Source organism: Chelonia mydas, chromosome 4 (assembly GCF_015237465.2).
Source record: "Chelonia mydas isolate rCheMyd1 chromosome 4, rCheMyd1.pri.v2, whole genome shotgun sequence".
In the NCBI taxonomy this organism is placed as follows: domain Eukaryota; kingdom Metazoa; phylum Chordata; order Testudines; family Cheloniidae; genus Chelonia; species Chelonia mydas.
In genome coordinates, this window is record NC_057852.1 from 89,226,395 (window position 1) to 89,335,398 (window position 109,004).

Below are 109,004 nucleotides of genomic sequence, written 5' to 3' on the forward strand. Positions count from 1 at the left end.
CCACACCCCAACCCTCTGCCCTAGTCCTGAGCCCCTCCCACACCCCAAACCGCTCATCCCCAGCTCCGTTGGGTCATGGACATCAACAATTTTCTTCAGCTGGGTCCCCAGAAAAAAAGTTTGAAAACCACTGATCTAGATGATGACTGACTGAGCTGAACTGCCTTTCATCAACTCTACCTTCAGTTCTTTCCAGAAAAGTGTTTTTCAATTTCTTTGGAATTGGTCTTCAAGATGACTACTGTATTCCTCCTGAACTAACCCATTTTTCTTCCTTTCTGGCCAAAGCAGGTGCCTCGTACCCCATGGCAAGAAACTGTTTTTATTAGATGTTAGTTATATTGTCAAATTTAATTCCTCTCATTCTCAAGCATTTAGAAAGTCAGAGATGTCTGTTTTGAGGACTGCAACAAGAGTAATGGCTTGGTTTAAGACACTGTTACTAGATGGGCCTGACACTGCATTCTCACAGGCTAATGTGTATCATACTGAGCTTGTCAAATGCTATTTGACTACAGATGCCTCCACTTCATTGGTAATGAGGATCAAAGTGTTCCAAGATATGTAAGTTAGTGATTTAGTTGTCTCCTCCCACTTATACATCATCATCCATTTGACTTCTTCATTCTCATGATGCCTCCTGCTAGCAAACTTTTTTTTAGGGTGTGTCTACACTTGCGACTGTACAAGATTACATGTGTGTTGTGGTACCATAGCCTCCCTGTTGTCAATATCTGAAGCTCTGAAGCATATTTCTGAAGGACAGTCTAATGAGTGAAAGCTAGCACTCATGACGGGGGTGGGTATGTACATGTATCCACTGTGGCATTGCCCTGTACCCATTCTACAGTGCAGTATGGATGGGGATAATGGGCAGGTACCAGCTTACGGGTATCAATAGTCCTCTAGGGCCATTCCCATAATGCATTGATCCCTTTGCTGTCTGAACCTTACCCAAGAGTACAAAGCTCCCTGACCTCCCCACCTCTTTGCCAATGGTAGTAGCAACCTGCACTGAGCACTTCAGGGGGGTTTCTGCTGAAATCTATTGATCAATACAGGTGATCATGGTCTGAGGGTAGCCTCCTGGTCTCTGGAGAACACACAGGTGCTGGTCATTGTTTGGTCAGACTACACCATCCTCCATGACTTTGCCTGACTTGGCAAGAATATTCACCTGTCCCAGGGGCTATTCCCAGAGGTGGGCATTCCCTGATTCCATTCCAGTGCTGGGAGTGCATGAAGCACCTCCCACTCTTGTACTGGAGGGCAAAGGACTCTAACAATTGCTCTGGGGAGGGACCTAGCACATGCCCATGCTTCAGTGAATGGACTGGGAGCTCTTCCAGGGCTGCAAGTTAGGAGCCTGAAGTCACTAACTACCTCCTCCTCAATACCGCTGGCCTCATCATATGATGGCAGGCTGGTGAGGGGCAGGACAAAGAGGTAGCAGGGACCTTGGAAAAAGTCCTGGAGAAAGCCTAGGAGAGACGGAGAATAAGCATGTGTTTCTGCACCTCTACCCAGATGACAAATCCCCACCCCCAAGCCACTACAGGAAAGACAATCCAATGCTGGTAAGTGCTTTTTTTTATACAATGGACCTCCACATTCCCTGAGAATATCCCTGTTCCTCTGCTGCTATGTACCTCATCCCCCACAGCACACCTTACTGCTGCTCCACCCCAATGTTGTCCCAGAGCAACACAGCTATAAATCAATGATTTTATTAAAATCCCATGAACCAATGTATATACAAGGCCTGAAAATGTTTTTTTTAAATCATTTACAAAAATCAGTTAGTCTTCTTTCTCTTTTAGTACTGTATTTTGTTTTACCAGTTAACATAAACATTTAGCAAATGAATAAGTTTTTTAAAAAACTATCAGAACATTTCCCACTAATAAATACTTAATAAGCTCTTACTGCTTTACAGTGCACATTCAAGGCACAGTAGAAAACACTAGACAAGAGCCATTGGAGGAAATGCAATAGCACATTTGAGCAGCCATATTATCCTGTATTTTGATCTTGTCAGATATCAAAACCCAAGTTGGATCAAGATGTGAAGACCTTCAAAAATAGCAGGTACTGCAAGAAACATTGGTGGTTCAGTAGGTGTTGCTGTTCCCTTCGTGTCAGAACTACAATAATACATTTGCATCGTGTGAAGGGGCACTTTGCTACTTGGGGTGCCATCTTTTCAGAACATTCTTGATTATTAGAGATCTTATGGCAAATTTCATGAGTCTGGGCTGGTGTCAACCTTTGTTTCCTGAACACATTCCCATTTAGATAATACATATTTATGTCTAAGTTGCTCCACCAGTTTCTCCTGGATGTTTTTCACCTCCTGCTGTGTAGTATTTGCTCTGCTGTTTAACCACCAAGATTCAGTGATCTCTATTTACAGTATCTTCTATCTACTTCATAGGGGGAGGAGATGTTTAATTAATGTTTGTAAAGCACTTTCCTTAGCTGGAAGCCAGAAGTGCAAAATATTGTAGTTAGTAAAATCAAGCTTCTGGTGTTGTAGCAGAATGCAGGATTCCTAATGCTACTTTAGATTCTTCCACTTCTGTCCCCCGATACTAAACCGTAGATGTACTGCAGCCAAAAGGACGAAATGAGAGAGAGATCCCTGTGGAGAAGGGACTATCTTAACCTAAAATTATTTGATATGAGGAGATGTTGTTCCAGGATAAGCGTTAAAAAAAAATTGTATGATGGGGTGTGTTGTGGGATGAAGACCAAAAAGAACATGCTGCTGGGTGCACAGAGACACAGAGGCTTAGACTCCAGGACAGAAGCTCCACCCAGTCTACCCATTTTGAACTTTGGAGGTCTTCGATTTGAAGGACTCCTGATGTGAGAGAGAGTAGAAGGTGGACAGCTAGACTGTGATTAGGAAGGGAAGCATTTACAAGATTAGTGTTTCCCTAGCAGAGTAAAAAGTAGAAGGGTTAGTGGATGCTATTGTTATCTTTATTTAATTTCATTAAATAAGAGTTTAGTGGTTTTTTCAAACCCACAGGTCAGAGACCCCTCCCACTCAGTGAGGTTTTGAAGAGATCTGCAGGGTCCTTGGGAAAAAAGTTAGGAAAAGCAGCCAGGATTGCCTGATATTTAAAGGCAAGTGTCCTAGAAAGAAGCTTAGAGGGATAAAGGGCTTTATTAGTGACCCAGAGACACCAGTGTTGAACAAGGTGTGTGCTCAGGAAAGGGCAGGTTCTGACAAACCTTATAACCAGAAAAAGAGTACTTAAATATATGTATAAACCAACATACTCTAAAAATTAATGTTTTTTCTAAAGAACAAATGGCTGTTCTACATAGATTCTTATGCTATGCTTATAACCATAGTATCGGAGTACTTTAAGTGCAATAAGCAACGTGACTAACATCTGTCATGTTTATATTTTAAAGCTGTTGGATATTTCTTTTAATCAACAAATACTTTAGTCCTGATATTCAACTCTGCTATTTGTGAAACAAAAACAACCAGCAGCTAAACTCAACAGGAAGCTGCTCAACAACTTCAGATACAAATGTAGCCTATATGAATAAGAGAAAAAGGCATATCTTGGACCTTTAACTTTCAAAATTATTCCAATACTCCGCAAAATAAAGGGCACCATCTTTCAACTTTAGCCACAAAATGAGTCCTTTATTTACTGTGATCCTATCTTTAAAGTGTTATCCTTCTGCACTGGAACAATAGATTTTTTGCAAAGTACCTGTTCTCTATCCCAAAGTATAACCAAAATATCAAACAAAAGCACTTCAGACTAGCACACCTTTAGCAAAGAACACATCAGTCTGTCAGGCTGACGAAGTTCCTTTTTGCATTTTTTCTACATTTGTTATTGTACACAGGAAGCTGTAAGACTTAGCTGATGGGAATTAAGGATGTAGCTCTTTGAGTGTCCTTGGCCTATTCAAATTCATGGGGTGTGCCGGCTGGGCAGCTCAGATGGTGGAACCATCTGGGAATGCTCATGCACCCCTCCTACCCTGTCCCTCAGCATTCCCAAATGTTCTGAGGGTGAGGCTATAAAAGGGTCTGTGGCGCACTCAGCTGCCTCAGTTCCTTCCAACCGCAGCAGCAGATGCATGTAAATTTCTCTGGATCCTTGAGATCCAGAACCTTCTCAAGAATTTTAGTGGCTTAGATAGTATTTTACTATTAGTTTAATTTGGATAGATATAATTAAGTCAGTTCTTGTTATTATTTAGTTATAGTTTAGATTTGGTTCTGTTGATCAGCTTAATGGCAGATCTGAAGACCAAAAGACCCAGTTTTCAGAGGTGTACATTGTGTCAGGCAGTGTTCTCGACCTTGGATGCTCATGTCCGATGTTTGGCACGTCTCAATGAGGGCCACAGTACTTCAAGGTATTCTATCTGCAGCATCTGCACTCCAAGACCATGTACAAAGCATCTGAACAGACTATAACAGACTGCAAGTTCTCTTGCTCCAAGAAGCTTTGACAGGGATGTTGCTCATATTAGCAGCTTATAAAGGATCAGCATCATGGGGTCTCTGGATGGTTCACTGAAGTAGGGGTGGAGTAGACCATGGAAGTACAGGTGGATAGCAGCATTGGGCCAACTGGTGATAGCAGGCTGGAAGCCTGTGGAGTAACAGAAGCAGGTTGGGTACTTGAGGCAGGAGCAGGCTGGAAACACCACGAGGTGGAGGGAGAGTTCCCAGCCCAAGTAGTGAGGTTGGATAGACTGGATTGCTGCTCTTCCTGTGGGATTAAATTGCTGTCTCTGGGAGTCAGCAGACCTGGTCCTCACTTATGGATTGGCTGCTGCAGCATGCCTGAAGGATGAATTATTGCAGGCTCTGACTGAAGGTTTATCTCACAATCAGACCATAAGATAAAAAGACCACTGTTAGCTCAGAGTACAGCTAGCTCCAAAAAGAAGAAGAATATCTTGACGACACCTCCGTTTTCTGTTCTGAGGTTGAGTTCTATGACTGCTGCACAGTTGATTTGGAAACCATCATGTCTGACCATGAAAATTCCAAAGGCTTCCTTGGCAATGGCCTCTGAACGAAGATCCAAACTGTAAGAAAAGCCATCGGATCCGTCCACTTCGGTTTTGAAAAGCACAGCAGAAGACAAAAAGGCTCCTCTTAGCAGGACCAAGTCAGTCTCAAAAAATTAATCAGATTTGGATACATCAACTTCACATCCTAAACTAAAAATAAGAAGGCAAATCCCTGTGTAAATCTCATCTAATTGATCCAAAGACTGCATCGGAACTGAAGATAATTCTGGAACACACAGCAGTTTCTTTAAAAAAAAAGGAGTACTAGTGGCACCTTAGAGACTAACCAATTTATTTGAGCTTAAGCTTTCGTGAGCTACAGCTCACTTCATCGGATGCATTCAGTGGAAAATACAGTGAGGAGATTTATATACACACAGAACATGAAAAAATGGGTGTTATCATACACACTGTAAGGAGAGTGATCACTTAAGATGAGCTATTAACAACAGTTACTGTAGCAGCTAAACTACACCATATAGCTCTGCAATTGGATTACATACTGGATCCACAGGAGTTGTTATCTAAAAGGGGAAGGAGAAAACTCCCTCAAATTATGCTTCTTGGATCTCCACTTTTGAAATACGAAAGATATCAGATTAACTTTCTTGCTTTTCTCCAGAGAATTCTACATTTTCTGGGTCCTATAGTTTCTCTATTCGTATAATTCCATTTGAAACCCTATTTCCACCCAACCCCCATCCCTTCCCTATTTAGGGAATCCCTCTTAAAAGAGCATGTTAAAATCATATTCCATCCCAGTAAAAGGTGGGAGCAATAGAGGAGGTTTCAAAACAGTCCAGAATTCAGGCCTTCTATTCCAGATATTTCCTCGTTCCAAAGAAACGTGGAGGATTTCATCTGATACTGGATCTAAGGAAGCTCACCACCATCAGGAAATTCTGTTTCCATATGCTGATGCCAGCATCCATTGGATCTTTCTTTTTCATCCATGATTGGTTTGCAGCTCTCTATCTAAAGGATGTTTATTTTCATATTTCTAACAGACCAAGTCACAAGTATTTTATGGTGGGACAACAGCACTTCCAGCACCCATGGTTTTTTTTTTTTTTTTTTTTTTTTACACAAAGTATTCTCACTTATCTGAGGGTATTTTCACTGAACCATAATGAGATTATTGGTTTCTCAGTGCAACATCACAGAATGCTCTTCTTGAAGACATTAGTTACACCTGTTCCCTCTTTGAGAGGTTAGGCCTCTTGATATATATGAAAGAGTTCTTGCTTCGTCCTACTCAAATAATTCACTTCATAGGAACAGTTCCAGATGCTCAGGCAGGCAGGGTTTTCTCTCTCACCAACAGAAGTTGGTCCAATAAAAGATATTACCTCACCAACCTTGTCTCACAAAAGAGACTTCTCAAGCTTCAACTTGCTATAAGCAAATGTTAACGTTTTCTCTAGTGCTGATGGGCATAATGGCTTCAGCCGCTTATGTCATACAATATGCTTGACTCAGGAAGAGAACTCTACAACACTGGCTGGCAGGAAATTTACAGACCAAGTATGGACAGTATGCTAAGAAAGAAATTCTGGAGGGGATTGTGTTATCCTTCACATGGTGGACTCAGAGCACAAATGGTCTAAAAGGAATGTTTTTTGATCCTCGGTCTCCAGCCATAACAATCACATCAGATGCTTCCAACAAGGGGTAGGGAGCACATTTTGACAGTCTAACAGTTTGAACACACTGGAGCTTTGAAGAAAAGAAACTGAATATGAAAATTCTAGAGTTTAGAATCATCCATTTAGCTCTCAAGTCTTTTCTACCTCACATCTTGGGAAGAGTAGAACAGATTGCCACAGGTAACATGATTGCAATATATTATCTTAAACAAGGGGGAGCACACTTTCCAACTGTGTAAAGTAGTAGTTGAGTTATGGAACTGATGTGTCCAGCGCAGAGCTTATCCCATGGCCCTTCATTGTGCTGAAAAGGACAACTTGACAGATCAACTAAGTGGAGATATGACACTTCTGCATGAATGGTCAATAAAGAAACTGATGACATCTTCAAACCAAAGGATTTCTGGACATAGATCTATTTACCACCAGATACAATACCTTTTCCGTTTCTGCTCATGAGAAAGTATGGGCAGTCTCTTGATATCAGACCCTTTAAAAAAGGGAAGAAGGAGGATCCTGGGAACTACAGGCCAGTCAGCCTCACCTCAGTCCCTGGAAAAATCATGGAGCAGGTCCTCAAAGAATCAATCCTGAAGCACTTACATGAGAGGAAAGTGATCAGGAACAGTCAGCATGGATTCACCAAGGGAAGGTCATGCCTGACTAATCTAATCGCCTTTTATGATGAGATTACGGGTTCTGTGGATGAAGGGAAAGCAGTGGATGTATTGTTTCTTGACTTTAGCAAAGCTTTTGACACGGTCTCCCACAGTATTCTTGTCAGCAAGTTAAGGAAGTATGGGATGGATGAATGCACTATAAGGTGGGTAGAAAGCTGGCTAGATTGTCGGGCTCAACAGGTAGTGATCAATGGCTCCATGTCTAGTTGGCAGCCGGTGTCAAGTGGAGTGCCCCAGGGGTCGGTCCTGGGGCCGGTTTTGTTCAATATCTTCATAAATGATCTGGAGGATGGTGTGGATTGCACTCTCAGCAAATTTGCGGATGATACTAAACTGGGAGGAGTGGTAGATACACTGGAGGGCAGGGATAGGATACAGAGGGACCTAGACAAATTGGAGGATTGGGCCAAAAGAAACCTGATGAGGTTCAATAAGGATAAGTGCAGGGTCCTGCACTTAGGACGGAAGAACCCAATGCACAGCTACAGACTAGGGACCGAATGGCTAGGCAGCAGTTCTGCGGAAAAGGACCTAGGGGTGACAGTGGACGAGAAGCTGGATATGAGTCAGCAGTGTGCCCTTGTTGCCAAGAAGGCCAATGGCATTTTGGGATGTATAAGTAGGGGCATAGCGAGCAGATCGAGGGACGTGATCGTTCCCCTCTATTCGACATTGGTGAGGCCTCATCTGGAGTACTGTGTCCAGTTTTGGGCCCCACACTACAAGAAGGATGTGGAAAAATTGGAGAGAGTCCAGCGAAGGGCAACAAAAATGATTAGGGGTCTGGAACACATGACTTATGAGGAGAGGCTGAGGGAACTGGGGTTGTTTAGTCTGCAGAAGAGAAGAATGAGGGGGGATTTGATAGCTGCTTTCAACTACCTGAGAGGTGGTTCCAGAGAGGATGGTTCTAGACTATTCTCAGTGGTAGAAGAGGACAGGACAAGGAGTAATGGTCTCAAGTTGCAGTGGGGGAGGTTTAGGTTGGATATTAGGAAAAACTTTTTCACTAGGAGGGTGGTGAAACACTGGAATGCGTTACCTAGGGAGGTGGTAGAATCTCCTTCCTTGGAAGTTTTTAAGGTCAGGCTTGACAAAGCCCTGGCTGGGATGATTTGATTGGGGATTGGTCCTGCTTTGAGCAGGGGGTTGGACTAGATGACCTCCTGAGGTCCCTTCCAACCCTGATATTCTATGATTCTATGACACTTTTCTCCAGAATTGGGAGAATGAACTACTATAAGCTTCCCATTACATTCAGAAGGTAGTAAGGAAGATAAAGCCAGATGGGTATCTTTGCTGACTTGGCCATGCTGGATCAGTAATGGTACACAAACCTCCTGCAACTTTCAAAGGGAGTTTACAGACTTCTTCTAGTGTTACCAGATATGTTGCCTAAACAAAAGGTTTACCACCCAGACCTCTATCACTGCAACTGATTGCATGGGCGATATGACTGTAATGGAAAAATCTTTCCCATCGGAAGTGCAGCAAATTATACTTAACTTAAACAAACAACCCTGCCCCACCCCTCACCCCCCGAAAAAACAGTTGACTAAAAAGTGCTATAATTTCAAATGGACTAGATTTGTGAAGTGGATACATGAAAAACCTGGATCAACACTGTTACCACCAATTGAATATATTCTGGAATATTTGCTCTAATTAAAAGTTTTGGGTCTTTCTTTATCCTCTTAGATTCACCCTTGATATTTTCTTAGATATTAAATCTCCCATTGCACATAAGATGGGTAAGAAATTTATAAAGGGGCTTGCTGACATGTAACCACAGGTACAATAATTAGTCCCATCAAGGGATCTCAGTTTAGTTCTAACACAGCTCTCTGTTCTAGTTGTCCATTAAAACTTTTTATAATAGCCATAGCACATACTAGGCTAGTCAGTGAACTACATGCCCTCACTGCTGATCCATCTTTTACTATATTTCAGAAAAGATAAGCTGCTGCTTTGTCCTTACCCCAAAGTAGAGTCTGAATTCTGCATTAATCAAACTCTAATTTTCTAATTTTCAAACCAGTTTTCTTCCCCAGACCTCAGTCACAAGGGTGAATCAAGGTTGCTTACTTTAGATGCTAAGAGGATCCTCACCTACGATCTGAGTAGGACTAAGGAATTTTGCATGTCCTCAAAAATCTCTGTATATCTTGTGCAGGCCATCTAAGGTCAAGCAGTCTCTTCACAAACTATATCAATTTGGGTAGACGTTTTACAGAGGAAAGCTATACATTGGCATCTGTTTCTCCTCTTGTTAGCGCTGCATGAGCCCATTCAATAGCCCGTTCTAAAGGCTATTTCCATAACATCCATTACACATGTCCCAATCACTGAGAGCTGCTACTTGAAGCTCAGTAAATACATTTATTAAACATTACTCTTTAGTCAGAGCATCTAAGGCAGACACTCAGTTTGATAGGACAGTACTTCCATCCCTGTTTAATTAGGATCCTGAGTCCCACCTTCCATTGATGGGATACTGTTTGCCAGATTATTCCATGAGTGGGAATATGCAGAGGATATTCAAAGAACTGAAGGTTACTTACCTTCAACTGAACTTCTTTTAGATGGATTCTGCATATTCATACTCCAGTGGTGCAAGTAGAAATCATTTCTTGCAGGTACTGCACTCATATGAGGGACACGAGGTGGGGGGCACGTGACCTCCCCATGTGACCGTCCATGTGACTTGTCTGCACCCTGCCCCCATCCCGGGTCCCCCACGCTCTCCCTGTCTCCTTTGACACCCCCCTTTGTATATACAAACATCAACATGCTTAACTACTCACTTTCCCCGCAAACATGTAGTATTCAATCTGTTTATGGGGAATATGGGAGTTGGGTGAAGAGCCATTTCAGCATATGTATGACTTACTAAAAGACAAATTTTAAGTAGAACTGTATCCTAAACTGCTTTATGGTGTGATACCCAAACATTGCATTTCAATGGGGGATTCAAGTTCCTGTATAGGAACAGACTCCTGAAACTCCTACCAGTCTACAAAAGTGGTCCATAGTCATGCAAATAATCCCATTGTCTTCAATGGGATTGATCAAATGATTAAGGGTTTACAGTATTAGGTTCCAAGTTTGTAAATTGTTCTGGATGAAACTGACAATGCCTGAGTTGTCAGATAAGAAGGAGCTTCATTCGAATAAAGGTGGGCAGATGTGTGATGTCTTACCTCCATTACTAAAATGACGAACATTTTATATATATTTACATATAATATTTTCCGCAAAGTTCTTGGCAGATTCCTGTGGCAGCTGGCTGGTTTAAGGCTGTCAGTGTCCAGCATTATAATCTTCACTTATAGTTCTCTCACCCACAAAGCTGGAAAATGAGGCATTTGTTTTCTTTGTTTTGCTGCTCCAGTTCAAGTTAACAAAATGCATGTTAGACTAGTTTGTCTGTAAAGAAGAATTCTAGGTACACTGGGGACCATACCAGATTCCATTCAGGCTGCAGAATTGGGCGGCCATCAAAATCCAAACATCCTCTGGCAAGCAGAGGTATTTCTCTAGTGATTTGGACTTGATGTGATGCAGTATGGATGTCATGGATAATTCAGACCAATGGGGCGAAACAGAATAAAAAACACTGTTTAAACACCTTCCGTCCAGCCCCCACCCCCCGAGGACTCCTGACCAATGTAACAGCACAATGCATATGCTAACAATCTTAAACAAAGCCTTTGTTTAAGTTTGTTAGCATATATATTGTGCTGTTAAAGCCATATAAAGAATGAATGTCCTCCCTATCAGAGAACATAGGTATCCAGTTACAGCACAGCCTATATATATATTTTTTTTGACAACCCAAGTTTTTTGTTTGTTTGTTTTATTTCTAACTCTCGGGTGTAAAGTTAGTTAAAAACAGAGAGGCAAACATGACAGAGCAGGAGTGGCCAGGAGTTTAATAGTCAGAGTCTATCTCGAAGAACTCCAGTTCCAGGTGAGTAGCCTTCATTTGGGTGGTGAAGATACCAGGAGCCGGGTGCTTGGAGTTCAATTCCCTACTCTTCCATAGACTTCCTGATTGTGGCTGAGCAAGTCGCTTAGGCCTCAGTCTAGACGCATAAATTGTATTCCCCAAAACAAGGTGGCACCTTAAAGACTAGCAGATTTATTTGGACATAAGCTTTCGTGGGTAAAAAAACCACTTCTTCAGCTGCAACAGGGCTACCCCCTGATAAATTGTTTTGGTACACTGAAAGCAGTACAACTCCCTGCTGCTTCCCACTGTGTACTTGGTTATATCTGTGTAAAGGTACTTTATATTGATGTAGCTATTGGGGGGGGGGGGCCGGGAATCATCACCTGCCGTATAAAGAGCCTTTATATGAGTTATAAGTCTGCGATCAACTCAATAAAAGCGCCTCTCCTTTCTGAGCATGCGCAGCCTCCTACCCGGCGCAGATTGTGATTTTTTTTTCTCTTCAACTACTGCTCCCTGCAGTGACGCTGCGCGCTCTGGGCGTGCGCAGCGGGACTCCGGCTTTCGTCTGTACTTCTGTATAACCTGAGGCGCGTTTCCCAGGGGTGACGTGAGGGGAGGTTCATTAAAGGGAGCGAAGCGCCCAGCTACCACGGGGAGGGCGGCGGGTGAGACAGGGCTGCAGTGACTGGCTAAGAGCTTTCAAGCGGCTCTACGCCGGCCCCAGGCAGCACGCGCCGTGCCTTTCCTCCTCCCACGGGCGCAGCTACTGAGGCGCTTGGAGGCGGCAAGGGCAGCGAGGATTTTGCCAGCCCTCCTGGGGTGCAGAGCGGGGCAGTGCCTGAGGCAGGGTTAACAATAAGGCCATGGCTCACCGGGACTCTGCTGTCAGACCCCCCCAGCCCCAGGGTCTCCCGCAGTCGCTGCCTCACGAGCCGTAGGTGTGGGGCGGCTGGGGGGCCCGCCCTGAAAGGCGCTAATAGTGCTGGGCAGGGTGATGTAACCGCCTTGGGACCCGCTCGGGCGGTCCCCACTCGCCAAGGCACAAGGGAGCGCCCTCCGCCCCGCAGCCCCTGCCTCTGTAGCCGCGCCGGCCCGCTCAGCCCAGCGAAAAGGCGCCATTTTCTCCTCACAGAGCCACCCGCGTCTCTACCGGGGTGATCTGAGGTCAGGGAGCCGGGTCCCGCTACACAGGCTGCGAGCGCGTACAGAGCTGCTCTCCGCGCCGCAGCTGGGCGGCACTACTGGAGAGGAGTCGCAAGCCGCGGTGGGAGGCTGCGCATGCCCCTTAGCGGCGAAGGTAAATCACAGGCCCAGCCGCAGCAGCCTGGCGCACGCGCACTGGCGCGGGGCTTAGTCAGTCTGCTGGCTGCTGTTGCCGGTAGGCTCTGGCGGCGCATGCGCAGTGGTGGCGGTGAGGGAATCACAGGCCTGGCTGCTGCTGGAGGAGGATCTGTCGGTGGGTTTGGGACTAAGCGCAGGAAGCGGCTTCGCACACTGCACGGAGCCCAGAGTGGTCAGGCGGCGTGGGGAGCCGGGTAAGGTGCGCGCTGCAAGGGCAGGCGGGGCGGCTGTGGCCGGGCGGGGTCCCCCAGATCCCGGCCGGGGAGCCATTAAAGTTTGACAGTCCTGGCGGGGCTCCCGTCTCCAGGGCAGCGGCGGGGGGTGGGCACGGCAGGGGCTGCCCGTCGGGCCGGGCGCGGGCTGGGGCTGGGGCTCCCCGGCGGGGCAGGGCAGGGGCTGTTTCATAAGGGACCCGCTAGGCCTTGTGACCCACTTTACTCCTGTCACAACTCCCAGCACGTTTGGAGCCCTGCCCGGCTGGCCCGGCGCCCGGCCGGGCTCCGCCTGCTCTCGCCGCCCCGAGGGCGGGGGCGGGACGCTCCGAGCCGCCAGCTCCCCACCTGCCCGGGGCGCGGGTAGGAGCTGGCGCTGGAGCCGGGACCCTGTTTGTTTTCTTTCTCGCGCCTGGAGCCGTGGGCGGTGTCTCGTCCGGTCTGTGCAGCCGGGAGCGGCGCTCCCCGCCCGCAGTGCCCCCGCTGTCAGAGGGGCTCTCCCGGCTGCCGGAGCTGGTCGGGGACAGCCTGGTCTGCGCCGCTCAGCGCGGTTATCCTCGCAGCACCCTGCCGGCCGGGAGCCGAGCCTGTCCGCCGCAGCCGTAGGGCCAGGAGCAGTCTTGTCTGCGGCACAGGATGGACAATAAAACCGGGCGGCGGGCTGCTGGTGGAGTGATCGCCCATGGCCTGTCGTTGGCAGGGCGGAGTGTTCTTAGTGTCACTGTTAAATTGGAATGAAATTCAGTGGCGTGCGAAGTTACAGGACAACTGACGTTTGCAACTCGTGAATCCAGTCCTGGAAACCAAGGGTCCCATAGAATGAAGAGCTGCTGGCCCGAGAGAAGGTTTATAAACGTAAACACGTCCCTTTCATGGGGCCCCAAGGCGTCCACTTGCCTGGATCAGCTTGCAGGATCTGTCTCTAAATCCCAAAATGATTCACATCATTAGTCATTATAATACTTAATGCTTGTACAGCGATTTCAGTCTAGAAATAGTTGCTTAAATCCTGTTATAGCAGAGAGACTGAAGTTAAGGGTACAGTGAAAAATTAAATTTTGTTGAATGAATAAATTTTACTTTGTTTCAGCATGGTGTCTAAGCAGTATTTATTAATAACACCTTTAAATGATTAAAAGTCAAGATTTTACAAATATATCCCCCAGTCCTGCCAGCACTTTTGTACATGCTTAACTTCAAGCATGTAAGTAGCCTCTCTGATTTTAGTAAATGGCACACATACAATTAAGCATGTGCATTGTAGGATTGGGATCCTAATTTACTTGGCATTCTTTTTGTATTTCTCTCAACTTGGAAATTGAAACTCAGTGAAGTTTATAGTCAGTTTAATTTTCAGGTTCTCATTATTCCCTTATTGGAGTTTTAAATACAGCAAGGAGAATGTTTGTTTAAAAGCTGTTTTGATTGGAGGTTTTTGTTTAACAGTTGAAACATTTTGTTTTTCTGAGGTCTCTTAGCATTATGGAGATTCCAAGAAAAATAACATATATGTCTCAAATATATTTATTTTTATGATATCAGGTGTTATTGTTAAAGTGTGATAATTGCGCATCTTGGAGTTGGTCTTAAACTGTTGAGAAACTTGTTAAAAGAAAAGGAGTACTTGTGGCACCTTAGAGACTAACCAATTTATTTGAGCATAAGCTTTCGTGAGCTACAACGAAAGCTTATGCTCAAATAAAATGGTTAGTCTCTAAGGTGCTACAAGTACTCCTTTTCTTTTTGCAGATACAGACTAACATGGCTGTTACTCTGAAACTTGTTAAAAGAAAAACAATCATGCAGCCTAGTAGTACAATATTTTCCTGAAAAAATTGCTTTGCACTATTACAGAATAGCATGAACAAAAAATTTAATTTTCAGGCCCATGTTTAACAGCCAGGCTCAAACATTATACAGCTGATTCTCACTTATTGCTTGTTTCAATTTCTTTACACGTTCACGTAAAGAAGGATGAATATTTTCTTGGAGCTCTGTCATTTTATGTATATTTGTGTTTTACTTTTTGTAAATTTTGTTTACATTTTTAGGACTACTTAAACTCTCTCTGGTGGCTAATTTAACATATAGTCAAATAATTTAAGACTGTCAAAGAGTGGTTATTTGCTCATGTAGTTGTAGGCTGATCTCCCTGTGAAGCATCTCACTGAGGTTAGTGGGGCTCCATACCAGGGTCCACCTGTGAATGACCAGTTACAGGTAGAACTCAATGGGAAGGTTCTATTGGTAATAGGTGATTACTGTAGCTGTAATGATTTGAGGCCCCAGGGGCTGTGAGGATCTTCAAGTTTCACCTGATCTGGCTGCCTTCTCTGGATGTCAAGTGTTTGGTTTTGGATTGTTTAAACAGATTCTTCTTGATTGTATGGCACTCATGTATATTTTTCTCTCCACAATCTTTTCCATTTTGTTTTTTCCACATATTTAAGTCCCCTTTTGCCCCCTCCTGTTATCTCCCTTGCTGGAAATTTTCTTCCCACTCCTTTAGAATATGTACTGGGAAGCAACACTCTGCCCCTGGTTTATATAACTTTTGCTACTTCAATATTCTAGAACTGTATGCTGCTCAGGAAAATTCGCAATTTCTCATTTATTCATAAAGTGACTTTATATTTTATCTGGTATATTTTAACAAGGATGGTTCTGATAATTAAATATGTCTCCTGCAATATAAAAGGTTTTAATAACACAAAGAAAAAAGTATACTCAGTGCTTTTATAAAATAAAATAAAAAAAAAAAAAGAAGAATGTTGATATTGCCATGCTCCAGGAAACACCTTTGCCAGAATTTGAGGCTTGTAAACTGAATAAAGGTTGCATATGCCTCTCAATTTCCAGTTGCTTTAATTCTTAAGCGAGGGGCATTGGTATACTAATACATAAAAAGTTGAATTTTAATATTCTGAGCACAACATCTGACAGTGAGGGCAGATTTACTATCCTCAAGGCTGAAATTGACAATTCTAAAATGAATTTTAGATGACCCAATTTTGTCGTAACTTTTTTATGAGTATAAGTGACATGGGACACCATCCTGTTATCATAGCTGGAGACTTTAACATAACTCTAGACCAAGCCCTTGATAAATCTTCTCCTTCTCCATATAAAAACTGAAATACATGAGTATACATTACATACATAGCAGATTTAGGCTTAAAAAATGTGTGGAGATAGGGTAATCTTATGACCAGAGACTATATCTTTTTTTTTTTTTCCCTGCAGCTCATTCAACATATTCAAAATTGGACTGTTTCTTAGTGTCACAAGCCTTGATCAATTCTGTCACTCATTATGTCATTGGTACTATTATTATATCTGACCATGCTCCTATACATATGTCTTTTAGGTCCCCAGAGTATGCACCCTCAACTAAAATGTGAAGATTAAAATACCTCTCTGCTGTTTGATACATCATTTATTAACTCTGTCCAGCAAGAGTTGGAACTTTTTCTTTAAAACAAATACCTCCAGATTTTCATCAGTTGTCACACTTAAAGGAAGCCTTTAAAACCTTCATCAAAGGCCATATCATCTTTTATGCCACATTTAAAAAGAAATGGAGAGAACATAGAATTGATAACCTTGTGAAGGAAATTAAGGCCTTGGATGTAGACTGTGCTTCCAATTCCTCCCCAGAGAAACTCTGAATTCTCATCAATCTAAACTATGAAATCAATAAACTTCTGTCCCAAAAGGCAGTTTGCTTTATTCTTTTTGAAGCAAAACTACGGGGAATCTGGCGAGAGAGAGAGCTGTTATTCGCGATAGTAGCAATAAATTATATACAACAGTCAAATATTAATAAAGAGTTTCAACAATTTTATTCAAAACTATATTTAGCGGAAGAGGGAATCACTAAAGATGCCCTAGATAACTTTTGTAGTGGATTGTCTCTGCCACAAATCTCTGACTCTGATGGAACTTTTAGATGCCCGTTTAGAAATTACACAACTGACTCAGGCTATAAAAATATGATGGTCAGAAAGACTCCTTGTGCAGACGGGTTCCCAGCTGAATTTTACAAAAAGTTCTCTGAAACTTTAATACCTAGGTTATTGAATATGTTCAATGAGACCAAGAATGAGCAAACTCTTCTCCTACTCTGTGATTTCAGTTATTCCTAAACCTGGGAAAGACCTTGAACTAGGTAGTAATTACAAGACAATTTTTTAAAGCAATTGTGTTGCTAAGATTTTAACTAAAGCTCTTGCTGTGTGATTGGACAAAGTTCTGTCTCACATTCGACACACAAATCCGGTAGACTTCCTTCCTAATAGACGTGGCTCAGATAACTTGTGTCAAATGATATTATTGCCACTTCAAAAAATTCTAAAGAACTCTTAGCTGTCATTTCTTTAGATGCTGTAAAGGTCTTAGTTCCAGGCTATGTGGGCAATCTGTTGTGTGTGCACAAAATTTGGATTTGGTAAACAATATATTGCTTGGTTTAAGCTTTTATACTTTAACCTGACTTCCAGGGTAGTTATCAATGGTATTATTTACACCCCATTTCCATTACAGAGATATGAGACAGGGCTGCCCACTTTCTCCTCATCTGTTTGATTTAGCCCTAGAACCTTTAGCCTTTGCCATCTGAGCAAATAAACATATTCATGGTATCAGGGTGGCCCAAACAGAGAACAAAATTGTGTTTTATGCAGATGAACCTGTATGTGTGTTCCAGGTTACCATTCCTAACCTTCTAACTACTGGTAATAAGTTTGGACACCTCTCAGGATATAAAATTAATTGGGGTAAATCAGAAATCTTAGACACTAACAGTATACCCACAAAGTACTGTTCTCAAATTGGGACTTTCAGTGGCAATCCTCTTATCTGAAATATTTAGGAATACTGCTTTCCAAAAATATTCAGGGCATCCCGAAGATAAATATAGAACTAGTTATTGCCCAAGTGTCTAATGATTTGGGGAGATGGAGTTTAATGCTCAGTTTGTCAAGTAAAATTAGTATACTGAAAATGTATGTTCCCAGAATTTTCTATGTCCTGAGCAGTCTATTTCTATTCCTCAAATTCATTTTAAGAAATTCAATAATATTTTCTCAGTATTCCTTTGGGTACAGGTAAGAAATCTAGACCAGCTCTTAACAAATTACAGCTCCCCCAATATTCCCAATTTGGAAAATGATCATATCTCCTTTTTGTTAAGCCAGGCATCTTTGTGGATGTTACATATGACCACACAGACTCCACCCTGGATTCAGATTGAATGAGAATTGGTATATCCTCTACCCCTTTCAGACATTGTCAGATTATTATAGATTTGATGGCTCCAGAGCTCTCCCAGTGATGGCTGTCATATAAGCTTGGTCAAACTTGGCTAAAAAGTTCTGTTTCCCTCCATTCTTCCTTGTAGAAGTCATATGGAACAATCCTGTTCTTAAAATCAGTAGCAAAACCTGGATCTGGAGGGATTGGATGGACAGAGGAATTATGACTGTGTAACAGATAATTGACAACGATAAATTTAAACCATTTGTGTAGATCTTCGGTAACAGTTTGGTTTACTCTGCTCTGGAGCATGGAAGTATCTCCAGTTAAAGCGTTTACTTACTAGTGTATTTAGACCAGATGCATTGGGAACTCCAGATCATATATTATTTTGGAGGAAACTTCCTGGATTTACTCAGCCAGTGGTATCCTCTTACGGTACACATTTGGATACATATCTATCTCCGAACCAATGGAATACAATTCTGTCTCTTGTTAAAAAACGAAACTATAGAGCTGACACTGTGGCCTATTTGCCAAAAGACACTTTCTCAAATATACTGGTCCCTGCATAAGCTAATGGTAATGGGCCTCACAAATGCTATTGGAAATGTAACTCGGTTGGTGCTACATTAAGTGCCCCTGTGTCAAGAATTTCTGGTATGAGGTCAGTCAAAGGTCCAATTTGATACTGGATGCTAAGTTGGAGGCCCAGTTTCATTCTTGGATATATTCCTGATATTTAGAGATTACCTTGTAACAAGGCAGTGCGGTTCCAACCTGCAGCTTTGGTTGCTAAAAACTTAATCCTGCAAAAATGAAAAAATTGATCCCTACCAAATATTGATGCCCAGCTCAGTGGTATGGCTGACCTTACATGTAGTGAAAGGGAATGCCCAAACAATTCAAAGCAATTTGGGCTGACTTTCTAGAGGCCTATGATTAACATAGGCCTTGAAGATAGCTGTGTCACTTCCCCTCCCCTGCCTTTATCATAACCCTCTCTATTTACTTTATGTATTGTGATGAATCTGGTATTTTGGTATATTTATTGTATTTGGAAAAATTTAGAAATGTCTTGCTTTCCTAATCAAAAAGTGACACATTTTTGACTCATGAGTCCATATCCTGCATCTGAATATTCACAAAATACACTTTTTAAAAAAAGCCTTTGTACAGTAAAATAAATAATGAGCACTGAACGCTTTAGATTTCTAAAATAAACTTTTTAGATTGAAATGTAGCTGTCACACAATCTGGAGTGGCCCGTGACACTGAGTGCCTACTTCAGGGCAGAATTTCAAAAACAGGGCAGATACCCCAAACTGGTGGTATGTTCTATACTTAGATTTTACCAAGGTAGTAACAAGTGTGAACTCCTGCATCACTACCATGGAGTCACAGACAATCCCCTTAAGCTCCCAAGTCTCTCTTGCCATCATACAAACTGGGCTTAATGATAAATGGTCACTTACACCAAAAATCACACAATATTCAGGTTGCTTCGAGTCACTTACACCAGATCGGGTACCCTAGATCTTAGACCAAAAACAATGCCTGTAGCCAATCCTGTAATGAACTATCTAAAGGTTTATTAACTAGGAAAAAGAAATTAATTATTTACAGGCTGAAGCATGCAACCATATGCACAAATGAGTTGCAATCTAAATCCTAAGAGTGACGAGTTATAGTGATCTGTCAATTCAAAGCCTCTTTTAGGCAGAGGTGGATGACTTTTTTGGGGGGCCCTGGGCAAGAGCAAGTGGGGGGCCCCTTCCCACCCCTTCCATCTGCAGTCCCCGCACTCTTCTCTGCTGCTCCTGCCAGGGAGCAGGGTTGGGGTGTGGGGCTTGTGTCGCTTTGCTCACCCGGCACTCCTGCTGAAAGTGGGTTTGGAGTGTGGGGGCTTCCCCCGCTCCCGGCAGGAGCACCTGATGGGTGGAGCACGGCAAGCCCCTATGCCCCAACCCTGCTCCCCAGCAGGAGTGCTGGGCGGGCGGAGTGGGCCAGCGTGCAGGGGTGCCCATTTTCCTGGGGCCCCTGGGCATGGGCCCTGTTGGCCCAATGGCTAATCCGCCACTGCTTTCAGGGTGGAACTGTGAGGTAGATCCTAAGAATCTCTGGCTTCAGTTTGGTGTCTCTGACCCTGTGAGAGTTCAAACAGCAAAAAAAAAAAAAAAAAGGAAAAGTTTCCTGTGTCTGTTTTATTTTCTTTATGCAGACTTCCAGTCCATAGGCCGAGCTTCCTTTCACATAACATTTCCAAAGTGTGATAGGGCAATTACCCAATCCTTTGTACCGCAATGTTCCTTGAAGACCCATCTCATTTTGATAGTTCTTCTGACAACACTCTTCCTACCTGGGTTTACAAGTTTAGAGCAAACATTTTCAAAATTATTTCCATAGCATGGACTAAAGATATTACAAATAGGATTAATGCATACAGCAACTTATAAACATTTGATAGAGTCTAAACACTAAGTACATTCTTATAAGGTTAATGTATATTTTGAGCAACACTAAGGCCATGTCTACACTAGTTACCGTACAGCAGCACAGCTGTACCGATGGAGCTGCACTGCTGTAAGATCACTTGTGTAGCCACTGTATGTTGACGGGAGAGAGCTCTTCCGTTGACATAATAAAACCACCTCAATGAGCAGCGGTAGCTATGTCTGCGGGAGAAGCTCTCCTGCCAACATAGCACTGTGCACACTACCACTTATGCTGGCGAAACTTATGTCACTCAGCGAGTATGGTTTTTCACACCCCTGAGCGACGTAAGTTTTGCTGACATAAGTGGTAGTGTAGACATGGCCTAACTAACGCATAAGTGAACTGGTATTGGCTCCAGTTATGAGTTTGTCAGTTCTTAGCTAATGCCTGCAGCCTTGGCAAGAGCTGGCATCTGGTCTGCCAGTGTCACAGTAGCTACATGCTGCCAATGAGCTTTTCACCACTGTGGCACTGAAAGCCCTCGTACTTTGGGAGAGCTATGCCCATGTTATACCATTAGTCATCTTGTGTCAAGGGTGAATCCGTCTTGCTTCGAGGGTCATGGTGGTGGTCTGCCTTGAATTGAAAACTTGTGTATTAATAGGACATTTAAGATAAAACCATACTATGATATTTCTGGGCAGAAGCAGAATTGCATAATTGTTTCATTTACATCAAATAGTGTCTGTCATGACTTTTCCATGATAAAAATACCTGGAAGATCTTAGGAGATGGATTAAAAAAATAAATCAGGCTATTGCTTCAACATCTTCAAAATGTAAAGTTTAATACCCAAATGGACATTTAGACAGCTTGGAGACAGTAAAAGTTAGTACCCAAGCCATTCAACTGTCCCTAACCTTGTGGTGATACAGTACCATATTTCAGAGTAATATAGCACTCTTATCTTTTGCTTTGTGTTCAAAAATCTTTTGCAGCAGAAAAGTATAAAAGGTGTCTTTCACTGATGTCAGTTCAATAGTTATGATTTCTAGGTTTTACTGAATGGTTTATAGTTTCATGGTTGGTTGGTGATTCATATTTCCTTTGGCGAAGCAAAGTTTATTTGCTTTCTATTATTTTATTTCCATAGTAAGTCAGATTGGTTGGGTAATAAAAATTATGCTCCTTAATTTTCAGTGTGAAGATCTGTAGTGTTTCAGTCTGTGTGGTATTTTTTTAACTAGATATGAAAAATTAATGTTATTGATTCATTTTTCGTATTCAAGTTTTGCAGCTGCAAAAAGACAAATTCATCTTACTAGTATGTAATCCACATGACCATTAAATTGTTCAGCAAGTATGCGTTAAAGATTTTAAACACTAATTTGGCGTAATTGCAGTTGCTTGGGGTTGTACAGTATAATTTAAACAAAAGTAAGTAATCTAATCTTAGATCAGATTCACATTGTGAACATAATTTTTTTTAATCTGCTCAGTGTTCTCCAGAAGTTTAAAAATAGTCTGTATGGAGTAAAACTATGTTTTCTGAACGTGTGAAACAGATGTACTGAGTTTTATATTCTACAAGTGGACTTACATCAAGTATCTGGATTACATTTGTAATATTAAGGTCTGAATTTTCAAAGAGTCCTCTGTTCAGCTTTTAAATTTGCACCTGAAATCTTGTGCCCACAGTTAGTCGTAGGAACAAATGTTTAAATTTTAAAATTCCCAACTACTTTAGTTCATTGGCAGATGCAAGTGTTTTTTGTGCCAGCAAAACTACTTCTAAATTCTAATGCTTGTCTTCACAATTTATGTGCCTATAATATTATACCATCATTTGACTGTAGATAATAACTGGAAGACTTTGGGGGGGGTAAAACCTCTAATCTTGCATTTGAATTAATTTGTTTTTCTTCTTCGGGGTATTGGTTTCCTTGGAGTTTGAAACACACTTTTGTTTTCAGGTAACTGTTGCCCCTCTCTCATAACTTCACCATCTTTTAATAGGGATCAGGTTTATATATCTGTATGTCTCGCTATATAAAAATTTTGGAAAGGTAACTATTTGTTCCTTATTTTTGTGAACTCTCCCTTTTTTCCTGCACCAGAGCCATATAATCTACTTGATGTTTGAGGCAGATAACAGATTTTACAAAACTATAGTATAATTATGTAAACTGTTGATAATAGTAGTATTGAAAAGAGCTGCTTCCATAAATATGAAGTCCTGAGTATTGTATAGTTCCTATGTATTTAGTATTATGTAGCAGCAACAAAATTATTTTGGCTCTCTGAGGCCTTCAACAACTTCAGCATTACATGTTTTGTACTCTTTCCATTCCCACCCACATATTTAGAATTCAGATCTTTTGTGTTAGGTTTCCTATCCAGTGTCAATATTCTGATGAACAAAATTGAAATCAGAAAATCAATTTCATTATTATTTCTTACAATATGAGATTCTATTAATAAGAGGTTTTTGTTTGAAAGGAAAGGAAAGATCAAGCTTGTGGGTTTGTATATACAGTGAGCACACTCTACATGTCTGAAAAAAGGTAGCCATGTTTATGTAATTGTTCTAAATATCATTTTTAGAACCTGTAAGTGATTTCATGGGCTACATATGTCATGATTTAATAAACAATTTATTTTTGGAGTAGACTAAGATCACTTTAGCTTTTAAGAGAGCCTATTGCGAGAGAGGACAAAATCAATATAATGAACGGTTGGTACAGCCCAATAAAGCCAATACTGGAGTAAGATTTATTCACAAATAGATCCATGTGGGTGTATGTTCTCTGACATACATCCCTTTGTAGAACTAGGCCGTTGAAAAGACAATTTGGGGTAAACTATGTGAGAAGTCTTTTAATATGCACTGTTTTATCGTATGATACTTTTCAGACCGAAAACACGTGATTGCTATTCCCTGCCAAAAGAAGCTTATGGTCTAAAACTCCTACAAGCATTCATTCTGGTAGTTTTGTTACAGAAGGAATCCCATTGACTTCAGTGGGATTATTTGCTTGAATAAAATTACTTGTGTGTGTTTGCAGGATTGGACATAAATTTGGCTTTACGCAAAGGTGACAGGTTACTGGTAGAGTTGGGATGAGGACAGGACAAAGGCTATAACAATTTGATTGGGGTTGCTTTTACCATGAACATCATCTTGGTTCTTAATATATTTCAATTAAACTTATTGAAATATTTAATTGTACCTATTTGTTATTACAAACAAGGGAAAGAGGAAGAATGAGACAGGAGTGAAGAGGTAAGAAGAAAGGAATAGTGAGGAGGGGTGGGAAGAAAAGTGGTGAGGAACAGTGCATAGGTCAACAGTGCATAGAAGAGCAGTGTGCATAGTGATAGTGGATTTGTAGCTCACAGAAAATGAAAGTGAGGAAGTATTGTGATATAAAGAAAAAGTAAATTTAAAGTTGGCAGAGTTAGTAAAAATGGCAACAGTAAGCTGATTTTGGCAGAATAAGACAAAATGCAGTAAATAGTGGCACTAATATATTAGATTGGCTGAGTGTATTGGAATGGAAGCAATGGATCAAATAAAGACTAGTAAACCGAAGGTTAAAATCAGTAGAATGTGTAACTTAAATCACATGGCAAAAGTCAGTCTTCAATTAAATGGAAAATCACATCTCCAATAAAAAACAAAAATGCAAGAAATTAACTTTTAATAGGTGATTAACGTTAGATCATCATGATGCAGTCCACAACGTATGAAAATGATACAAGTGATACCTTTGATCCAGTATTGCATTTATAATAGTAGCAATCCAAAAATAAAATTGGGAATAGGAAGCTTGAGGTTAGTTACATTCATATAGGAAGTTCCTCTCAATTTATACTTTCTCCATTACTGACATTATTTTGTTTTAAAAAAAAACAAAACGAGGAGTACTTGTGGCACCTTACAGACTAACAAATTTATTTGGACATAAGCTTTTGTGGGCTAAAACCCACTTCATCAGATGCATGCAGTGGAAAATACAGTAGGAAGATATATAGATATATATACACACACACAGAGAACATGAAAAAATGGATGTTGCCATACCAACTGTAACGAGACCAATCAATTAAGGTGGGCTGTTATCAGCAGGAGGAAAAAATAAAACAAACCTTTTGTAGTGATAAACAGGATGGCCCATTTCAAATAGCTGACGAGAAGGTTTGAGTAACAGTGGGGGGGGGGATAGCATGGGGAAATAGTTTTTACTTTGTGTAATGACCCATCCACTCCCAGTCTTTATTAAAGCCCAATTTAATTGTCCAGTTTGCAAATTAATTCCAATTCTGCAGTTTCTCGTTGGAGTCTGTTTTTGAAGTTTTTTTGTTGGAGAATTGTAACTTTTAGGTCTGAAACTGAGTGACCAGGGAGGTTGAAATCTGAAAGAATGCGTGCACATATTTAAGATCTCTATATAATGTGTGTGTATACATTCAAAAAAAAAATTCAGGGAATTCTCATAACCTTTTTCTTTCTGTAGTCAGATGTGACAGACACAGGTCACATGTTGCAGGTCATTCTCTAATACGTATTCACGACTCTTGTGTATCTTATTCTTAATGTTTCAAAGGAAGTGCTGGGTCTCTGAGAATGTGAATCAACTCAGCAGTTCATGGGATGCTTCTGGGATCTGAGTGGGACTGGTTGCAATCAGCATGAGCTACTTTGTGATATTTTTGGCAGTTGTGATTTGCAGCTTGAGAACTGCTGTTGATTTACGTAGGATGTCAAAAGTGTTACTGTTGCTAATACTCTCTAGGCTACTGTGAGAAAGATTTGAGTTTCAGGTAGACTAAAATGGTTGATTGGAATGTTGTAAAAATAAGGGTTTTATTTCTATTTGGAGGAGAAATGGTGGGAAATTTTTAGTGGGGAAATTTAATTTTTTTTGGTTACCAATCCAATTTGCCTAAAAACTTGAACATTTTTGTCCTCGTGCTGAGCTATTCATTCCTCTTTTTTTCCCTCCCTTGGTTCTCATGCATTTGTCTGAGCGCATCTTACCCCCTGCCCATGCATATTCCCAATCTCACTTACATGTACAAGTGTCATGTTGTTCTATACTTGTTTCTTTTTTCTTCTTTTTTCTTTGTCGTCTTTTCTCCTCCTTCTAAGTTCCTTGTGCATATTTCCCTCCTCCCTTCCCACTTCAGAATACTGTAGCTCAAAACACTTCTTTTAAACAGACTATTTTCTACTCTTGTTGCTTGAGATGCCAGAAAAGGCAAAATGATCAGTGACAGGAAGAGGGATGTCATTTCCGATGTAGGAAACATCACTGAAAAATTTGATGAAGGGAAGAAGCTACAAGGTGAAAAATGGAGAAATGGTGGAAGATATAGGCAGAAAAAGACCTATGCAGAGACTTAGGGCTTGTCTACGTTGTGCTAGTGCAAACCAGCTGAGATGTAAATTCGAGTGTGCATCAGCATGCTGCACACTAATTGGCCTGTTGGATCCTGCTGGCATGCACTAAAAGTGTCCTTATGCATGTTAATGTAGTACTGTTTGAAACAGGACTACATTAACATACATTAGGGAACTTTTTGTGCATGCCAGCAGGGTCCACATGGACCAGATAGTGTGTGACACGTTGGTGCACACTAGAACTTACACTCCCGCTGCGGTGTATTAATGCACCATGTAGACAAGCCCTTGGAAATGGGTTGAAGAGTTTGGCCTTCATTCAGGAAGACAGTAAAGCAGTGGTCACCAACTGGTCGATCGCGATCAACCGGTTGATCCTAGAGGATCTCCCAGTCGATCGCGATCTCCGGCAGCACAGCAGGGCTGCCGCTAAGACAGGCTCCCTGCCTGCCCCGGCCCCACGCCACTCCTGGAAGTGGCCAGCGGAGCGCTGGGGGTGGGAGGGTAGGGGTCTCCCTCTGGACACTGCTCATGCCTGCAAGCACTGCCCCTGCAGCTCCCATTGGCCAGGAACAGGGAGCTGTGGCCAATGGGAGCTGCGGTGGTGGTGCTTGCAAAGAGGGGCAGCGTGCGGAGCCACATGCTGCCCACCTCCCCTCCCCAGGGGCCACAGGGGTGCGTTGGCCCCTTCCGGGACAGGCATGAGGCCAGGTTAGGCAGGTTACCTTAACAGCAGCCATGCTGCAGTGCCGGAGGTAAGTGCTGCCCAGCGGGAGGCCCCACCCCAGTCCTGAGCCCCCCCTGCACCCCAGTCCCCTACCCCAGGCTCAGCCCAGAGCCCCCTCCCACACTTGAGAACCCCTCGGCTCCAGCCCAGAGCCCTCCCCCCCCAAACTCCTACCCCAGCCCGGTGAAAGTGAGTGAGGGTGGGGGAGAGTGAGTGACGGAGATATGGGGGGATGGAGTGAGTGAGGCGGGGCTTTGGGGAAGTGGCGGGGCCTTGGTGTAGGGGCAGGGTAGATCCTGGGTTGTCCTTACATTCAAAAAGTGATCTTGGTCGTAAAAAGGCTGGAGACCACTGCAGTAAAGGGATCTGAGGACATGTTGATATGGTCATTGTGGTAGGAGAGAGAGGATACAAGTTATAAAGCATTAGTATTGTTTCAATACCGTTTCTTTTTTAAAAAATACTAGGAAATTCATATGTTAAGGCAGTCATAAAATGAACTCAAGAACAATGACTCCTATAACAGAAAATTCATTTGAGCTTCAAATGCCAACATTAACTCTGTCTTCATATCCAGCTAATCACCTCCATAAGCCTGAGACCTTTTTACCAATTTGTCCTGCCTCATCTATATTTTAATATTGTTAAGTAATAATCCACATTTACTCACTTAAACATCAAAGTGATTCATATTTTATGTAAAATAATGATTGAATCACTGCCAACTCATCTCATGTCATAGGCTTAAGAGCTGGTCTTGTACGGGTTTAACTAAAATTGGATTTTCAGTTGATTTCAACTGATACATGCCCTTGTATGTCACTTTCAATTGCTTTCATTTGAGAAGCAAATTTCTACTCATTTGTCAAGGACCTCGGTCCTGATTCTTTACTGGGGCGTCTCTCAACTGCAAAGGTTTGCCTGCATAGTTCTTATTGCAAGATTGGTGTTATAGTCCTCAGTAAATTCTGAGGACCTGCCATTTGCCCCAGAAACCATTGTCTTAGACCCAGGAAATACTTTTTAAAAACACATGAGCATACCAGTGATACTGTTAATGGACTTTAAAAAAAAAGTTTACACTGTCCCTTTACTGTAAATAGGAGTAGTTGAAGCAGGAATCGCTTTTGATTTGTATGTTTTCCAGACTGCTGTCAATGCTAGGGGCTTGATTTCAGAAGTGTTGGGCACCTATACTTCCCTTTGGCTTCTGTTGGAGTTTTGGGTGCAGAGTATAAGGCCCACAAGCAGTATGGGTATAGGCCCATAAGCAGCGTATAAGACTTAAAGAAGAGATAGACAACTTGGTGATTTGGTGACAGAAAGAAGCTGCTACATGAGATACACTAGCTCAAGAACAGTCTTAAGATTTGTGTTTCCTGGATCAGTTTTACTCAAGCATGTAAGTGAGGTGATCAAACTCTCAAAGGACAGTAATTGCTGTGTGTATTGTCCCTATTTGCTAGCTCAGTTTTGGAGTGCCATTAGGAGCCTTTTTGAGTCAGAGAATTGATGCTCTTGGAGCAGCTGTGTAATGGAAGGTAGAAAGGGTTAGGAGATATATCATAGAATAGCTCCAGAATGGAGACTTGTGGAATATGTGAAAAACTCTTCTGGGTCACTGCTAAGAGAGGCTAAGCATCTGTGTTTGAATAGTTATGATGGGGCAGGAGGAGAAGAGGTTTCACTTATTGGGTTGTTCATTTTAAAAATAAAGTGTATGCTAGGCAAACTCAAAGGACTTCAGTAGTGATCTGTAGAGATTAGCATTTTTAAAGCAATGAATAAATTGCCGTAGGTTTATATAAGACCTTTTTAAAGGTCTGAGTTGTGTAGGTATAAATACAATTAATAAACTTGAGCTACAGTATTACCAATAATAAACAGTAAGAAATAAGCAAGTAACCAGAAGGTGGTAATAATTAAATATTCACTAAGCTTTTGAGGCTTTGGGTGCTCAGAACCAGCAACATAACTTGATTAATTGCATTCTTCAATAAGATTCTCATTAAATGAAGTGGATTAATTTAAAAAAAATGCTTCACTGGTCTTTCTGCTGCTCTTTGTTAAGCACTTGCAACAAACCAGAGGAGCTTATGACTTCCAGTAGGGGTTTCAGAAAATCTTGTTGGCCTCACTACATCACTTGTACTAGCTTCAGTTTTAAAGATTGCTTCTGTTTTAGAGTTTGTTTCAGGTATTTTTTTGCCACAGGTTGAATAGTGTAGAATAACAAGGTAAGATTGTAAAAAGAAAAGGAGTACTTGTGGCACCTTAGAGACTAACCAGTTTATTTGAGCATGAGCTTTCGTGAGCTACAGCTCACTTCATCGGATGCATAGCATATCGTGGAAACTGCCCAGTTTCCTGTGCAGTTTCCACGATATGCTATGCATCCGATGAAGTGAGCTGTAGCTCACGAAAGCTCATGCTCAAATAAACTGGTTAGTCTCTAAGGTGCCACAAGTACTCCTTTTCTTTTTACGAATACAGACTAACACGGCTGTTACTCTGAAAGGTAAGATTGAAATGTCGACTAAACTAATTTGCTAAATCAAATTATATTAGAGCTAAAATATGTGTAAGTATAACAAAATGTTCCTAATAAAGTAGATAAAAGCAAGTCAGGGTTATCAGACTTCTCTAGTTGATAATTCTGGTAGAAGTAGAGTGCTAATTTACTACTGCCCAGGCTACACTACAAACTTAGATTAATTTAAGTTACCTTGCATCAATTTACTTATGCATGTGTCTGCACTCAGATTTTTCTCCGGATGACATAAGCATCCCATTACTGAGGTGCAGTAAAACCACCTCCCCCAACAGTGTAGAACCATGGTCAACCTGCTTTGGTAGATGCAACCCTGCCCAGTCAAGCTGTGCTTACTGTGATTGGAGCTGGAGAATGGTGTTATGCCAGTGCCCTCCAAAGCTGAAGTATCAATAAGCATTTCTCATTTAAAGTTCCTTGAAAATAAGGGAAGGTGTCTTGTCAACCCTGACAGTCCTCCAGCTGCTGTCTCACAATGTCCCAGTCCCTCTGACAGTGACCATTCTGCTCACAACTTTAAACTCCACTGCCCAGGGTTCACAAAGACCAGAAGCCCACCTTCCCCCCTTTTAAAAACCGCTGTGTGTTTTTTGAAATGCTGTTCCCTGGTTGCCCTCTGTGGTGAGCACACCTAGCAGCTGACTTTTGTTTGCATCCAACCAACCATGGGTCCATGCACGCAGAGAGGTACTAGATGCACTTCTGCCGGGAGCAGCCAAGAAGGATTAGATCCCCTGGACCTGTGAAAATAGGCTGTGCAAGGACAACTATGGAACAGCTGTAGAAATGTGGACATCTACGAGCAAATTGCATGGAGGGCACAGGCATACGTGTACAACCGGGATCAGCAGCAGTGCTGCATGAAAGTGAAGATACTTTGCTAGGGACACCACATGCAAGGAAGGGCAACTAGAAATCTAGTGCTGAACCACAGACCTGCTGCTTTTACAATGAACTGCATGCCATACTTGATGAAGACCTGTCAAGGTTCCTTCCCCACTCTGAACTCTAGGATACAGATGTGGGGACCTGCATGAAAACCTCCTAAGCTTACTTTTACCAGCTTAGGTTAAACTTCCCCAAGGTACAAACTATTTTACCTTTTGCTCTTGGACTTTCGCTGCCACCACCAAACGTCTAACCGGGTTTATTATTGGGAAAGAGCCGTTTGGAAACTTCTTTCCCCCCCAAATTCTCCCAACCCTTGCACCCCACTTCCTGGGGAAGGTTTGGTAAAAATCCTCACCAATTTTCATAGGTGACCACAGACCCAATCCCTTGGGTCTTAAGAACAATGAAAAAGCATTCAGTTTCTGAAAAGAAGAACTTTAATAGAAGTAAAAAGAATCACCTCTGTAAAATCAGGATGGTAAATACCTTACAGGGTAATTAGATTCAAAACATAGAGAATCCCTCTAGGCAAAACCTTAAGTTACAAAAGGACACAAAGACAGGAATATCCATTCCTTTCAGCACAGCTTATTTCCTCAGCCATTTAAAGAAATCATAATCTAACGCATATCTAGTTAGATTACTTACTAAATTCTAAGACTCCATTCCTGTTCTGCCCCCGGCAAAAGCATCACCCAGACAGACACAGACCCTTTGTTTCCCCCCCCCCCTCCAGCTTTGAAAGTATCTTGTCTCCTCATTGGTCATTGTGGTGAGGTGCCAGCGAGGTTATCCTAGCTTCTTAACCCTTTACAGGTGAAAGGGTTTTTCTTCTGGCCAGGAGGGATTTTAAAGGTGTTTACCCCTCCCTTTATATGAATGACAAGACCCCTGCTCTGAACAGCAAGAAGGGGGAGAGGAGATGAGGTGGGGGACTCTAACCATACTGTGAGCCAGCGCCTCCACAGGAGTCTAGCCAGTCCTGCCAGGCAAGTGTGGATCAGCCCACTGATGAAGGGGAAGGGAGATCGGGTAAGTGAGTGCTGCATTTTTCCTTACAATGTTTTTTTTTGCTTTTCCTTCCTCTCCCACTCCCCCTCTGTCATTTACAGATGGCCCCTGTCCCATCTGAAAGTGTATGAGATAAAAGTATTGACTTTTTTCATTGTTTTACTGGTATACTGTGAGAAATTAAAAAGTTAGGAAGTAAATTTGAAACAAATTTTTGAACAGTACTATGGCAGGCCAATTTCACGATCCACATCAGTTCAGTGTCCTGTGCTCGGGTAGAGGTAGAGTCGGCATTTGGTTCTGTTGGGCTAGGTGAGGGGCCATGTGGTGCACATTGTTTATGTGAATAGGGATGTACATTTTTATCTTCCTGAGAGTTCTCGATGGCACTTTCATGGAGATACTCAAAAACCTTTGGGAGAGGATTGAAAAGGATGGCAGTCTTATTTCTTCCTCCTTAGGAGGACACTTTCCCATGCCACTCTGCAATGTATTTGGCTGGCACCATCGCAGGAAACAGGCTAGCAGCATAACGTGGCTTCAGGATGCCAGTAGCAGCTGAGTTCTCTGTGCTTTTGTGACCCTCAGGAGTGAGAGAGACAACATTCATTGTCTGGGGGGTGGCGGGGAGTGCCAGTAATTACAATAAAAAGAACGAGGAGTACTTGTGACACTTTAGAGACTAACACATTTATTTGGGCAGAAGCTTTCGTGGGCTAAAACCCACTTCATCAGATGCATGGAGAGGAAAATACAGTAGGAAGATATATATACAGAAAACATGAAAAGGTGGGTGTTGCCATACCAACTCTAACAAGACAATTACAGTGAACTATTATCAGCAGGAGAAAAAAAACTTTGTAGTGATAATCAGGATGGCCCATTTCAAACAGTTGACAAGAAGGTGTCAGTAACAGTAAGGGGAGAAATTAGCATGGGGAAATAGTTTTTAGTTTGTGTAATGACCCATCCACTCCCAGTCTTTATTCAAGCCTAATTTGATGGTGTCCAGTTTGCAAATTAATTCCAGTTCTGCAGTTTCTCGTTGGAGTCTGTTTTTGAAGTTTTTTTTTGTTGAAGAATTGCCACTTTTAGGTCTGTAATTGAGTGTCCAAGGAGGTTGAAGTGTTCTCCAACTGGTTTTTGAATGTTATAATTCTTGACGTCTGACCTGTGTCCATTTATTCTTTTGCGTAGAGACTGCCCGATTTGGCCAGTGTACATGGCAGAGGGGCATTGCTAGATGCCGTCATGTGCCAGAAAACAAAATATTGAATAGTTGCTTGTTGTGCACCATCCCTCCTATGCACTGAATGAGGCAAAGGTCCCGGGAAAGAAAATGTGGTCGTGTAATTAAAGATTATTACAAAGCATCTGTGCAAGGGGACTGAATTAAGGTTGCACAGTGCATGACTTCGCAACCTTAACAATGTTCATTTAATGTAGCTTTTGGTGTATAATACTTCATATATACTCCATATTTAATGTATGTATAGGAATGCCATTTCCTATTTTTTTTAAAGAGTTATTATTTGGAATCACTGTTTCAAAAGCTAACTTCTGTAACTGCTACTTGTTTATTTGTATAGTGGTCGCCTCATTGTGCTAGGCACTCTACACATGTACCTATGTGATCTTACTATAGTTACTTCTGTTTTCCCTCTTCCTTTGCTTCTGTGTGTTTTAAATTAGATTGTAACCAGGGGCATGCTTTTCTTTTTTTCCTGTTGTTCATATTACAGTAGTGCCTAGAAGCTCCAGTCAGGATCAGAGCCCCACTGTGCCAGACACTGTACACACATACATAACAAGAGACCGTTCCTCCCCTGAAGAGTTTATATCCTAAGTAGACAAGACAAATGGTAGGAGGGGAAATGGGCACTTTTAGTGAAGTGACTTGTCCAGGGCATTAGGTCAGTGGCAGAACTGGGAATAGAACCTATGTGTTGTCTTACGTACACATAGGTTATCTAGGACAATAAGACCTTATAAGATCCCAAATGGGTCTTCTGCGTGCTACTCTAATAAAAATAATACCTCTAGGTGCTACCATTGTACAAATCATTAATAATAAAACTGTGAGCCAGGGTTGCAGGGTTCTATGCTTGTCTGCTCAGCTTTTTTCCTCCGTGATTCTAGACAGGTCAGTTAACTCTTATATCAGCTTCTCTGTGAACTGCCTATAATAACTTACATACGATAATGTTGAGGCTTGTTTGTAAAGCATTTAGAGATTCTTGGACAAAGGTCACCTATAAATATTATGCATTTTCCTTCATGATAATCAATGAATCATAGGAACTGGGATGAAAAAATTACTTACTTAGCAAGATAAACTAAATGTCCAATGCCCTTCACTATCTTGGACTGAGTTGTGTAGACTTAAAATGATGTGTATGCATCCGCTTTCACAAACACATTCCCAGTTGCGTTACACATAGCAGCAACATTAAACACATACCTTTTCAATGTCTGTTTAAAGGCTAAAACAGTTTTTGCTGTCTGAATATTAAGAGCGTTCTACAACTCTGATCAAAATCCCTGTTCCAGAATATTTAAAGACCAACTCTTCCAAAATTACTAAGATTATAAAAGAAAAAGCAGTTTACAAAGCTCACTTTCTGTAGGTGAACAAAGTATTTCAGTACCAATGAAATAGGATTTTGGAGGATCTGAGCGTAAGATAAATAAACTTAAACCAATAACTGTTAAAAATTGCAGCAATTGGACTTCCATCACTTTCTTCAGATGCTTATTAAGAGTTAGTGAAAAAAGAGTTTAAAAAATGTTGAAGGATGATCGGTTTAAATGTTCATTTGCTCATTAGTTGTCCAGTTAGTTCTAGGTATACACCTTTTAACCTCTTCCTAATCCAGTCCTCTCAATTTTTTCTTGTTCCGTTCTTTACACACTTTAAAGCAATGTGTTCCCTAGTGTGGTGGAGGTTTTGGGTCAAACTATACTAAGTTTTTTCTAAGCTTTCCTCCTAAGTCAACCCTCTTGTCTGTTCAGCATTTGTTGCAAGTCTCTGAAATATTTACAATGTGTTGATTTATGCTGTAGTGTTCAGACCAGATCATTGTAAAGTAGGTATGTTTTCACCATTGCCATATGCATACTGTGTGCAGTCCAAAATTACAAATGCTTTTTGTGTTATGATACTGTGAGCTTATACGTAGAGTAAATCTCTTTTTGGCATTATTTTCTTCCAAAGCCACATTGCCTTTCTTATACTGAATACGAGTTTGGATTATTAACTTGCAATATCCAGGTTGCATCTCACTTTATTCCCTGCCCACATTCCTAACCTCTCTAGGTCTCTCTGTATTATTTCTTTGTACCCTTGATTAATTCCTTTATTCTCTCTCCTTCCCAAGAAAAATTGTTTTACTTGGGCTGTAAATCCTGAATCTGAAGCTGTTCTTGATCATATAAACCAGAGGTGGGCAAACTACGGCCCGCAGGCCACATTCGGCCTACGGGAACCTCTTGCCCGGCCCCTGAGCTCCTGGGCCAGTAGGCTAGCCCCCAGCACCTCTCCTGCTGTTCCCCCTACCCCGCAGCCTCAACTCACTGTGCTGCTGGCGCAACGCTCTGGGCAGCAGGGCTGCGAGCTCTTGCCGGACAGCACAGCTGCAGAGCCACGGCCTGACCCGGTGTTCTGTGCAGCGCCGGGGTGTGGCTGGCTCTAGCCGGGCAGCATAGCTGCCCATCCTGGTGCTCTGGGCGGGGCACAGCCTCCCCTAACCGGCCCTCTGTACAATTTCGGAAACCAGATGTAGCCCTCCAGCCAAAAAGTTTGCCTGCCCCCGATATAAACTAATAATATACTTGTGACAGGATACACCTCTGTATTCACATCCTCCACACTATTGTAATAATCTTGGTACAAAGTATGCCTTGTAAGGTATCAGTTGAAAATTTATAATTTGCTACTCAGGATTGTCCTGGTAAAATATGTCTGGCAATATTTTATGTGAAGCTGTAAGATGCTCCTGTATGATGAGGATAACACGTTCCAAACCTCACAGGTGTGCCCAGGCAGAAATTAGGTCTGTCCTAAACAAAGGAAGGTTCTTGCCTTAATTTGCATTTAAGCAGTAAACCGAGTCATCAGGCAGGGAGGGAAAACAAAGGAAATTCAAACAGGTGGGGGAAAAACCCAGCAGGGACTATCCTTTTATGTAGACTCTCCGTCTCCTGGGTTTCAGCTAGAAATTTCACAAGGGAGACTGGGACTATAAAAAGAAGGAACAAACACCCCTTTCCTTCTCTCCTTGCCCATCACATTCTCTGCACCTGAGAAGGCAAAGGAAACTGCTGTTGGACTTTGGGGGAGGGGTCCTGACCTGAAAAGTTTAGTCAGTAATCTGGCTGCCCAGAGATGAGAGGTTTTTTTTTTTAAGTAGATATTAGTAAGCATTTTATCTTTATTTTTCTTGTAACCATTTCTGGGTTTTATGCTTCATTACTTATACTCACTTAAAATCTCTTTCTTAAGCTTGTGTTACTGTCTTTTATCTAATCCAGCATGTTTAAATTGAAGTGTCTGGGCAACTATTTAAGTTAATAAACTAGCATATGATTCCTTTAATGTCTGGCTTGTCCCTCCAGGATTCGCCACTTGATGTGTAGATGGTGCAGCCAGTGACGCAATGGCAAGTGACTGGTGCTGGTCAATAAACCTGACTCCCCTTGGGAATTCCTAATGGCGCCCAAGTGTGGGGTAATGGAACACCCTGGGTGAAAGAAATGTCCCCAGAAAAGTGGATGAGCCAGAATCCTGTTGGTCAATGGTACCAACACTACTGGGACCAGATCCATTTAGAAAAGGTGCGGTTGCGGATGCGATAATACGGGTGCTTAATTCAACTTGGAGCTTTCAAATTGTCTTGACCTTTGTCTTGCCATTTAAGTTCTGCCAACAGAGAAGATAGAGGGCCTATGGCAATCCCTTCCTTCTTTGTTTTGCTTAGGCTTACTCACTGAGGGTCTGTGCTCACTCCTCGTGGTGGGGAAGGACCCAGACGTTTGACAGAAGCTCAGATGTTCAAGTAGGGGAAGATCTGCTGCTCGTACTTTGGGCTCTTCTCCCACACTATTGTCAAGCACTGGCTGTTTTCATCGTGTTTTCTTTCATCTGTCAAGACGTTGGATGTCCATGTAGATTCCCTTAAAGGAATAATGGACTTAATAGACTGGTACTGTCCAGGGGAGGGCTGGGCAGTACAGGACATACATTTCTGGGGGAAGATCCGGGACCAGGCATGTGTTGGGAGCACTCTGCAGTATAACCATGGCTAGTGAGATCCAGTGTGTAGCTGGCAGATTGCAGTTACACACAGACACTCAGAGTGTGGCCTGCATGCTGCAAGGCTGTTTGTAAGCGATCCAGGTTAGAGCTGCTAAAGCAAAGCATTGCAAGGCACCCAAGGTTGCAGGGCAGTGATGACACAGCTCCCCACTAGTCTGAATTGTGCCCTGGTATGTCACAATAGCTTGATTTTATAATAGATTTTATGAAAGATGCTATCTTATTGTTTTATAAGGTAAGTAACTACAAAAGCTAAAAGTTTAAAAGACAGCAGGCAAATTAATTAAGCTGCATAGACAAGGGATGATTTCAGAAGAGATTTGGAGAGGTAAAAGCGAAGGAAAGCTGTTTCAGATGTTCTTGCCTCTTCCTCATCGCTTTGTATACATGTTTGTTTGTGTCATGCTACTCTAGGAGTGCACCTGTGCTGCTGCTCGTGCACAAAACCATTTTCCCAGTAGGAGCAGCAAAGTGAAACAGATCTTTTTTAGATACATTTTGATGTTTCTGTTGTGGAAGCACAATGAACAGGATATACAGCAGTACAATCACTGTCTTCCCACAGGCACGGGGAAATGTTGTATTTCCCTGCAGTTAAATGCCTTGGTCATAATTACTGGGGCTGCTGTGCCTATCACAGTGAGGAGGAAATACAGTTAGTTCAAAATTTGTGTACTAGGGTGTAGAGAACTAATGACCTGAGAAAATAGTCTCCTAATTCCTAATCAGGATTTAAGGAACAAGAGAAGAAACTGGTTCCAAATAATCCATTCCAGGGTTAATACTTGCCCTAATGGATTATTAAAGGAGGTGAGAGAAACACAGATGAGCTACTCTCATGAGAGGGAGAAACAGAGGGCTTATCTACATACACAAAGACTTAATGCACAGCAAGCTGGGTTTTGAATGTACAATATACTAGCTTGCTGTGTGCTGTCTGTGTGGACCCTGCAGTAAAAGGACCATAGTGCTCTTTGACATGCTGCTGTTAGAGATTTGTTGACTGGAAACCAAGGTAGGAAGTACTGGAGGCAAAGGTTTGCCCTGTCTCTGGTTGTCTACGCTTAAAAATTTTAATGGCCGTATCTGTGCCAACCTAAGCCCTGGTGTAGACCTAGCTAGATTGACAGAAGAATTCTTCTGTTGGCCTACAAATCTCCACTTGGGGAGCGGATTACTTACAGTGATGGAAGAACTTCTTCCATAACTGTAGGAAGCATCTACAATATAGTGCTGCAGCACCGTAGTGTGGACATGGCCTAAAATATGTGAAAAGAATGTGGCCAGAGATTTGTGTTCTTCTTGTTGAACAAGATCCCTGTATGTGGTGGGGTTTGTTCTTGGTTATTTGCTTAACCAAGGGCTCCTGTGCACTTTCCCAGTCCTCAGATTCTGGCTGTGTCAGTTACCCCAGTAGTGTGTGTTGTGCAGAAGTTAAAGGGCAGAAAGAAGTGTTTGAAATTGTAAAATTGGATAGTTTTATTGATAACTTATCACTTCTCCTTAACAAATGTAGAGATGAAAAATGAATAAAGAAGTCATGCTAAAACTTTGTGGCTAGTTATTTCACAGTGGCATAAAATTTAAAGGCAACATATATAATGCAGATAAAAACTTCAGATATATCTGAATTTCTTTCCAGCATTAAGACAGAATTGCCGCCAAGTTGTGTGGCTGATTTTTGCATTTAAATCCATCAAGTACAGAAATAAAGTTCTGAAAGAATAAGAATTTATTATATTTGTCTTTCATGTTAACTGTATGTCTAGTCTTTGTTTTGAGAACTGCTTCATGAAATGCTCGGTTTCTTTTTTGCAGTTGCTGAAACTGAAAGGAGTAGTGGAGCCAGTACTTTAATTTTGCGTGGAGCTTTTGGAAAATTATTATAATGCTGTAAATCAGAATCTCAGTTAAGTTTGGTGAGTGTCTATGGATATTTTCATTATCCTGACCGTATAAGGAGTACAAAGAGTTACTCATGCATTGGGATTTAGTCTTGTAGTTTACAACATTGAGACAAGACTCTTATCGTTTAGCCCAAAAATCTTGTGATCTAATTGATTGGTTTTTATATAAACATTATTTTATCCCATAGATGTTGGTTTATTTTAAGCAATTTTGTAAATGTATTCCTGCCATTACTCTTGGGTTAAATAGTTTTGTATGCCCTATAGGGATTTAATTCAATACCTTCTGTACTAGGTTTGAATAGAGTACTTCCTCCATAGCTTAGCAGGAGCATAGAATAAAATTTCCATATGGGTTTCACTCTAGTTCTGCTGCTCATGGTAGTACCACTGGGGAAGTTCTCCAGGAGCCTCATAAAATATGGGGTACCCTCAGTCCTATGCTAAACTGAAACCCCTGCATCCTTGATCTCATTTTTTTTATTTACTTTGAATAGGGTTAGCACTGGATTTTGAGACCAATTTAAGGGACTGAATTTACCAGGACTAAAGATTTGACTCAGTGTGCACTGGTATGGACTAATAAGAATACCAGTCATTTTTTTCATTCTTTGTTGCTCCTGTCTATGAATTACAAAGTAAAATTGCCAAGATCTCTGATGCCTTAGCTGAAGCGATTTGAAATCTTGACAGTTTCACTTTACTGCTGGCATGTGTAGCAGAGCTGTAAGAAGGGGAAAGAAATTGTGGGAGGGGGAACAAGAAGTAAGGAAAATGGGCTGCAGGTAGGACGAGCAAATCGCAAGAGTGAAATATCAGGACACATTGGGCTAGCTGGGGGCGGGGAGAAAGAGATCCATAGGTGCACAACCCTGACCGGAGCCATGAGAGGGGGTGCACAGCCCTAGGAAGCTGCAAGAGGGGTGTACGGCCCCTGCTGCAGCCCTCACCACAAGCCATGGGGCAAGGACTCAAGGACTCATGGCCCCAGCTCCAGCCCCCAGCAGAAGCCACTGGGCCAGGGGCACAGGTTTCTCCACCCTCCCAGTGCCCTTCCCCATAGCCCCACCACCACAACTCAACAATGCCCCACACAGACCCCCAGTGCCCTGACACACACAGATCTCCCCCACTGCCCAGCACCCCAAAACACACAAGCCTCCCCCACTGCCCAGCGCCCTCCATACCCTCACAGCCCAGCACCCCACACACACCTCCCAGACACTCACTCCATCACAACCTGCCCCCTTCCCTGGCCGCATTCACCAGCCCTGCTGGGAGGTCTCTGGCTCCTAAGGTCAGAGCGGCGAGGGCGGTCTCCAGACTGTCCACATGCTGCGCCCGCCACAAGCGCGAGCTCCGTGGCTCCCATTGGCTGGGAAAAGCACCAATGGGAGCTGCTGGAGCTGTGGAGCGGGGCTTGCAGGTGCCAGCAGCGTGCAGAGAGCCCCCCGCCACGACCCTAAGAGCCAGAGGGAGGTGGGGAGTCCCAGCAGTGCTTACCTGGGGTGGCTCCCAGGAAGCATCCGGCAGGTTCCTCTGGCTCCTAGGGTCAGGTGGGTGGGGTGAGGGGGAGGGCTCTCTGCCCGCTGGCAGCACCTGCAAGCCCTGCCCCCGCAGTTCTGATTGGTCAGGAGGGAGCCGGTACAGGACGCGGAGACCCCCTCTGCCTCTGTGCCCACGGGCCACCCGCACAGCAGGCTCCTGCCGGTGGGCGGGCACGCTCACCGCCGGGAGCTGCCCCAGGAAGCACCACCACGCCAGCCCCAGGACTTTGGCGGTGATGGTGAGTGGTCCGTCCCCAATAGCGGAACAGAGGGCGTCCCGACCGATGTGCGGTCGGGATATGGGATAAATGGGTTAAAATCGGGACTGTCCCAATAATATTGAGACGTCTGGTCACCTTTGCTGCAGGGGAAGTAAGAAGGGTCATAATATTAGTGAAGAAACAAGGGTAGAAAAATGTGAAAAGACATGGGAGGGGAGACATGGGAGGGGGTGAGGGTAAAGATAAAGAAACAGCTGTAGTAGTAGTGGTGGGTATCCTAATGTTCTTGCCTCGTGATTTTTTTCCTGCCACTGGGTTCTGAAAGAAGCCTAGCTCAAAGGGGGAGGTATATCTATTTTGTGATAGCCACTAGAGTACAATATACTAAAGAAATGTTACCTCTGCCATCTATAACACCTAATTTTCTTTGAAATACATGTTTAAAAAAGCCACATTGAATCCTTTATGCTCTCATAGTATTTCCAATGTATCGGGCACCTGTTTTAATTAATCTCCTTTGCAAAGACATACTGTAAGGTTGTTTACTTTTCAAAGTCATGAATGAAGGTACTGAGGTGAAAATTCAGAATCTATTTGCGTATTTCCCCATTGCTAGGTTCATCATTGGTGCTATGAAGTCTTTGTTTGCTTTTTAGAAATCTTTTCTTATTTGAATACTTTTGACCTACTTTAAATCTCATCATTAACATGCTTCACTCAAAATATGCATGTTCCCTACAATCCTCTCCTGTTGCCATCCTCAAGGAGGTGGAACAATATTGTAAGGCATAAATTAACAGTGAGAGTAGCTAACCATTGGAACAACTTTCCAGTGGTTGTGGAGGATTCTCCATCACTGGCAATAATTATTTCTGGGAAGTTCTTTGACCCTTTGTTATGCAGGAAGTAAAACAAGATGATCATGTTCCCTTCTGTCCTTTGAATGTATGAATGTATGAAGTAGGGTGAATAAAAATGATTTAAAAATTAAAACAGTTTTTAAATGTACATAATGGATTTTAATTTAAATTATAAAAATTGAAGTAATTGTAATTTACATAGTATTGGTTTGCTTCTTTCCATTTTATAGTCTTAAGTTGCTAAAGTAGATATTTTACACTTGTTTCTTTAGTTTCCTAATTTTTAGTCAGATTTTAGATTTTATTTTTTTTTTCTTAATTTCACATCTAAAATGCTCATCTGTGCTAAAAAAGACAAGTCTAGGGCCTCACTGCCATCTTTACTATGAGAACAATACAAACAGCCCCTGCTGTATTTGAGCCAACACATTAAACTTTCATGTGTCAATAAAGTTGAAATTCTTCAACTGGGCTTTAGTCCTCCTCCAGGTTGAAGTCAGTGGGACTTGTACTCTGAAGGTCAGTTAGGTGCTTTTGTAACTCTCAGTCTCAAATGCCTAAATATGAGCATCATGTTAAGCTCCTTGTTTTTAAACTCTGGCCTGTGTGTGTGTGTGTGTATGTATGTATGTATGTATGTATATAAGTTCATAGTGACTTTGTTAGTATTCTGAAAGTCCAAGCTTTTCATTGTTTGCACTGAAGTAATTTTATTTTGAAGTGGTAAAATGTTATGCCACAAAGTAGTTTTTAATAAACCTTTAGCCTGTGCTGCTGGAAATGCTTGTGCTTAAATAAGACTACTCATGCACACGTTTACACTGACGCTTTGTCGATATAACTTTGCTGCAGAAAGCTCAACACTTCTCGTCGAGGTGATTTTATTTTGTCAGCAAAGCAAAAGAGTTTTGTTGGCAGAAGGAGCATTGCAGTGTATACACCTCCACATTTTTGTCGATGAAACTTGATATTTGTTGACAAAATTGTGTAGTGTAGACAAGGTCTAAGTAAGCTATTCGTCAATTAGCACATAGACTCAACGACTAATTTACACAATTTTTTCATGGTTTTCTGATAAATCCTCTAGTGGTTGGAGTCCCGTTTTTTTTTATTTTGTTGCCAGTGTTAAGTAGAGTAACAGCAGGCTCTGCACTTTATTGGTGGCATCACTGAAACCTCATTCACAGTGTTTTAAGATAAGGTATATTCTACTGAGCCGAAATACATACTTTTTCAAAAAGAAAACTTCTTTCTACTTTTCCTTCTATACAGCTGACCCTTGTTAGAGAGTTGAACTCCAAATATTGTCTGTATGGATGCCTGTTTGTGGGATGCTTATGTCCTCTAATTTTATAAATAGCAATGACCACTGACACAGCATGTGAGATCCAGGCATTTTCAGGACCTTCCATAATGCTGGATTATTTGATTCAATTGGCAAACTGGGAAGCAGAATAGGGAATGGATTCAAACCTATTATTTACCAAAATAAAAAGTATGAACTGTAAAATAGTCTAATACAACTTTGTTTTGAATCCAAACATGTTAGAGTTGGTAGTTATCTTAGTGTTTGGCTTCGCTAATTTTAATATCTTCAATAGCGATCTGGAAAGAGAGGATAGCAGCATGCTACTGAAAGTTGCTGGTGCTAAATTGGGAGACGTTGAGAACTTGAGAGGATAGAGGTAACACAGAGCAGTCTAAGGAAGTTAGAAATATGGAGAAGAAGGTTTAAACTGGATATTTAGACTAGAAATATGCGAGCAGTATGTGAGTTTTGGGGTGATGGTGGTAGAAATAAGTCATTCTATGAGAAACCTGGAAAGTGGTACTGCTGAAAGACTTAAGAGGGACTGAACAGCAAACTAAATATAGACATTGCAGCCCCTCAACTGGTCAACATGATTAGGCATTACATGCTTGAGGCTTCAGCTTGAAGGAATAAGGGGGTGATAGTCCCTATGTGACTAACTATGAGAGCTCATTAGTAATTTTACTTTTAATTTTGTTATATTGTCTTCTGGTCTAAAATCAAGAAACGTTTTCTTCTGGTTTAAAATCAAGACTAAAACTTTCCATGCTTGAATTAAAATTTGAGAAATTGCTACTTTATTGATTACATGCATTTTAAAGGCACCCATTACTGTGGTATCGGGGCACACGATGCATGGCTTCAAGTCAAGTTAAGATTTCCCAATAAAAAGTACCGGCATAATACACCCAATCTTCCTCAGTTTAACTTAAAACCAGAAAACGTAAAGAACTGATCAGTCAGCTAAGGGCCCTGGGTTTCATAGCTTGCCATCTGTGTAATGCCTGGTGAAAGAGACTGGCCAAGGTTTTGCTTTAAATACAATTCACAAGGGAGCAAATTCCTGACATGGAAACCTGCATCAGAGCAAGTTATGGCGGGCTTATGATGGAATACAGAATATAACCTTAAGCTTTGCTATCCTGAATGCAACAATTTTCATTTTTGTTTTGTGAAGGCAAGAAGGGGAGTTCTCCCTTGCTCTATCCAGTTGCAGGTGCTAGGGAGTCAAATGTTCAGCTATTGAAGTTTTTGTTTAATTATGACTTCCTGTTCTTATAACAGGTAGCTGTAGTGGGAGGGAAGTGGAAAAATCCTGTGACAGCCACAAGAGTTTTAGAAAAGTAAGTTTTTCATTTTGTCATATTTTGTTAGTTTTATAAGAAATAATAGTAAGTTATAACTGGTCAAATACAGAAGTGTATAATAGAGCTACATTGTTTTCCCTTCCTCGAGTATATTTTAAATGTAGGTTTTCCAGAGTTTATTCACTGGGTTTTTTCCACCCCTCCTGTCCTTCCACTGTCTTGGATAGTGTGAGGCTTCTAATTCTTCGACACTGCCACAATGCAGCCCCAATTCAGGCCAGGCCAAATGCATTGCCTCTGGCTCAGCAGTAAGAAAAAATGTTTGCAACACAGAATTACACAGCGTAGCCGCTGCTCGAGAAAGGCACAGAGTTAAGTTATCCCTTGCAGGGAAAGGGCTGAATTGCTGAAAGACACCCTTTCTTCCCCAACCCTTCTAGCCTCGTAATTAGAGGACTGCTGATTCTAAAAAGCTGAGATTCCACAGTGATGATTTGGATGGGCAGGTTGTCATAAAAGTGGAGTCTCAATTCAATTCCCTGCCCAGACTCTTTCAGGCTCTCACTGACGGAAGAGCTGAGGAGGCAGTGCAAACTGTCCACTCTCCACAAGCACTTAGGTAGCCATTCAGTTGTGTGTGATTCACCTGCATGCAAAGAGTTAAGCATCAGAAGCAGTTATAACAATGTACAATCCTAGAGATTTAAAAACCTCAGCCACTGTAAAAGAATCCCATTAACAGGCCCTTATTTACATGTGTTTGCATTTCTACAAATGGAATAATCAAGTTTCAGATTAAGTCTTGAGTTCCTTCAATAGCACAGTTTAATACTGTACTTGAGTGATGCAGGATGCATCTACTATTCTGTTCTTGTAGAATCTGTTAGCTACATTTCAGGAACCTTACAAATTACATTGCCAGAGTCCTCCACTAGCCTTAGGATTAATGCATCCTTTCACTGCAGGTACATAGCTCCATAGTGGTGTCCTTTATGTAGATGAATACCATATAAAAATATATACTGACCATATTAAAATATGCAAAACTCAGGCTGACCTGTTACTAAGTAGAGATAGCAGCTCATGTCAGCGTGTACCCATTGCATTAATGCTCTGCTTTCTGCATAGGTTCCCCATTAAATATAGAGTTCAGTTCCAGGTTTGTGTCCTGATATTCAAAGCCTTCTGAGACTGGCCCTAGCTATCTGAGAGAGGATCTCTCCCTCCACAAATATGAGTTCCCTGATTGATGTGTTCCACTGAAATGATGAAATTATTAAACAGGGAAGAATAAATGTGAAACTGATTACTTTCAGAACTAAATACAGAATTCATTTAAATCTATTTAGCTTTCCCTCAGTAAGTTCTTCTCACTCTCACTCACCCACCCACTCACAAACAAAAATCCCTAAAAACAAACCAAGCTAATTCTCTACATGCGGGAAGGAAGAAAGTGGGAGATACAGATCTCTAATTTAGAATAATTGGAAGGCTCTCTTATAGTGTGCTTCTAGTAAACAAAGATGGTTATATGTGGCTACTAGCACTATATGAGTTAATGTGTTTATAAAAAAAATGCGTGCTCAGCATCACATAGGAACTCTTGAGTGGCAGAGCAGGGATAGAGGGTTAAGAAAATTGTGTGCTTGACTTTGCAATCTTTACATTCTTTTAACATAGAGGTTATTATGTAACTTCCTAAGTCACAATGAAATCATGTTACAGACAAGAGAGATAGATGGCGTCTATATTGGGTTTATTTCTGGGCACCTCAAAACCAGAGAGAGAGTGACAAATTGGAGGCAATACAGGGATGATGAAACACAGTGATAAATGGGTTGCAGAGACTGACTTGGGATAAAGGACTTGCAAGAAATTTGTGTTTAGCTTAGCAAAAGCAATTAACAAAATGATGTAAACATTTTCAGGTATTCTAAATGTGTAAGCACCAAAGGGGGAGAGGAAATGTTTAACATGCAGCAAGGAATAACAGGGTGAAATTGAGCTAAGTAAAACTCAGGTTGAATATTTGTGAGGGAGGGGTGAATGAGGGGATTCAGGACTAGAAGACTGTGGCTATGTCTATACTACAGTTTATGTCAGCATAATTTATGTTGCTCAGGGCATGAATAAACCACCCCCCTGAGCGACATAAGTTACGCCAACATAAGCACCAGCGTGAACAGTACTATGTCAGAGGGAGCGCTTCTCCCGCCGATATAGATATCGCTGCTCACGGAGGTAGTTTTATTATGCCAACGGGAGACCTCTGCCCTGTCAGCACAGAGCATCTTCATGAGATGCACAGCAGTGGTGCAGGTATGCCACTGATACAAATTAAAAAGCAGCTTTTTGCTCACCAGTAGTACCCAAAAATACATAAACATCCCTAGCGTTCCTGTTGTAAATAGAGTTTGTGGTGTAATGGTTAGATCAGGAGGTATTGTATAACTGCAGAGTATTGTTCTTGAGAACAGTTTTGATTTTTTAAAAATCATGGAGGATAAGCAGTAAAAAAGTCCTATTAGATCATTAGTCAATTCCTTGATCGTATTAGGATTGTGGCACAGAGACCGTTAAGTACTAAAATATTAATGATCTGCCCCTGTTTTCAGAAATACTTACTAAACCTAACAAGTTGGAAAACTGGGAGACGTGCAGATTCTGTCAGAAAACTAAATTCTGTTTTCTGTGATCTTTCCTGGGTGAAATTCTTCGGCCTAATGTTATATAAGACTAGATGATTATAATTGTTTTCCCTTCTGGTCTTAAAATCTATGGAATTTATGAAGAAGTTGTTTGTAAAATCAGTCTCTGTATATAATATTGTTTACAAAATAAGATTAAAAATTCACTGCCGCTTTAAAATATTTAGTGAATTTAGTGATATAGGAAAAATACTCAATTGACTGCCCTGGAGACTTAAGTTCTTTGTCCACACAACAGATATATAGGGCAGGTAGAGGCAATGCAAGCTTCCCTACACTGCTTCAGCAGTTTCTCAGTTCTGTCCTGAAGGGACTGGTGCTAGGAGTGAGACGATAGCTCAACCTGCAGACCTTGTTCCATCTTTGAACTCACTTCTGTGAATCAGTGGTACCAATGTTAGTACCAGTTGTGGAGGTAGAACTCTCCTGTGGTTGCTAATACTTTCCATATAGATATCTGCCCCACGCTCATGTCGTATAAACTTTCATTATTATCTTGGGCAGTATTGCTGGTGACTCTGTAAGTGCTTTAAAGACTCAATATCTCATTTCTTTTGGCCACCCAGGTATGTCTGCGCTGCAGATGGGAGCATGCCTCTGAGCCCGGATAAACAGACACATACTACCTCGCTAAAAATAGCAGCGTCAACATTGTGACACAGGTGGCAGCTCAGGCTAGTTGCCAAAGTACAAATCCATCCAATGCTCTGGGTCCATACTATGGTGGCTAGCCTGTGCCACCATCCATGCCACAATGTTGACACTGCTATTTTTAACGTGTTAGCTCAAGCAGAGTTGGCATGTGTCTGTCTGCCCAGGCTGGGAGGCACGCTTCCAACAGCTGTGTAGGTGTACCCCTCGTCACTCACTGTCTACCTCTGCTCTGCAGGTCAGCATGAGGTAGAAATGTTATAGTGTTGCCAACTCTCATGATTTTACTGCAAGTTTCAGTGTTGTTTTTCTTAAAGCCCCAGCTGCTGGAATCAGGAGATTGCATGAGAATCTCAGCTTTAATTAAAAAAATAAGTGTCTATCCCTCACGATTGCAGAGAAAAGTTTGAAAATGTTGCTTGAATCTACTCTAAAGGCTTAGAATCTAGAAGGCAAATAAAATAACCTAATATATTTTAAAAATCTGATGGTTTTTGGAGACCGTCATGACATGTGAACATTGTGACCTGGCAATACTTATGTGTAGGCATCCAGACCTTTCTGCAAGCTTTTACGTGCATGCTATTTTCTACTTACGAGAGCTATGTGGTTTTATTTTCAAAAAGCTTTTCCACTGTATTTAGCTTTTTTCTTACTTTCATTTAAACTTGCATATGTTCAATTACCAGTTATGAAATAGTCAAAAGTTTTTTTCCTCCTTTCTCCAAATTCCCTCTTCAATGTTCCTTTAACTTCCTTTTTATTATACTCTTTTTAGACATTGTGAAATGTAGCTCTGTACTGTTTAACCTCCGTGTATTCTCTGCAGTAGATGTCCTGCATGTGCAGCTTGTAGAGCTGTAAAATTTTCCTCATTAGAGCTGTCACAACTTGTGGAAGGGTTGGCAAAGGCCGCCTGCTCTGAACAGTTTAAAAACATAGGCTTCATATTACAGTCTCTGTAATCTAGATTTCAACAAGTCTCTTTGTAACTGTTAATGTTTATACTTGTCAAACTGAACAAAACTGTCTAAATGTGAGTTGAGGGTTTAACCACCTTACAAAAAAAAGTAGGTCAATGGGCCAGCAGGTTATTAGGCCAGAGAAGAATGAGCGGGTTCACTGAGTCATGCTGTGTAGTTGTTTTTCTTCTTTTGGCAGAACGCTCTGCTCTGCTTTAATTTCATGTTTTTTTACCAGTGTTTTTTTAACCAGTTAAACACTTCCAGTAGAAACAGGGAGAGGAGCGATCATTACCTTTTTAATTAAACTAAAACATACTACTTGTACATTTTATTTTCCTAAGAATAATAACTCTTAAACCTTTAGCAAAAAATACGAGTTCAATAGTTCTCGCTTTAGAGAAAATGAACTTTTTTCTTATAACCCAGAATACATTATAACATTAAATAATATAAGGCACTGGAGTGAAAATGACAGAAAACAGTGGTAAACCATTCATTGTATAGTGAAGAAATCAAAACATTCTGTCAGTGTGGCCAATAGCTGAGGCAGGGAGAAATGAGGTATGGCAAGGGAGGAGAGATGTGTGCTTAGATAACTTTGAAAAGTGATGCAAAGTGGCATTGAATGCTGTTTTAGACAATGGGAACTGTAGAAGAGAATGCATTAAAACCAAAAATGATTGTATGGAGAGACTGAAAGGTGGTGATTGCTAGATTAGCAAAGGGGAGCATGAAAGGGAGTAGAGACTAGATCTAGGAGGTAGGTTTGGAATAAGTACTTAAAAAGAAAGTAATATTAGACTTTATTTTGAAAAGAAAAGGGGGAGCCAGTGGCTGTGTTTGAGATAGCAGGAGTGATGAAGCTGGGTTTCTCTGTGAGTGAGTGAGCAGCATTCTGAACATTGTGGAGTCTTGAGAACAGTGATTTGATGAAACCAGAGACGAACTGAGGTAATCAGTAGGAAAAGGGATGTAGACATGAATAAAAAACAGTAGAGAAGGAGTTGAGGGAGTGGTATAGACAAATGCTGCTTCAGGATTAACAATAGGGAGATTTAGAGACTTAGGCGATGTGGGAGATGGAAAGTTTGAGTCAAGGATGACACCACGATTACAGATAGAGGTAAATAGGAGGTCTTAGTCAAGCCAGACAAAGTTTCAGAGTAATCCTCTTGCTGAAGAGAAGCACTTCTGTTTTTGACACATTGAGAAGTACTCCTTTTCTTTTTGTGATATTTCTGTAATTCATCAGGCAGAACGTTACATTTATAAATGATATATCACAATAGTACTTTACTAGTAATCGGAATAAATGATGGCTATAAATATTGCATTTGAATACTAGTGACCTGCAGAATTCCAGTCATTTCCAGTTATTCTAACTTTTTTCCTTTTTGATTCTTTACAGTGCAGAGTTTGATGCCCCTCTGTAGAAGAGGATATATTTAAACCCACATTCATCTGAAGGATCAGTGTTTATCCTAAATATCACGGTTTAACGTCCCAAAAAGTATAAGAGGTAAAGAAAGTGTTGCTGTAATTATGAGCTACAGTGTTGTAATTTGGATCCTGTGATTTCTTATTAACTACATTAGGGATCTGTTCCTGTTGTCAAGGAAGTTAATGGACTTGGTTCCAAAAAGGTATAGAGCCCTCAGTCCCCATAGGGCTTGATCTAAAGCCCATTAAAGTTAATGGGAGTCTCTTCATTGATTTCAATGGGCTTTGGTTCAGGCCTATACAATTCAATAAGAATTGAGGGTGCTCAGCACCTTGCAGAACTGGACTTAGAGGGAGCAGGAGCAGGCCTTAAAGAGAGAAGCAAATGTCTATTGTTTTTTCTGTGGCTTTTGGGTACTTGGAATTTCGGTACCGTACTTATGCTGCTAATTTTGACACAAAATCTGGGCACACTCAGTAAGGTGAAATTGGTAGTCTAACAATATTGAATGTACTTTGCTGTTATGGAAATAGTGATTCTGACTTCTGATTCTGTTTATTGAAAAGGTCAGTCTTGTTCCAGGTGAAGTCCTTTTGTGCTTTGCTATTCTCGCATTTGTTTCTTTTGAAAATTAATGGAATGTTATGTAATTTGATATTCTAAAAATTAATAGATCTTTGATGCATATAGTAAATGTTGAATACCAGATTTGTTTTGAAGACTAATTTTGCGATTATTACTAGCACATGCAGTGAACAAGCTAAAGGAAAATATATTTACAATTTTCCAGCTTTTGTCAAGTGAAGGCCTAAGGATATTAGTTTGTCTCTTTGAACACTACATTTATCTCATGTCATTAAACACTGGAAGTAGCTTGCATCAGATGTGAACGACGTAGTGAGACAGAATAATATCAACCAGTTTATAATAATAATGTAAAAATCGGGAGGGGATGTGACCTCACGTACCCCCCATGCATCGCCTCTGGTTTCTGCCCAGCGTGGTGGTGGTGGGGGGTCTTGGAGCTTCAGCCCTGTGGGGCACAGCTGCCGGGGCGTGGCTTTCAAACTTCTGAAGATTGTTGTATGCGCCTCGGAGGGTCCCTAAGTTTGACCACTCCTGCCTCATCATGATAGACTGAAGGAGTTCAATCTATTTAGTTTAATGAAGAGAATGTTAAGGGATGGCTTGATTACAGTCTATAAGTACATATATGGGGAGCAAGAGAAAGGTATAACACGATGTGATGGCTGGAAGTTGAAGCTAGACAAATTCATAAGGCATTCGTTTTTAACAGTGAGAGTAATTAACCATTTGGGCAATTTACCAAGGGTCCATCACTGACTATTTTTAAATAAAGATTGGATGTTTTTCTAAAAGATCTGCTCCAGGAATTATTTTGTGGAAGTTCTGTGGCTTGTGTTATACAGGAGGTCAAACTAGATTATTAGAATGGTCCTTCTGACCTTAGAATCTGTGAATCATTAAGGCTATGATTTTAGCATGGAGGCCACAGTTTTCAAGGTAAATTGTGAATTTTATTTAAGTCTGTGACTCCCATCAGTGCTGGTTCTTGTGGGTCAGGATCCCTGCTCTGGTCACATGTTTGCACCATGACTCAGGTTTAGTGCATTTGCTTCTCCATAGATGGAGATGGAGGGGCAGATGGACCAAATTCAATTGGCATAGTGAGGTGGCCCATGTGGTCAGAGTAGCACTCAGGTTTGGCATGTCCACTCATCTACGGCATGACAGAGGAGCAGACAGGCCAAATTTGACTGGTGTGGCCAGCTAGAGCATGAGGTTGCAATGCCACTTAAGTTTTGGTGCATTTACCCCTCTGTGGCATGATGGAGGGGCAGAGAGGCCAGATATGATTGGCTTTGGAACCTGGCCCATGTGATTGCAGCACCACTTAGGTTTGGTGCATCAGCCCCTTTGTAGCATGATGGAAGGGCAGATGAGCCAAATTTATTTGGTGTTGCAACCTAGTATACAGGGTCGCAATGCCACTCGGTTTTGGAATGTCTGTCCCTCTGTAGATTGAGATGGAGGGGAGAATGCATCAAACCTGAGTGGCCCCATTCCCTAGTGCATTGGGTCACAATGCTTGGTGTGGGGAGCCAAGCCCAGACTTGCAGGACTGGAGCAGCCGATGAAGGATGGGCTCACTTTCCAGTTTCCCCCCAACACCCATGCCTCCCCTCCTTGCTGGGGTAGATTCACTTTCCAGCCCTTCCTCATTGAGGCGGGCTTGCTCTCCATGCCCTTCTGTGGGCCATGAGCTTTCTGTGGCTATGTCCGCCCCCCCCCCCCCATCTCTGACACAAAATGGACTAAAAATTTGTGTGACAAAATTGTAGCCTTAATCATCTGCACCCAAAATATTTAGACCATTGGTTCTTAACCTTTACTGTAGTCTGCACCCCTTTGGTTCTCAAAATATGTTCTCACACCCCTTATCAAAAATCGTTGAAGTAGGTCAGTTCTTTAAATCTAGATATATTTTTTGCTTGTATATTACAGTAATCGTTAAATGTGTAATGTTAATAAATACATAGGTTTGATGAAACAAAGTAGTTGTACTTACGTGCCTGTGCTTAATTTGTGTTTTCGATGATTTACCTTCTAAAAAAATCTGGCATGTCTCGCACCCCCAGAAAGGGCATCTCGTACCCCCAGGGTGCATGCACCCCAGGTTAAGAACCACTGCTTTAGACTCACTTCGCCATAAGTTCTCTTACCTCAGGCAAGTTCAAGGTTTTCAGTTGGGGCAGGCACCAGTTGGTGCCAAATTCTCCCCAAATTCAGCACCATTTTTCTGAAGGTGATTGTGTCTCTGTTCTGTATATGTTTTTACGCCATGCTGATCACTGTAGTATCTGAGCACCTTCCAGTAGTGCATTAAGCAATGAAACTACATATCTCTCACATTTGTTTTTTCTCTCATCCTCTCCCCAGAGGGAGAAGCGTGTGTAATGGAGTGTATTATTTTGGTAGGATTTTTTTAATTTGTTAAATAAGTATATCTGTTGCTATGTGTTTATTTTAGAGAAAGCAAGGTCAAAGAAATTGGCATTGCATGTGGAGAGAAAATTGGTGAGGTTTGTCATGGTTAGTTCCTAGAGGAGTTCATTTCACAGTCTCGAACCACACCCAGAGAAGGTTCTTTCTCATGCACAGATGAAGTGTACTCTTATTGTGGAGAGTTCCCTTGTGCCAGAGAAGGGATATTTATCAACCATGGTCATCGCCCTGGAGCTTTAGAGACTGTCTTTTAGATATCTTGAGCTGAAGCGTGGATGCTTTGAAGTTAAGGACTGAGACCTTGAACTTGATCTGAAATTAGGACACCAGTGTAGAGAGTGGAGGATCGGTGTGATGTGCTCATGTAACCTGTCTTGCTGAGGAGACGCACTGCAGCCTTTTGTACTTTGAGTTTCCTAAGTGTTGAAGATTTTGTGCCCTGTTATATTGCATTGTTGTAGTCCAGCTGATAGTGATGAAGGCATAAATAACTAAGGCCAGGTCTTCATCCACCAGGATGGGACACAGTCTCCTAGCAAACCAGATGGCAGAAAGTATTACACGAGTCTGTTGCTATGTGAGAGCTCAGTGTCAGCGAGGAATCCAAGAGTAATCCTAAAATACGGACTGAATTGACCAATTGTAGATGGGAACCCTCAACCAAAGGGGAGACTGCACGGTGGCCGCAAACTCTTCAAAGTACTTTGCTTTACCTACCAGCATCATCTCTGTTTTGCTCAGCCATCTGTTTTTCATCCATGAGCTGATCTCATCCAAGCACTGGGCCATCTTGGTGTGGTCGTATGTGGTGAAGGATAGGTAGAGATGTGTGTCAGTTTTGTATTGATGGGATCTGAGTCCATGTTGCCTGACCAGTTCTCCTAATGGTTGCAAATGAATATTGAAAAGGACTGTATAGAGAATTGATCCTTGTGGAACTCCACAAGTGAAGGGACTAGTGGTGGAGGTGGTTTCCCATCACTACTCTTTGGGTGCATCCTTCCAGGAAGAACTCAGACCATTTTAGCACATTACCCTGGACTCCTACTACACTTCTCAGGCAAGACAGCAGTATCTCATGGTCAACACTGTCAAACACTGCAGAAAGGTCCAGGAGGATAAGAATGAATGCCTTTTGATAGGATGAGATCATCCATCAGTGCCACTAAAACAGTTTCAGTTTTTCTCCTGCCCCTTTCGGGAACTGTTTTCCCCTTGGCAGTCCTTCAGCATCCCTTTCCTCTTGGGTGTTCTCTCCCCTCCTCCTTTTTCTGGAATGAACAGGATTTGGCTTATATGGCCCCTAGACCACTCCCACTCCCAGCAGCTTCTGAAAGGATTGGAGTCAGTCGCTTGGGATTATTTTTTTCTTCTCCCCTTGTGACAGTTCACTTTGTCACATGCCCTCAAATTTATTCACGTTCTTTGAAATATGGGGCTATATAAAGAATAAAAAGCTGTTGCTGAATACAGAGGTAAATGAAAGTTGAAACTGGCTTAACCCAAATTGATTCATCATGGCATATAGAGAAGTGATGGCCTCTTAACCTCTGTGTCTCGCGAAATAAGATGGTTAGGTTCAGCTATCTGGGATACAAAACTGACATAAAGAGAAGAGGTGGAGGGAAAATAAAGGTTAGAAGCACTTACTCCTTTTGGGGCAAGCAGGAGCTTCATACTTTCTATGAGAGGAAAAACATGTTCTACAAAAGTTACGTTTCCATTTGTTTCTGTTCTCACCCAGGCAGACGTACAAATGTCTACCACAAGACTAAAGTGTGACATGTTATGTTCTTTACCATAAGGACCCATAAAATGAGCTCCATTACAGACAGGTATGTTATTAGATGATTTTGTTTTAAGTGGTTTGTAGGAAAACATTTTGATAATGTATTCTTATTTAAGAGTAGAAGGACTCGTCAGACTTAAGCGTAATGAGGTTTTGATTTTTGGCAAAGTTAAGGTCTGTTAACTACACTTTAGTTATGAATAGATAGCTATGTAGCCATCACATGACGCAGTATGTGTTTTTGTTTAAAATTACATTATTTAAATATGTTTTATATTTGGAGCAGCAGCTGCCTAATTGGAATTGCATTTTGAAATTTGTTGTGTTCTTAGGATTTTTCTCTTGAAAGAACTGATCTCGGGACTTGTTTCAGAATTACTTAAATCCAAGAGCTGGGGTCAAAGTTCTTTCGTAGCAATTTGTGGTCCCCTTTTTGTTATAAAATGCTTTACATTAAAGTTTTGAAGTTTTTAGAAAATGAAAAAAGTTTGCCACTAGTGTATAGAACACAATTTTTTATAATCAATTCATCTATCCAGAAATTAGGGGTAGAATTTTCAAAAGTGCCAAAATGACAGCTTCCCAAGTCTCAAAAGTGACTTGGACCCTTAAGAAACCAGGTTTCATTGACTTTCAGTGAAACTTGGGCTTTTAAAAGTCACTTTTGAAAATGGGACTTAGGCACTTTTGAAAATTCTACCACAGGACTCTCCTGCACTGGCTTATTAAGGAAAAGGAAAGAGTAATTGAACACTTTTCATAACATTACATCCTTCCTCCTTTTGTCAACTATGGGTACTGTAAAATACAGTAGTAACAAACAATACAGTTCTAGTGCTTGCATATATCCATTACACTGTAGGTGTGTGTGCATCCCATGCACCAATGCCAGAGAGTTTTCCTTAGTGGTACCTGTAGGGGCATCCCAGCTCCTTATGCTTTGAACGGAGGGTATATAAAGGGTAGAGCTACCCCACCTCTCCTTCAGTTCCTTCTTACTGTTGGTGGTCAGAGGGTTCTGTGTTCCTCATGAACAAACTTCTTGCTGCTTACCTAGTGGTACTTTTTCTTCTTACCTAGTGGTACTTTTTCATCACTCCGTTTTTTTTTCTTTTCTAATTTTAAAATTTCTGGTTTTAGTGTAAAAAAAAAAAAAAAAAAAAAAAAAATTCCAGTCAGGCGGCCTCAGGGTCTTGCCAAGATCCCTTGGTTTCAAGTCTTGTTTGGTTGCCAAAAATGCATGTCTGTCAGTGAACCTTATTTGTGCTGCCTCAAGTGCTTGGATGACGGCCACAAAAGAGAGATGGGTGCTCCATTTGCAGTAGTTTAAAGACCAGGGCAAAGAAGCTGAGAGAAGGACACCTTCGTTATATCCTTATAGAGGCTGCCCTTAGGCCAGTGTCTGAACCCCCTTGGTTGTCCAAGGGAAGCTTTTTAACGAATCCTTCTTGGGAGTGCTCCTTTAGGTTTACCTGGGAATAGGAGCCACAGGAGATTCCTGTCACTGGGACTCTTGTCTTTGAGGCCGAAGACGGAGCAATTGTGGTAAAAGAAACACAAGAAAGAGGCATTGGACTCCTTGGAATCCACGATACAGGCTTGTTTCACAGAAGGTCACTCCAGTACCAAAGGTAGAGTGACATCTCTGATCATGATGGGGCAACAGCCCATGCTAGTGCAGACAACGCCAGAGGCCTGTTTGGTGGTGAGAGATGTGCTATGCCTATCAGTACCACTGTCACCATTGGTTCAGGGCAGAGATCCTCAGTCGGTACCGGTGCAGGTTCTGAGACTGTCAGCTCTGGGGCACTCTGTTGTTGGTCCATCATTTAAGGGTCCAGTACCACTGTCTTGGCCTCATCCATTCTGGTACCAGCTCCACCCTGTGACACGGTACCATCAACTAGGAAGCCCTCTATGTTTCCTTCAGTGTCACATTCCTGGCATAGGTCCAGATAACTGTTGCTGAGGATCAGACTCAGTACAGCACCACCATGGCTCTTTGAATACTCTGATTCTTCATCAGACTTCAGGGTGGGATTTTGAGTCTCATACTACCAAAAGTCCAGAGCGGTGTCCTGGTCCTTTTCTCTTGTTAACTGTTTTGAGAAGAGTAGAGCCAGGAATTGAGATGGTTGGGCCAGACACAACTGGAACCCATTACTGTACCAGCCTCCTACTTGACCTTATTGAATGCTCCCCAGTATCTAGATCAACATTGTAACTACCTCGCAGAAGCAGATCCCTTAGGAAAGAATCTTTCTGATGGTACTAAGAGGCCTGTGACGGTTGGTACCCATCAGCCTGCGGACTTGCAATTACAGGATTTACCTCAACCCGCTTCCGACCCATAGCCTAATCCAATACTGTAGGACCATCGGCAGGAGCATGTTCCCTTGCCTCCCCTTCATGCATCATCTTCATCACCTGATGAAGCCCTGATACTGGAGGTGTCCTCCCTGGTCCCAGATTACCTTTAAGGTGTACCTTTAAGGTGTACCTTAAAGGAGAATGCCAGCTCTTGGTATACAAGTGGAGCTTGTGAAGGAGAATACCCACCAACTGATTGACCCTGTGCATCTGGCTATGACAGGAAAGGTAGCCCTGCCTACAATGATGCAATTATGCAGGCTATTTAAGATACTGTGGAAAACTCCTTCCTTCATTTCACCTGTGGCAAAATTAATGGAATGTAAATGCCAGGTTTCATCCTAGAGGTTTGAGCAGTTTCGTGGTGGGTCGTCTGGTCTCTCAATCAGCTCTGCAGGGTTCCTTGGATGTGGATTCTGCTGCCAGGGCTATGGGAATGACTATGCGCCCTTGTACCTGGCTCCAGACCTCAGGGGTTCCTGCAGACATACAACAGACAAATGAGGCCCTTCTCTTTCAGGGCTGTGCTTTGTTCTCATCCACATCAGATGAGGCTTTACACACTCTAAGAACCGTAGAGCAGTTTTAAAGCCCTTGGGCCTCTACACTCCAGCTATGAAGAGGACAAAATATCATCTTCAATTCCAGCCTAGACAGCAATATTCCTTCCATCATGCTGACCATTCCAAAAGAAAACAAAGTTTTCAGAGAGGGAGACCTCTGCCTCTTACTTCCTCGGTCTCCTCATCGAGACATCCACAGGCCACGAAGCAGTCCAAGGGGTCACCGAGAGCACCACAGCAGTGTTTTATGTGGACAAACAAGGGGGTACCAAGTCAGACCACTTCTATCAGGAGGCGGTTGAACTGTGGAATTTATGCATATGGAGTTGAGTCGCTCTCAGGATCTCTCACTTGCCAGGTGTTCAAAATGGCCTGGTGGATCACCTGAGCAGATCCTTCAATTTAGACAATGAATGGTCTCGCAACACAGCCATTCTAGCTTTGGTGTTTGGCATAGGGGGTTTTCTGATGGTAGATCTGTTTGCGACTCGGCAAAACAGGAAGTGTCCCTGGTTTTGTTCCAGAGCGGGTCACAGAGCTGGGTCAATCTCAAATGTTTTCCTGTTTCGATAGGATAAGGACCTGGTGTGTGTATATACCAGAGCCCCTGATTCCCAGGTTCATTCTCAAGCTGAAACAAGTCGAGGCAGAATGATCATTATAGCTCCAGCCTGGCTAAGGCAGCCATGGTATTGTGATTTATGCAAACTGTGTACTTGAGGTCACTTGTTGTTGCCACTAAGCAGAACTATGGGTAGGTGTTGCACCCAAATCCTTGAGTGTTGCGTCTCACAACATTCGTTCATCAGTGGTCAAATGCACAGGAGTACACTACTCAGTGACAGTCCAGAACGTCCTCCTTAATAGCAGAAAACCTTGTACAATAACTGCTTACCTGAGTCAGTGGGAAGTGCTTCTCCATCTGGGCAACCTCCTATAATGTGTTCCTGACTCAGTCTAATATTCAAACAATTCTGTTCTTCTTCTTGCATCTTAAGCCGTTGGGTCTAGCTGTCAGCTCCATTAGGGTGCATCTAGCCACTGTCTCAGTGTTTCACTCTCAAATTAATGGTACAGCTGTTTTTATTAATCCTATCATGACCAGGTTCCTGAAAGGTCTAGATTAATTGTGCCCACCTATCTGGGATGCAGGGCCAATTCGGGATTTGAATTTAGTGTTATCTCCTCCTTTATGGATCCTCCTTTTGAATCTTTAGCTCCCTGCCCGCATCTGCATCTCAGCTAAGGTAGCCTTCTTATGACCATCACCTTGACTGATCGCGTGCAAGAGGTAAATGCACTTGGCACTGATCTATCTTATTCCATTTTCTATGAAGACAAGGTTCACCTTAGATTGCACCCTAAATTTCTCTCAAAGGTAGTATCACATTTCACCTGAATCAGACTATACTTAGCAGTTTTCTTTCCAAAGCCACAAGGATGAACAAAGACTGCTTGCTCTGGATGTGCATCGAGCTTTGGCTTTTTACCTGAATAGGACAAAGCTCTCTTGGGTTTCTTCACAGCTGTTTGTTCTGTGGAGCATAGAGAGGTTAACCAATTACAATGACTTTCAAAGTGGATCACTAGCAGTATCACTCTGTTATGCTGCCAAATGTGTAAAGCCTCTGAGGAGGTGACAGCATACTCAATCAGAGCACATTCAGGCTCTGCAGCTTTTGTGGCATATGTCCATGTTATGACTATCTGAAGATCAGCGATGTGGTCTTCCATACATACATTCACCAGACTTTCCGCGCTGGTTGAGACATCAAGGGAAGATGCCAATGTAGGAAGATAATACTACAGTCCCTCTTCCAGAGAGCCTCGGAACCCTACCACCTTGGAGTCACAGCATGGGAGTCACCTACTGCGTAATGGATATATGCAAGACCTCAAAAAAGAAAAAAAATTATTCACCTTCTCATAACTGTTCTTCTTTGAGATGTGTTGCATATGTCCATTATACAACCCACCCGCCTCTTCCAATGTATCGTAGTCTGCCATTCGTTTCCAGTGCAAAAAAACTGAAGGAGTTCAGGGCAGTTCTGCTCTTTATACCCTCTCCTCCGAACATGAGGAGCTGCGGTATGGGCAGAGCCGCCTCTACGGGTACTGCTAAGGAAAATTCTCCAGTATTGGGTGCACAGGATATGCACACACCTTCTAGTGTAATGGACATCTGCAACACATCTTGAAGAACAACAGTTATGAGAAGGTGAATAACAGTTTGTTTACTAGCATCTACTGTTCACAGTATCACAAATTACTTTACAGTATGAGAGTCACAAATTAGAGAGAGAGATGAGTGCAAGGTAAGATTTAGAGGGAAAGTGTTTTCATATCTCGAAGGAAGGAAGAAAGAGTCACAGATTAACTTTCCCAACTCTGAAAAGTTATGGGCAGGCAAAAATTGGAGGACTGTACTAAGTAGACATGGAAATTAGTAGACTAGGTTAGAGAGGTTAGATGGAGAAAGTCTAATATGCGGTGGTTTTGAAAACCAGGAGTGGATTGATTCGCATTTCAAAATAAAGTGCAATATGGTCCTATTTAAGTGAAAGAGTATATTCTGTTGTCTGATGTTTAGAGACTGATTTAGGAACACTGTAAAAGGAATTGCTATAGTCGAAATGAGGCATTGTGTAATGTTTTAGAGTGATATTCGGAATATTCTTTATAGCTCATTTTAAATTGTGTATTTGTAAAATAACATAATAGGATGAAATATAGCACATTCCTCTTCCTTCTAAGCTTAATAATTTATTACCATATATGAAGGATGCATTTTTTTTTTTACTATAAATAACCCTATAATTAAAATTAAGGTTGCAAAATTGCAAATTTGTTGTTGCAAACAAACAACAAAGATCTTATAGCAAAGTGATTTTGTCCTCTCCTTTGTTTGGAAGGACGTAGCAAAGGTACTGTTCAAAAAGATTTAAAACTAACACAGGGTGGTGTAAGCTAAGTATGCAGAGAGGATTGTTTGTGAGGTATCTCATTAAAAACTTAAATATTCTAAAAATAACTTGAGGTATATCTTAGAAATGTCAGCCCTTTCAAAATACAGGGTTTTAGTAAACTATCTATAGGCAACAACTTATAAAGTAGGTGGATTCATGGAAGCTGTTTGGCTTTATAAAACTTAGATCACAATAAAACAGTGCTCCCATATCTTGGGTTAGTTGAACTATTGAATGATAAGCCTCCTTTGCTTGCCATTTTGCGTATTCCTTCTCATAATGTTAGCAGTCTGTGAGAGACTATTGTGCTCTAATGTTGGTCTGTGTTTTCTCTTGTAGAGATGATGGTAGTATTTTTGATGGTCTGGTGGAAGAAGATGACAAGGATAAAGCAAAAAGGTAGTATTTTTAAGTTAGCTTATGCTAAAATGTCCTTTATTTGACTGCTTTGGTAAATCCAAATATATTAACAGAATAAAAATGTGACTATGTGTTTGTAACCATACAATAAAACAGGACTTCCCCGTTGTGTTTGTATGTCAGGTTATGTCATATTTTTTCACATATGGGTTATTTACTTTGAGGTGTTGGTTAAAGGAGTCTTTGAGCCTCAAGTTCAAATATGGCTGTCCCTGTATATGAAGACTGTTATTTCGAGTAATCGGCAGCTTATTCCTTCCCTGTGACAATGGATGTCTTAAGAACATAAGAATGGCCATACTGGGTCAGACCAAAGGTCCATCCAGCCCAGTATCCTGTACACCGACAGTGGCCAATGCCAGGTGCCCTAGAGGGAGTGAACCTAACAGGTAATGATCTAGTGATCTCTCTCCTGCCATCCATCACCATCCTCTGACAAACAGAGGCTAGGGACACAATTCCTTACCCATCCTGGCTAATAGCCATTAATGGACTTATCCTTCGTGAATTTATCCAGTTCTCTTTTAAACCCTGTTATAGTCCTAGCCTTCACAACCTCCTCAGGCAAGGAGTTCCACAGGTTGACTGAGCGCTGAGTGAAGAAGAACGTCCTTTTATTTGTTTTAAACCTGCTACCCATTAATTTCATTTGGTGGCCCCTAGTTCTTATGGGAACAAGTAAATAACTTTTCCTTATTCACTTTCTCCACACCACTCATGATTTTATATACTTCTATCATATCCCCCCTTAGTCTCGTCTTTTCCAAGATGAAAAGTCCTAGCCTCTTTAATCTCTCCTCATATGGGACCCATTCCAAATCCCTAATCATTTTAATTGCCCTTTTCTGAACCTTTTCTAATGCCAGTATATCTTTTTTGAGATGATGGGACCACATCTGTATGCAGTATTCAAGATGTGGGCTTACCATGGATTTATATAAGGGCAATAAGATATTCTCCGTTTTATTCTCTATCCCCTTTTTAATGATTCCTAACATCCTGTTTGCTTTTTTGATGGCTGCTGCACACTGCATGGACGTCTTCAGAGAACTATCCACTATGACTCCAAAATCTTTCTCCTGATTATTTGTAGCTAAATTAGCCCCTATCATATTGTATGTATAATTGGGATTATTTTTTCCAGTGTGCATTACTTTATATTTATCCACATTAAACTTCATTTGCCATTTTGTTGCCCAGTCACTTAGTTTTGTGAGATCTTTTTGAAGTTCTTCACAGTCTGCTTTGGTCTTAACTGTCTTGAGCAATTTAGTATCATCTGCAAACTTTGCCACCTCGCTGTTTATGCCTTTCTCCAGATCATTTATGAATAGGTTGAATAGGATTGGTTCTAGGACCGACCCTTGGGGAACACCACTAGTTACCCCTCTCCATTCTGAAAATTTACCATTTATTCTTACCTTTGTTCCCTGTCTTTTAACCAGTTCTCAGTCCATGAAACGATCTTTCCTCTTATCCCATGACAACTTAATTTACATAAGAGCCTTTGGTGAGGGACCTTGCCAAAGGCTTTCTGGAAATCTAAGTACACTATGTCCACTGGAACCCCCTTGTCCACATGTTGTTGACCCCCTCAAAGAACTCTAATAGATTAGTAAGACATGATCTCCCTTTACAGAAACTGTATTGACTTTTGCACAACAATTTGTGTTCTTCTATGTGCCTGACAATTTTATTCTTTACTATTGTTTCAACTAATTTGCCTGGTACTGACGTTAGACTTACCGGTCTGTAATTGCCGGGTCACCTCTAGAGCCCTTCTTAAATATTGGCATTACATTATCTATCTTCCTGTCATTGGGTACAGTAGCTGATTTAAAGGACAGGTTACAAACCATAGTTAATAGTTCCGCAATTTCAAATTTGAGTTCTTTGAGAAACTCTTGCATGGAGGATCCCTCCCAAACACAGCCTTCGCTGTGATGACTCCAAGGGTATGTCTCACTCCCAGAAGCAGTACAGCCTCCCAATCCGGGTCCACAGACCCCCCACTCCCACTCCAGGCTTGAAAGCCTGAGCTCCAATCCAAGTTGCATGATCTCTGAATAGCAGTACTGTATAGAATAGAACCTCTTCCCAGGTTACTAGCTCAAGTCACAAATAGGTTTGGACTCTCAGATTTCTTTTATGGTGGTAAAAGGCTTTCAAGGCTCAAATTGACTTCAGCTGGAACATGAGTAATCTCCACTTCTTCCTGCCTATAGCTGATTTAGAGAATGACTGGCCAGTAAAAGGCTGTTGTGCCTCAGACCCCAGTGGATTTCTGCTCTTGCAGATGCTCCCCAGAAGGATATGGGTGGCCCCCCAATCTTCACCAATAGGCACAAAGGCATACGTGGCAAGCATCCCGTTCTAGTGGTTCAGACCATCACTGAAATAAGCCCTTGCTGCTGTGAACAGTTGGAGAAGTTCTCAGTCACCAGAGTCAAGTGCCCAGATTAGATCAGTTCTCCCCTTTTTTTTTCCTGCTGACCCACTGCAAGACAAAAAGAAGGCGTGTATATTGCTGGAAATGACTTAGTTTCTGAAACCTCTATTTAACATCCTTGTTCACTACAGTGACTAGTGATCACCCAGGTAAGAGGACAGCATAGTAGCCTAATTTTAAAATAAACAGCTGAGGAATTTTTGTCCACGTCCCTAAGTCCTCCATATATTTAACACTTGTATCATGACCACAAATGAATGGTTAAATGTTTGGCTATTAGAGGAATATTGAATCAATGGTAATATTTGCTGCCATTGTCAAATTTTGTCTCATTTTGGTGTTAATCTGTAAGTAGATGTTCATTGTTATACTCACAGAATTTATACTATCAGTAATATACACCTTTGTAAGAGATGACTCCTCTAACCCTCATCCAAAATTGAAAATTTGATTAAAACCTGTCATCTGTGAAATATTGTTGACACAGTTTGCTTCTGTTTTTATAACATGCTTTCCATTTTTGTCTTTTTCAGAGTGTCTAGAAACAAGTCTGAAAAGAAACGTAGAGATCAGTTTAATGTTCTCATCAAAGAGCTTGGTTCCATGCTTCCGGGTAATGCTCGGAAGATGGATAAATCCACTGTACTGCAGAAAAGCATTGACTTTTTACGGAAGCACAAAGGTAATTCTGTGGTGTAACAAGACAGCTGAAAAATTGGAGTCTTTCGATTGGGTTTTGGTTCAGGCCTTTAATTCTCCCCAGTAACCTGCAAAAGAGCTCCCCAAACCAAAGCTGTACAAGGGATATCTTTACAGATGAAGGATTTCCACATACAGACATCATAAATGGAGTATGTTGTTTAGTCACTCAATAAGTAACCAAGACAAGAAAATGTTGTATGAATAGATTAGCACTGTACAAAGTGCACCAAAATCCTAGTTATAGTTTGTTTTTGTATTGTTAATTTTCCAAATCCTAAAAATTTCTGAAGTCTCCATTTAATTCTATGAATACATCTACACAGCAAAAAAAAGAAAAAAGAAAAAGAAAAAAACACCCAAAAAACAACAATGCAAACCCACAGCTCACAGCAGTGAGTCTCAGAGTTTGGGGCCGAATGTCTATATGGCTATTTTTAGCCCCGCAGCATGAGCTGGAATCAGTTGGCCCAGACTCTGAGACTCTGACCCAGACTCTGAGACTTGTGGTTTTTTTTTTTTTTTATTTTGCTGTGTAGACGTGCCCTGTGTCTCTTTGTGTCTTGTTAGTTCATTCACAAGTATTATGTTTTTGATCCCTTTCATACATAATAATTCTAAAGCTACTTCTTGGGCAGACTTCTGAAGGAAATTAGGATTTTTTATTTTACTTTTGTGTCACTTTTCGGAATGATTTTTAGTAGCTGCTTTATAGTACTGTTAGTGTCTGATCTCTGGGAATAAACTGAAGGATTAGCATTTTCTTGTCGGTCCACTAAGTTATTTTCTGTGTACTTTACTAATTCCATTGAAATCCTCAGTTTAAAGAAACTTCAGTATGACAAGAGAATTTTCTGCTTTGAGAAAATTGCCCTTATTCGTTCCAGTGTCTAAACTAAGGAAGTTTAATAATATATTAACAGGATGGATGATTCTTCCTCTCCACGGTGGTTGAGTTTGATTCAAAAGTATCTTATTTTCTCTCAGTCTTTAAGACAGCCATGGCTTCCCCCACACCTAGTTTTTCCTCTTGTTCTTTACACATTAATATAGCACCTTGAAGTTCATGCTGGTAGATGTGAGATTAAAAAAAAAATTGTTTACAAATGTACTCCTAATTATACATGCTCATTATACTAATATACCGTAAAGTCAGCCTTCCAGACTCAGCAGCTCAGAGTTTATTGCATGCTAGCCAAAAACAAGCAAACTGAAACAAAACACTGTCTACGAGGTAACACCCAGGGGATATGATGAAGAGAAGTTGCCCTCGGCAACTTTTGAGCAGAATATACTCTCTTTCCCAGGAGGAGGTGGAGAAATAGGAAACAGGTAAGGGTAATATAACCCATATGAAACAGATGGATAATATAACAAGCAAAGCTGGGAAGGTGGTACATACATATACTTATCCACATGTTCATATGGTGATTGTCAATACAACTTTCATCACATGAAAAAAGAAAAGGAGTACTTGTGGCACCTTAGAGACTAACCAGTTTATTTAGTTTCTAAGGTGCCACAAGTACTCCTTTTCTTTTTACGAATACAGACTAACACGGCTTTTACTCTGAAACCTTTCATCACATGGTTATGCTTGTATGCCTGTTGTATGTCCTGTATTTGAGTATTATGGTTACTGTCCTAATAGCACCAGATGCTTATTAGAACAATACCATTAAAACAATTAAAATGGAACAAAAAAGAGAAAACATGCACGCATGTATTAATAGATTTAATAACATTAAATGTTTAGCCATTCTGTGTTATATTACTAAGACATGTTTAACATTGATACTTCTGAAAACACAGAAACAAATAAATCCAGTTTCAACCCCCCTATCTCCAAGGAGAGTTAGTCCATGTAGGACACTCTGGAGTTTTTGTAATGTTTTCTTATTGACTAGTTATTACAAATAGGTGAAATATGTTACTGTTTTGTTTCATAATGATTTCATTGCTTGTATTTTTAATGGTTGTTTGCAACATTGGCATCCCAAAACATTTTAAAAAAAGTAAAAACCACCTCTTTAACAAATTAAATTAATCAGTCAACCAACAACAAAAAAATTGCATGAATCAGAGATTTTGCCCCAAAAAAGAAGTGCAAGGGTTTCTCTGAAGTTCACTAGAGATTATTGCTATTGATTTTACATGGAAGGCTCTCAGATGCTATGGTAATGCGTGACAGTAGAAAACCATAAGTTAGATATCTCAGGCACTTAAAGTCTGGGATAGGCATTTTTTCTTGTTTTGTTCAAATTGAAATAAACAAGTAAGCTTCCAGAGTAATGGATTAGTACAATTGATACCAGATTGGTGCACCTGAATCAGTACCACGCTGTAAATAATAAACTGCCTCCTTTATCAGAATTATTTTAAAAATTAACCATTTCACAAATGAAGAAACACATTGGAAATTGAAGTTTGTGTTAAAATGCAATTTCAAAAATGTGACCACTAACAAATATAGTGAGAATAATACCTGCCACACTAAAGGAGGATATGGGCCCACCATTTGTTCAAATTTACAATCTAGGGATCTGGTCAAACTCTGAGCTGCAATTAGAAGATGAGGTACATCAATAGCCAGGACAGCTTTTTATCATTTAAGTACAACCAGGAGGTTGTGACTGTTCTTCTCTGCTTTGGTGGTCATTTGTGTTTTTATCACTTTAAGATTAGACTACTTCAACTTATTCTGCATGGCCTTAAAATCGACCAGAAACTGAAGCTAGTGCAGAATCGCTCAGCCTTTTTATTAAACAGAATGTCTTGCCACAAGCATATTCAGGCCATGCTTGATGACCTGCACTGGCTTCCTGAGGGTTTCCAGGTGAATTTTAAACTCTTTGTCTCATTTACCAGCTTGAAAAACCGCCTCTATTTTCATGTCATTAGTTGTGATTAGTGGAGCTAAAGCTCCGCTGGTACAAATGAGATGGGGTGATTTATAGGATGTTCTGTGTAGTGTTCCGTATTTGCCATGATCTTCCTTCCCTCCACTCCCTGTCTAAAATTGTCTAAAACTAATGACCTTTTGAATATGCTGGACATCAACCTCTCCATCCCCAGGGATCTGAAAACAGGAGTATTGTGGAGATGGTGAATTGTTAGAGGGTGTTGCTTATTATCATTTATTGGGGCAAAGTTCACATTTGGTCATACCCCAGAGCGACATGCACTGATCTTGATACAACTGGCAGTTTCTGTTCCATAGAGGCCTAGAACTAGAATGTTTAGGTCAGATCTGAGGGTTGGCTAAACTCCATAGGAAAGCCTGCACAGTGCTACTCTATACTCTTCTTGGCTTTAGCATTACCTAGAAGTCATTCATTTTTAAGAGCACTACATTCAGACATATTTTTTTAAAGTTCCTCTGAAGCTATCCAAGTGAAACAAACTGTTTATTGTTGTTTCTGAAGTTTATACTGTTTGCAGATTAATATCACTTTGTTTTCCAGTGTCACATTGAGTATACTTCCAGTGATTGGAAAATTGGGGCCCATTTCATAATTGTGGCAATGTGCATCCATAGGGTTCTTTACGTAATTGAATATGGCATCTATTTTTGTGCAACAAGGATTTGAACTCCAGTGTATGCGTTCCCTTTTTCCTGTTTGTAAAGCCATTTTACTATAGGAAACAAATTGACGTCATTATTCTATAATAAAAACGTACCCTTTTATACACATCCTAAAGATCCTAAAATGCATTAAGAGGAAATACGCAAAATAACCTAATATACAAACATCCTAGTGTGTTTTATAGCTGCACACCGAAAAACCACTTCATCCACCACTGGAGTTGAAACACAACAGCTATTTTCCAGAGCACACCACCAATAGTGCTCAAGTTTAGGACAGAAAATGACAGTTACTTTATGCAACTGAAACTCGGAGAATTTTAGTAGGCAGAATAGAATTACTAGAGTTGACCAGGATACAAGAGTTATAATAGTCTGTTATGAAAAGTGCCATGGGATTATTAAGGACCAAAATTGATCAGAACTTTGGTTTACATGTCTGTTGAAAAAAGATGGTACCCCCAACAGTGCAGTGCCCCCAACATGATGGGGCATTAGTTCAATAAGGTCTTGGAGGGAATAGTGCTATCTGTGATATGATCAAATCCACCTCTGAAGCATACAGGTTTTTCCTGGAGAGCTCTTGTCCAAATTCTTATTCAGCGTAACAGTATGTTAACTTGAGATCTGACAGAATCACAGCACAAGGTGATTTGACTGCAGCTGTGTGAATACAAGTCTCTCCTAGCATTGTCTACCTACTCTCTAAGACAGAATGTTGTCATGCTATTGGATAACTTTTCCATTTTTTAATCACCCTTCCAGGAACTAACGTTCTGGTATGATGAGTGGACGGCAGAAGGGAATGGAAAAAACTGACTATTTTTTTTTCCTTCTTCAAATTACAGCAGACTAAAGAGCTTTCCCGTAATTCATATAATTCAGCGGTGTGAAGTAATTGCTTCCAGGAGTGTGAATCATAAATGAATATTCATATATATTTTTCTGATTACAGAAATCACTGCACAGTCAGATGCCAGTGAAATTCGACAGGACTGGAAACCTACATTCCTTAGTAATGAAGAGTTCACACAGTTAATGTTGGAGGTACATTATTATTTCTTTCTTTTTGAAAAGAGAGGATTCTCCTTAGCAAACTACCACTATGTGATGATAGAATCTTTTAGCTTAATGGTATTCCTTTCCAAATCCATATTTTAATTGCAACACTATCTACCTAGAAATCTGCAAATAAGTATCTTTACAAATGTAATTTTAACTAAATGAGCTATAATATACTCTAAGTACAAAAGCGTACTATTAAGTTTATGAAAACTGTTCTTTAAAATGGATTAAAATATTTCTAATCACTATAATTAGAAATAATTTTTAAAAAGGCATACACAAAGATGACTGGTACCTGTATGGCGGTGTTAACTTAGTTTTTTATGCTTAAACCAAATGCTAGTTACCAAAGCTATTCAACATATTCTCTTCTTGATTGGAAGTGTGGCTATAGCTTGTAAAAAGAGTATGCATAATAAAAAATGTACATTGTGTATCTGCATATTACCCACAAAAAAACCTATGTTAAAAAGCAGATTATTGAGGTTGCAAAGTCAAGTGCTCAGCAGTTAGGAAATGCATTAAGGTTGCCTGTGAAACTTTAATTCAACCCCTTGTGCATATGCATTATGCTACAGTCTTTAATTACATCATCACATATTACTTTTTCTCAATTAGTGCATAGAATGGGCAGGGCTCACTTAATGAGCAGATATTCAATATTTTGTCCCCCCACCCCGTGGTGTTTAACGTGTAGCCCTTGACCTTATTTACTGCACACTATTCAAATTCTGCTCTGAAGACTGAATTATTAATTTCCTCATGGGCTTTTCTGTGGTGCTTACCACTATAATATCAGACTGCTTCATAAGCATCAATTTTGACAACACTCCTGCAAAGTGAGGGAGTGGTATAATCCCCATTTTACAGATGGGTAACTGAGGCACAGAGAGATGCCGGTCAAAATAATACCTACCTCTTGTGTAGTGCTTTTCATCAGTAAATCTCAAACCACATACAAAGAAGGTAAGTGTAATTACACCTATTTTACAGATGAGGAAACTGAAACACAAAGTTAGGAAGTGACTGGCCCAAGGTCACCAAGCAGGCAAGTAGCAAAGCTGGGAATAGAACCCAGTTCTCCTGAGTCCCAGTCCAGTGCTCTGTCCACTAGGCAACACTTCCTCCCCTTCAGGAAAGTTTTGTCCAACTTGGAACTTGCTAACAGATGAGCTACAGCAAGAACTTAAAGAGCTAAAAGATTATCTTGTTTAGAAATTCAAACAGCTGGGAGAAAGCCAGTAGAAAGCAAGAGAAGCACTCATGAGCATGGCCCTGAGAGTGAGCAGAGAGACAGAGCTTCTTGGGGCACAGAGCTGGTTGCAGAGGCAGACTAGGAAACTGTAAGCAAGGAAGTTGCCTGCTGTTTTTCAATGGTGTTCCAGGGGAACAGAACTTCCCTACAATTTTGTGTTTATACAAAGAAATTTGACTCATCATTCATTTCTCCTTGTAGGGGAAACAAATATGTGAGGCCCTGAATGTGGGCTAACCACTTGGGCCAAGAGGGGCAATACTGGCAACAAAAGTATAAACTAATTCTGGGTTTACAATTTGTTACACATAGGACCTGATTTTTCAGAATGCTGAGCATTGTGTACACTTCATATGTTCAAAGCACAGCTTCCATTGACTTTTGTTGAGACTGAGAGTGCTCAACGCTTATGCAAATCAGACCCCAGGATCTCAAGTTGAGTGCCCAGAAACAGTGACTACCTGTGAAAAATCTGGTTTAAGCAACTTGCCCAGTATCACTTAGGAACTTTGTGGAAGAGGCAGGGATAGAATCAGGTTCTCACAGGCATTATTTGACTGCCTTAATCACGAGACCATCCTTTGTTCAGTCCCATTGGAAGAAAGACAGTAGGTAGTGGATGTGGAATAAAGCCACTGCTTTAATCACTTAAAATATCTGGAACTATTTGGCAAAAAATTGTACAATGTAGTTCATCATCATTTCCTTAAACATTACCATCTCTTGTTGTCACTTCTCCCTCTTTCCAACTTGCTCCCTGACCCCCACCACCCTCCCTTTGTCTGAATGTTAAGAGGGCTATAAAAGCAGGTGGGTTGGCTCCCCACTATACCAGATGTAGGAGCCTCGAACCCTCTTCCTCCATTCCCATAATGGATGCTTTCTTTCCAATCCTTTCCCAGTCCATTTTATCTGATAACTGTATCCCTTCCATGTATCTGCCCTGGATATCTGTTGCCTCCCCTTCATCTTGCATGGTCCTCTCACCTCAGCTTTCTTCTCCCTTCCACTCCTGTGGCTACCACCCATATTTCTGCCGGCACCATCGTTGCCCCAGTTGGGTGGTAGCAAAAGACACAGGCAAGGACTTGGCTGCTAAACCCATCAACAACAACGTGGCCCACTCAGTCAGCAAGAAGGGCCAGGGCAAGAAAAAAGGGAAAGAGCTCTGCCCAGTTGGCTTCTTCCATTGCAGCAGCTGCTACTGCCATGGCCCAGCTACTGGCAAGGGTTCACCCTCCCTGTGCTGTCTCTTCCATCAGCTCTGGGATTGCCCTACCCTTCAGCTCCACAGGCATACAGCCCTACCCACTGCCCCATCACCATCTGCAGTGGCCCCTCCATCCACCATTGCCAGTACTGCTGCTGCTGTCATCTCCTCCTTCTCCATCTGTGGCACTCAGGGCCCCCTCTCCCTTCCCTGAATAAGAGGCACTGTGTTTGCTGTCTCCTAGTGGCTGCCTCATCCCACATCGAAACCTGTGTGCAGGTGTAGGCTCAGATGGTGGGGCCCATGGACATTGTGATGGCTTCTAAGATGTACAGGAAGGTCGTCTTCTTCCTGGCAGCAGAGGTTGCTGCCCAGAAGGCAGTGCAGAAGGGCATTTTGGAGGGGGGCTCTTTGTTCCCCTCAAGCTCTTGGAAGACCTGAGAATACAGTGATGCTTAGTTCCTGTCCCGTCCTTTCTCCCCAGTGCTACCCTCCTGCTTGCCCTCTCATCCCTGGGGAAACTGGTCTCCCCTCTTAGTCTTCTTTCTCTGGGCTGCAAGTATCTCTTCCTCAGCCACATGCTTTTATTCCATAGACACTGAAGTCACCATCCAATTGCTGCTGGAGATTGGAGGGGTCCTTTGTGGTGTTCTGTCAGGACTCCCTTTATCACATACATTACTAGTTGGGGCAGGCTCAGTGATTCATTTGCTGGGCTGCAGGGTACATCTGAAGGGATTGTCCCTTGACCCAGAAAAGAGGAGCATTAGGTGCCTCTGAATCCCAGGAGGGCACCGGCCCCACCATCACCGGTGACCCTACTCATCCTGTTCCCCATCCTCCTTCCTCTGCAATATCCAGCAATCCTGCTCAGGTGCAGAGAGTGGCTCCCCGTTGTGCCCAGCTGAGTGGGTGGACCTAGCCTCTGAAACCCACTGGGCGGGGCTTGAGGCGATGTGAGGGAGCCAGGAAGAGGGCCCATCACAGGGGGAGACCGCCCCTTCCCCTGTTGTCCTGTCCCCACTTGCTCCAACTCCTGTTCTATTACCCTTTCCTACTGAGCCTACCTTTGCTCAGTAACAACACCAATGATGTTTGGGTGCTGGTAACGAGGCGGTTAGCTCAGCAAATGCAAGTCATGGGCCCAGGACCTCCCTCTTGACCCAGGGAAGGAGAGAAGGCTTCTCGTATGTCAACTGGTGGAGGGGGTATTGCTAAACTTACTTCCTCACTACCTCTATTTCTGTTCTCCTGAAGTGGTATGGTATGTTATCATGCAAGGATAAGGATTTCCACTGAAATCAGGGGGACTACTACTATTATTTTGGGTGATCAGGTACTACTCCAAGTAACAAGAATGCCAGAATTGTGCTCTTAATTAGGAATGTTAAAGCTTACTCAAATTTTAAACTACTAATTAAAGCAGCCACAGGTAAGTTTTATTAAAACCCATGGCCTTCCCATTTCTTAATTTTAAACTGAGGTGGTGAATATTTATTTTCTACGGAGTTTCTTTAGGAAAGAATTGGAACTTCAAAGATTTTAATAATTGAAATCTACCATTTCCTCCTTCTCTTTCTACCCTTCATCCTTTTTCCTCTTCCCTCTCTCCGATTTTTTTTATGCCTATTATTATTTTCTCTTTTCTCCAATCTCCATTTTCCCGTTTAGCACTACCTTGCTTCCTTGTCATTCCATGTTCTTTTTTTAAAGACTAGAATTCTAGTAGGGTAGGGGTGGGAGAAGAGGGAAACAAACCTGCCAATAGTTAGATCTATCTCCTAACCAAAGTTTTGTAAATTATAGATGGCTTTTTGAGAACACAACAGTATGAAAAATTATAATGGTAAAGCTAATATAGTACAAATGACGTTCAAAGGTATTAGTGATAACACATGCTCTCATTGTTTTTAGAGTAAGTAAAATGAAATCAATCTAGCCTTCATTCTTATGTTAAATATAGATTTTTTGATTTGTCATGTGCATTGTACTGTGTTCCTTTTCATTTAACTGCCCATTATGTTTAATTTCAGGCTCTTGATGGTTTTTTTTTAGCAATCATGACAGATGGAAGTATAATATATGTGTCTGAAAGTGTAACTCCCTTACTTGAACATTTGCCAGTAAGTATGAACTGCTTCCAGTAAGATATCAGCGTTAGTCTATGGACTAGGTTTTGCTGCAAGCACTATTAACCTTCCACTTCTCAAAGCACTTGGAGCACAGACAATGTATGTTCTGTCCCAAAACCTCTGTTTTCCCTCTAAAACGCCGCCCCCCTCGGTTATTGATCTGTCCCCAATCTTAATCTCCTCATTTGGAAAAGAGGAATACACACTCTCCTCAGAGGCCACTGTTACTGTTATTCCATTACTCATCAGCTGAGCCTGCTAAAGAGAAGCATGGTTGGTACTCTTGAAACTACTGTCCACTGATCTTTAGTTACCCTGGTCACTTCCCAAACTCGGGACTCACCAGGAACAAATATGCTATTGCTGCTTGACTGGGCTGACTCTTATGTCATATTTGTACTGCATCTCATTCATCTTTATTTGTACTGCTAATCTCATTGATATATTTACTCTCTAGTCCATGCTAGTATAGGTGTCACTTGGGAGTGTTACTCTTCTGAAACCAAAGCAAATAGTATTTTAAAGGGAGAACAGTGCTTATATAAAATTCTTTATCAATTATAAACCTGAGGCAAAAAAAAATAGTTGTCAGACTGGATCTGATTTATAAATGTCTATAAAATGTATCCACATTGACTAGAAATTTTTTACCAATGGTTCCGCAAGGCAAAAAATTAACCTTTGATGTGAACGGTGTTAGAATGAGAACTTGTCTTAAAATGAGAAACACATAAATGACTCAGTTTTCCAAATAAACAAAATTAACATTTCCTCAACTCCAAAAAGTTGGTTCCAGAGAGACAACTTTTAAGTTCAATTTTTTCTTTTTAAGACATATCTTCTGTGGTTGTTTTCTCTGGAGATTTTGTTCACGTATTTGTGCATAGAAACAGTATCAGTAATACTTTCTTGTTATCTAAGAAGAGCTCTGTGAAGCTTGAAAGCTTGTACCTTCCACCAACAGAAGTTGGTCCAAGAAAAGATGATACCTCACCTACCTTGTCTCACCTCTATTTTTGTTTTTCAAGATGATTTTAAATCTTCATTGCCACCAAGAGGCAAAAATGTGTACTGATATTTTAAATCAACAGTACACAATTTGACTCCAATGCTTCACTATTTGAAATTATCAGAGCACAGGAAAGACAGTAGGTTCCAGTATGCTTTTACATATATGTATCTGTGTTGTGTTTACAGTAACGTTTATTTCTTTTTCCAGTTGTGTCCCTGTTGGTGATTCACATTAGGTGCACCTACACCCTTGATTGGAGATTTTTTTGTACTAGTGCCTGCTGGACCAGTACATGAGTCCCACACATCTTGTCCCATGCCGAGGCTACATGCGGCTTTGCGGGCCCTTCTCAACTGCCTTTGGCCAGAGACGGAGTCTACTGTGCTCCTGTTCGCTCTAGTATTCTATAATTAGTTAGTTACCTTGTAGTCTCTATAGCTGTTGGAACAGCTGTTCCTTTTATTTTCATTTCCTTTAACTAACTAAATAATGAAAAAAAAAATTTATTACTATGTAGTTAGATAACAGTTAATAGCTTTCCCTTTTTAGGGGTCATATTTTATTATATGACTCAGGAATGCCACGCTCTCCTGGGTTCAAATGGTGCTTCTCCTGCAGTGCGGTGATTACCATTCAGTGACTGACATTTCCGCGTGTCTCCACTGTTTGGGAGATAACATGTATCCCCAGTAAGTGCAAGATCAAGTTTAAACTCCTGATGATGAAGCAAGCTTTGTGACCACCTTTGGATCCTAGGGCGGAGGACTACACTGTACGTAGACCTTCCAGTACCACCAGTGCCCTGTCCACATCAAGACCTTGGTCATTGGAAACTGCTAGAGATGTAGGCAGTACCATAGCACTAAATACATCTAAGGTACCAAAATCCTCAGTAGAGGTACCCTTGACATCTGCCTCTAAGCAGAAGGATGTAAGGAGTAAATCAAGATTTTCTTGGAGGTCACTGACCCATAAGAAGACTACAGAGACTTCGGGTTCTAAGAGGAGTTGCATGCAAACTCCAGGTGATGCTAATACTGCAAAAGCAAAGAGTCTAATGCAGTATTGTTGTAGCCATATTGGTCCCAGGATCTTAGAGACACAAGGTGGGTGAGGTAATATCTTTTATTGGACCAACTTCTGTTGGTGAGATAGACAAGCTTTCGAGCTTACACAGAGCTTTTCTTCAGGTCTGGGAAACTAACTCAAAGTGTCACTGCTAAACACAAGATTTAAACAGATTGTTTAGCATTAGTAGTTAACACTTATTTTAAGGGACCAGTTAAGGTGAAGTTGCCTGTTAACACACCTCCAGTCATAAGCAGGAAAGGTGGGGGGTTGTTAGTGGGTTACGGATTGTTGCAATAAGCCATAAATCCGGTGTCTAGCTACTCACTAAAAATCATGGACTGAATAGAGATACCGATTTATGGCTTATTGCAGCAATCTGTTCAAATTTTGTGTTTAGCAGTGACGCTTTGAGTTAGTTTCCCAGACCTGAAGAAAAGCTCTGTGTAAGCTCGAAAGTGGGTCTCTCTCACCAACAGAAGTCAGTCCAATAAAAAATATTACCTCACCCACCTCGTGTCTCGGTTGTCTGACAGACTTTTTGCCCGGTTCAGGTGCCAGTACCCAGAGCAGCAGACACTGGTGACAAGTTCTAAACCCATACCTGAACAGCACTCAGTACTGGTAGCACAAAAATCAATGGTACCAAAGACCACTTGGCCATCTACAGTACTGATGGAATTAGATTAGACTTAGACCTATGCCAGACATTCAGCACTAGCTGAATCCATACTGAAGCCATCTTCCATAGGTTCTTGCTTGGCACCATCTTTATTGTCAGTACCTCAATTTAGGCACCCTAAAGGCCTGCTAATATCTTCAGAGCCAGAGTATCCTCTGTTAATGAGTGGGGGGAGGGGGAGGTTGTCAGTGTCAAGACTCTGTCACTGACCCCGCTACATACTCACCCCCATCTACATTTCAAGCTGAACAGCTCTCTCCTCCGTTGGACTGTATGGAAGAGGACTCTTCAGACTCTCAAATATTGGTTGCACCGTTCCATTGTCTAGTCTAGGACACATCATTCTCCTTCCTATACTGATGTAATGAAGGAAGCTGGACCTCAATTAGGACCAATGTGGCAGGAACACAGATGGATGCCTCCACCTATGCCACCTCAGGCCTTCCTTGTACCCTTGGGTGTTCTGTCATCAGCAATTTACGGTGAAGTCATTATACCACATGAGGGAGCAGAAAAGGACCCATTATCAACCTGCTTTACTACTATCTGTGCCAAAGGAGGAGACCTTTGAGGAGCAAGGATGGGTATGGAGGTGGCTCCACGTACTAATATTTCCTGTTCATCACCTGATGAGGCTGTGATGCCTCCACCGCTCTCTCTGATGTATGACTTCAGGCAGTTTCAAGAACTGATTAAGCAAATTGCAGACATCCTTTCAGATACCGTTAAGTGACTCAGGAGTCTAACGATAAACTCCTGGATATGTTGTACACTTTGACATCTTTGAGGATCACCAGTCCAGTTGGAGCCCGTTAAGACTGTTAAGCAGTGTGGTAACTGTGGTTTCCCAACCTGCAAGAGAGTGCATAAAAAATATTATGTCCCTGCCAGGGAATCAGAGTTTCTCTTTTTTCACCCAGCTCCAAATTCCCAAGTAGTGGAGGCTGTTAATGAACAAGGCAGACATCATAGCTCGAAGTCCACCCCATATAGTAAGGGCCACAAGAGACTAGATCTTTTTGGTCACAAGTCTTACTCTTCAGCCATGCTTCCGAGTAGCAAATCATCACGTGCTCATGGCCAAATACAACTATTTAAGTTGAGCACTTGCCGGAAGAACATCATGAACAATTTAAGGCAATTGTAAAAGAGGGTCAACTCCTGGCAAATACATTACTTTGTGTCTCCTTGGATGCTGCAGATATGTCATCACGGTTTGTATCCACTGGAGTGGTCATGAGAAAAGCATCTTGAGTTCAGCTGTTGGGTTCCCCAAGAGAGGTCCAAAGTACTATTGATAACCTTCCTTTTGATGGTGGCAAGCTCTTTGTGGACTCGATGGATACATCTCTCCACACTTTAAAGGACTTGAAAGCCATGCTGTTATCCTTAGGGATTTATATTTCTATAATAGAAGGAGATGTAATTGGTCTCAGATGGCATACCCAGTCCTTTTGTTCAACTTATCGTAGGCCATCTGAGCCCCCAGCCAAGATATTCTAAGAAAAAATTCCTTCAGCTACAGCTACATCTTCTCATCCATGTACATCCTCCAAGCAACAGTTTTGATGGTGTGGTCAAGAGTGTCAACCATCCAACAGACAGAGGATTACACCTGCAACCTCCTACCCCTCCCTTCTCTCAGATGTCATCTCTCCTCTTTTGGGGCTGTATGGGAGAATATAAAATCAGACAGATGGGTTTTGGAAGCCGTAACATCTTGGTAAACTATCCATTTCAAATCCATCCCTTGTACCCATTCCTCCTCCCCATCCTTCTTCAGGAACCCTTCTTGCAATCAGTTGCTGGTGCAAGAGATTGCCTCTTCTGTGTTTAGGAGCAATAGAACCAGGTCCTGTACTAGCACAGGGGAAGGGGATTCTATTCGAAGTACTTCCTGATGTCCAAAAAGAATGGCACCTGGAGGCCAATTTTACATCCCGTGTCTCTCAACAGATATGTAAAACAGCAGATATTCAGGATGGTGACCCTTGCAGCAATAATTCCCTTGTTATATTTAAGGGATTGGCTTGCAACTCTCGACCTACAAACAACAGTGGACTAGTCAAGAAACTATATTCCATACTCTAGATGCCAGGAGGGCATTCCTCTTTTATCTAGAGAGAGGACCAAACCATTTAGAAGATCTCCTAGACTGTTTGTAGCCACTGCAGAGAGAAACAAGGGTTTGGTCATTTCAAAACAGAGGTTATCAAAGTAGATCTCTGGATATATTAAAATTTCTTACAACCGAACTCACGTTCAACCCCTTTGAGAGTGATAGCATGTTCCACAGGAGCATCAAGTACTTCTGTAGCCTTACTTAAGGATGCACCAGTTGCAGTGGCAACTTGGTACTCTGTTCATGGTTTCTAATCATCATGTCTTGGTGTTTGCAGCTAGATCAGATGCTGCTGTAGGCAATGCAGTTCTCTTCTGTACTGGACTCTATTCCAAATCTCCTGCCTCCTTAGGGGGGATATTGCTTGGAAGTCTCCTGAAGTGAAGCATCCATAGGAACACTACTCGAAGGAGAAGAGGTTACTCACCTTGTTCAGTAACTGCAGTTCTTCAAGGTGTGTGTCTCTCTGGGTGCTCCACTGCCCACCCTCCTTCCCCTCTGCTTCAGTGGAACTTTGTGGTGTTGGAGGAACTGAGGGTGGTTCACGTGCACAGCCCCATATAGCCTTGGTACGGGACATGAGGATCTGCAGGGCACATGCATGGGCTGCATGGACAATGCTACCAAAAAAACCTTGATCAAGGTTCGGGGTGCAGGCACACCTCATGTGGAGCACCCACAGGGGGACACATTTCGAAGTTCTCCAGTTACTGCACAAGGTAAGTAACTTCTCCAACAGTGTCAAAAATCTGTGCAATCAAGAGCTGATCACTTCTTGCAAAATGGTATTTTGTGCCTCAGAAGATAGTTTTGCTAAATCTATAATGTTTTTGTATGTTTGTTTTCTCATCCTTGACCTCTTTAATTGTTTTACATTAAAACAATGGGCTTTGCAAAGATGTCATGTCTTGCATTATTAAAATGTTTCTGAAATCTTTTTTTCTTTTTCAGTCTGATCTTGTGGATCAGAGTATATTTAATTTTATCCCAGAGGGGGAACATTCAGAAGTTTATAAAATACTGTCTACTCATCTGCTGGAAAGTGATTCATTGACCCAAGAATATTTAAAATGTAAGTTGTATTGCTAAAAAATCTGCTAGATGTGGGAGTCTTATCATAGAGTCTTTATATGGGCAACTCGGTTTCAGTGGAAATAAATGCGTATGGGATTTCAGGGTGAAACTTACAGCCTTAAAGGAAAAAGATGATTCATAGTCATTTTAGTCTCTGAAGTAAATCAATATTTTATTTTAAAATTTCCCAGTGACCAAATAACATTGCATGTCATAAATATTTCCAAAACACAGGGAAAGTATTTCTGTTTATAATTTATTGTCACATAATCATAGCAGCTGGAGAAGATGAAGACCTATTACGTCATACACCATTGGAATCATACTTCCAGGCACTTCCCATTAGGCCGCTGTCCATGGAAACTTCCCTTGTAGGAGTTCCACTCTTCTGTGGCTTCTCTGTAAAGCTGAAGTATGGAGAGTGAGTGCTGCTGAGCCCTTCCAAACACAAATCCCATAGTTTCCTATCCACTACATTGGGTAATTCCATGTTGGAAAAAAATAAAATGCCACAGCCATTTTTTTTTCCATCGCAGCATTTATAGTAAATTCTTTATTAAATATGTTGTTTTCAGTAGTGTTGTTGCCATGTTGGTCCCAGGATATGAGAGACACAAAGTAGGTGAAGTATTATCTTTTATTGGACCAACTTCTGTCAGTGGAAAGATCAAGCTTTTGAGCTATACCAACCTCTTCTTCTGGTCTAGGAAAGGAAATCAGAGTGTCTGAGCTAAATACAAGCTGGGACAATTGCTAAGCATAAGGGAAAAGGGATAAGGCATGTTGTTGGAAGCCACTTGAAAGGAAATCTGCAATTGAGGGTTATATTGTTATTCAAGGGGATTTGAAGAAGGTGATTAGGGATAGCAGGCAGTGGGGTGTGTTACAAATTATTGTAATGAGCCCTAAAACTAGTGTCCCTATTGCATCTATAGTTTTTGGTGTCTAGCAGATTTATGAATTTAAGTTCCCAGGCTCAGTTTTGAAGGTGCTATGCAGGTTTCCTTTGAGGATAAGTATTGAAAGATCAGACAGGAAGCGATTGCTCTGTGAAAAGTGTCCACCCACAGGTGATATGGTATTTTTGTCTTTTATCATTTTTCTGTGTGAGTTTATTTAAGACCATAGTGATATCTGGTTTCACCCACAAAGTTATTATTGAGGCATTTGATGCACTGGATGAGGTACACCACATGTTATGACAAGCATGTTTAGGACCCATGAATTTTGAAAGTTACGTTGTGTCGGGGGGTGATCATCATAGAAGTGATGATATGTCTGCAGGCTTTGCATCTGTTCTGGCAGTCTGGTGCCAGTTTGAGTTGGTGAGTTCTGGTTTGTGGGGAGCTTGCTTCACATGATTAGCTTGGTGGGATTGTTTGAAGATCAGAAGAGGGGTTCAGGAAAGATTTATTTCAGGATATGGTCCCCATCAACTACAGGTGTAATTGTTTGATGGTACCCCTTATGGGTTCCCGTGTGGGGGGGTAGATGAGAGCTAGAGGTGTGCGGTCCATGGGGTGTTTTTGTTTGGTAGGTTTTTTGCTCTATTGAAGCAGGTTCTCTGCGGGATTTGGATGGCTCTTTCCATGATGCGATCTACTTCTCTAATGGAGTGTTCTTGTTTAGTGAAGGCAGTTTTATGTGTATTTAGGAGTGTATTCCGGACTTTCTCTTCAGAGCAAGTTCTGTGGTATCTGAGTGGCTGGCAATAGATAGCAGATTTTTTGGTGAGTCTGGGGCTGTTTCTAGATCTGTGGAGATAAATGTGGTGATCCATGGGTTTCTTGTGGATAGCTGTTTATAGGAGTCCATTGTTGAATCTGATCATGGTGTCCAGGAAGTTGATGGTGATGTGGAAGCGTTTTAGAGATCGTTTGATCAATGGGTGGTTCTGGTTGAAGTTGTGATGAAAATCTATGAGGGAGTTTGGGTCTTCTGTCCAGAGTATGAAAATATCATCAATATATCTGTATCTCAGGTATGTTGATGGTTTTGTGGTACATTTTTCCAGATATTCTTCCTCCAAATGGGCACATGAGAAGGTTGGTATATTGGGGAGCCATGTTAGTACCCATGGCTGTTCCCATGGTTTGGAGAAAATGTTTGTTGTTAAATGAGAAGTTGGCCTCATTGACATGACGTTTAAGGAATACAGCAACTCCCCCTTTGCTGGTGTGATCACTGTCTGGTGGTTGGATTTTAGGGGCAGCATATTTGTCCTTTTGGTAGTAGGAAGACTGTGGTGCTATAATGTTTGTGGAGGATTTCATTTTATCCACGGGGGGGGGGGGGTGTCCTATCAAATGATTCTTTTTTCTTATACCTGTCAGTGGAATTGTAGTAGTTTTGGGTGGTGGTGTCTTAGTTGTGAAAAGAATTCCTTGAGGAGGAGCTGGTGGAAGAAATCTTTCCTGAATCCCCTCTTCTGGCCTTCAAATACAACACTCCAACCTCATCAGGAGCAAGCCCTCTCCCGTCCCTCCCCTGCATCCCATCCAGACCAGGACACACTAACGCAAAGGAGCACCAGACCGTGTTGGAACAACAGATGCAAAACTTGCAGATATATCTCCATTTCTACGACAATCAATACCTCCCACAACATACCTTTCAAGATGCATGGGTTCTACACATGCCTATCACGTGTGGTGTATTCATTCATAGAATCATAGAATATCAGGGTTGGAAGGGACCTCAGGAGGTCATCTAGTCCAACCCCCTGCTCAAAGCAGGACCAATCCCCAACTAAATCATCCCAGCCAGGGCTTTGTCAAGCCTGACCTTAAAAACTTCTAAGGAAGGAGATTCCACCACCTCTCTAGGTAACGCATTCCAGTGCTTCACCACCCTCCTAGTGAAAAAGTTTTTCCTAATATCCAACCTAAACCTCCCCCACTGCAACTTGAGACCAATACTCCTCGTTCTGTCATCTGCTACCACTGAGAACGGTCTAGATCCATCTTCTTTGGAACCCCCTTTCAGGTAGTTGAAAGCAGCTATCAAATCCCCCCTCATTCTTCTCTTCCGCAGACTAAACAATCCCAGTTCCCTCAACCTCTCCTCATAAGTCATGTGTTCCGGTCCCCTAATCATTTTTGTTGCCCTCCGCTGGATGTTTTCCAATTTTTCAGCACACCAAAGCCCCAATAACAGCTATTTGAGTGAAACAGACAATCATGCTCTCAAATGAACTCACACAAAAAAATGATAAAAGATAAAAACACCCTGTCAGCTATGGGCAGACACTTTTCACAGCGCAATCACTCAGTATCTGATCTTTTAATACGCATCCTCAAAGAAAACTGGCATAGCACCTTCAAAAGTGAGCCTGGGAACTAAAATTCATAACCCTGCTAGACATCAAAATCATGGACTCAACAGGGACACTGGTTTTATGGCTTATTACAACAATTTGTAACACTCACACATCACACCCCTTATGCATCACAATTTAACCCTCAATTGCACAATTTTTTTTCAAGTGACTTCCTTCAACATGCTTACCCCTTATGCGTAACAATCTATCCCAACTTGTGTTTAGTTCAGAGACTCTGATTTCCTTCCTCAGACCTGAAAAAGAGATCTGTATCTCAACAGCTTGTACCTTCTACTAACAGAGGTTGGTCCAATAAAAGATATTACCTCACCTATCTTGTCTCTTTTATGCAATATGTATGCTAATTATTATTGCTTTTATATGAATTTCTATTGGTGTATGTTTCATCATGTAAGCTACCTTTTCCGATGAAGTGAGCTGTGGCTCACGAAAGCTCATGCTCAAATAAACTGGTTAGTCTCTAAGGTGCCACAAGTACTCCTTTTCTTTTTACGAATACAGACTAACACGGCTGTTACTCTGAAACCTTTTCATTACATTGTTTCAGCAAAAAATCAACTAGAATTCTGTTGCCATATGCTGCGAGGAACAATAGACCCAAAAGAACCACCTACATATGAATATGTAAAGTTTATTGGAAATTTCAAGTCTTTGAATAATGGTAAGAAATGCTTCACTGTAATGTGGCTAAAATTAAAGGCACTTTCCAAAGGTTTATAGATTAGGAAAGTTTTGTGAAAACTTAGTGATAATATTTAAAATATTTTGGTATTTATTTTGAAAGATACTAGACCATGATACAGGTTGTGTTGTTTATACTTAGCATTACTGAAAAAATAATAATTCTTTATATTTGGTATTATATTGTAGACAGTAATGTCTGAGCCGGTGAAAGTAAAATAAAAATAGTACCTTGCAGCTCTAGAACTCCTTCCATTAAAGAGTGTTAATGTTTGTAAAACACTTTAATGAGCATTTTACACAAGAGCAGACGTGAGGTAAAGAAAAATTTAGGCCAGTGTTTTTAAGTGCCTAAATCCATATCTAGGTATATTACTAATTAACTTGATTTTTTTTAGAGTTATTGAATACGTGCAGCTGTCATTGGCTTCCAGTGGGTTCAGAATTAGAACCTACATCTCCACTTTACACTCAGTCCTGTGCTTTAATCAACAATTATCCTTCATATAACACTTAGAACAAAACCACAGCGTCTGGTTGGGTTTTTTATATGGTATCAGAAGGCAGGGGATTTTATCTCTTAACTGCACTGTTTTTCCTGCAGAGTATGAGATAAATTGAGCTCTCAAAAGATAAATGTGTGGATGAGGCTGCCTAAATTGTTATATGTTTTGTAAGCAAATAGAATGTTATAAATATTCTGCATTTGGAAGACAGTGCAGGAGATAGAAAAGTCCTAAATGCTGTAGAACTTATCAGTTTTGACAAGAAATTTAACATAAAATATTCCATTAGGATATATTGTGTAACCCTGGTTATATCAGATTGGTATTATGTAGGTAAAGGATTTTAAGCAATGACATTCTATAGGAGCAATTTACTTGTTCTCTACTGGCTGTCTATACTTGATCATGTAGGAGGATTAGTGGGCCCCTGCATTGTTCCATCAATAAACTGGTTGATGTTCTCTTGAGCTGAGCAAAGTCTAGAAAAGAAAGCCTTACTTCAGGATTCAGGAGGAAAAGGTTACTGTAATAGTTTTCTCTCATTACTTCATTGGGGCCAAAAATGAAAAAACCTGATGAAAAATTTAGAAATTTTAAACCATTTGTTAACAAGTAGTCTAAAATAATCTAGCCAATTAAAATAGGTATTAAGAAGCAATTCTATAGCTTTTATTGGTTTCCTAAAGCCATCTGTTGTCCATGACTATATTTAAGTAGCTGGACTCTAATTTTAGTTGTTAGAGAAGTCCCTTGCTGGTTTTGATAACGTGGATAGTACTATTAAATTATATGCCACATGTATGTATTTTTAAATGTAGCTTTGCTCATAATTCATAGTAAATTTATAGTATTTTACAGTAGGTTAATGTTGGGGGGTTTGCTTCCTTTGTGCCTCCATGTACATTTTGTAACTAAGGCTATGTCCACACTACCACTTACGTTGGTATAACTTATGTCACTCAAGGGTGTGAATAATCCACCAGTGACCTAAGTGCCGGTGTAGACACTGCTATGTCTGTGGGAGAGTTTCTCCTGCCAACACACTTATCACTGCTCATTGAGGGTAGATTAGTTAAGTCAACAGGAGAGCTCTCTCCCATTGGCCTAGAGCAGCAACACTTGAGAGCTTACAATGGCGCAGCTGCATCGGTACAGCTGTGCTGCTGTAAGCTCTCTAGTGTAGCCATAACCTAACTCTTCTCCCTCTCCATCTTCCCCCCACCCCATCTCCTTCAGTCCCCAACTCCGCGCACAACGGTTATGAAGGAACTATCCAGCGGCCCCAGCGGCCTTCATATGAAGACAGAGTTTGCTTTGTAGCTACAGTTAGGTTAGCTACACCTCAGTTTATCAAGGTACGTTTGGGATTTTCCTCTGTACAAGTGAAAACAAGTGTTTACGACACTTGGTAAACACGTAAGTGTGCTCAGATCATGAAACTTTCAATGTGACTGTACCACTTTACGTACTGCTACTAAAAGCTGTTGTTAACCTTTTTATGTGAAATCATATATTTTTGCCTCTACACATTTTACACAACATATGAGGTGAAGTGTTGAGCAACTTCATTTGAAGTTTCCATGAATATTAAGTGTTTTGCAGAACTTACTGAATTACTAGTTAACAATTAAAATGATTAAACTTTTGATCAGTACAGTATGTCTGTCAGGAGTTTTCTTTCTCTAAGCAGAGTTGTAGAGAGACTTGTTCTACTATTTATTTTTTATTTGGCTAATAAATATAAAGTAATCTGTGTGTCAGATGTTTAAAAAGAGGAGTACAGCCATCTTACTCAGCAAAATAGTGTGAGGGTCACATTTTGATTCCCTTTGCACAGTGTATAATTGAGTGTCTAAAAATTAAGGTTTCTAATAAAATGTGGTATTTTGTATATGTCTGCTCATGGTTTTGCTGCAATGTGGCATTGGGCCAAATTCTGTAGGCCTTTTATTTGACATTAGCCAACTGACAGCCATGTTTTAGTTAGTAAATCAGTTTGCATTTTGCTCTAATGCTGATTGACAGCAAAAAAAAAAAAATTGTGTAAACACGGAACATTTGCATAGCTGTTAATTCATGATGGAAACTAGCTTTTAAGTGCAGAGTAGATATTAATTATATGGACTTTGCCAAGTGCAGCCCGGTGCCATTCCAATGCTAGTCAAAATAAACACTTATCTTATCTAATCTATGGTTCAAGGCCTGTGGCTGCAGCTTTACTAAAGAATTACAATGGAAACTGGAAAATAAGTGGTTAACTTGTCCAGCATACAGAGTTTATTGTAAGAAACATAAGATCAGTTGAGGGCACAGATGCGCATTATACACAAATAGGAGCAAGATATAGTATTCTGCAATTACCAATAATAGGACCCTACCAATAAAGTAGAAACAAACTTTTGATCCAAAACAATGCAGACATCTGGTCTACACTACTTTCACCTAGGACTGTCCTCCACATTTATGACACTGTCAGAGAAGTTTTTTGCAGTTCATTACAGTTTGAAGCAACCTCAAAAGCCATTGATTTCAGTGCATGTTCCAATGTCATTAATATTGGGTTTGATTTTGACCTTACACCAGCATTACTCATTGACGTCAGTTGAGTTATGCCAGTTTAGAGCTAGTGCAATTGAGATCAGATTCTGGCTCAGTCTGCTTTAAATACATAAAAACAATGAAAGTGCCTAAAAAATAACTTTTAAAGCTACGTTCTTGTGGATTTATCTGCCTACTTCGGGTAAGTCTGAATTTCATAGGAGCTTCTAAATTAGAATAGAGCAGATTTGAGAGACTTTTTTTGTTGTTGTTTTTTAGGAAATGTGCACTGTTGAAGAACCCAATGAAGAGTTCACATCTAGACATAGCTTAGAATGGAAGTTCCTATTCTTGGATCACAGGTGCCATTCCTTATAATAAAGTAGTACATAGTAGCATTCTGGCTGTAATCTTCAGAATACTCTAACCGGCACTGACTATTCATAATCTGAGTTGGGATGTTTGTTTTATTTTGGAGAACATATTGTAAACATGAACTAGAATGAGACTGATTTTATTGTTTTTATATGTAAAAGTAAAGTAACATTAACTTCTATATTAACTAGGGCACCTCCAATAATAGGCTATTTACCATTCGAAGTTCTGGGGACATCGGGCTACGATTACTATCATGTAGATGACCTAGAAAATCTGGCAAAATGTCACGAACACTGTAAGTAAATGTCAAAACTCTGTGCTACAAAAACCATACTCAATTAAACATCTGTACGTTAAGTGAAAGTCTTGTTAATTATACTGAATTGTGTGGAGAGGGCAGGATATTTACTGAAATCCTGCATCACTCAAGTGATACTTTTTGTGGCAAGACCACAGTTTTGTGCTGCAAAATGTTTATGGTTCATTTATATACAGGCGCCTGAGACGTGGTCTCATACCACAGCCATCTGATATAAAGAAATTACAAATTCATGGCTGCTGTAGCTGAAAAAATTTGTAATATAACTTACTGAAAAGCCTTCTCTTCCATTGTGTGTAGTACTTGAAATAGTAGTTCCTCTTTTTAGTCATTGTCCTAGTGCCAGTCAAATTCAGGTAAAGATCTTTTAGTTTAGATTTAGTGAATAATATAAATAATTGAATTACTACTACGTCACAGAATTCACATAACATGTGAAAGCAAAGAAGTCTTATTCTTTTTTATCTTCTAGTAATGCAATACGGGAAAGGGAAGTCATGTTATTACAGGTTCCTGACAAAGGGGCAGCAATGGATTTGGCTACAAACACATTACTATATTACTTATCATCAGTGGAATTCCAGGCCAGAGTTTATTGTCTGTACACACACTGTAGTAAGGTAACAGTTGTTTTTTATTAATTTTAGAGAAGCTCTCTTAATTGGCAACTGTATTGCTGATGTTTTTAAAGCATTGGAAAGATTTTAACTAATAGTAATTTGCAAAGACATTGTGATGCCTCCTGAGTGTTTATACCCTTTATTCCATGAGCAAAACAGCATGTCTGAGGAGGTCACATTTTAAGACATTATTATAAAAAAACATTTAGACGAGGTATAATAAATGTGGTTTGTTCTTTTATAGTTATGCAGAAGTTCGAGCAGAAAGACGGCGAGAACTTGGTATTGAAGAGTCTCTTCCAGAGATAGCAGCAAATAAAGTGAGCTTCCTAACTTCTTTTTATTATATGGTCCCCTTGTACTGCTGTATGTTTGATTTATTTATTTTTTAATCAGAAGGTAGGAAAGTTTTTATCCTCTGCTGCTACTGCTAATGTGATGCGCTTTTAACTATGAAATATCTCATGCCTAAGAAGATGTAGGAAAGGTGACTGCTTCACAACATGCCACCTTGGAGTTCTTCTTTATTATTTTTAGGTTTATTATATGTATTCCAGTAGTATACAGAGGCTCCAGTTAGGATTGGGGACCCATAGTGTTAAATACAAACACAAAGATTGATGCAGTCCCTTCCATCTGAAAAAACAAAGAACAGATAAGGGAGGAAGAGGGAGGGAAATCAGCAGAAGGGGACAGCATAGCTCCATCACATGGCTTCCACCCACTTCTCAGGAGCATCCAGAAGTCTTTCTGGATGAATACCCTCCGGTTGAGACTCTGAAGGTGTTCAGGATATTGGGCCTCAGAAAGGTAAGTCAGGGTCAGACACTCATGATGTGCTCCCTTGGTAGTCTGGCAAGTTTCCCAGTGGAAATATGCTGCTTATGGTATAACTAACTATGCCTGCATGGCTTCTCGCTCCTCCAAGAGAGAAAGAGAGTACACAGGAGTAGGAAGTGAGCTTTGTTGCTGGAGGGGGAAGGAAGTCTGTGCAGCAAAACAGGACTGGCGTAGAACTCAGAGTTGCAGGATTTGCCTGCATATCTTTGGACTCTGGTTTTTCATGGCTTTGTCTCTCCTTTCTTTACAAACCCCATAAATGGAAACTCCATCTACTTAAACTTGTAGAGTATAAAAGGACATAGTTTTTTCTGCAGTTTTATCTGTCAGAGGTTAGTTGGCCCAGATGTTTGTTTAATTTGCTAAGCTGTGTTTGCCAACTGAAATATTTAATGTCTATGTGCTGAACCATCAAATAAAATCATTTTTATTTGTACCCTTTCAGAATCAGGACTCCGGATCTGATAATCATATAAACACGGTCAGCCTCAAAGAAGCATTGGAAAGATTTGATCACAGCGGTACACCTTCTGCTTCCTCTAGGAGTTCGAGGAAATCTTCTCATACTGCAGTGTCAGATCCTTCATGTAAGTGCTAACCATTGAAAACATAATTGCCTTATTAGGGGAGACTCTATCTGTCCTTTTTTGCTGTGTTTTTATTGAAATAATGCATTTTAAAACTTTTAAAATACTTTATTAATATATCTGAATGAAACACTGAATTTAAAAATGTCCCTCTCAATGGCTTAACTAATGGTAGTGCAGCAGCCTGACGGTACCAGGTTTATCCAGAGAGTTCTACATTTAAATGTTGACCAGTAGAGACCCATTTGAAACATCGGATATTAAAATAAAATCTTATTTCATACTGTCAGACCTATACAAATGATAGAAATGTACTTCTGAAAAATGTGCTTGAAGCTTTTGCTCAGGCAAAACTCCCTTTGATATTTTTGTGTATGGAGTTATAGCTTATTATTAACAAAATGTGTTTTCGCTTTTACATTGATCATCATTAGCAACGCCAACAAAGATGACAATGGACACTAGCACTCCTCCAAGACAAAACTTACCTGGGCATGAAAAGACTGTACCAAGGAGGTCATCACTTAGTAGTCAGGTAACTCTTCAGAGGAGGGTCTCTGTGTAAAATCCATTTATTTCACTTGTAAATGAAAATGTTTAAATCTACAGTAAACTTTACATTTTTTTCCTTAAAGCATAGAGTTTGATCTGGAAGTGAAAATATTTTCAGATTGGGTACTTGATTGCCAAGATTGCATGATCAAGATTACTTACACAAATGCTTATGCATGTGTTTAATTTTACATGTTAAACTAACTGTGACTACTCATATAGTTAGGGCCCTACCAAATTCATGGTCCATTTAGGTCAATTTCATGGTCATAGGATTTTTTAAATAGTCAATTTAACGGTTTCAGATATTTACATCTGAAATTTCAGTGTTGTAACTATGGGGGTCTGACCCAAAAGGGGGTCACGGGGAGGGGATCATGGGATTGTCACCCTTACTTCTGTGCTGCTGCTGGCAGGGGCGCTGCCTTCAGAACTGGGCAGCCAGAGAGCAGCAGCTGCCAACTGGGAGCCCAGCTCTAAAGCCAGCGCTGCCGTCAGTAGCAGCGCAGATTTGAGGGTCACAGGGTATGGAGGGAGCTGTCAGTTTTGGAGGGAGCAGGGCTGGCCTTATGGGTGAGCGACTGCTGAGGGCCCTGTGGTCAGGGGGGCACTGTTCTTCCAACACACACACAGCCAGCTCAAGGCCCCTTTAGCCCCCGAGCACTGCGCCTGGAGCTGGGGAGGGGCAGGACTGGGGGCACCACTGCTGGGGTCTCCGACCATGCACCAGGCTCCAGCTGCTAGTCCTAGTGGAGCTGGGGAAGGACAGGACTTCCTCTTCCTGAGGCCAGGTCAGACCCACCTCCAGGAGTGTGCCACCCTTACTTTGGCACTGCCTTCAGAGCTGGACTCCCAGCCAGCAGCTGCGGAGCTTCCTGAAGCCAGGGGAGGTTCCTGGAGGTGGGTCTGACCCAGCCCTGTGGGTGGCCCCTGCAGGGGAAGAGGAAGTCCCAGCACAGCCAGGACTACCCTCTGGAGCCCAGCGCACAGTAGGAGCCCCCCTTCCCTACAGTAGCCGGATTTCATTGGGGAAATCAGATTTCATGGTTCATGATGCATTTTTCATGGCTGTGAATTTGTTAGGACCCTACATATAGTTAAGCATGTGTGTCACTGGGTGACCGTCTCCCATGACCCCTGCCTCAGGCAACCCTGAAATTGGACCCCTGCCGCAGTGTCCCCTTTCAAGGGGCTTCTGGAGTAACTCTCAAACGCTTTTATCTATTCATACGCCTCTTCAGGGTCTGGTTTATTAAATTAATAAACATTCAAAATAAAGTTCTCAGGTCCTTCCTTAAGTTCATTGGTTTACCCCATTATCAGGTCACTTCCAGACCTTTCCTGCCTGTAGTCTCACTCCCCAAGTTCCAGGTTTCTCTGAGGGAGCCTACTTGTTCCCAGCAGCCTCTGTTGTGCATTCTAGTCTCCCTGAGAATTCTCGCTCTGCAGCTTCCTGCTGCATTTTTATAGGTGAATGAGCTGGTCCTTGCTCAGGTGTGCTTCCTTATTAACTAGGGTTGACTGTCTCCAGACCTCTAGCCCTTAAAGGGTCAAGTCACCCTGTTACAACATGCATAAATCTATGCTTTCTTTCTCATACAATTTTTCATAAACTAGGTAAAACCCATCCAATAACAAAGTTATGGAATAGTTTCATATAGTTCCTGAAATCCTGATAATATTAGAAAATCCTATACATGCCCTCTGCTATGAGCTGTTCATTAACTGTGATTTGAGACAGGTTTATTGTTGGTTTGAGATGATTTAGAAGGGGAATAAAAGGATGCTGTGAACTTAAAAATGTTTGAAAACAAGTATCTTTACTTACTAACACCACCCTTCAATTATTACAGGTTTAAAATTCCCATTTCCCTTTCACTATTTGTATTCTTTATTTATTTCTGACATATATCATAACTTGAACAAAGATACCCCATGTAATCACTTGTACCCAGATGTTCACAATGCTGCAATATTTTGGTTTCAAACATCGCAGGGAACATTTACTTGCTTAAAGACTATTATCCCCTTGAAATATTAAAAATAAATGTAGATACATTCTGTTGGCCTTGTGTTATATAAAAGTGTGTTTTAACAAAATGTACTGTTGTGCCATCTTGGAATTGACCGTTTCTCTTAAATAATTTAGTTATATCTAGTATGAGACGAGTTCTGTTGGATAATTATGGTATGCTTTTAAATCTTAGTCCTTAAATGCCCAGTCTGTTGGACAACCATTAGCACAGCCAATGATGTCTCAACCTGCAACTTTACAGATCCAGCCAGGCATGTCCCAGGTATGGATTAGTTTTGTATATTTATTGACAGGCTCTTTCAGCAAATAACCCCATTTAAGAATAGGGCATTAAGGACTTTCTCATTAACTGAACTGTGTGATGGAAGTTTATTTTATGCAGTCATCTTTACTTGCATTCTGTCTTGTGCCTAATTAAGGTAAATTTCTCCCAAAATGAATGTAACAATTGATTTTTAGCCAATTTTGCTGGATGCAAATAATTGTTGTTGCAGTTTATTTAGTACAAACTTAAGTACCTGATTTGCTAATGACACAAATCTTACACAAATTGTCACTGTTAAAAGTTAAAATCTGTTTTAAAAATCCAGCCCTAAGTATAAAATCAGATTAATATTGAATTCATGCTCTGGTGGGAAGGAGGGGAGATGCACAATGTTCTGGCATGGCAATGGGGATCTGTAATAGCCTACATGGCTTTTGTCCTGGTTATCTTAGAGACTGTATCTTCCATGCCCTGTCCGGAACAGCTGAAGTCAGCTGATGCTGACAGTCCCTAGAGATATACAGCTGAGTTTTTATGTCTTCAGGTTACATTGTAAACCCATCTAATTGCTCAGGCTTTTTGCTGAGAGGTTGACCTGTGTGCAGGGCAGTTGTGTGTTGGTTTGTGTCTTTTGTTTGTTTGGGTTATTTTGTTCGGGAGTTCTCTGACACATACATTTAATGTTTAATCTCAGAACTTTTCACAACTAAGTAATTGTGCCTAGAGCAGTGCTCCCCAAACTGTTGGATGTGTCCCTTCCTGGGGGGGTGGAGAAACTTTTTTTTTTTTGGGGGGGGGGGGCGCGTGTGGTGGGGCCCTGCATGGGGGCTGGAGATGGAGCACCACCCAGCCCTACTCTGCCCCCAGACCAGCTTCGATCCCAGCCACAGCTCCGCTCCTCCCCCTGCTTCACCCCCAACCCAACTCCGGCCCCAGCTGCAACTCCACTCTGCCTCCTGCCCTGCTCATAGCCCAGCTTCAACCTCAGCCACAGCTCCACTCCGCCCCCAGCTCTAGCCCCAGATGCAGTTCCACTCCGTCCTATGCTCTTCCCCCAGCTCAGCTCTGCCTTCATTCCATTTCCGCCCCAGTGCCAGCTCCCCTCAAGCCCCAGCTCCTCCCCTATCCCCAGTTTTGCCCCCAGCTCCACCTTCAGGCCAGCCTCTCTGCTGAGCCAACTGTGGAGTAATGGAGGGGGGCACAGACAGATTCCATTACTGATAAGGGGGATCACGAGAGGAAAAGTTTGGGCACCACTGGCCTAGAGATTGTGGTAGACAACAAGTGTAGCATGTTCCTAGATAGGGCTTGGTTCCCATTGCTACTATGAAGGGATGATTTACCTTTTGTACGTCAAGTTTGTCTTTTTCTGATTCAAACTCTTTTAACCTATACATGGCTCTGCAGCCTATGTTTCAGTTTTCAGCCCAATTGGGAGCCATGCAGCACCTAAAGGACCAGCTGGAGCAAAGAACACGAATGATAGAGGCAAATATTCATCGGCAGCAAGAAGAGTTGCGTAAGATTCAAGAACAGCTTCAAATGGTCCATGGTCAAGGGCTTCAGGTGAGTTACAGTTGGATTAACACTGACTTTTTAGTAAGGACTTAAATGACTTTCTACATGCTGAACTCCACCAGTCTAGGCAAAATGGATAATATTGGGAAAGCCCTGCCTTATAGATCGTTGCTACAGACTGTCAGTTTCCAGGGAAGAAATTATGTATAGTATTCGGATCTGTCAGTTATAAAATTATTTTCCCATCATTGCCTTCATTTCACTAAACTGCTGGAGATATTGGAAAGAGAAATGCAGTTTCTAATTAATGTTGTCTTTTTCAAAATTTTGTACAAGCTGTCTTTGTACTTCTTTAAATGCAAATCTTAAACTAAATATGTAGGGATCTAATCCTCTTCACACCAGAGTTACACTACTGTATCTCTGTTAAATATTGAATTACATTAATCCAGAACAAAACTGGTATAAGAAAGAGATTTTAATCGTGCGTTATCCATTGCTTATAGTACACTCATAAAGCCTCTGGCACCTACAGTTAAACAGTATTTCTGTGTTTAATTATTTTTCAAAGGTATTGTATTAAGAATTTTTAGTAATACTTTAAACCATCAATAGTTTGTTTTAAAAAAACTAATTTGTGGATTTTCTTAAAGATGTTTTTGCAGCAATCAACTCCTGGATTAAATTTTGGTTCTGTGCAGCTTACTTCTGGAAACTCTTCTAACATTCAGCAGCTTACACCAATAAACATGCAAGGTCAAGTTGTTCAGGCTAATCAAATTCAAGGCGGAATGAACACTGGGCATATTAGTACTCAGCACATGATACAGCAACAGCCTTTGCAGAGTACAGCAACACAGGTAAAGTTTGTCATAAGTACCTATGCTAGGTGGTATAATCACATGGAACCAAAATTGAAACCCATTATGGGCCTGCCTGATCCTGCTGTGATTCAATATAGAGAATTTTCATTGAAGTCAGTGGAAATTTTGAATGTGCAAGAAACACAGGTTCATACCCTAAATGTTTCGGGTTGAAATATATTTTGTTTTCTCTTTCAGGAAAAGGCTTAGATTTTATAGTCTTCTCTTGATAGAAGAATTATCAAGTATAAATGATGAGCAGTGAATAACAAGTAGTTCTTTTGGAAGGACCTATCCTCAAAAGCAGGCTTTAGCTAATCATTCTTCCTTTTCATGTGGCCTTTTCATTCAGCAGAGGAACATGTTTAAAAGTAGTAAAATGTGACTGTAAAGCCATAGAATTGGGTAGGGGACAATAAGGGCAGGTGTAATACCTGAAAATACTTTAAATTCAATTTTTTTTTAACTCAGATTGAAAGTTAATGGTGTCCCTTTAAAATAATAGTATTTGATCAGTTAAAATGTGAATATATCTTTGGAACATTTGGCTTTGAATGAATAAAGCAATGTAACATTTTAGTCAAGAATCCTGTTTCTGGAGCCCTAAGGATTTCCACCCCCTACCTACTCACATTGACACATCCCTAGTTTTTTTATTCCCACCGCCCTTGAAAGCCTTTTGTCATGGTGACCTATGTTGCCTTCAGTCCCAATAAAGTGCCTTCATAGAGCTCACTAAAGCTGTTTGGACTAGTGCAAAGTGACGTGCTCTCTGTCTTCCCCTCAACCCAACGCTTCCAGGGACTGAGCATGCTTACACCTGCAGTTCTGCCTGGCCCATCATTCCACCTTTTTGTGCAGTTGTCCTAATGTTATAAGAGTTTTGGAAGAGGAGCATGGGGCTGGGACTGAGAAACTCCTGGATCCTAATCCTGGCACTAATACTTACTCACTGCATGGCCTGGGACAAATCATTTAACCTTTGTTTGCTCATCTGTAAAAACTGGGATAATATATATTTACGTCACTCACAAAGATGTTGTAGGAATGGATTAATTAGTTTGTATTTTGTACAGTGTTTTGAGAGTATAAAGCATATATAAGAACATTTAGTATTAGCAATAATTAACTGTTAGTGTACAGCATTTTTATTTATAACTGCAAAGGAAGCTGTGCCTTCTGTGTTTGAAAGGGGTATTTGTTTTTACAGCTGTATTCAATTAATTTATTACATGTTTTTCTTTCTTAGCATACTCAACAAAATATACTTAGTGGGCACAATCAACAGGCTTCTCTTACCAATCAGTCACAGAATACACTTTCAGCCCCCTTATATAACACTATGGTGATTTCCCAGCCAACGACAGGAAATGTGGTCCAGATTCCATCTAGTTTACCACAAAACAATAACCAGAGTGCTGCAGTAACTACTTTCACCCAGGACAGACAGATCAGGTAAATATAAAGGAGCAATGTTCATTCAGATGATTTTGCTAGAGCTCTCTGTGCTTTAGTGGTCACCAGATCTTACGGAAAAGGAGACAAAAGTTAAACCAACAATTTCATGCAGTTTTACTTAGTGTAGGCATGTGCATGTGCTGTAGTCTGAGGACCAAACTTGCAAAAAGATACTCCTGTAATTCCTTAAAACTCGGGGTGTTAAGGCACAGGTGGAGGGGTGGGCCTTTGAAGGCAACGTGTAGCCCATTGCATTTGAATTTGTTTAGTTTGTAGTAAGCAAAGGAAAAATGGGTTTGTCTTGAATGACCCTGTCCGTGATAACTGGCACTTACCTCATCAAATTGATACAGGAAAGTTCATCCAGTGTACCTGAAGCAGATTTTTTTCCCCCAACTAAGCTGATAAGACCACCTGGTGTCTTTTCCCTTTCACAGATTTTCTCAAGGTCAGCAGCTTGTCACAAAACTAGTCACTGCCCCTGTAGCATGTGGAGCGGTAATGGTACCAAGCACTATGTTTATGGGACAGGTGGTGACTGCCTACCCCACTTTTGCTGCACAACAGCAGCAGCCACAGACATTATCAATAACGCAGCAGCAGCAGAGTCAGCAAGAGCAGCAGCAGCAGCTCAGTACAGTTCAGCAGTCGGCTCAAGCTCAGCTGGCGCAGCACCCGCAGCAGTTCTTACAGGTAACGCAGCAATGTCTAGAAATCTGTCAGCTTGCACAGACTTTCAGATAGTGATGTCCACAGGTTCAGCATAGACTGCAAGTTTGGTAACTGAGAATGTTATTTAAATAAGCACCCTTGTTAATCTCAGACAGACGATGTGCACTGGAGGAGATGCTTTCATAGACCTTATTTAAAGTCTCTTGCGATGTTTATTGTCAAGTTCACACATAAGCACTGCACTTAAAAACCTGTTTCCCAGCCTGTGGGCATCAGAGTACACTAGGAGCGGGACATGGAGAAAAGGAGAGAAACAATGGGGACAGGAAAAATTGTCACACGGGTCCACCTCATCTCACCATAAACATACTGGCGTGATTCTAAGTAAAGGGGCAGGCATCTCTTTGTAAATCTCTCGCTTTCCCTCCAGTTGCCATGGTGGCCCACAATGCAACAAGCTGGCTCAGGAGTGTCAGGAGTGTCTTTTCTCTGCTTCTGTGTAGCTGCAGGAGCACATGCTGTCTGGGCCTCAGGGAGATACCAGTGGATGCCTGAGCAGCAATAGCCTTCTCATGAGTAAGGAGAGAAGAAGCCACCATGGGGAAGAGAAGAGATTGGATCAGAAAGAAAAGGAGGGACGGAGGAACAGATTGAGAATAACAAAAGAGCAAAAAAGAAAATACATACTAAAAATAAGAGAAATCAAAAAAGAGTGAAGAGGAAGAAAGAGGAGGTAGAATGGACTAGTAAAAGGAGAGGCAGCAGTGACCTTGCAGAACTAGCGTACTGGAATACGTCTCACAGGAAGGCCTCGGGAAGGGGGGAAGGGAGACATGCCAGTTGCCAGTCCATTAGCGGGGCAATCTGCTACAACAAAAACTTTGGGAACCACTGAACTAGATACACAGTCAACCTATTTGGACCCGAAATTTTGCCTCCTTTTAAAGGAAGATGATCCCTTACAGCATCCCTAAATAGTTTGTGTATATGTGTATGGGCATTCTCTGAAAATAATGTTAAAATTGAAAGTTAGATTCTTGAAATGTCAAAGTTAAAGTTGGCGGGTCAACCGTAACTATACTCAGATCATTAGGGGTATGTGCTCTTATAAAGCCTTTAATTACAATTGCTGTGTATCTCTGCCTCTAACTATTGCCATAGTGCTCCTAGCGTTGACATCACATACCGAGATCCAATAAATTGCTTTACAGTTAGTCAGATGCTGAAAATATTAATTCTCTGTAGTTAGCGATTTTATTCTGAATGAATCTTCACTTTGTGCAATTATAAGTGAAAGTAGTTGTGGTCCTATTGATGTTTAACCTCATGTGAGAGTTTTAAAGTGTAACCAGACCTGCATTTTCATAGTGTGGGCAATAATCCTCTTTCATTTATTTCTTTTTAGACATCCAGGCTACTTCATGGAAATCAATCAACTCAGCTTATTCTCTCTGCTGCTTTCCCACTACAACAAAGCACTTTTACTCAATCACACCACCAGCAGCATCAATCTCAGCAGCAGCAGCAACTCTCACGACATAGAACTGACAACATGATTGATCCTTCCAAAGTTCAGCCACAGTAGCATGGAGATTCACTTCTTCTAGAAGCAAACAGCAGGGAGGGGCTGCTCCATAAACATTTGCACTGATGATGGTAGAGGTAGAAGTCCAAAGGCTTTATAAAGTACAGTATTGAGGTCTACTTCTAACTTCTGGGAATCTGTTTGCAGAAGAAACTACTACAAAACGTTGTGGAGGTACCTTAGGTACAAAGAGCAAAAAGATAACAGGGACATGGCCAACTTTGACAGTCTTTTAGTTGTCCCAATTTCTGTGTTCTAAAGGATGTGCTGCCACGTAATAACTTGTCCAGATCAAGTCTCAAACCCTCAGTGAACTGAAAAGGGCACTAAAAATGTTGGTATCTTTAGCAGTCCTGTAAGTTTGTCAAATGTGACCATGGACATGCAGTTGCTCTCAATAATGCTACAAATACAGTCCAAAAGACATTTAAATTTTTTTTTCTCAGATGATTATGGGACAAGTAAATATTTTCAAAATGTTGTGTGGAATCAGATTCTGTATTATACAGATGTTGTAAAACAATGTGTATATGTCTGGATAAAAGGAGAGAGAGCAAAAATATTTTATATGATGCATGAAAATGTAATCTTGTTATTTGTAGGGTTGAATGTTTCCCTAAATTCTCACACCATGCTCTGACTAATATTTTCCTCTGTTCTACCCTTTTGTTTACAACATGATGCATCATAATTTTCACCCTTAATGTGGGCACAAGTCTCTTGTTTGTGCTTTGTCTGCGATGTCACAGTTTGTTCAGTGAGGTATAGTGTGCTGGTTAGTGGATTTTTTGGGGGTTAAATTATTGATGAAACTGATTGAACTGATGGTCACGCATCAGGGTTCAAGACATTCAGATTTCAGAAGTATTATCCATCATTTCACAATTATTCATTGTTTTTTGATTGAAAAATAGGAATTTGCACTGCTTTATTGTGGATGGTTTGGAATTTTACTCCCCAAAGCTATCTTTTGATATAGATCATAGTTGGAAATATTTATGTAAAGGGTTTTAAAAAAACTACATGAAAGTAATTTTTAAAAATGTGTCAGTTATAGGAGTAATTTGCACAACAATATATTTACACTTAATAACATTTTAGGCACTTTTTAACCACCTTCTCTGTGGTGAGAATTGTAACTTGTTAAAATATGTTGGAATCTTTTTATTCTCCTTTAAAAATTAGATCTTTCTTCAGTCAGAACTGATTCAGGGTCATTTTAAAACAAAAAAACAAGAAACCCATAGTGCCTTGATTTTAATTCAGGTGATAACGTTGAACATCTTGAATTATGTTGTCTTGAATCTGTTACAATTTTACAATTTTGAAGTCTTAGTATAATCTCAACAAAACGTGTTTCTACTTCATAGCTATATCTTGTTTGTGTTCATATATACAAGTATTTTAACAATCGTCTGAGTTGAGATCATGAGCATTTTTTAAAGGAGGGCCTCTCCCCTCAGACACTAAAATGGAAACAGATATCTAATGATTTACCTGTAAAGTGTTCAGCGAGTAAGGAGTAGCACTATTTAGAGGCTCCAAAACAGAGATTAGTCATTTGTGGGGGGGAATGAATCTGACACTTTTTAATCAGATCTGATCCGATCCAATTTTACTTTATTGATTGGAATTTAATGGAAAAATAAAGAGGTGATTAGGACTGCATGTTTAACACACTGAGTATTGACTTAAAAGGGATACCACTAAACTAAGACTTCAGAAGGCAACCTCACTTTATAAAGATAATAAAAAGTTCCAACAGAAATGATTTCCTATTTTTAAATGTTCAGTAGATTTCTATGGTACTACTTCATACAAATCACATCTGCAAAGCAAAATGAGCTAATACTAAGATAGACTTGGTAGTTAAAAGAGAAAATTAATTAAAATTAACACTGAGGAGGGAAAGTTTTTAGTCAAGAAGCTGAATTAAGTCAGAGTATTAGGGAGGAGCTGTATGAATGTAACCAAATTGTGGTGGAATATTAAATATTAGGAACAGTTTGATTGTATTATTGGGTGACCAGAGCTGACTGAAAGGTAGTGCTAAGTTAGTGAACACTAGATGCAGTTACCTTTTGAAGCTTGTTCTTAAAATTAACCTTGGCCTTTCCACTGTCATCTCCTCATCAGATTAGCCCCTCACCCCCAAACAATAAAGCAACAGGTCAACAGTGGATCCTGGGAGAATCACAGTGGAAAAGGGAGGAGGGCGTAAGAAGTAAAGAACCAAAGAGACCTGGATTGGTTTCTGCTCCAGGAAGTCTCTTGCAACAAGGAGTAGGAATAGATACAAATATTAAACATATCCAGGAAACTTTCTCTCTCTATGCTCTTTAAAGGGATTTCAGTCATTCCCTGAACCAGTATAATTGTTAGAAACATATATTTTTTTAAGCTTTAGAAAAGCAAAACTGCATTGACTTTTATTTATTTTTTTCAAATTGCCTTGCTAATCCTGCCATAGCATTCCGCCTGTATCCAAAATTTAAGCTGCATTGACCAGAGGTCCATTCCATAAAGACTTTTAGTGGGATATAGACTTGTTAGATAAGGGTTTTAACCTAATTACAATAATAAAATAGCACTAAAGAAGGAAATTGGGAGAGCTTTAATATTACTCTTAGAAATGTAGTGTGGTGGTAAAACCCAACCGATAAGATGTAGCATTTGCAGCTACAGAAAATGCAGAGCATAACCAGCAGACAGCTGAGAGAGTTTTATATATAAGCTTCATTCAGACCCCCTCTCTCAACCAAAAAAAATACTGTGGTGTGCTGTTGTAGGTCAGACAATAAAAAGGCAGCCTAACTTAGGTGTGAGAGGTTTTATATTAACATAGCTCTTGGCAGAGGACTAAGAGGAAAAATTCTGTTCTTTGATCAAGAAGCCTTCCATAAGCTCAGAGGGGAAAGTCATCCAAAAATGAAGCTACTCTTTACCTGCTAGCTGATAAAGAGAAGAGGGGGAATTCTAAGAGACTGAAAAATTATTACATACATTTGAAAAGCTTCTGCCACAATTCAGGCAAATGTTTAAAAAAAAAAAAAAACAGAAAAAGCACACAGTATTTCACTGACTCTAATTGGCGTGGATGTTCTGCTTCTCTTTCACGGACTATTAAAGGATTTGTGTTCAAACAAGGCACTCACTTCTGGTCCTATTAAAGTCAATTGCAAAACTCCATTGACTTCAGTGGGAAGAAAATTGGGCCCCAGTCTTTCTCTCTTCTAATCAGCCTGCTGCTTCTGCCCAGCTTACTCACAGGTGTGGCAAACCTGTTGTTTGTGACATCCCAAGAGATATCATAGCATTTGCTGCTGTGATGTGTAATGTTACAGAATGACTCTGACAGGAGTGAGGAAGTTGGCTAAGAAGGAGAAAATGTTGTATTGTGGATAAATGCCTTGGTGACGTACAGTTAAGTAAAGTATCATGCTGTATTTTCTTAATAGAGTTTTGATGAGAAAATTAGTAAGTTTGCCTGGGTTGAGTGAGAACTCAAAGAAAAGCCTCAGAATTTCAGAGGGAAAAGAAATATAGCTATTTTTATATTATATTTAATATATGTTATATTTGTATATAAATATGAAAAGATTATAGTAAGAACTCTCCATATGCCTTCCATTTTATCTAGACGTTTACCTCCTGGTGCGCTGGCTCCAGGGTATCACCATCTTTGTAGGCATTATGCCTGCTGCCAACCAACATCTAAGTTAATATTCCAATATCTTTACAACAGATAGGCCCCAGTTCAGCAGTATGCCTAACTTGAAGCATGTAAGTTAGTCCAATTTAAGTGAATGCTGATGTACTGTGCTCAGTAGGGTCCTTAGTTCTCCTCAGTGCCCATGCTGGTAATTTTTCATGGGAAAAGGAGAAACGCTCGCAAGACTCAAGTAGTGCAGTTTAAAAAAGGGGTTTGGAATAATGATAAGCACTTTACTGAAAAAAAACCATTTTGAAAACAGTTAATTATTTTAGGCAATGGAACGGTTCAAAAGTGGTCCAAAGGAATCAAAATATAGAAAACTGTCAAAAAGAGGCATTTCTGGAAAGTGTTTCTAAATGTGGTGATCCTTTGAGGCTCTAAGTGTGAGATTAAAAAGGCATCTAAAATTGGTTGATTTTGTTTTAATATGGCTTTGGGAAAGGCTAAATCTACATAAATACTATCTTCTTTTAGAAATTTCTTTTAAAGTTGCACAATTGCCTGTGAGAAAGAAATGATCAGGAGGCTTATTAGCCTGTTCAGTAATTCTAAATGGCCCTTGGGATTATAATTTGCATTAAAATATGTGTAGAGGGTTTACAGATGTGGCCTTTAGTAGACTGTTGCAGTCCCCAATTCTAGAATAACTAGCATTCTTAGCGATAAAACCAGATGTAGTTATGAGTGCGTTTTAAATGACATGGCATCATGCAGCGTCAGCGCATGCATGTTAGATTCGTAAGTACAGTATCTCCTTTTGAAATCATTCTTGAAACAAGATACACATTGAGAAGGGCTGGGGAAATTATTATTTTTGGCTAAAAGGGAGAAAAAGATTAACGTAGTGGTGAATCTTTTTTTTACTCATCCCCAGTGGAAAAAGTTAAAAACTATTTGATACTAATTGGGATAAAGAATTTTGTATTCAGTATATTTGAAGTTGAACGTTGAATGGCTCATAGTAAATGAGATAAACTTTGAGAGAGATATTTAAATTAAATCTGGTTGTCCATTAGACCTTTTTTTAATATCCTGATTTTAACACTACATTCCTTGTTTTTTTTCTTTAATAAACAAGTAATTTACAGGCTTTGTTTGCTTCATGCTTTGTCATCTGCATGGGTTTTGCCAGCATGGTATGCTAAATTGTACCTATAAATAAAAAGGAAAAACAAAACACTGTGTATGAACCAAATACTGTATTGCCTGATATGGAGATCCCAGCCAAGACTGAGAGGTGCTGCACTAATAGACAATCAAAATGGGTGACTATTTATGAAAGACTTTTGGGAATGATCTTAAAGTAGTAACTGCTTTGATAGCAGCTGAGTTTTTTAAATGAGGTAAAACTATTTATTTTAAAATATATCAAGTGGACTGAATTTTGAGTTTTTAAGCAGTGTTGATTTCACAGTGTCTTGGGTTTTGGTTTGGTTTTGTACTTTCTAACTGGCATTAGATTTGTATATGTAGAAAACTAGTGCCACTCATATTGACGTCAGGAAATGTAGATACAGTTCCCTGGTGTTCATGTGACCATTACTAACTGTCAATTTTTTAATTGAATAAATGTAACTCATTTGAAATTCTACTTCTTGTAGCTTCTAAGGTTCTGGCAACTTTTCTAATTTCACTTTCATATCCTACAGGGTTCCATAGTTAAAGATCTCTTAACATTTGAACAAGTATACCAAAGTCACTTCCTTTCTGATCTCTTCTTCCATACCCCGACAAAGAACAGTGATATGGCAAATGGGGGCGGGGCTATATTTAAAATGTATATTGCACTTTTTCTTGACTACTTTCTGTATCACTTCATAAAATGATGGCCTGTCCTGAAGGTTACAGAGATGTCCGTGTTTCTTGCATCTTGTGTTGTTTTCAGCCGTTGTGTAAGGGATATAAAACAGATGGCAGTCTCTGTTTTAGTTAAAATAATCTAATGCTTTCAAAGTGTAGTATTACCTGTTCAGATTATGCCCTTGGATGTATCTGTGTATTCTTCATGATGTGTAGGTGTAACAGAAGGCAGAATTTGACCTAATTTATGTGTCTTCGTTACTATCTTGAAACTGATCAAGGCAGTCTTGTTTGAACATGTACTCTTTGCAACTAAAATGTTTTAATAATGAAGTGTAAAGATTTCATGCCTTCCTTACATCTGCATGGGGACATAAATAGGAGTTCTGTATGCAGATCTGGGGCAGCGTATAACCCAGTGTGGTGGTTTAACTAAATAGACTGGGCCAGATCCTGCTCTCATACTGAAATAACTCTACTGACTTCTGGTTGGCTTTGGTGGGGTTACCCTGGAATGTGAAATTGGATCTAAAAGTGTACCCTGTAACTGAAGATGGTGGGAATGTGGAAAATGTGCTAAAAGGTTTGTTTTTGTTTTTAATTTCTGGGCAAACTATGACATCACTTCATTGTCAGAACGTTGATATTTTCACGTTGGGAGTGAGATTGTACTGGTGCAATCCCATTGCTGGCAATGAGTGCACTGAAACTATTTGTGCAAAGTTAATGTAGAATTAGCCATACAAATTCTTTAGCTGAAAAAACAAATCTGCACCAGATGGTGGTCTCTTGTTATAAAAAGACAATCAGTTTTCTTAAAACAGAACTTAGGAAATATCAGTGTATTTTCCCACATACTTATCAACCAGAAGAGCTGTAATTCAAACTGCTGATACAACTGAAGCAGTGTTGCTCAATTACATTTCACTGTTGTGCAAGTTTGGGAACCAGCACCTTACTTAGACAAGGCCATAACTGTTGAATATTTGTAAAAATTAAAAATTGAAAGTCTAGTTAACTCAACACTTTTTTTCTGCCTCAGAGCTAGTGGAAAATAGAAGTGTTTAATTTTTGTAAATTTCCTATTGTTGACATGGAGTAGTAGTTGAAACAACATGAATGAATAATTTTTCACTCTTACCAGTGTGCCGTACAGAGCTATGGATGCACTGTCCTTTCCATTACTGTCACTACTGCTTGGCTCTTGAAATGAATTGGATCAGTGTAGTTAATTTGGGGGGAAATCATCATCCTAGTCAACTAGAGGAAACTAAAAAAAATTATGGTATATGCTAAGTACAGATAGGTGACACAGGAGTGAATGAAAAGCTGTTTTTCCTTCTTCAAGAACGCTGCTGGTGTTGCAAATGCTGTCTACACTAGCAAACGTCATAGCTCCATTTCACCACTGATGGAACTATTCTGATATTAGGGTATGTCTACACTTACCATGGATCGATACTGTGGCGATTGAGCCACCGGAAGTCGATTTAGTGGGTCTAATGAAGTCCTGCTAAATCGACCACAGATTGCTCTCCCGTCAACTCCGGTACTCCACTGGAACGAGAAGCCTAAGCTAAGTCGATGGGAGAGTTTCTCCCGTTGACCCAGTGCGGTGTAGACACCACAATAAGTTGACCTAAGCTACGTCGACTCCAGCTACATTATTTATGTAGCTGGAGTTGTATAATTTAGGGCAACTTAACCTCGTAGTGTAGACCTGCCTCTTGTGAAGACAAGGCCAAATAGTGACTTTAGCTTGTGAGACTTGGGGGCCAAAGATGCCAAGAGTGTGAATGGCAGCACTGAACAGATTTAATTTCATTATTTAATCCTCCAGAACATGAACAGAGATTTTGGTTAGGATGAGATCCTATATTAACCTGCATAGGGTGAATGGGCCTTTTGTGACTTGGGCCAATCTTGCACCTTTACTCATGTGAAGTCCGTGGGGCAACTCGTGAATAAGGTCTGGAGGATGGGACTATACAGGAGGGGCTTCAGCTGGATTGATTATGGACGTTGAGTAAGGGATCCAGAATCCAGGCCTCAAACTGCTGCAAAATCTAGCATGAGCTGTATTTAGGCATAGACTCCGAGGTTGATACAGGCTGGTTTTCAGGTATAATTGGAAGGCAGTTCAGTTTGTACAATATGTCGTTCTAACCTGTGCAGTCAGTCACTGACTCTCACGACCACAAAATTTACATCTAAATGCCATTAAGTAGTCCTGCTTCAGAACTGTAAGCCCATTACCAGGCTTTTTCTGGAATGGATCCAACACTTTCACATTACTCTCCTGATACTGTGTTTTTATTAGCGTTGAAGATTGTATTTGTACTTTGTTTTTGCCCAGTTTCTATTGAAAACTTTGTACTAGCAACATATCAAACCTGAGGTTTAAAAGTCTGGTGGTAGCTTAATCTCCCTGTAGTGCTCTTTAACATATAGAGAAATTAAATGAGACAAAGTATTTTGTTTTACCCAGTTATCTTTAATTATACTGATCTTGGTGCAGCTTTAAAAAGATAAGCAAGCTTGTACTAATACTGTGTTCTTTTTCCCCTTTGAAATACTATAACTGATGTCTCCCGGATTACATTTCATCACAACAGAGCCAAGCAGCAGCTACCCCTGTGGCTGCCTTTTTTTGCTTCCATTATTAAAGCTTGGAAATAAAACCTACCTCTTGTTTTTCCATGTGACTTACATTTCAGCTTGGTTTTTGCCCGCACTGAAGCCTGAATACATTGTTCACCACCGCACTGTAGTTTTATGGGCAAATTGGCTAGTAAGTGAGCTGCTTAGTCACCGATGCAGCTTCACTTTTGTTTACATTCACTTGGCCGTAATATTACATCTACATCTGTTTCCTTCCCGTGAGCCAAGGAGGAGATCCTATTACCCTTGTTACTTAGAAACCTGTCATTGATTATGTTCTTAAAGTAGTGCTTATCTGCAAGACCCATGGGCCTTCTCCAGATAACTGCTTATAATAGCCCTTCAATGAGGGTAGAGGACTTTAGGATTCTGTATTCATATATTGCAAGCATTTGCCTGAAGCCAGGAAAAAATATGGCAAGCAGTGGGCCAAGGCTAGAACAAGTAAATGAAAATGTCACTTGCTCTTTCCTAAAGTGTTTCAGATGTCAGTTGCCAAAGCCAGAGCATAGCTTAATGGATATTACAGCCCCTCATGGGGACCATCAGTGTTACCCAGGCTTTCTTCGACAGAAGAGCCCATTTAATGTCACTGGAAAGGCTCATTGCAAACTTTAACCAGTAGTAGGGCTCCGTGTTTCTCACAAAGGTCTCAAAGTCACTGATTCTGTGACTTCCTGTGACCTGTGTGACTTCTGCAGAGGCCAGTGTGGCTGCCCCGGGGCCAGCTGCTGAGACAGCCCTGGGGACACCCAAACCAGTTTCTGCTGGAGTGGCTCTGCAGCCAGCTGCACCGGCCACTGCTCTGGCAGTCCCGCGGGTGGTCCCGGTGGTGGCAGGAACTGCCACAGCTCGGCAGCTCCTGGAGGCAGTGCCAGGCGCTGGGAGGAGCAGCTGGCCCTGGGGTTCCCCTCCCACCTCCCGCAGTTAGTGCTCCTCTTTCCCCCCCTCCCCCCCCCCCCCAAAAAAAAAAAAAGATTCAATCACAGGTATTTTTAGTAAAAGTCACGGACAGGTCCTAGGCTGTGATTTTTTTGTTTCTTGCCTGGGACCTGTCCGTGACTTTTACTAAAAATACCTGTGATTAAATCATAGCCTTAGTCAGTAGGGAGGTAGATCAAAGGGTTAGCTGGTACCTGGCCAATTGCAGGAGGGGGAGGGGGAGGTGTTGGTAACCAGGGAAGGGAAGATGGGAGGCACAGGTCACCTTGAGAGCTCAGGCTTGGGAGGCTCTTGTTTTCCATCCAGTGAGATACTTCATTGCTTGTTTCCCAGTGCTAGGAGCCTTGGTAATAGGAGGAACTGGACCCTTTTGGCGAAGGAGGAATACAACTGCCATTACTGAAACCTGCCGGGGTGATTTGTGTGATTGGAATGTTACAAGCAGGAGTTCTAACCACTTAGGAAGGAGAAAGTGGGTGAGAGGGGTGGGGAAGGGAGACACCATTAGCTGGTTTACAGTTGTTAATCACTCAGAACTGCAGGCTCTTAAATGCCCAGAGACCAATGTACTAACGGACAAAGCCCAAGAGGGCCAGGGAACCAGAGGAGCTGCTCTTTAAGTACTTGGCTGAATTGTATGGACAGAAAAATTGTGGTATGGGGGCCTCAATTTGGGGGAAGACAGGTAAAATATGTTTCTAAAAATTATACAGAAGTTTATAACACAAGATACTGCAGGCAATGAGAGGTAACTTTTGGACCTCATTATGGTGGATAAAGATGAATTAATCACTGTAAGTGGTGTTCCCTAGGGCAGTGGTCTCCTACCTTTCTACATCCAAGATCACTTTTTGAATTTAAGGGCATCCTAGGATCTGCCCTGGCCCCACTTGGGCACATCAGCACCTCCGCCCCATCATGAGCCGGGCCATGCCAGCCAGTAGTGCACTAAATGGCCACACTGCGCCTGGGGCGGTGGGGCACGTGGCACTGCCCCCGCAACTCCAATTGGCCACAGCTCCCTGTTCCTGGGAGCTGTGGGGGCAGTGCTTGCAGTCAGGAGCAGGGCGGAGACCCCTATCCCCCACCCCTCCCACAGGGCATGCTGGCCTCTTCTGGGAGTGGTGGGGGTGTCCCCAGGGTTGATGGGTTGGTGACCACTGCCCTAGGGGCACTGAGGACAGTCCCAACCAGTAATATATATCCTTGGTGCTTCAAAAGGGGGCTGAGGAAAATTATATGCAAAATTAGTGGGAGGAAGCAGTTAGGCAGAAAGATGAAAATAAAAACTGGGAATTTAAGGAGAGCTTATGAGATGTTTAAAAGCCACAGTTGTAAAAGAATACAGCTCAGGGAATAAAAGCATCCATTAGAAACAAGATCGTGTTCAGAACCAGTGAAGGGGGGGAATAGCAATGAATATGCTTTAGGTGTTCTGAACTGACTCTTTCACCATCCAGCTTTTGCTCGTTATAGATTTTACATATGCTTCCTAATGAAGTGCCAGTGTCTTCACTGTAGCCTCAGTCAAGCATGGAGAACAGCGAGGCTCAGGGCTCAAACTTCATTGCACTGTAACACCCTTCTGACAACGAAAATTAACACACAACCCCAGGAAGCGGGACTGAAGCCTGAGCCCACCCGAGCCCAGGTGGGAGAGGCCAAAGCCTGCACTCCATTGTCCGGGCAGGGGGCCTGTTACCTTAGCCCCACAACCCAGGACTGAAGCCGAAGCCCAGGGCAATGAGGGTCAGGCTTTGGCTTTGTCCCTGGACCCCAGCCAATCTAATGCCAGCCCTGATTAAAATGGGGTTCTCATCCACTTTGCGGTCATGACCTAGTTTGAGAGCTGCTGAGCTAGTGGATGATATCCCATGTGAACATTCAGCAGAGGTTTTAGGATGGAAGTAAAAAGTATTCCCAAGGTATATAAATAGATACTAGCTGGAGCAGTAGGCCTAGATCTGGGCCTCTCACTTGAGTACTGTACCACGTGAGCCATTCACTCACTTTTCCCTAACGCAGCGACTTTCTAATTATTTATCTGCAGTGCAGGTGAGTCTCCAACAGGCTGGGTGAGAAAAGGCATGTGATCTAGCCACCACCACCTGGTCCGACTCTTACAAGAAATGGCTTAAGTAAGTGCCTGGCTCAGGGTTGCAAGCAGAGATAGATAGGTGCCTCCCGCCATTCTCGACTGTGGAAGAGGGGTTGGTTGTAGGACACACACCCCTCTCAT

At 41.2% G+C, this 109,004-nt stretch overlaps 1 protein-coding gene across 19 annotated transcripts; it reads left to right on the plus strand.

The window, feature by feature from the left end:
• Positions 1 to 12,673: 12,673 nt before the first annotated feature.
• CLOCK (clock circadian regulator) lies at positions 12,674 to 102,953 on the plus strand. Of its 19 annotated transcripts, none has more exons than XM_037897747.2 (25): positions 12,728 to 12,877; positions 35,783 to 36,001; positions 38,301 to 38,401; positions 43,614 to 43,672; positions 49,369 to 49,479; positions 54,173 to 54,263; positions 60,456 to 60,515; positions 63,519 to 63,667; positions 68,226 to 68,317; positions 72,834 to 72,923; positions 78,768 to 78,888; positions 82,778 to 82,891; positions 84,654 to 84,772; positions 86,235 to 86,317; positions 86,522 to 86,628; positions 87,125 to 87,272; positions 87,517 to 87,592; positions 88,558 to 88,699; positions 89,134 to 89,234; positions 91,459 to 91,548; positions 92,959 to 93,117; positions 93,723 to 93,929; positions 95,182 to 95,387; positions 95,828 to 96,083; positions 97,468 to 102,953. In XM_037897747.2, exons 6-25 carry the CDS (start codon positions 54,217 to 54,219, stop codon positions 97,645 to 97,647), a joined length of 2,547 nt encoding a protein of 848 aa, XP_037753675.1. In that variant the 5' UTR covers positions 12,728 to 12,877; positions 35,783 to 36,001; positions 38,301 to 38,401; positions 43,614 to 43,672; positions 49,369 to 49,479; positions 54,173 to 54,216; the 3' UTR covers positions 97,648 to 102,953. The 19 variants fall into 19 exon arrangements, with proteins under 19 accessions (XP_043402139.1, XP_037753678.1, XP_043402140.1 ...); XM_027833193.3 differs by lacking the exon at positions 12,728 to 12,877 and adding an exon at positions 22,525 to 22,557; XM_037897751.2 differs by lacking the exon at positions 35,783 to 36,001 and having other exon boundaries at positions 12,728 to 12,882.
• Positions 102,954 to 109,004: the final 6,051 nt, after the last annotated feature.

Excerpts from the sequence above, each read along its gene's own strand:
- CLOCK (XM_043546204.1), top strand. The coding sequence starts at position 54,217 with ATGTTCTTTACCATAAGGACCCATAAAATGAGCTCCATTACAGACAG. Across the intron at positions 87,273-87,516 it reads TGTACACACACTGTAGTAAG|TTATGCAGAAGTTCGAGCAG; the intron begins GTAACAGTTGTT and ends GTTCTTTTATAG. Across the intron at positions 93,118-93,722 it reads TCCATGGTCAAGGGCTTCAG|ATGTTTTTGCAGCAATCAAC; the intron begins GTGAGTTACAGT and ends ATTTTCTTAAAG.